Below are 141,883 nucleotides of genomic sequence, written 5' to 3'. Positions count from 1 at the left end.
AGCTTTACCCTGTTCTTTCAGGTCCCCCAGAAGACCCCCTCACTGACCCTGTGGGGCCACCCCCTTATCGGCCACCGCCACCTGGCGCCATTGCTTGAGAGGCTGAAGCCCTTCAGCCGCTCAGTCCTCCCCATACCCGTGGCGGCTCCCCTTCTAACCCCCCTCTGCAGGCGCCAGACTCCTCGGCTGCCCTCCTGCCCCTCCGTCAGGTTGCTCCACCACCGGGTGGAGACCAGACTCGACCCTTCACGGTTTATGTCCCCTTCTCAACTAGCGACCTGTATAATTGGAAACAACAACACTTCCTTCTCTGATAAACCCCAAGGTTTAATCTCTCTCCTAGAGACAGTCTTCCTCACCCATCAGCCCTCTTGGGATGACTGTAAACAATTGTTGCAGGTCCTGTTCACCTCCGAGGAGAGGGACAGGGTCCACAGAGAGGCAGCAAAATCTGTCCTTGGGCCAGACGGTCAACCCGTCACAGATCCAGCCCAAATAGGAGCCTACCTCCCAACAACCCGACCCAATTGGGACCCGAACACCGATCAAGGTAAGGAGGCTTTAACCCAGTATCACCGATCTCTACTCCAGGGCCTCCGTGGAGCAGCCAAAAAGCCAACTACTCTGTCTAAGGTAAGGAGACTGGTCAAACCGCAGGGGACTCCCCAGCGGCCTTTCTTGAACGTCTCATGGAGGCTTATCGCCTCTTTACTCCCATAGACCCGGAGGCCCCTGAGAATAGACGGGCAACTAATATTGCTTTTGTCCCCCAGTCGGCCCCAGACATTAGGAAGAAACTCCAGAAATGAGAGGGTTTGGAAGGAAAGAATCTTAGTGAGTTAGTTGAAATAGCTCAGAGAGTATTTAACAAGAGTAATCACAGCCGCTCTTCAAGAGAATCAAAAAGGGCAACGGGGAAATAGGCCTAAAAACACAGGGCCAGCCCCACGGAGACCTAGGCAACGATCTCGGCCACCTCCTGACCCTAACCCATGTGCCTACTGCAAAGAATATGGTCACTGGAAAAAGGACTGCCCTAAGAGGGGGGCCCAACAGAAACCTAAGGACCTCATCCTCTTGGGAGATACTGAATGAGGGGGCCGGAGATCCTACAGATTAGGCTCCCGGGAGCTCAAGGTAACATTACAAGTTGGGGGCCATCCTGTTGAATTTCTAGTTGATATTGGAGCCACCTTTTTTGTTTTAAAGGAGACCACAGGGCCACTCTCATCTGAGAAAACGCCAATTTTAGGGGCCACAGGGATTAGGAAAGTCCAAATCCTACCCTTGGACTACAGCGAGAATAACTGACCTGGGCAAAGGAACTATCACTCATTCCTTCCTAGTCATGCTGACTGTCCCTACCCCCTCCTTGGCCGAGATCTCCAGAAATTGCGGGCCACGATCTCCTTCAAACAGGAGGGCTCCACCCTAACCCTCGGGGAACCAGCAGTCTCTCTCCTGCTTTCTGAGCCCCTATCTGAGGAATATCTCCTACTAGAAGAGCCTTTTAAAGAAACCTCTAGTGCTGTCCTCGAAAAATGGAAAAAAGAAATACTGGGCGTTTGGGCAGACACTAACCCCCCTGGCCTAGCTAAGCATCAGGTCCAGTTATAGTACAACTAAGCAGCAATGCCTCCCCCTTCGGGTCCGCCAATGCCCAATCTCCATAAAGGCCAAACTAGGAATAACTACGCATATTAACAGACTCAGGGAAGCTGGCATTTTAAAACCTTGCCAGTTGGCCTGGAACACTCCCCTCTTGCCGGTTAAGAATCCTGGGACTGAGGATTTTAGGCTGGTCCATGATTTAAGGGAAGTAAACACTCGGGTGGAAATCATCCACACCTCGGTTCCAAACCCTTACATGCTTCTGAGCCTGATCCCTCCCAGCCGTGTTTACTATACTGTCTTGGACCTCAAGGACGCCTTCTTTTCAATTCCCTTATCGCCTCTCAGCCAACCCGTCGTTGCCTTCGAATGGGTTGATCTAGAAAGGGGACTCTCAGGACAACTGACCTGGACCCGACTGCCTCAAGGACTCAAGAACTCTCCTCCATCTTCGATGAGGCCTTGAGCAAGGACCTCCAACTGTTCCGGGAAAGGTACCAACACGTCACCCTGCTACAGTATGTAGATGATTTGCTTCTAGCAGCCGCTTCTCTTCCTGAATGTGAGGAGGCCTCGAAGACTCTCCTACTAGAGCTAGAACACCTAGGATACCGGGTCTCAGCCAAGAAAGCTCAATTATACACCACCACCGCGACCTACCTAGGTTATGAACTCAGAGAAGGAAAACGGTCGCTCTCCAGTAGCAGGATAGAGGCGGTCATGAAAATCCCTACCCCCACGACCAAGAGACAGGTTCAGGAATTTCTTGGGGCTGTAGGGTACTGCTGCCTCTGGACCCCTAGCTTTGCCAAGATCGCTAAGCCTCTCTTACCAGCACAGGGGGAAAGACAATACCTTAATCTGGACTGAGATAGAACAACAGGCCTTTGAGAAACTAAAAATGGCCTTAATGTCTGCGCGGGCCCTAGCTGTGCCTGATATCACTAAGCCCTTTCAGCTCTTCATCTCTGAGACTCGGGGCATTGCCAAAGGGGTCCTAACCCAGTCATCAGGGCCCTGGAAGAGACCAGTTGCCTATTTATCTAAGAGATTAGACTCGGTAGCCTCCGGTGGCCCAGCTGCCTGCGGGCCACAGCAGCTACTGCTATTTTAGTTAAAGAAGCATCCAAGCTGACTCTAGGGCAAGACCTCCAGATTATTGGGGCACACTCTGTTGAGATTCTCCTCAGGAGCCCTCCGGACCAGTGGATGTCTAACGCTCGAATCACCCAATACCAGGTACTCCTCTTAGACTCCTCCTGAATCCAGTTCCTGAAGACCTCTGCCCTCAACCCAGCCACCCTGCTGCCTGACGATGACCCTCAGGCTCCCCTTCATGATTGCTCAGACATTCCTGAGACTCTAACTAACCTGAGGTCTGACCTAACTGACAACCCTCTCCCAACTCCAGAGCATGCTCTCTGTACAGACGGGAGCAGCTTCATCCGGGAAGGAGTCCAATATGCGGGACCGGCGGTAGTCACGCAGGACAAGGTCATCTGGGCCCTCCCCCAACTCCAGAGCATGCTCTCTGTACAGATGGGAGCAGCTTCATCCGGGAAGGGGTCCGGTATGCGGGACCGGCGGCAGTCACACAAGACAAGGTCATCTGGGCCCAGCACTAGGGCACGGGACTTCAGCTCAGACGGCTGAACTAATTGCTCTCACTCAGGCTTTAAGGGGCGAAAGGCAAGTCAGTAAACATCTACACTGACAGCCGCTATGCCTTCGCCACAGCCCATGTCCACGGGGCCCTCTACCAAGAAAGGGGACTCCTAACCTCAGGAGGGAAACACCAAAAATAAAGAAGAAATTCTTGCCCTCCTAGAGGCCATTTGGCTACCAACAAAAGTGGCCATTATCCACTGCCGGGGCCACCAGAACTCCGACACCCCTGAAGCTAAGGGGGACGCCTTCGCCGATCAGACAGCCAAGGAGGCTGCCCTAAGACCAGTGGGGCCACTAGAGATCCTTCCAGTCCTTCCGGGGGAAAGCCTCCCCAAGGAGCCCTCCTGTACCCAAGAGGAGGGAGAACTTGGATGGAGGCTCAACTCCAACCAGGGGCCGCGCGGCTGAAGACTTCTCCCCGACGGGAGGATCCTCTTGCCTGCGGCCCTGGGCCGAGAGCTGATCTCTCAGCTCCATCAGGGCACCCACCTGGGCAAGACTAAACTCTAGTCTCATAGCCCAGAACTTTTATGTCCCAAACCTCAACAGATGGACAGAGCCTGAAATAAGGAGATGCCCTGCCTGTGCCCAAGTCAACTCTCACCCTTGGAAAAAAACAAACCTCGGGGCCCGAGAACGAGGCACAGCTCCTAGTGACCACTGGGAATTGACTTTACTGAGGTCGCCCCTGGCCAATATGGCTATAAATATCTGCTTGTTTTCATAGATGCCTACTCCGGCTGGGCTGAGGCTTTTCCTACCAAGACTGAAACTGCAGTAGCCCGGTTACTGCTCTCTGAGTTAGTCCCCCGATTTGGCCTCCCTCTAGCTCTGGGGTCCGACAATGGCCCGGCATTCATTGCTCAAACCACAAAATTATTAGCTAAAGCTTTAGAGATTACCTGGAAATTGCATTGTGTCTATAGGCCTCAGAGTTCAGGACAGATAGAGAGAATGAATAGGACATTAAAGGAAACTTTAACTAAGCTCCACCTTGAGACGGGTGATAACTGGGTAAGGCTCCTTCCTTTTGCCCTTCTTAATGTGCGCTGTACCCTTTATCTTAAGGGTTTCACCCCATTTGAAATCATGTTTGGCCGACCTCCCCCTATTCTACCCCAAACCGGGGACGAGGTCTTAGCCAACCTAGGTAACCAAAACCTCCTCAGCTCTTTGCAGGCAATCCAGAGGCTGAGAGAACAGACCTGACAGCTAATCAAGGGCACCAGACCCCAACTGGGGACACCCCAGATACCACCGCACGACTTCACCCCCGGTGACTGGGTCTGGGTCAAGAAACATCAGCCTGCTTCCCTCGAGCCTCGCTGGACTGGCCCTTTTCCTGTTATCCTGACCACGCCCACCGCTCTGAAGGTAGCAGGTCAGAAATTTTGGATTCACCACACTCAGGTAAAGAAAGCACACCCTGAGCAAATACCTGAACAATGGGCCTTACAGCAGACCGAGGATCCCCTGAAGGTAAAACTCTCCAGGGTTTCCTCCTAGTCTCTTTCCTGACTCTGATCACTGGTAAGGCACCTACCCAATTTAGATGTACTCTAGGGCGGCCACTGCTATGAAGGTACGGGCCCCTGCCTGACCCTCGGAGTCCTTCAAGGACAGGGGACATGCTTCATCATCCGCAACTACGACCTAAGCTCTTCCCCTTATGTGGACTCATGCGGGGACGCTACCACCCCAACCCCATTAAGCCCCTCATCACAAGAGACTTGGGTCCTAACTGCACCCCCCGGGACTTGGTTTGCTTGCGCCTCAGGACTGACTCCCTGCGTCTTTCCCGTTGGAACCAAAGACTTATGTATTCTTGCTAGCATTATTCCACAGGTTTATTTCTTGTCTGTTTAGCCTTAGGAGAAACCTGTTGCGTTTATGCTAACCAATCTGGTATTATTAGAGAAAGCATAAAATTAGTTAGACAGTGACTAGATGAACGAGAACAGGCTCTATTCACCTCTAAGAATTGGTATGAGAACCTCTTTAATTGGCCCCCATGGTTCACTACTCTTATCACTGGCCTTGCGAGCCCCTTAATACTCCTCCTATTAATATTAACTTGTGGCCCAATCCTAATTAATTGAGAGGAAAAGTCCAGGCTGTTAAGCTCATGGTTCTTAGCACTCCCTATCAGAGGCTAGCCACAATGGAAGAAACTGAAGACACTTTAGAATAAAAGATTTGATTTAACCCTAAGACCAGTGGGGAATGTAAAGGACAAACACAGGACCTTGCCCCCTGGATTTTCAGGGAATGGCAAGAACTATCTGCTAATAGATAACCACTGCATTGTATAGATAACCATTGCTTTGTGTACACAGAGACTGATTGTTCCCTCGGGCATAACAGCTAACTGCAAATATCTGCTTCTGTACTGCTTGCTTGCTCACATACCCTTAACCCAAATTCCTTAACAGGGGCTAAGACAACTATATAAGCAACCCTCCCCCTGAGCTCGGGGCTGCTCTCTCCTCTGTGTAGGATGGGACAGTCGTCGCGCAGCTAATAACACTCTTAATTTGAACCCAGTTCGGAGTCTAAGTCTGGTCTGTCTTGTTGGTCTACAACACTATAAGCATAAGGGTGCATATATTTCTTCCTACTGGTGTTTCAGAATTCTCAGAATGTACTCCCCAGAAGTGGAATCACTGGGTCAAATGGCAGCTCAATTTTTTTTAACTGATAGTCAATTTATTTAAAAGGTTGATTTGCCCAGCCAGTGTAGCTCAGTGGATTGGGCATGGTCCCATGGACTGAGAGGTCCCAGTTGGATTCCAGGTCAGGGTACATGCCCAGGTTTTGGGCTCAATCCCCAGAGCGGGGCGTGCGGGAGGCAGCCAATTGATATTTCTCTCTCACATCAATGCGTCTCTCTCTCTCTCTCTAAAATATCAATATATAAGCCCTGGCTGGTTTGGCTCAGCAGTTAGAGAGTCAGCCTGCAGTCCAGAGAGACCAGGGTTCCGTTCCTGCTGAGGGCATGTACCTCGGTTGTAGTTTGTCCCCGGCCCTGGATGGGTTTTGCGGGTGGCAACCACTCAATGTGTCCCTTTCACATCGATGTTTATCTCTCCCTTCCTCTCTCTCCTTCCCACTCTATCTGAACAAAAAATGGAAAAATGTCCTCGGATGAGGATAAAAATAAATAAATTAAAAAAATAATAAAATGAATAAAATAAAATATCAATAAAAAATAATCTAAGTTGAGCCTTGGTTGGTTTGGCACAGTGGTTAGGTCAGCCTGTGGACCAATGATTCACAGGTTTGATTCTGGTCAAGGGCATTGTAATTCGGTTGCGGTTCGTCCCCGGCCCTGGTTGGGGTCAAGCGGGAGGCAACCAGCTGATGTCCCTCTCAAGACGATTTTTCTTTCTCCCTCTCTCTCCCTCCCACTCTATCTGAAGATAAATAGAAAAAAATGTCCTTGGGTGAGGATTGGAAATGAAAAGTTGATTTGCCCTGGCTGGTTAAAGCTCAGTGGTAGAGCGTTGGTCCATAGACCAAAGAGTCGCGGGTTCAATTCCAGTCAAGAGCACGTACTTCAGTTGCGGTTTGGTCCCTGGCCCTGGTCGGGGTCATGTAGGAGGCAACCAATCAATGTGTCTCTCACATCAGTGTTTCTTTCCCTCCCTCCCACTTTATCTGAACATAAATGGAAAAATATCCTCAGGTGAAGATTTACAAAAAACAGTTGATTGAACCGGCTACAGTGGTGACTCCACCTCAGCTCCCGGTTCAGCGCTGGTGGAAGAGATCTGCGGACAGTCCCAGACGGGCCGTGCAAGTCCATGAGCTGCTCCTGGGTACTCATTTGAAATGGATCCCAAGTTTGAGAACTCTTCCCACATGGAGTTGTTCTTGTAGTGATTCTCAGAATCTTGATAGGCATCTGAACTGGTCCTTTTTCACTTTGAGATTCTTTTCCTTTGGGCCTCTGATCAAGTCAACACACACCTTCTCCGAAGACTTTACATTGCAACTGGTTAGAGTAATTCTGTTTCAGTGAATCACCACCTCTGGTTCCATGGGTGTCTTTTGGGGTTTATTTGTGTTTGTTAATCTTCACCTGAGGATATTTTCCCATTAATTTTTAGATAGAGTGGAAGGAAAGGAGGGGGAGAGAGAGAAACATCGATTAATTGCTTCCCACACGACCCCAAACAGGGCCGGGGACTGAACCAAAATTGAAGTACATGCCGTTGACCAGGATTTGATGCTCTAATTACTGAGCCAAACTGGCCAGGGCATTTCTGGTATCTTTATTGACTTATTTAAAACAATTTTTTCTTCATTGATTCTAGAGCAGCAGTTCTCAATCTGTGGGTTGTGACCCCTTTGGGGGTTGAACAACCCTTTCACAGAGGTCGCCTAAAACCATTGGAAAACACATATTTCTGATGGTCTTAGGAACCGAGACACTGCTCCTCTGCCTCCAGGTGGGTCTGCCCACATGCAGATACACCCACATACGAGTACCCGGCGTGATGACATCATCGCACCAACCCCATCACATACACCCCATACAAATACAGGTGTATCTGCCCTGGCCAGTTTGGCTCAGCGATTGGAGCGTTGGCCTATGGACCTGAGAGTCCCGGGTTCACTTCCCGCTAGGGCCATGTACAAAAACAAACATAGGTGTATGTGACGGGGTTGGCACAATAATGTACTTATGTGGACCAGTCACACACGTGTAGAGAGCAGCTACTGTGTAGAAAGCAGCTATTGTGTTGAAAGCAGCAGTATTGGAGGTAAAATGACACTTCATGAATTATAATTACTGGGTAAATGTAAAATCATGTACTGTAAAATCAACTACTGCAAAAAAGAAATATCTGTACCATGGGAACTTAATCTGGATGCTGATTGGTGTTTTTATATTCAACTGTGGTTGATGTGAATACTGCTCCCTTGTGATAGTAACAGGTATGTAAAAAAAATAACACAGAGAATGGTAAATCATAGGAAACTTTAATGAACTGTACTGACTAAACTATGCCATGTATCATCTTTTGTATTATTAAAGCTATTGTTATATATTATTTTCATTGGCAAACCATCCCATGACAATCAATCATGTAGAGAAGAACATTAGGAAAACAAAATATAGCCCTGGCCAGTTTGGCTTAGTGGTTGGAGCATTGGCCTGTGGACCAGAGAGTCCCGGGTTCAGTTCCTGCTAGGGGCATGTACCAAAAAAAAAAAAAAAGAATTATAAGAAAAGAAAATATAGTAAGGATTTTTTACAGTATGGTTTTACCTCAATAATTACAGCAGGAATTGAGAAACCACAATGTGTTATTTGTTGTGAAGTTCTATCAGCCAAATCTATGAAGCTGAACAAACTAAGACACCATTTTGATAGCAAGCATTCGAGCTTTGCCAGCAAGGATACCAACTATTTTAGAAGCAAAGCTGATGGAGTCATGAAAGCCAGACTTGACACTGGTGGCAAGTACCACAAACAAAATGTAGCAGCCATTGAAGCTTCATATTTGGTGGCACTGAGAATCGCCAGAGCTATGAAACCTCACACCATTGCTGAGGATTAACTGTTGCCAATGGCCAAAGACATTGTTTGAGTTATGATCGGAGACAAATTTGTTATGAAATCGAGTGCAATTTCCTTATCTAATGACAATGTCCACAGAAGAATAGGTGACATGTCTTCTGATATATATATATTTTTTCTTTATTGAGTTTTAGAGAGAGAGGAAAGGAGAGATAGAAACATTGATGAGAGAGAACATCGACTGGCCGCCTCCTGCATGCCCCCCATGGGGGATGGGACCCACAACCTGGGCATGTGCCCTGACTGGAAATCGAACTGGTGACATCTTGGTGCATGGGTTGATGCTCAACCAGTGAGCCAACACCAGCTGGGCTCTGCTGATATTCTTGATCAAGTAATTCAGAAAATTAAATCTGCTCCACTTCCAATATTTAGCATCCAGCTTGATGAATCTACAGACATTGCAAACTGTTCACAGTTACTGGTATATTAATGATGGCGACTTTGAAGATGAATTTCTTTTTTGCAAACCTCTTGAAACAACTACTGCATGTGATGTATTTGACACATTTGGTTCATTTCTGAAAGAGCATACAATCTCTTGAGAAAAGGTTTGTGATGTTTGGACAGATGGTGCTCCAGCTATGCTAGGATATTGATCTAGATTTCAACATTTGGTACTGAATGAGTCACCAAAAGTCATCGGAACTCACTGTATGATTCATCAGCAAATATTAGCAACAAAGATGCTGCCACAAGAGTTACCAGAAGTAATGAAAAGCGTCATAAGTTCTGTCGATTTTGTAAAGGCGAGCACTTTAAACAGTTGACTGTTTTTGCAACTGTGCAATGAGTCGGATGCACCGAACAATGCTCTGCTATTTCACACGGAAGTGAGATGGTTGTCGACAGGAAAAGTTCTAAAACGTGTTTTTGAGCTTCGTGATGAACTCAAAACGTTTTTAATCAGAAAGCAAGACCGCAGTTCGAAGCGCTTTTCAGCAATAAAAGTGAACTGCAGAAAATAGCTTACTTGGTTGACATCTTTGTCATCTTGAACGAGTTAAATTTATCACTGCAAGGACCAAATGCAACATGCCTTGATTTTTCTGAAAAGATCCGACTATTCCAAAGGAAACTTCAGCTTTGGCAAAAAAAAAAATTGGATGAAAATAAAATTTACATGTTGCCTACCTTATCTACTTTCTTTGAGGAACATGACATTGAACCAGACAAAAGGGTGATGATAATTTCTGTGCAAGAACACTTGCACACGCTTGCAGACGAAATTTCATCATACTTTCCAAATCTACCTGACACCCCATTTGCACTTGCCAGAAGCCCATCCACAGTCAAAGTTGAAGATGTTCCTGAGACAGCACAAAAGGAGTTCATTGAACTTATTAACAGTGATGCAGTGAGAACTGATTTCTCTACAATGCCAGCTACAAAATTCTGGATCAAGTGTTTGCAGTCATATCCTGTTCTGTCTAAGACTGTGTTGCGCCTTCTTCTTCCATTTCCAACAACATATCTTTGTAAAACAGGGTTTTTCAGTTTGTTGATTATCAAGTCTAAATACAGAAGAAGACTTGTGGAAGATGATCTTCGTTGTGCTCTTGCAAAGACTGCCCTGAGAATTTCTGATCTGGTGAGAAAGCAATCTCAACCTTGCACTGACATTGGCTTTTTATGCACACTGTTGCAAAATGTAGCAATGTAGTTTACTGTTGTTATATTAAGACTGTTACCCATGCTACACCATGCTTCAAGACAAAATTTTATTTCTTTGTAATTAGAAATAAATATTTCACAATATATAATTACATATTGTTTTTGTGATTAATCACTATGCTTTAATTCTGTTCAATTTGTAACAATGAAAGTACATCCTGTGTATCAGATATTTACCTCACGATTCATAACAGTAGCAAAATTACAGTTATGAAGTATCAACGAAAATAGTTTTATTGTTGGGGGTCACCACAACATGAGGAACTGTATTAAAGGGTCACAGCATTAGGAAGGTTGAGAACCACTGTTCTAGAGGGAGGAGAGATAGAAACATCAATGAGAGAGAACATCGGTAGGCCACCTCCTGCATGCCCACTTCTGGGGATTGAGCTCTTGTAAGTGCTCTGACCTAGAATCGAACTGGGACCTCTCAGTTCATGGAATGATGCTCATTCCACTGAGCCACACCAGCCAGGCTAAAATTAAAACTTTTTTTTTTCAATTTTTTCTTCTTTATTGATTTTAGAAAGAGAGAAAGGGAGAGAGAGAGAGAGAGGTAGAAACATCTATGAGAGAAAACATCAATTGGCCGCCTCCTGCATGCCCTCAACTGGGAATTGGGCCCACAACCGGGGCATGTTCCCTGACCAGGTCTTGAACCAGCGACCTCTTGGTGCATGGGTTGATGCTCAACCACTCAGCCACACCGGCTGGATTTTTAATTGGATTGTTTGTCTTCTTGTATAAGTTCTTTGTATATTTTGGAAATTAACCCCTTATCAGATGTATCATTGGCAAATATGTTCTCCCACACAGTGGGTTTCCTGTGCATTTTGAGAATGGTTTCTTTTCCTGTGTAGGCATTTTTAGTCTGATGTACACCCATTTGTTTTTTCTTTATTTCCCTTGCCCTGGGAGATGTATTGGTGAAAATCCTTCTTCGTGAGATGTCTGAGATTTTACTGCGTATGTTTTCTTCTAGAATTTTTATGGTTTCATAATATACATTTAAGTCTTTTATCCATTTTGAGTTTATTTTTGTGTATGGTGTAAGTTGGTGGTCTACTTTTAATTTTTGGCAGGTACCTGTCCAATTTTCTGAACACTGTTTATTGAAAGACAGTCTTTACTCCATTGTGTGCTCTTGCCTCCTTTGTCAAATTTTTTTAAAATATGTTTTTATCTATTTTTTAGAGAGAGGAAGGAAGGGAGAGGTAGAAACATTGAAGTGAGAGAGACATATCCATCGAGGCTGTATCCTGCACGCCCACCACTGGGGATCGAGCCCACAACCCGGGCATGTGACCTGACCGAAATCGAATGGGACCTCTCAGTCCATGGGATGTGCTCAATCCACTGAATCACACCAGCCGGGCTGAAATTAAAACTTTTAACTAAAAGCAGTTTATGGCAGGTAGTCATGTCCTAGGCTCGAATCTTCCCTAACAAAGGTCAATCTTTACCTTAACTAAGCCTGTCTATTGTCTTTTCATCTACAATACCCTTCCTTTGGAATGTCAGGGTAACTCCCCTTTTCCAGACATATCAGGGCACAACCAATGCACCAGAGTGGACACCATAAATCTTTTCATTGTTATCTTGTTGATTGTTGACTGCTAACTATCCTATACCCACCTATGTATAAGATGTATGTGGCTATCATTTTACTTTTCACCAATCCCAGAGGTTTCCTCGCTTTGCTTTCTCCCACCTCCCTAATCTATTACCAGTGAATTTCATGTAACCCACTTAGGGCTTCTATTTTTATTGTAATGTATGAAATAATGTGCAAGACTATCATTCTCTAGAGCATTAATTCAATCTTTTGAGATTTTGCTTCTCGGCTATTATGAACAGTTTTGCTCAAATAAGCTCACAAAAAATTCTCTACAGGTTTGAATGTTTCTTACGTTGACAAAAGCCTTGGGTTGGTCAAACTAGAGATAACATCTAGGCCTCAGTTGTGTTTCAGGCCCAGAAAAGCAGCAAAACAAGAGGAAGCTAAGTGACGCCATGGCTGACCTCAGGCGGAGCTGCAATGACTAATGACCCCCCCCCCCCCAGCCCAGGGGTCTGAGGACCACAACCCTGAAAGGGCACACCTGGAAAGCTGATGAGTATTCTTTTGAGATAATCCCCTGAGCCCTCCCCTAAAATCCCCACCTTTGTAGAACAGATAAAACCTCTTAAGATGAAGGACCCAGTGCATTCAGGCAGGTAATCTCTCTCTCTCTCTCTCTCTCTCTCTCTCTCTCTCTCACCCTCTCTGGGGCACAGTGAGCCTTAACCCCTTTCTTTCCTCTCTCTCTTTCCCCAGGCATGTTTTCTTTGTCTTTCTTTCTTCTAAGCTCAAAGGGTCCTTCATTTGCCTCTGTAATTTGTTTCCTGAGTCCATGCAGCCCAGCTGGCTCACTTCTTCGAGGGCTCCCTTCTACCTCTGTGACTTTCTTTCTTTTAAGAAAAACCTTTTGTTTGATTTTTTGAATTGTATTTAGAGAGAGAGAGAAAGGGAGAGAAACACTGAATTTTTTGTTCCACTTATTTATGCATTCATTGGTTGATTCTTGTATGTGCCATGACTGGGATCAAACCACAACCTTGGTGTGTCAGGATGACACTCTATCCAACTGAGCTACTCAGCCAGGGCTCTGTGACTTCTTAAATAAACGTTTGCTTGTATTTGGGTTCTTTGCTCTAAATTCTTTCTTAGCCAAACTCAAGGACCAAGGTCTAACTTTGCTAGTAACACCTGGTGCTGTTCACCATTAACAATAGGGCTGTCCTACTGCCTTTAGGATTGGGGAAGGGGTGGTAGGGGGCAGAGCTGAGAGGACTTCAGCCTGGTGGAAAAGACTGTGACCCCAACATTTTGCCCAGATATGAAGGATAAGCTGTAGATCCCCAAGCCAAACTTATATTGCCTTCTAAATTGAGAAACATTCGGCCCTGGCAGGTTTGGCTCAGTTGGTAGGTGTCGTCCGATGCACTGAAAGTAGCAGGTCTGATTCCTGCGCAGGGCACTTCCTGGGTTGTGGGCTCAATCCCTGGTAGGTCGGGTGTAAACAGGAGGCAGCCAGTCGATGTTCCACTCTCACACTGGTGTTTCTCTCTCTCTCTTTCTCACTCTTGGTCTCCCTTCCTCTCTCTGTAAAAACCTTTAAAAAAAACACCACCACATTTAGATCCTGTGTTTCACTACTTAAAATAGTAACTAACCATAATGACGTGAATTTCCTGAACATTGCAAAACAGCACCTGGCTAGACATGGTGCCTTTGGTGGAGCCAGCTCGTGAGCGCTTGGCCACACGTCCTGAGCATCAGGTCTAACCAGATGTGCGTCTGGTCTTCCACACAGTGCTTGTTAAGCACCAGCTGTGTGAACCACTGCCATTCTCAGCACTGGGGGCACAGTGGTGACCAAGACAGATGAGGTTCCTGCTCTCGTGGATTTTACAATCTGAGATGAAGAAGTAACTGCAGAACCAGTTACTAACAGTATGTACACAATCATTTCTAATTGTGAGCTAGGGAAAAGCACAGGGTGCTGACGCTCAGCGACAGAAAGGAGATCTTCTGGGGAGGTGACAGTGGAGCTGAGGCCTAAAGGCTAAGGAGGAGGTGACTAAGCAACAGGGGGAACCGCGGGTGGACCAGCCGGCTCCAGACAGGGAACGGCAGCGCGAAAGCAGGAAGGAGCCAGGCGCAGGGATCTAAGGCTCACGTGGCCGGAGACCAGCGAAGAGGGCGTGTGTGGCCAGAACGGTGAAATGCAGCTGGAAGACAGCTCAGGCTGTGATGAGGAAACACGGCTTCACCACGAGGACAGCCTCCTTCACGCCTCGTTTCCAGCTGAACTCTCTCTTTGGCATAGCTGCCAGAATGCCCCTTTTGAAAACACCTATCTGCCCTGCCCCGTTTGGCTGGGCGGTTAGAGCGTCGGCCTGCGGACCAAACAGTCATGGTTTCGATTCCTGTGAAGGGCACGGACCTCGGTGGCGGTTTGGTCCCTGGCCCTGGTTAGGTTCATGCGGGAGGCAACCAGTCGATGTGTCTCTCTCACATCGATGTTTCTCTCTCTCTCTCTCATCCCCTCCCCCTCTATCTGAGGATAAATAAATAATATTCTGGGGTGAGGATTTAAAAAACCCCAAAACACCTATCTGATGACTTCGCTGCCCTGCGAAGGCATTTCAGCGGCTTCTCACCTTCTACCTCACGAAAAGCCAACTCATGTTTCCACTGACCAAGCCCCCACTTTGTTCAGGTGCCCTCATCCCTGGGTCTGGCTGATCTGTGGAGGGAGGTCCCCCCCACGTCCTCAGCTGTGTAGGTTCAAGAATGGGGAAGTCGCCCTGGCCAGTTTGGCTCAGTGGTTGGAACGTCTCTTTCACGCCAATGTTTCTCTCTCTCCCTCTCTCTTCCTCCCACTCTATCTGAACAAAAATGGAAAAATGTCCTCGGGTGAGGATAAAAAAAAATAAAGAATGGGGAAGTCAAGTGGCAGAGGGTGGGTGGAAAAATGTTTCCTTGCTTTTATTTTTTTTCTTTATTGATTTTAGAGAGGGAGAGGAAGGGAGAGGGAGAGAGAAATAGAAACATCGATGAGAGAGAACATCGATTGGCTGCCTCCTGCACGCCCCGCACTGGGGATCAAGCCCACAACCTGGGCATGTGCCCTGACTGGGAATCAAACCAGCAACCTCTTGGTGCATGGGTCGACGCTCCACCACTGAGCCACACCGGCCAGGCTGTCTCCTTGCTTTTAGGGAAGCCACAGAAGCCACCCAGTCTGACCGGACGAGGAGGAGGACGTGCAGAGAGGCCCGAGTGTTTTGGGCAGCCAGTTGTGAGCAGAGAGGACCAGTTCCTGCTGGGGCCAGTCGAGCAGGGAGCTGGGAAGACCCTGGTCCACTCTGGCATCACTGAAGGCTTCATTAACCAACCCTACAACCTGCCTCCGCCCTGCACTTCCTGTTATGTGGGACACTAAATCTTCTCATTTAGGTCTGCGTCGGGTTGGGCGTTTGCGTCAGCTGGCTCCTTGACACTTTTTGCCTGCAAAGAAGGACTATTTGGATTTCTCCTCTGCCTGGTTTCTCAGCCACCACCTCTGCCACTGCTTCAGACCTACCCATGGTTCCAATCATGCCCGATCTGTGAAGTTCTCTTTTTCATCTCCTTGCCTGGACTATCCTTCCAATCCCCATAAACCTGGGAAACACCTACTCCTCTCTCAACCCATTTCAAGGGTCTCTTCATCGGTAAAGCTCTCTGACACCCCTGAACAGATGAAAACCTCCCCTCTCTGGATGTGGCTACCACCCAGAGGGCCTCCTTTTCTGAGTATTTACAGTCAAACTTCGGTTCTCGAGTAAGTCACCATGGGTCCTAAGAAGGTCAGTGACAGCAGCAAAGTGAAAAGGAAAGTTGTGAGAACAACAGTAGAGCTTAAGAAAGAAATAATTGCAAAGTATGATGGAGGAGTTCACATGTCTGATCTGGCTATTGAGGATGGCATGGTGAAATCAACGATTAGCGCAATTTTATTTATTTATTTATTTATCTTTTAAATCCTCACCTGAGGATATTTTTCCATTTATTTTCAGATAGAGTGGGAGGGGGAGGTAGGGGGAGATAGAGAGAGAGAAACATTGATGTGAGAGAGACACATTGACTGGCTGCCTTCCACACGACCCTGACCAGGGCTGAGGACTGAATCGCATCTAAGGTACATGCCCCTGACCAGAATTGAACCCATGACTCTGGTCCATGGGCCAGTGCTCTAATCGCTGAGCCAAACTGGCCAGAGCAATGATTAGTGCAATTTAAAAACATGGCCAGGTTGTGGGCCTGATCCCCACTGGGGGGCATGCAGGAGGCGGCCAGTCGGTCTTCTCTCTCATCGATGTTTCTATCTTTCTCTCCCTCTCCCTTCCCACTCTCTAAGATCAACAAATAAAATAAAATAAAAAATAAAAAAACATAGCCCTGGCCAGTTTGGCTCAGCGGTTAGAGCATCGGCCTGTGGTCCAGAGACCCGGGTTCGGTTCCCGCTAAGGGCATGTACCCCGGTTGCAGTTTGTCCCCGGCCCTGGTTGGTTGTGTGGGTGGCAGCCACTCGGTGTGTCCCTTTCACATCGATGTTTCTCTCTCTCTCCCTTCCTCTCTCACCCTCCCACTCTATCTGAACAAAAATGGAAAAATGTCCTCGGGTGAGGAAAAAATAAATAAAATAAAAAAGCATAAAGAGGCCGTCAAGCTGCTGAGGCCGTGAAGGGTGTGGAAGTGCTCAGGGATGGTGGCCACAGGCAGCTGAGGAAGTGGGAAAATTGTTGTGGATTCGACTAAACAAAGCAGTTAGCCCGTGGAGCGTTTCAGCGGCAGGGCCGTGCAGCAGCCAAGGTGCCCCTTGCGGACCGGGGACCCCCAGGAGTGCTGGGAGGGGTCGAAGCCTGGAGGGGTGGTTCCATACATTTACGAGAACAAGTGGCATTCGCGGGGCAGTGAGGCACGGGCGGGCTGCCAGCGCTGACACAGTAGCTGCTGGTGATTTCATGACAGCATTTCAAGAGTATGTAGAGGCCGAGGGATTTGTTCCCCTACAAGTGTTCAGTTGTGATGAGACAGGCCTGCTCTGGAAGAAAATGCCAAAGAGGACCACCTCACACCGCAGAAGTCATGGCCAGGACAGGACACAGCACGGAGGACAGGCGGACCTCACGTTGTGTGGGATGGAGTGGGGACTTCACAGTGAAGCCTCTACCTGTCCACCATTCAGGAAAAACAGGGCCACAAAAAGCACATTGAATGTGACGTGGAGGGCTGACAGCAATGCTTGCGTAACCAGGCAATTAAAAAAAAAAAATCCTCACCTGAGGATATGTCTCCATTTATCTTCAGATAGAGTGGAAGGGGAGCGAGAAACATCGATGTGAGAGAGACACATCCACTGATTGCCTCCTGCATGACCCCGACCAGGGCTGGGGACCGAACCACACCTGAGGCATGTGCCCTTGAATTGAACCATGACTCTTTGGTCTGCAGGCCAACACTCTAACCACTGAGCAAAACTGGCCAGGGCCAGACAATTTTTTATTGAGTGGATTCATGAAGTGTTTGCCCCAAGTGTGAAGAAATACTTCCAGGAAACATAATTGCCACTCAGGGCATTTTTTGTAGTGGACAAGGCTGCTGCCCACCCTCCAGGCTTGGGGACGAGCTGGCGAAGGAACACAGCTTCATCACTGCTGGGTCCTTGCTTCTCATCCAGCCCCTGGACCAGCAGGTCATTTCTAAGGAACTCTACCCAAGGCACTGTTTCAGAGGTGTTTTGAGGTGACCTCTGAGACTAATTTAACCCTCAGGGAGTTCTGGAAGGAACATTTAAAAATATATATATATATATTTTTTTTAATTTTTTGGTATGTGCTCCTAGTGGGAACCGAACCTGGGACTCTCTGGTCTGCAGGTTGATGCTCCAGCTGCTGAGCCAAACCAGCCAGGGCAGGAACATTTAAAATATTTTTTATTGAATTTTTATCATTTTAATTTTTAGAAAGAGAGGGAGAGGGAGATAGAAACATCGATGAGAGAGTAACATCAATTGGCTGCTCAAGCCCGCAACCTAGGCATGTGCCCTGACCAGGAATCGAACCAGCCACCTCTCTTGGTACATGGGTCAAAACTCAACCACTGAGCCCCAGCTGCCCCAGCTGGGCTGGAAGGAACATGTTAACATCCTCACTTGCTTGAGGCTTATAGATAAAGCATGGGGGTTAGGTCTCCCAGGCCCCTGCAATCAGCCTGGAGGGGAGTGTGGGCTGATCTGTTGCTGAAAGAGACTTTCAGGGCTTTGAGGATGAGCTCGTGTCTGCTGTGGAGGGTACTGTGTCTCTGGGCAAGTCCACGGCTTGGAGGTGGATGAGGATGATGTGGAGGAGTTGGTGGGGGCCACCGCACTGAGCTGACCACAGAGGAACCCCAAGACCTTCAGAGGAGCAGCAGAGGGCAGCTGAGGGGCTCCCTTCAGAGGAGGGGGGAAGGGAGGATGCGCCTACTTCACTAAACAAGGCAATGCTGGGGAAATGGGAAGAAATGCAAAGTTTTATTGATGCAAAGTTTATCACCCTGACAAAGAAGTAGCAAACGTGTGATAAACTTGTTCAGTAACAATGCAGTTTCAGTTCAGGCAAGTGTCAAAACACAGGCAAAAACACACATGGTTAGATAGGTTTTTAGTGAGACAGAGGCCCAGTGAGCCTGAAGCTGGTTCTAGTGGAGCAAAGAGACAGAAGAGAGAACCCCAGAACAGCTACCTGAGATTTTTACGGAAGGTGACTCCCTTCCCAACGCGAGCAGCCCTCCATCCGCCATCCCTCCTGCTCTCCGTATCCACTCATCAGTAGCTCTCAACATCTAAGTGTGTACATAAATTTTCATTCTTACTGTACATTTCATTTTGTTGTTAAATTTTCATTGACATGTCATGTCCTTTTTATTTATTTATTTTATCCTCACCCGAGGACATTTTTCCATTTTTTGTTCAGATAGAGTAGGAGGGAGAGAGAGAGAGAGAGAAACATTGACGTGAAAGGGACACATTGAGTGGTTGCCACCCACACGACCAACCAGGGCCGGGGACAAACTGCAACTGAGGTACATGCCCTTAGCGGGAACCGAACCTGGCTCTCTCTGGACCGCAGGCCGACGCTCTAACCGCTGAGCCAAACCAGCCAGGGCTTATTTATTTATTTATTTTTTTGGTGCGTGCCCCTAGCGGGAACCGAAAGCAGGACTCTCTAGTCCACAGACCAAGGCTCCAACTGCTGAGCCACACTGGCCAGGGCTCCTTTTTGTTTTTAAGATGTTTATTTATAGATTAAACAGTACACTACACATGGACTGCCTAGAAGAAAGGTTAAATAGGAAATCATTTGGGGGTCTGGAGTGGATTGATTCAATTTACATAATTTCTTTTCTTTTTTAATTTTTTATTAATTTGTTTATCTTTTCTTTTTTTTTTTTTATCCTCACCCGAGGACATCTTTCCATTTTTTACTCAGATAGAGCGGGAAGGAGAGAGAGGAAGAGAGAGAAACATCGATGTGAAAGGGACACATCGAGTGGCCGCCACCCACACAACCCAACCAGGGCTGGGGACAAACCGCAGCCAAGGTACATGCCCTTAGCGGGAACCGAACCCGGGTCTCTGTGGACCGCAGGCTGACGCTCTAACCGCTGAGCCAAACCGGCCAGGGCTAATTTGTTTTTCTTACAGATGTTTCTCATTTTTCCCCCAATGACACACCTCCCTCCCCATCCCCAGCTTTGTTCATTGGTCAAGCATACATGCATGTAAGTTCTGTGGTTTATCTCTTCCCCCACAAATCCCTCTTCCTCTGAGGCTTATCAGTCTGTACCCCACCTCTATGTCTCTGGGTTAATTTTGTTCAGTAGTTAGTTTAGTTCATTATATTGCACAAATAAGTGAGATCATGTGATATTTGTCTTTCTCTGCTTGGCTTGTTTCTCTTAGCATAATACTCTCCAGGTCCTTCCATGTCATCTCAAAGGATAAGAGATCTTTCTTTCTTACAGCTGCACAGTACTCCTTTGTGTATATGTACCACTGCTTTTTTATCTACTCATCTACTGATGGACACTTGGGTTGTTTCCAGATCTTAGCTATTGTAAATAGTGCTGCTATGAATATAGGGATACATAATTCTTTCTGATTGGTGTTCAATTTACATTATTTCTAATGGAAAAAAAAAATTCGGTTTTTGAAAAAAAAACACTTCTTGAACAGCCTTCCGGAACAAATAAAGTTCGAGAATTAAGATTCCACTGTATTGTCCTGGCCCCTGGGAAGGTAGGGATTTTATCATAAGACAAAAATATTAACTGATGAATAGACAGCTTTTAAGAAATTTTTTTCTATCCTCACCCGAGGACATTTTTCCATTTTTTGTTCAGATAGAGTGGGAGGTAGAGAGAGAGAGAGAGAAACATAAACATGAAAGGGACATATCGAGTGATTGCCAACCACACCACCCAACCAGGGCCGGGGACAAACTGCAACTGAGGTACATGCCCTTAGCGGGAACCAAACCTAGGTCTCTCTGGACCGCAGTCCGACGCTCGAACCGCTGAGCCAAACCGGCCAGGGCGAATAGACAGCTTTTTAGTCCCCACTACACACGCCTCTATATGGAACCATTCCGTCTCTCCCCACCCTCACTTCAAAGTCTTTGTCAAAGGTCAATCTCTCACAGATGTCTGGATTCGATGCATATTACAAGCAATGGACTAGACAGTTAACTACAATCGCTAATCTTGCAAAAGAGGCAAGATTTCCTAGTCAATGAAAGTGACTTGGGGAAACTGCTAGAATCTGGCAGAGGTGGACCAGCTGCTGACTGCCACTTCTGAAGAAACTGATGGGGCCCTCAAACATTTTTTTCTTCATGAGATCTTTTATTTTTAATCTGCATCTGAGATATGTTTTTAAATTTTATTTTAGAGAGAGGAAGGGTGAGGGAGAGAAAGAGAAACATCCATCAGGTGCCTCCTGCACGCCCTGACCCGGGATCAAACCCACAACCCCGGGCATGTGCCCTGACCAGGACTTTTCAGTGCACAGGACGAGGTTCCAACCAACTGAGCCACACTGGCCAGGGCCAACGCGGGATCTTTTCTTGATCCCCTCCAATGTGTCAGATGCCAGGATGATGAGCAAGAATAAGAAAAACTTCCTGACAGTCTGAATCTTACATTCTTCAGAGTGAGATGGGCAGTAAACATGCACAAATACACTACATAATTTGATATAGTGATAAGTCCTAGGAGAAAACAATGAAGTAGGGTAAAGGCGATGTGAGTGAGATTCCACATCTGACTGTAGAAGAGGGGTCATTTTCTGGCAAGGGTGCTTTCTGGACAGAGAATACAGGAAGCCCTCAATTTTGAAGACCTCGATTTAACAGACTTGGGATTTAACAAACAAAATTTGTGGTCTGTATGTCATATGTGAAAATTAATACCCTGTTAATTTTAAAATGCTTTTAACCAAGATTTTCTTATAATTAAATTAACACATTATTTTTGTGTTATTCACTGTTATGTTTAACATTTTAGCAAATAGGTTATATGTTAGAAGAAACACAGTAGTAATTTCACTAACATGAATATTACATACCTATAATTACAGTCTACATATTTAAACCCAAGTCACCGCTTGTGAACATTGCCCAGTGAATGACTGGCACATGGTCACTCTGCATGGCATGCCGTACTTGGATGTCGTTGTGTGGCGTGACTTTCTGCAGAAGTTTTTTTTTTTTTTTTTTTTTTAATAGAAGAGATTGTCGCCAGACTGGAGTGGCTCAGTGGACTGAGCATGGTCCCATGGACTGGGAGCTCCCGGTTCGATTCTGGGTCAGGGCACATGCCTGGGTTTCGGGCTCGATCCCCAGTAGGGGGTGTATAGGAGGCAGCAGGTCGATGTTTCTCTCTCACATCGATGTTTCTATGTCTCTCTCTCTAAAAAATCAATAATAAAAAAATCTTTGATGACACTGGCCATTTAAAAATAAACAAATAAATAGAAGAGGTTATCTTTTAAAAATTTTTTATTTTTTATTTTTTAAATTACACAAACCTGTCTACATAAATAAAAACAGGTAAACTAAGTAATTTGTCAATTATTTAACATATGCATTTGGAAAACCTACTTTATTATATAATGGACTTTCAGCTTTAACGGACACCCCCTCACCCAAATTAGTCCCTTGTGTCTGTTTGCTCAGGGAAGGAACTGCTCTCCCCACTCACTAAAGTCGGTCCCTTGCTGCCATGACCTTATTACATGACTCTGTCCCACTCACCGATTGACTGGACCAGGAGTAGACAGCTGACCCAAGCTGGGCCAATCAGATTCTTTCCCAGTAATCTGGAAACCGAATACTAGTTATTTAACTGGTGGTGTGGAAGAGAATGACTCAGCTTTAGGGCTGGGGCAGTTTTTGGCCAAGCGCAGAGAGAAGGAGAAAGCCAGCTCACAGGATGGTGAGGGAGCAGACAGAGATGTTAGAAGCTGCAGGCTCAGAGGGATAAAGTGAATGCCTTGCGTGCTAACGGGTTTCCAGGCACGGGGTCCAGTCTCTGTAAGGTCCAGCTGGAAGTCCTGCCCTTTGGATCCAAGAAACTCTTGATTCTTCCAATGAATTCTTGTTTCTATGCCTTGCAACCAAATGACCATTTCTAAGAAGGGAAATACCAATGGTGACAATGATGGTAATAGAGATTTGTTAAGTGCCAGGCACTGTTTTCAGAATTTTACATATGTCTTCTATTTCAGTCTTTATAACTCTTTGAGACCGGTACCATTGTTTTTTTTTTTTTGTTTGTTTTTTTTTAATCCTCACCCGAGGACATTTTTCCATTTTTTGTACAGATAGAGTGGGAGGGAGAGAGAGGAAGGGAGAGAGAGAGAGAAACATCGACGTGAAGGGACACATCGAGTGGCTGCCACCTGCACGACCAACCAGGGCCGGGGACAAACTGGAACCGAACCCGGGTCTCTCCGGACCGCAGGCCGACACTCTAACCGCTGAGCCAAACTGGCCAGGGCGAGACCGGTACCATTGTTATTCCCATTTTACAAGTGAGGAAACTGAGGTACAGAAGTCACACAGTGGCCCTAGCCAGTTTTGCTCAGTGGTTAGCGTGTCAGTCCATGGACTGAAGAGTCTTGGATTTGATTCCTGTCAAGGGTATATATCCAGCCCTGGTTGGGGTCGTGTGGGAGGCAGCTAATCAATGTCTCTCTCTTACATTGATGTTTTTCTCTCTCTCTCTTTCTCCCTCCCACTCTGAAGATAAGTGGGGAAATATCCTCAGGTGAGGATTAAAAAAAAAAAAAAATCAGAAGTCACACAGTGAATATATGGTAGAACTAGGTATCTTTTTTTAAAATCCTCACCTGAGAATATTTTTACATTTATCTTCAGACAGAGTGGAAGGGAGAGAGAGAAACATCAACGTGAGAGAGACACATTGATTGGTTACCACCTGCACAACCCCAACTGAGGTTGAAGACAAACTGCAACTGAGGTATGTGCCCTTGGCTGGAATCGAACCTGGGACTCTTTGGTCCGTGGGCCGATACTCTAACTGCTGAGCCAAACTGGCCAGGGCTTTTTTTTAAAGATTTTTTTTTTTTTTAGAGAGGAAGGGAGAGAGAGAAACATCAATTGGCCGTCTCCTGCACACCCCCTATGGAGAACTGAGCCTGCGACCCGGGCTTGTGCCCTGGAATTGAAAGAGCGATGTTTTGGTGCAAGGGACAATGCTCAATCACTGTGCCAGGGCCTTCACTGCTTCACTGTACTCTAAGAACGGTGGGGGATGGACTTCCATACACTGCCACTGGACCTGAACAAAAAAACCCTCATCCAAAAGGTACATGCTGCTTTTTACATGACTTACTCCAACTGAGAAAGTAACAGAACTTTAAAATCAGCTCAGCATTTTCTCTTTCTTTTTTTAATCCTCACCTGAGGATATTTTTACATCCACCATCAGATAGAGTGGGAGGGTGGGAGGAAGGTAGGGAGAGAGAGGGAAAGAAACATCAATATGAGAGACACATCGACTGGTTGCCTCCCGCACAACCCGACCAGGGCCGGGGACAAACCGCAATCAGCTCAGCCTTTTCAAATGTTCTCTGTATCTATGAAAATGTTTCTGTTCTGCCTGTTCATTTTGTTTGTAGATTCCATTGTCGATAGATATGTATTCATTGCCATTTTGTTTGTTCATATATTTTATCTTTTTCTTCCAAAAGACCCTTCATCATTTCATATAATAACGGTTTGGTGGTGATGAACTCCTTTAACTTTTTCTTGGTGGAGAAACTCTTTATATGGCCATCGATTCTAAGTGACAGCTTTGCAGGATAGAGTAACCTTGGTTGTAGGTTCTTGCTTTTCATCACTCTGATTATTTCTTGCCACTCCCTTCTGCCCTGAAAAATTTCTTTTGAGAAATCAGCTGACAGAATTATGAGAACTCCCTTGTAGGTAACTAACTGCTTTTTTTTTTTTTTTTTTTTTTGCTGCTTTTAAGATTCTCTCTTTGTCTTGAATCTTTTACATTTTGATGATGATGTGTCTTGGTGTGGGCCTCTTGGGGTTCATCTTGTTTGGAACTTTCTGTGCTTCCTGGACTAGTATGTCTGTTTTCTTCACCAAGTTAGGGAAGTTTTCTGCCATTATTGTTTCAAATAGGTTTTCGATTTCTTGTTCTCTCTTCTCCCTCTGGCACCCTCAAGATGTGAATGTTGGCACGCTTGAAGTTGTCCCAGAGGCTCCTTACACTAGCCTCATTTTTTGGATTCTTTTTTCTTTTTGCTGTTCTGATTAGGTTTTTGCTTCCTTATATTCCAAATCAATGGTTTGCTTCTTGGCTTTACCTATTTTACTACTGAGTCTGTGTAAATTATTCTTTATTTCAGTTAGTGCCTCCTTCATTTCTGACTGTGCATCCTTCATTTCTGACTGGTCCTTTTTAATGCTCTTGAGGCCCTCACTAAGTTCACTGAGGTTCTCACTAAGTTCACTGAGAATCCTTATAAGCAGTATTTTGAACTCAGCATCTGTTAGGTTGCTTATCTCCATTTTGCTTAGTTCTTTTCCTGGGGTTTTGTTCTGTTCTTTCATTTGGGACCTGTTTCTTTGTCTCCTCATTTTGGCTGCCTCTCTGTGTTTGTTTCTGTGTATTACTTAACGAGAGGTATGAGACCAGATGCTGCTTGTTTGAAAGAATTTAGGAAAACCTGAAGCAGGATCCAAGACAGGCCAATCCTGTGGTAAAGCAACCGGCAACAGCTTGGGTGGGCCTGAAAGTTGGGCGGGGCGGGGCCTCAGGGAGTCACCAGGGCGGGGCTACCAGTGTGAGCCAGGTTGCTGGAGTCCCAGATATGGCTTCTGTCTGCCACCCCAGGGAAGGTCTCACCAAAGGAACAAAGGCCTCTGACAGCAAGTTTGTCCGGGAAAAAGCCCCCTCTCCAACCCTTGCACCACTGCCAAACAGCTCAGTTCTTCCCTGTACGTCTCTAGTGCCCCTGGAGCTGCCTCCCCTCCAAGCTTAGAGGGAGAGAGTCCGATAAGTCCGTGCACGGGCCCTTTAAGGAGCTGCCTGGGGCTCCAGCCGCTTCAGCCTCCCTGAGCCTCAGTTCCCGCTGGTTTTTCCAGCCAGAGGTGATGGGGATTCTCTTCCTGGCACTGGAACCCTGAGCCGGGCACCTGGTGTGGGACAGGGACCCCTCATTCCTCAGGGAGGACCTTCCCAGCCGAGGTGTCCTCCTGATTTTTATCCGTCACACGTGGGTGTGGGACTGGCACTCGTGCCTCCGCCCCTCCTACCAGTCTCAATGCAGCTGCTGCTTTAATTTCGTAGTGGTAGGACTTCCATTCAGCTTGATTTCAGGCGGTTTTGAATGATGGTTGTTCTATAGTTTAAACTTTGATGTGGTTGTGGGAGGACCATCAGCTTGACTTTACATCCTCGCTTTGCCTCAGACTGTAAACTCAGTTTCCCTATCTGTAACATAGAAGTGATAATGCCTCTCTCACCAACCTCTGAAACCCAGACGTGGCTGCACTGCAGGGAAGTGCACAGCAAATCACTACATTTATTATTGTGTCCCCTTCCTCCGGAAAAACACCGTTTTCTTTGGGAACAGCTTTCCTCCCATTGGACACCATCCTGCAGGGACTATGTTTTCCGAGCTAAGGCACAGCAGCATGAGCTCAATGAGCCCACTCTCTTCCTAGAATCTAAATCTTTAGCTGAGTCATTCAAAACTGAAGGGGAAAATGCCGACAGAGAAGCAGACTACAAACACCGGAGTCCCAGTGTCCCCACTGAAGACAAGACTGGCACTGGCCCCTGCACAGCCAGAGCTCCAGGTGGTCTTCTCCAGGCCTGGGTCTTGGCTTCCCATAGATTCTGTGCCTCTCCCACAGCTTCAACTCCCATCAACTTAGTCTCCAGTAAGCTTCAGATCGGCAGAGCTGGTGTTCACTGTTTACAAAGAACTGCATGACATACTCTTCAAGAGGAGACCAGGTCTCTGTGAAGCTCAATACATCTTTACTCTTCCTTCCCTTCTCCCTTTGACAGTGAGCGGGAGTGAGCTATCAGTCGCTGGGTAACAAAATGTACCAAAACCTAGTGGCTTTATTTTACTTATTTTTAAAATTTAATACTTTTTCATAGATTCCTTTAGAGAGAGGAAGGGAGAGGAGAGAAACATGATGAACAAAACATCTATTGGCTCCCTCCTGTATGCCCTCTACTGGGGATCAAGCCTGCAATCCAGGTGTGTGCCCTGACCGGGAATCAAACTGGTGACCTCTTGGTGCATGGGACCATGATCAATCCACGGAGCCACACTGGCCAGCCTATTTTTTTTTTTTTTTTTGTTTATCCTCACCCGAGGATATTTTTCCATTTTTTGTACAGATAGAGTGGGAGGGAGAGAGAGAGAGAAACATCGATGTGAAGGGACACATCGAGTGGCTGCCACCCACACGACCAACCAGGGCCGGGGACAAACTGCAACCGAAGTACATGCCCTTAGCGGGAACTGTACCCGGGTCTCTCTGGACCACAGGCCGATGCTCTAACCGCTGAGCCAAACCGGCCAGGGCCTATTTTTTTAATTGACTTGAGAGAGAAAGAAACATTGATCTGTTGCTCCACCCACTGGTTGCTTCCTGTAAGTGCCCCGACCAGAGAACAAACCCAAAACCTTGGTGCATCAGGAAGAGGCTTCAACTAACCAAACCCACAGCCAGCGCAAAATGTAGTTGCTTTAAACAATGAACACTGCCTGGCTGGTGTGGCTCAATGGATGAGCGTCGACCCATCCACCAAGAGGTCGCCTGTTCGATTCCTGGTCAGGACACATGCCCAGGTTGTGGGCCAGATCCCTAGTGGAGGGCATGAGGGAGGCGGCCAATCGATGTTCTCTCTCATTGATGTTTCTATCTCTCTCTCCTTCTCACTAAAATCAATAAAAAAAAAAATAGTAAAAAAACCCATAAAAACAAAAACCAATGAACACTATCTCATACTTTGTGTCTGAAATTGGAGAGCATCTTCACTTAGTTGCTCTGGCTCTGGCTTTCACGAAGGTGAAGGTTGCACTTACAACATCAGTCAGGATGTGGTCATTTGAAGGCTTGGTTGGGGAGGGAAGACCGACTTCCAAGAAAGTGCACTACCCTGGCTGTTGGCAGGAGGACCCGGTTCTTGCTCACATGTGCCTCTCCATAAGACTTGAGCATCTCACGTGGAAGTAGCTTCTCACAGAGTAAGGGTTCCAAGAGAATAAGAAGGCCGTGATGCATCTCAACTCAGCACTAGTCCCTGGGAACACCAACAGGGAGCAATGACCGGGGGCCATCGCAGAGGCTGGCTGCGATGGGTGTAGTAATGGGTATAGGAGGAGATAAATATGAGAACAAGATGTAGAACAGGCAGGGTGAAAGTGGAGAACTGGGAAAGAGGAACAGACAACCTTTAGGGAAGGGAGACAGGCTGCCCCACGTCCAGGGCAAAGAACAGTAGTCGTCCCTCGTTTATCGAGGTTACACTCGGTGTTGAAGGATTCCTGGGGTGCTCCAATACATAGGCCTACAGTCCATACTTATAATTTTAATAGTAATACAGGGGTGTATAACTGACTCAGACAACCGAGCTTGCACTGTATCATCTTCACTGTCTTGATCAACATTTTTTTTTTTTTTTTATCCTCACCCGAGGACATTCTTTCCATTTTTTGTTCAGATAGAGTGGGAGGGAGGGAGAGAGAAGGAAACATCGACGTGGAAGGGACACATCGAGTGGCTGCCACCCACACAACCCAACCAGGGCCGGGGACGAACTGCAACCAAGGTACGTGCCCTTAGCTGGAACCGAACCCGGGTCTCTCCGGACCACAGGCCAATGCTCTAACCGCTGAGCCAAACCGGCCAGGGCTTGATCAACTTTTTAATGAATATATTTGAAAAAACTGCGATAGAGTGAAACCGTGGAAGTCGAAGAGCGAAGTGGAGAGGGAGGACTGTGTAAGCCATAAGTGCTCCTCCCCACCCTACCCCTGAAAGAAGCCCAAGAAAGTCTGACATCCTGCTTGTCAACCAGCCTTATTGCTGAGTCCAAAATGGGGCTGAGAACTGAGTCCAGGCTGCTGCCAAGCTGTCAGGAACTGAGCTGTGTCCCTTCAAAAGTACTATGTTGAAGCCCTAACCCCAGGACTTCAAAATGTGACTGTATTAGCAGCTGGGCCTTTAAAGAGGTGATTAAGGTAAAATTGGGCCATTAGGGTGGGTGTTAATTCCATCTGACTGGTGTCCTTATAAGAAGACCTTTGGACGCACAGAGATACCAAGGGCACACTGAGAGGCGACCATGTAAGGACAGCAAGAAGGCTGCCATCAGCAAGCTAAGGAGAAATCCTACCAACACCTTGATCTTAGACTGGCAGCCTCTAGAATGGTGAGAAAATAATTTCCTGTTGTCTAAGTCCCCCAAACTGTGGCATTTTGTTACGGCAGCTTGGGCAGCCTAAACATGAACTCTGCGGACTGTTCCAAGTACCAGCTTGTAATCTGGGCCATGATTTATGATATCAGAACCAGACACGAGGCCTTCTTCTCCAGACTCAGGGAGGTGAGGGGGGCTGGATTTCCCCAGCCAACTGGTGAGGACAGGGTTGCGTGGAGCCGTGAATGCACTTGTGTGCACCCGGACTATTCCCACTCTCGTCCTTCTGCAAGTTCCTGATGGCCCAGGGCTCCTGCTCCTCCCCTCTGAAGGCAGTCTCCACATGCACAGGGTCCTGGGGCCACCTCCACTGGCTGGCACTCCTGTCAGCTGGAGAGCACCTTCTGTATTCGTTCCCACACTTCCTTTGGTCCCAAGGACATCATCATCTCAGCTACAGGTGGTCCTTGCTAAAAACAAAGAGAAGACATCACCTATCATCTTCAGCTGCCTAAGAACTAATGACCAGCCTTGGTCTGCACTAATCACATCGAAGCCAACCCCAACACTGCCGCTGTACCCCAAGGGGCAGAGTCTGCACTTCATGGTCTTTAATTTCCGAGGCTGGGGCTGCATCCCTGGAGCCTGTTCTTCCTGTATTGATATGTCTGTTACCTCCACCGACCGCCAGCTCCATGAAGTGTGAAGGCAGGGAGCTGATGCTCACTCACTGCGGTGCTCTGTGCCTGCTACCATGGCGCCTGCACATAGCAGGGAGCTGCGTGTTCACTCACTGTGGTGCTCTGTGCCTGCTACCATGGCGCCTGCACACAGCAGGCGCTAACGCATGGAGTCTGTTGACTGCGTGAGGAGAGTGCGCATTCATTCACCTTTGTGTGAAAGGTGAGCCCAGTGCTTCCCGTGAATGTGCGCTGAGTGGGTAGTGAGGACTCTGGGAACAGTCCCGCCCACCCGCCCAGCTCACCGGCTGACCACTGAGGGCCATTCGGAGGAGTTTCATCACGTTGCTGTGTTTGGTGCCAGCCAGACCTTCTGACAGCTTCTTCAGTTCTGCGTTCAGCACGTCCTGAGTTAAGTTCCCACCAGATCCTTCTAAAAGCCTAGAGGAGGACCAGCTTGTGAGGGGCCTGCAGCAGCCAATGGCAAGCGAGTGGGAGGGAGAACCTCGGGAGACTCTCAATCTGCTGTGACATAAAGAGCATAGCAACATTCCGGCCAGCCTCTGGGAGAGCGGAGGGAGGGAGGGTCCACCTCCCCCACCAAAGATGGGGAAGGAAACACAACCAGGGGACCACACCAGAGATTCCTGCATGCGGGCATAACATAGGGAAACTAAGAGGTACTGGAGTAAGAGGATTTGCTAACTGCTACCTCTGTGCAGGTAACTTCTTTCTTTTTTAAAAAAATACATTTTTATTGATTTAAAAGAGATATATTTTATTGATTATTTTTTAGAGAAGAGAGGAACGGGGAGAAGAGAGAGAGAGAGACAGAGAGAGAGAGATCGGTTGCCTCCTGCATGCCTCCTACTGGGGATCGAGCGCACAACCCGGGCACATGCCCTGACCAGGAATCCAACTGGGACCTCTCAGTCCATGGGATGACACTCAACCCACTGAGCCACACTGGGTGTAATTTTCTATGCCTCAGTTTTCTCACCTCTGTGTCTGCACCTCACAGAACTATGGTGTGGCTAAATCAAGTAAAGCAGCCCTGGCTGGTTTGGTTCAGTGGTTAGAATGTTGGCCCGAAGATCAAAGAATCTTGGGTTTGATTCCAGTCAAAGGCACATAACTTGGTTAAAGTTTGGTCCCCAACCCTGGTCAGGGTCTAGTGGGAGGCGACCAACTGGTGTGTCTCTTTCATATCAACCTCTCTTTCTCTCTTCCTCCCTTCCTCCCACTCTATCTGAAGGTAAACGGAAAAATACCGTTGGGTGAGGATTGAAAAAAAAAAAAAAAGATAAAAATAAAGCACTAAGTACATTGACTCAAAAAGTAGTAAAGCCCTGGCCAGTTTGGCTCAGCGGTTAGAGTGTCGGCCTGCGGTCCGGAGAGACCCGGGTTCGGTTCCCGCTAAGGGCATGTACTTCGGTTGCAGTTTGTCCCCGGCCCTGGTTGGTCGTGCGGGTAGCAGCCACTCGATGTGTCCCTTCACATCGATGTTTCTCTCTCTCTCTCCCTTCCTCTCTCTCCCTCCCATTCTATCTGTACAAAAAATGGAAAAATACCCTCCGGTGAGGATTAAAAAAAAATAAAAAAAACAAAAAGTAGTAAAAAAAATATTAGATCTTATATTTCTTTAAAAAAAATTTTTTTTCTTTATTGATTTTAGAGAGAGAAACGGAGAGGGAGAGAGAAAGAGAAACATTGATGAGAGAGAACATCAATTGGCTGCCTCCTGCATGCCCCTCACTGGGGATCGGGCCCACAAGCTGGGCATGTGCTCTGACCGGGAATCGAACTGGTAACCTCTTGGTGCATGGGTCGATGCTCAACCACTGAGCTACACCAGCCGGGATAGATCTTGTATTTCTTTTTTTTATCCTCACCTGAGGACATTTTTCTATTTTTTGTTCAGATAGAATGGGAGGGAGAAACGGGGGGGGGAGGGGGGGGAGAGAAACATCAACGTGAAAGGGGCACATCGAGTGGCTGCCACCTGCATGACCAACCAGGGCTGGGGACAAACTGCAACCGAGGTACGTGCCCTTAGCGGGGACCGAACCTGGGTCTCTCTGGACCGCAGGCCAACGCTGTAACCGCTGAGCCAAACCGGCCAGGGCTAGATCTTATATTTCAATAAAAAGTTAAGTATTCGCAATACTGATTATACCCAAGAGCTCAGAGACATTGCAAGCGGACCTGAAGAGAAACTCAGGAAGGGTTAGGCCGGGTGGAGGATGAAGCCCTCTGGGAAATGACCTGAAAGACAGCTTCAAGACTGGGGCGGGAGGAGGGGAGGCTTTTGGAGATGTCACAGAAGAGCAGAAAAGAAGCAATCAGGAGAGGCAGCCCCAGTAAGGGCCCTGCCACCAACTTGCTACAACTGTCCTTTGCCCACGATCGAAGGCTCTGAGCTCCAGTGGGCCGCCGTCATTGCCCTTCCCTGGAAGTCCAGGTGACAGCCACTCAGAAAAGCGTTTGAGTTCAAGTGGAATTCTCTATTCAGTTAGAGCTGGACTTGCAAACACTTCCCCCAGCCCTGACTTGAAGTTAGAGCAAAAGACAGGGGCATGGTGGGTGGGAGTCTGTCCCATACTGAACAGGGACTGAAGCAGATAGTCCATGATGCCCGTTCTCACACCACCTGTTCGCAGTGGGTCTGGACAGCTCTGCGCCAGAGGCTGGCTCAGTGAGCAGTGCTGTTGGCTAAGGGCAGTGGGTTCCTAAGTGATCTGAACAAATGGCCTTTCAGCGCAGACAGATCTCCTGACTAGCTCTGGGACTGGAGCACCTGCGTTCCAACTTGAGACAGAAGTAATCCTTCTTACTCCATTGTCCACTGGGTTAGTGATGGCTGTTACTTACGCAATGGAGGAGATACAATACTGAAACTATAAAATGTAATGTAGGAAAACAATGTTTCCTCAGTGTCACAGTGGGGAAGCAGCCTGCAAAGGAGCAGGCGAAAGTGACAAGCCCGGGCGGCCAACAGTGGTGGTTCAGGACCCGAGAGCTGGCCTGCAGCTTGGTGTGCACACGGAGGGGCAGCAAGAGATCTGGCAGCTTCTGACCACTGGTGCCTCAGCTTTCCCGCCTGGACTGGGAGCCCCAGAGTGCCTCCGAAAAAACTCACGGCAGGATGGGGAGTTAGGACAGTTCTAGTGACTAACAACAGCCCCTATAGTGGAATGTCCAAAATTAAGGGAGTATTATTACTACTAATAATAGCTCTTGGGAATTCACCTTGGTGCTATACTTACATACATGTTTAATGGCGAATGGACAGGGTTAGTCATTGCAGCATTGTTTGTAATAGCAAAATCTGGAAGTAATCCAAATGTCCGCAGGTAGGAGGGGTGTTAAATAAATCATGGTAAAGTGGCATGATAACTGGATAGGTGTAGCCATAGGAAAGGATGAAGATGGCCCTGGCCGGTGTTGATCAGTGGTTAGAGCACTGGTCCGTGGACCACAGGGTTGTGGGTTTGATTCATGGTCAAAAGCATGTACCTGGGTTGCAGGTTCGATCACCAGTCCCAGTTGAGGTCTTGTGGGAGGCAATCAATGTGTCTCTCTCACATTGATGTTTCTCCCCCCCCCAACCCCCTCACTTCCACTCTTTAAAATAAATAAATAAATAAATAAATAAATAAAACAAACTTTAAAAAAAAGAAGAAAAAAAGAATGATGATGCTCTCCAAGCACTGGACAGATCAAAACATATATTAAGTGAAAGAAAAATAAAAGACACAGAACAGTGTTATTGTATTGTACCTTTTGTGTGAAAAGGGGGGGGGATAAGAAGGATTATTTAGATATAATTAAGAATAGTAGTAACATACAGAGGGTTCTGGAACTGGGTAAATGCCCCCATTAAAACAAGATTAAAAACAAGACTCTCAATATATACCTTATCATTTCTAGGTTTTAAACCCAGGTTTAAGAGGTCTGAATGTATTAATAATCAAAATATTGAATTTCAAAATTATAACAATACAGTTATACACACATACGCTTGAATACAGACAATTCACAAAGGCAACTGTTAAATGTAGCTACTTTTCTGTTGGAGGCTGGGGTGGGAGACAAGGCTTAGCTTTTGCTATAAACCCTCTTATACCATTTGTATTTCTTTATTATTATGAAAAAACTTACTGATTTGAGAGAGAGAGAGAGAGAGACACATCAATTTTGCTGTTCTACTTATTAATGTATTTATTGATTCTTATATGTGCCCTGACCAGGGAGTGAGCCCGCAACCCTGGCATATCGGGACGATACTCCAAGCGAGCTCCCTGGCCAAGGATGTGCCATTTGTATTTCTTGTCACATGCTTGTATTTGTCTCTGTCCAAGATGTATAACATACAAGATGTATGTTATAACAATAGGTTTCTAGGTGTCAGAAAGTGTCCAAGCAAGTACTTTACACTGAGAAGCAAGAGTGAAGATCCCTAGATATGTGGTCTCGACCCAGCCTGCATGGGTTTGAATCCCTGATCCTCCAACTTACTAGCTGTATCATTTTAGACAAGTTTCTTTCCTTGCTTTTGTATGTAGTAACAAAACTTTTAGCTGGGCACATGGCTGCCAAGTAAAAAAAGTACATCTTCCAGACTCCCCTGTAGCTTGGCATGGCCATAAAACAGGATCCTAGCAGGTGGAAATGAACATGTTGTTTTTGAGTCAGTTTCTTAAGGGGACGTGTCCTGTCCACCTCCTTTTTTCCTCCTCCTTCCTCTGGCAGAATCCCAGATGGTCCATGAGCCACCACAGACCATGCAGACAAGAACAAAATCTAGGGCTAAAAGGACCCTGGAGACACAGAGGAAAGGTGTTTGCCCCTGGACTCGTTAGCTGGGAGAGAATCCCACCCTCCATCTACCTGGTCCAGAGCCTCTGCAGACAGCAGCCAGTGTGGATGGGTGTGGGCAGAGAGTCAAAGGGATAGACAGAGAAACTGGGTCTTGGTGACATATTCTTGGACCCTGTGTTAGCTTCAAGTCCGCCCTTGCTCTAACCACAATTACACAGACCAGTCATTCCTCCATGGGTGTTTTCTACCCTTGTCAATCGAAAGTGTTCTGGTACCATTACAGTAAGAACTAGCTTCATCTCCACCTTTCAGATGAGGAACCAGGTGCAGTAACTTGGCTAAAATGAAGCCATCTGGGCAGGTGAATTAACTGGGTTAGTAAGAGTTGGAGCCGGGATGAAACCAGGCAGGCCCAGCCCTGGAGCCTGACACGTCACCTCTTCCAGGGACAGCCTGGGTTCCTCTGGGTTCCCCTCTTACCAAGAGTCAGTGAGTGACTAGCTCCTCAAGAACCTCTCACTAGCTATGGGTTGTGCTGCAAGCCCAACCGCCAAGCCCTGGGGTAACGGGGAGCCTGGGGGAGAGGGGGAAGGAGGGTGCAGAACCTTGAGCCTTGCCTGCGGGGACTCACCCCAGCACACGCTCGGCTATCTCATCCACCTTCTCCGAGATGGTACCCAGCTGTGCTCGATCCACAGCAGGGCGAGTCCACAGGTAGGAGTATGCCGGGGAGACCAAATCCTGCAGGCGGCAAATGTGATCCTGGAGGAAGAGGCAGCCACTCAATGCACTGGGGACAGGGCTGACAAGGGGGAATGATGTGGGTGCTACCACTCCCTTAGTATCCTGAAGCTTCCAACACCACACCTGTCTCAGCAGCATGGTCCTCTCCACATAGGCTGGGTCCAGGACAGCCCTGTCTGACAGCTGGCTCCCAAACGCCTCCTCCACGAGCACCTGCAGCTTCTCCACCAGCTGGTGCCTTTGCGTGGCATTGCTCACCAGCCGGCGAAGGTGCAGCCTGTGGGAAAAGCCGAAGAATTCTCTTTATATTTACAGAAGGAAAGGAATCTGGCCGAGGTCTGAAACATGTAACCTAGAAAGAGATCACACAAAAATAAGAGGTTTCTAGCTCTGTCTAGATAGCTCAGTTGTTTAGAGCACTGTCCCAATACACCAAGGTTGTGGGTTCAATCTCTAGTCAGGGTACATACAATAATCAACCATTGAATGTATAAATAAGTGTAACAACAAATTGATACTTCTCTCTGTAAAAAAGTTAAATAAAGAATGACATTTCTCACTTCTCGTGGGAAATCAGAACTGGCTGCAAAGGGCCCTTGCTTCCAACACTTCGACAGGCTGGAGCCAAGCAGAGGCTGCCCATTTAGACCAAGAGATTTCTGGTTTCCAGCCTGTCTGCGCCACCCCGGCCTCCAACGTGGCCCTCTCCTGGCCACGGCACCCCTGGGCGGCCGCCCGACCTCTACAGCCAGGGGCGTGCACGTCCTCGTGCAGCTGGAAGCACGAGGGAGGCTCAGGAGGGCAGAGGTCAAGAACACAGATTTTTGCCCTGGCCGGTCTGGCTCAGCAGTTAGAGCGTAGGCCTGCGGTCCAGAGAGACCCGGGTTCGGTTCCTGGGTTTGTCCCGAGGACAAACGTACCTCGGTTGCAGTTTGTCCCCGGCCCTGGTTGGGTCGTGCGGGTGGCAACCACTCGATGTGCCCCTTTCACGTCGATGTTTCTCTCTCTCTCTCTCTTCCTCTCTCCCTCCCACTCTATCTGAACAAAAAACGAAACGATGTCCTCGGGTGAGGATAAAAAAAAGGAACACAGATTTCAAGAATAGAGCGCAAAGGGACAGTCCAGGGACAGAGTTGAATTCAGAGCACCCAGTTAACAAGTTCAGGTTTACTGACAGTTCCATTTACCTCCCTTCCAGAATTCTTGTCTCATTTCTGCCTCTAAGATGCAAACATGCCAGCCAGGCCCTGTTAGTGCTTGGCCCTCTAGGCTTCCCTGTCCCCATTCTTAGCAGGAATAGAGGGATGTGTGAGAGAGAGAGACAGAGCGTGAGTGGTGCCAGGCTCAGGTCCCTGTCCCTGGCACAGAAGGCAGGCAGCCAGGGTGAGTGCACATCTCCTGGGCTCTGGAACTGGACAGGTCTGTGAGTGAGGCCAGCCCCACCAGGTGTTCACAGTAAGTTACACGACCTTTGGAGCCTCAGGATGGTCACCTGTAGCATGGGAACAGCAGGGACCTTCCTCACAGGGTGCTATGCAGGTTGAGTGAGGACTATCAGTGCAGCTCTGAGCATGGGCCTGTCCTGCCACAACCAGAGCTGTGAAGGGGCAGGGGTCTGAACATGGGCCTCAGCAAGTCGGAACACAGAAGGGCGAGAGCCCGTGGAATGTCTAATGCAACAGCTTTGGCTGCGCTACACCGGTTGGTCTCCCAAAGCCCTATCTCCTCCCGATTTACACTAAGCAAAAGTCCACCTATGTCTCCCTTCAGCTGCCCCACATGCTTCAGGGGCACCAGAGCAGGTCACAAAGCATCCCCCAGTCCTTGATAAGAAAGGCAGAGTACAAGTTGCAGTCAACACGTGGGTTGCATTTGCTCTTGAATTCCCCATTTAAGAGCTGTTTACTGAGTGAACTTGGGCCAGTTACGTAACTCCTCTGTCTTGGTTTCCACGTATGTAAAATAGGGCAAAATCATATAACAGACCTCCCAGGTCTGACTGCAGAAGTAATGAATAGCCCTGAAACCCCTGCCACTCATGAGTGCCCTGGGCTCTTGCAAGGAGCACGCCAAGGAGACCTGTCCCCAACCCAGCGCTCAGGGAGTCCCGGCAACTGTGCATACAAGCCTGTCTGCTGCTGGACCACACAGGCCCTCAGCCTGGGACCTGTCAACAGTGACGGGAACTATAGCTATGTTTGGAGGTTTCAGAGTGAAGGACCACTTGAAACATGAAATAGGTGACATGAGACAGTGCTCCTTCAGTGTTGAAGGTGGGGGTTCTAAAATGAAGATGCTCCCTGCGAGCCTTTGGTGGTCAACAGAATCCATACGAGGGGTGCCCAGGAATGATGGTAACGATAAAATACCTACCACTGACAGCACTTTCTTCGTGCCAGGGGCTGTGCAAACACTTTGATGCAACATTTTATTTAACTCAACTCTTAAAACAATTGCACAACGTGGATATGGTTATTAACCCCATTTTAGAGAAGAGGAAACAGGTCTGAGGAGGTCAGGTGACTACCTGTGGTCACACAGCACTTGAGTTCACAGTCAAAATTAGGTGTATGTGACTCCGGAGCCCAAAGGACCCTCTGCTGTGAGGACCCATTGGCAGTACGAAAGCCCTTTCCCACCAGGACTCTCTAGTTCCCCACTCACCTGTTGAACTCCGGGAGCTTCTCCAGGTCCAGCAGGGCTGAGTGGCAGGTTATCCGGGTCAGGTCAAACTGAGCTATCAGCTCTGGCAAGGTCCTGCCCATCTGGTTCTCTGCAAGTGAGGCAAGTCTAGCGGTCAACTCCCTCCCTCCACTTTCAACTCTGAGAGGCTGAGTGAGCCTGCTCTGGGCTCCCCGTCCCACTTTCACCAAAGGGATTCAACCTCTAGCTATTTTTACACCAAGGGCCCAAATAAGCTTTCGTTTGCAGTTAGAGTTCTGTCATTAAGGAAAAAACGGGTTGAAAACGATCGGGCTGAAGCCACACTCACTGCCCTCAAAGACATGAGCCGCAAGAGCAGCACGCCCACTGCCTGGCTCCCGAGCCCGGCTCCACGGGTCTGGGTGGGTGTGAGCGCCAGGGTGTTTTATCAGCTTCCCGGGTGATTCCAAAGAGCAGTCAGAGTTGAGAACAGCTCTGCTGGGGGCTTCTCAGGACAGCAGCTGTCCCACAGCTGTCCCACAGCCAGTGGGCATCGTGATCAGACTTCAGCCAACACGAGCCTGTCACACCCCATACTAGCTGTGACACTGGCAAATTCCCTAACCTCTCTGAGTCTCCCAATCCTCTTACAAACGGTGGAGATAATAAATACCTCCCAAGGGTATTTTAAGGATTAATAAGAGCAGAAGAAACAATAAGCAGACTATTACTGCCTCATTTTCAGAACTCTCCCCCACAAAGAGGTCATCCTATTTGGTGCTTCTTCAAGATATGGGCCCTAAGTCTTGGAGCCAAGGATAAAGGCTCAGCTTGAAATAAACTAGGGTGACAATAATACTAGTAATACTATTAGAGCAGTAACATAACTATAATAATCACAGCAGCTGCCATTTCTGTGCTTACTGTGTGGCAGATACTATGCTGGGGCCTCACACTCATGAGCTCAGTGAATCCTTACGTCTAAGAGGCAGACATTCAGCCTCACTTTACAGATGAGGCGACCAAGGCTCAGAGACCATAAGCTCCTTGAGGACAAGGACCATGCCTGCCGTGTTCACTGCTGTAGCCCTAGCACCTGACCCTGCATCTGCCTCAATAAACATTTGTGGAATGAAACAATGAACTCGTGCAGGTTGGCGCAGCTGGTAGGTGACACAGCTGGATGCAGACCAGGTGGGCCTACACCCAAGCCCCGGTCCCACCAGGAGCGCTCAGGTAAAGTGGGTACCTGGGAACCCCGAGCCACAGTTAGTGATGATGTCGAGCAAAGCATCTGGCAGGAAGCCAGCAGCAGCAAACTTCTCCAGGAAAATGTCTCCTTGCCTCTTGGACAATTTACTGCCATCCTTGTTGAGGAGCAGGGGCAGGTGGGCAAAGTGAGGCGGCGGCCAGCCCAGGGCCTGGTAGAGCAGCAGGTGCTTGGAGGTGGAGACCAGCCATTCCGAGCCACGTAGCACATGGCTGATGCCCATGTGGTGGTCGTCCACCACGCAGGCCAGGTGGTATGTGGGAAAGCCGTCACTCTTCAGGATGACCGGGTCCCCCTCCACACTGGCCACCTCATGCCGATTCCAGCCGTATACCAAGTCCTGGAAGGCTGGCGCCTCCTCCAGGCGAAAGCGGATAGCAGGCTTGGGGTTCTTGGCCAGCTTCTGAGCTACCTGCCCCGGGCTCAGGTTCCGGCACCGATTGTCATACCTGTTGGGAAGTACAGTAGCATGGGCCCTATTTATTCTCTGATAACTATACGACCTTGGGCAAAAACCTAATCTTCTGTCAGTGGATAGGCAGTGTTCACAACGAAAGAGCAGGGCTGCAGTGAATGTGGTGAGCGTCTAATCCTCCGAACCCTGTGCAGATGCTTCACTGAAACTGGACCTTTTTTTTGTTCTTTATTGATTTTAGAGGTGGGGGGGAGAGAGAGAGAGAGAGAGAGAAAGACACTGATGAGAGAGAACATTGATCAGTAGCCTCCAGCATGACCCTTGACTGGGGATTGGGCCCACAACCTGGGCATGTGCCCTGACTGGGAATTGAACCAGCAACCTCCTAGTGCAGGGTCGAGGCTCAACCAGAGCCACACCGGCCAGGCTGAAACTGGATCTTAAGTAATGATGCCACCATCGATGGGAGTGCAGGTGCACCAGGCAGCACATCTCGGAAGGTCTCCAACAACATACTGCATGTGTGCAGTGATGCCCGTCAACTTCATCTGTCATAGCTCTCTCTCTAATCCTCACCCAATGATAAGTTTTTATTGATTTTGAGAGAGAGAGAGGAAGAGGGAGGGAGGGAGGGAGGGAGAGAGAGAAACGTCATCAGTTGCCTCCTGTACATGCCCTGACTGGGGACTGAACCTGCAACCTTTTGGTGTACAGGAGGGTGCTCCAACCAAGCCACCTGGCCAGGGCACAGTTCTCTTTTTTCAATAACAAACATTAGAAGAGACATGAAGTTTCATTAGTAAGAAAGTGATTAAGTGAATGATGGCATATCTAAAATGGAATATCATGCAAGCATAAGAAAAACTGTGGACTGACACAGACTGATCCTTGAGACCAGAAGTTGCATATTTATCGTGGTATTATTTGAACAGGGAGAAAGAGAAATAATATGTATATATCAGTGTACGTACTGAATGTTTCTGCAGGAGACATAAGCAAACTCTAACATCAGCTGTCTCTGGAGAGGAAGTCGAGTACTCAGGGCCAGGACAGAGCTTTTTGTATATATTTTTCTGAACATGAGAAAATTTTACTTATTCAAAATAACAAATAACTAAAATTATGTGTAACTGCCTAGGACTCAATGCAATTGGCAGCTGAAATATGGTATTTCGGCCCTTGTGCATCCCCTTCCTGTGAGTATGGGCTGGGCCTGGTGACTTCCTCCTAATGAACAGAGCACAACCAAAGTGATGAGCCGTCCCTTCCTCGAAAGACTGTGGCTTCTCTCTCGCTCTCTCACTTTCTCCCTGGCTCACTCTGAGAAAGCCAGCTGCCATGCTGTGAGCTGCCCTATGGAGAGGCCCCCGTGGCAAGGAGCAGTTGTGTGCAGGCGACAGCCAATGAGGCCCTGAGGTCTGCCAACAGTCTCATGGGGAAATGGAAGCAGATCCTCTGTGAGCCGACCACTGAGAAAATTCTTGAGTCAAAGGTCTAGAGTCCTGACCCACGAACACTGTGAGATGATAAAAGTTTGGGGGTAGCCTGGCTGGTGTGGCTCAGTGGTTGAGCACTGTCCCATGCACCAAGAGGTCACTGGTTTGATTCCTGGTCAGGGTACGTGCCCAGATTGTGGGTTCAATCGCCAGTGGCGGTGTGCAGGAGGCAGCTGATCAATGTTTCTCTTTCTCTCTCTCAAAAACCAATAAAAACATATTTTTAAAAAAGTTTGGGGGTAACTTGTTATGCAGCAACAAATAACGAATACTCCTGACTTTGGGGCGGAAGCATGACAAATTGGGGCTCTTACCGGGGAGTCTGGTGGCTCCTCAGGGCCTCCTTCTTCAGCAGCTCCAGCCGCTGTGATGAGCAGAAGCAGGGGTAAGCGGCCCCGGTCTTCAGCAGAGCTTCTGCGGCCTGGGCATACAACTCGAGCCGCTGGGACTGCAGGTAGGGCCCCACGGGGCCTCCCCGGCGTGGGCTCTCATCAGGGGGGATGCCTAGAGCGTGGACAGAGTATAATCACCAAATCATAGTAAGATGCATGTGACACTGGTTCAGGCACTGCTCTGAGGGCTTGGCAAACAGCAACGCTTTATTCCTCCCAACAATGTGTGAGCTCAGTACTATCACAATTTCCCTTTCACAGATGAAAATTCAAGCACAGCCCTGGCGGTGTGGCTCAGTTGGTTGAATGTCATACCATGTACCAAAAGGTTGATTGGATTCCCGGTTGAGGCACATGCCTGGGTTGTGGGCTTGAGGCCTGGTGGGGGGAATGCAGGAGGCAGCAGCACAAATTTTTTCTCTCTCCCGCTCACTCTAAAAAGCAATAAAAAGGCCCTGGCCGGTTTGGCTCAGAGGTCAGAGCGTTGGCCTGTGGTCCAGAGAGACCCGGGTTTGGTTCCCGCTAAGGGCATGTACCTTGGTTGCAATTCATCCCTGGCCCTGGTTGGGTCGTGCAGGAGGCAGCCACTCGATGTGTCCCTTTCATGTAGATGTTTTTTTTTTTCTCTCTCTCTCCTTCCCACTCTATCTGAACAAAAAAATGGAAAAAATGTCCTCGGGTGAGGATAAAAAAAAAAGCAATAATAAGCCCTGGCCCCTACAGCTCAGTGGGTAGAATATCAGCCCTTAGACCAAAGGGTCATGGGTTAGATTCCTGGTCAAGGGCACATACCTGGCTTGTAGTTTGATCCCCAGCCCTGGTTTCAAATGAACTAGGAATATAAGAACAGGGCTAACCCTACACACCAACACTAACACAAACTTTGGAGGAAACGAGCCCAGGTGCAGACACACTGGTCAGCACTGAGACCTTGGGCGGGCTGCCTTTCAGAGCCTCCGTTTCTCGTTTGTGAAAGGACACAAATGGTGACCTTCTCCTGAAGGTCGTCACATGGCTGCCAGGTCACAGGCGTGCTACCTAGTATGTGCAAGCCAGTCAGCTTTGGCTGTGATTATCAGTATTATTTAGCTCCTTTCCCCCTGGGCCTCCATCTCTTCATTTGTCAGAAAAGAGGGTTGGATTAGGTACATTTGGCAGTCCCTTCCTGATCTAACTGAATGTCCCAGGGTTTAGGAGTGACTCCTCTAGGGGAACTGAAAACATATGTGCACATAGAAACTAGGATGTAAATGTCCACAGCAGTGACTTGTAATAGCCAAAAAGTGGAAACAGCCAAATGCCCACCCATGGATGAATGGATAAGCAAAATGTGGTATTGCCATACCATGACTGTTACTGGGTCACCGAGGAATGAGGTGCTGACATATGCTACAACACTGCTGAACCCTATGCTAAGTAAAAGCCCTGGGGTGCCTGGGTACCTGCCCGCTGCCTCACCAAAATGCTGGGGTAGGGCCTCCCTCACACAGTTGCGCTGCACCAGAGGCTCCATTAGAGTAGGACCTGTTCATCACCTCGTGCCAATCGACTGCCCACATGTAATCCAAATGTTCACTTTGCCTGGGATCATGCTGGCCTTTTAGCTGCTCTTCTAACATGCCCAGCATTTGGTTTCCAGGAGCCTTTGCACCTGCTATTTCCTCTGCTTTGAATACAGAGCTGGCCCCTCACTTTGTGCAAGTCTCTGCTCTAATGTCATCTCCACAATGAAGATCACCCTATCTAAACGCGCACCCCTCCCTACGGGTTCCCAAACCTATTAGTCTTCACACATACCATCACTTAATATCATAAGAAGAATGGATTCATCTGTTTGCCCTACTAAGCACAGGGTCTTTGTTCAGTGCTGGAACAAAACCTGGGTCACAGTGCGTGATCTTGGTGAATGAATGCCCTTTTATTCGGCTAATCTTGACTGAGTGTCTGCTATAACCTCTGTGATAGAAAACAGAAATGAAATCAGTTTCTGCCCTTTAGGAATCCAGAGTCCAATTAATAATTTACCTGAGATTAAAATACACATCTCAAAACAGTTGGTATTTTTTTCTTAGGGAGCTTAACTAGTTATACCTGTCCTGGCAGGTAGGCAACTGTTGACCAGGGAACACAAACGCATTCCTCCTTGTCCTCCCTGACATAGCTTAGCTATGCTCAGGATTAAATTCCCACAAGAAGATCAACTTCAGAGGATGCACGCATTTGGTTTCGCTTGTACAATGTGGTTAAAAAAGTCCCCCAAAACCTGAGTTCAGGTTTTTTTTTTTTAGCAAAACAAAAGCAAATTTAATTGTCTTAAATGCAAAAGTAAAAACAAACAAAAAACACAAAAAAGCAAAAGAAAATGAACAGAACAGAACAACCCAAAATGTCAAAGCAATATGAAGAGAACTTTGAGGGTTAATCTTTAAAACTACAAATCAAAGGTGTTTTTTTGTTTTGTTTTGTTTTCTGGTTTTGTTGTTATTGTTGTTAATAGATAATTGGCAAGAAGTACTATTCTGCTGAGTGTTCATATGAAAGCAAAGTTTCAAAACAAAATCCAACTAAAATAGATAGAAGTCTAGCACTCACAAGAAGGGATGTGAGAAATACAATGCTCAAATGTTTACGTGTTATTAAAAATAGAGCTACCTTATGCATTCAAGCTATGTTAAATGCTTTTCGGAACCGGAGAAATGACTGTGAACAATATCCAATGTGTGGGGCACTGTGCATGCAATGTGTGGACAAGAACTCCGAATGTCGCCCTGGCCGGTTTGGCTCGGTGGTTAGAGTGTCGGCCTGCGGTCCAGAGAGACCCGGGTTCCCGCTAAGGGCATGTACCTCGGTTGCAGTTTGTCCCCGGCCCTGGTTGGGTTGTGAAGGTGGCAACCACTTGATGTGTCCCTTTCACATCGATGTTTCTCTCTCTCTCTCCCACTCTATCTGAACAAAATAGCAAAAAAAAAAAAGAACTCAGAATGTCAAAGGAGCAACACATCTTCAGGTGTGCCTAGGGCTTAGATCTGACTCAGGAATATATGGAGTTTCCCTGAAACTCTTTGGTCCGTTCCCATTGATGCCTGGGCTTAGGAAACACCGTGTCCTCCTCTAAAGGGCCTGGCTGGGAATCTGACCAACCCCTCCCTGGCGGAGGCCTGAGTTCAAATTTAACAATGGGAAGTATTCATTGAAAAACAACAAAAACCCTGGAGTTGTGGCTCCTCTCCTCTTAGAAGGTAGAAGATCGGACAAGCTGGACCAGCATTCCCTCTTAGGAATGAGGGACTAGCCCTGGCCGGTTTTGCTCAGCAGTTAGAGCATCAGCCCGCGGATCAGAGAGTCCCAGGTTCGGTTCCTGTTAAGGGCACGTACCTTAGTTCTGGTTTGTCCCTGGTCCTGGCTCGGGTTGTGTGGGAGGCAGCCAGTTGATGTGTCTCTCTCACATCGATGTTTCTCTCTCTCTCTCTTCCTCCCTCTCTCCCTCCTGTTCTGTCTGAAGATAAATGGGAAAAAAAAAGTCCTCAGATGAGGATTTAAAAAAAATTAGAGACTAGAACTTTCTCTCGCTCACCACAGGTCTAGCGCCCCCAGGTCCATCTTATACTTGGCCTATTTCCTGCCTGCTCCCAGGACTTGAGAATCTGGGATAAGAACGGGAATCTCAAAATAGCCTTGCAGCTGTTCTTCAGGCAGCTTCATCATCTTCTCAGGTCGCACCTGCAACATCAGGTAGCACAGATGTCCCCACTTCTCCAAGAACTCCTCATTCTCCACCCTGAGCCCTGTGGGAAGATTACAGCTCCTTTCCCAGCCAGCCTCACCTGCCCACTCCAGCATGTCCTCAATATTTTCTGCTGCCCCAGGCACAAGGCGGGTCTGGTCCGTGTCCTCCAGCCGCAGGATGAAGCTCCCTCCATGCTTCTTGGCAAAGATGTAGTTGTACAAGGCTGTGCGGAGGCCACCCAGGTGCAAGAAGCCTGGTAGAAGAGGACAGCTCAGAGAAGACAAGGAACATAGGCTGATGAGCCTCAGTTGAGGTGCAAGCAAGCTCTGTTTGTGACAGAATGTCTCAATGAATATCAAAGCCCAAGAAACCGCTACCTCTGTCCCATCTTTCTAAAACAAGACCATCCATATTTTGGAGAATGTCATTTTGTAAAATGGCTCTAACTCCCCCCAAATGCACCTATCCCTCTACTTTGAAATTTGCCTCAAGGCCAAGTTTCACCCAAAGGAGAGGCAGAGGTATCTTCACTGAAGCCGTTATTACATGTGCATTTAACTTATGCAAAGTCAATGATGTGCTTGGGGAAAAATTAATTACAAGTTAAAAATACTGTACAAAACATTCTAGCCCTGGCTGGTTTTGCTCAGTGGTTAAAGCGTCGGCCTACAATCCAAAGAGACCCGGGTTCAGTTCCTGCTAAGGGAGCATAACTCGGTTGCAGTTTGTCCCTGGCCCTGGTTGGTCGTGCGGATGGCAGCCACTCGATGTGTCCCTTTCACGTTGATGTTTTTCTCTCTCTATTCCTCTCTCTCCCTCTCTCTCCCTCCCACTCTATCTGAACAAAAAATGAAAAAATGTCCTCAGGTGAGGATTAAAAAAAAGAAAAAGACATTGTACATACACCCTCTAAGCATGGCTATGACTATCCTCATTATACATTTTGAATTTTGTCGACTTGAGATTTTCACATTAAGCGCTGGCTTTAAAGGCTAACCAAAAGTAACATTTGATTCCATATTTCTCTTCACCCAAATTTAAACTCTTAATATTTTACTTTTCCATAATTCCTGACTGAGAACTTAAAATGAACAAATTTCCCAGGGCTGTTATTTCCCCTTACCCTACCTTCCTTGGTTTAGCCCACTGCCCTGTCGGCACAATGAACTCCTCTGCACCTCCAAGTGCAGGAGGCAGCACAGGACAGGTGAAGCTCCCCTAGCATCAGAGAGACTCACTTCAACACTGATTGTGTGTGTGACATTCACCTAGTTACTGCAAGCCCACCACAAACACCAGTGGTCCCCAAGATAGAAGACAGATACAGCAATTAAAAGCAAGACTTCGTACATGAAATAGACCTGGATTCAAATTCTGCATTCACCATTTACTAGTTGCTATCCCTAAGGTACTCAACTTGTATGAGCTCCATTTTCTCATCTAATAGAGAGATTAAAAACAAAAACAAAAACCTTCCTTATGGCGCTGCTGACCAAAGAACACCCTTCAATTGATTTTAGCTGTTGTAATGATCTATGTTGCTTGATAATTCTTTTATCGTCTATAGTCAACAGCCTTTGCCATACGGGGCTTTTCTGCAAATCAGCAAGGAAATACCAATTAAAATCACTACAATAGAGGCTACTGTTTATTAAGTACTTTGTATAAGTACCAGACTTTGCTAAGTGTCTCAGCCGTATTATCTCAAACCCATGAGATGGGTACTATTACTAGCTCTGTTCGACAGATGATAAAACTCAGAGGCTCTCAGAGGTTCAGTCATCGGCCCAAGTCATACAGTTAGGAAGTGGAAAAACCATAAATTTGTACCCAATCTCAGGCTTTGGAATCCAAACCGGTGCTGGTCTGTAAACTGTTGCCAGTTCACAACAAAGAAAACACAGAAATTGAGAGCAAATATTTAGAAATTTACAGCAATATGATAGCATAATTTTCAATTTTTTTTATTAAAAAAATTTTTTTCTTTATTGATATTAGAGAGAGAGAGGAAGAGAGAGACAGACAGAAACATCAATGAGAGAGAACATCGACTGGCCGCCTCCTGCATGCCCCCCACTGGGGATTTGGCCCACAACTTGGGCATGTGCCCTGACCGGGTGCATGGGTCGATGCTCAACCACTGAGCCACACCGGCCAGACAATTTTTAAAAAAATTTTTTAATCCTCACCCGAGGATATATTTTCCATTGACTTCATTTACTTATTAAAAATATTTTGTTTCTTTATTGGTTTTAGAAAGAGAGGGAGAGGGAGAGAGAAATGAAAACATCGATGAGAGGGAACACTGATTGATCAACTCCTGCATGCCCCCCACTGGGGACTTGGCCCACAACCTGGGCATGTGCCCTGACCAGGAATCCAACCAGAGACCTCTTAGTGCATGGGTCAATACTCAACGACTGAGCCACATGGGCTGGGCTCCACTGACTTTTTTAAAGATAAGGAGGAAGGGAGAGAGAAGGAGAAAGAGACACGATTGAACCTGCAACAGAGATATGTGCCCTTGATCTGGAATCAAATCCACAACTCCTGTGTCTGCAGGCAGATGCTTTAATCACTGAGCCAAACTGGCCAGAGCTCTCTTATTTATTTCTCACCCGAGGACATTTTTTGATATTTTGTACAGATAGAGTGGGAGGGAGAGAGAGAGAGAGAGAAACATCGACGTGAAGGGGGCACATCGAGTTGTTGGCACCCGCACAACCCAACCAGGGCCGGGGACAAACTGCAACTTAGGTACATGCCCTTAGCGGGAACCAAACCCGGGTCTCTCGGACTGCAGGCCGACGCTCTAACAAATGAGCCAAATCGGCCAGGTCTCTATCTTTTTAATTTAACAAAAAGTAGGCTCATGTTTTATATGCTTTCAAAGTTTTCATTTTTCTAGTAATCCACTTACATTGATTTTATAAAAGCATTCGTCCATAATTGGTTAACAATTAGAAATCAGCCCTTGCAGCTCTGCCGGTGTGGCTCAGTGATAGAGCATCGACCCATGGCACCTGGAGGTCTCCAGTTCAATTCCAGGTCAGAAAACATGCCCAGGTTGTGGGCGTGCAGGAGGCAGCCAATCTATGTTCTCTCTCATCGATGTTTCTATCTCTCTCTCTAAAATCAATAAAGAATAAAATATTAAAAATAAAGAAACCGGTTCTTTCAGCACGGATGGTTTGAGAAGCACACTTTACACTATACCGCCTGCCAAAAAAGATCCTGTCCTTCTATGCAGCTGGAATCTTGCCACAAAGGTAGCCTTATATACTGACCCTGGGGTTCAGAAGGAGAGGCACACTCATCTTGAAGAAGGCAGACGTAGCTTTGTAAGAATTTCGGGAACGGGTGGGGAGGCCCTAACAAGTTCTTCACTAGGGTATACAATGGGCCCCTAACTCCCTTTGGCTTGCTAAGCTCCAACAGTAACCACGGGACCTGTGTACCTGCAATTTCCTCTGCTCAGAAGCTTCCTTCTTTACTAACTCCCTGTCACTTGGTTCTCACAGCTCAAATGTTACCTCCTCAGCAAGGCCTTCTTGAGTATCCTACATAACTCTCAGGCACACGTGACTGCCAAAAATGACAGTATTTTTATATATGTTTATCGCGGCCACTAGAGTAGGGGCCCTACTTTCCCAAAGGCCACTTTGTCCCAGCGGAACAGCACCTTGCAGTCTGTACTAAATGAAAAGGCGGCGGAATGAGATGGGGCAATCCGATACACACAAAGACATTCCTGGCAACGCGAGTAATTTCCGCTCGTGGACCTGTTTCTGCCTCCGCTAACGGGGTCGCGCGGCCCTCCCCCTCCCAGTCTTTACTCCACCGGAAGGGAACATTCGGGGGGCGGGCTCGGGACGGTGGGCCTCGGCCTGCTGCGCCATGTCCACTCAGGTTACCTGTGGGGCTGGGGGCGAACCGCACTCGCACCGCAGCCCCAGAATCAGTGCCCAGGGTAGCCTCGCGCGGTCCCAGGGGGCGCCCCAAGACTCTCGGGAACCTTCCCGACTGCAGCAGCGTCCTCAGGAGCACCGCCATGTGGGTTGGATTCGCCCACGTGGTCTTCTACGAGACCATTTCCGGGGACTCCTCACAGCCAATCCACTTCCCCCACAGGGGCCCAGCCCCGTTTCTTAAAGGCGCAGGCCGCTTAGTCTGCGAGCTCACGCCCCCCTGCACGGCTGCGGCCCCGCTCAGCCTCTAGAGGGCAGAGCCCGTCGAGCGGGCGAATTCCCGGGCCCTGCCCCCTCGGCTGAGGAAAGCTAAAGCGTGGCAGGGGCCGGCCCGGGAAGCGGAGGAGGCGGGTCTCCATAGAAACCTCCACCTGTTTCCGGCCCGGCCGGGCGAGATTAGGGGCTGCAGCGGGGGCCAATCTCCGCCAGCTCGCCTTTTCCCGGCGGCCCCTGCGGGCGCGGTGGGTGTTGTACACAATCATCATGGCGGCGGCCGGGGCCCCGGATGGTAAGTGTGGCGGGGTGGCGAGCGCCCGGGTTGGGCCCGGCTGAAGCGGTTGCTTCTCCGGGACGCGGCCCGGCCCGGGGGCGGGGCGGGGTGGGGTGGGGTGAGGTGGGGAGAGCCCTGGCTTGGGAGCCGGGGTGCGGCGGAGTCCGGCCCCAGGCCCAGCCCGCGGCGAGCGCCCACCCCCTGCCCCCCCTGCAGGCATGGAGGAGCCTGGCATGGACACGGAGGCCGAGACCGTGGCGGCCGAGGCGCCCGCGCGGCCCCTCAACTGCATGGAGGCCGAAGCCGCGGCGGGGGCGGCGGCCGAGGACGTCTGTGCGGCGCGAGGCAACCTGCAGCCGGCCCCGGCCCAGCCCCCTGGGGACCCCGCGGGCCGGGCTTCGGTCAGCAATGGCGAGGACGCGGGCGGCGGCAGCGCGGGCAGGGAGCTGGTGGACCTGAAAATCATCTGGAACAAGACTAAGCACGACGTGAAGTTCCCTCTGGACAGTACAGGCTCCGAGCTGAAACAGAAGATTCACTCGATTACAGGTAACCCCCGGGCCCGACAGCCACGCCGCCCTCCCCACCTCGCCTGCCGTTCCTAGTGCTCACACTGTGGTAGGCACCGCGCCGGCCGCTCTGCCAGCATCAGCATCCGCAGTGCTCACAGCAGTTCTCCAAAGTGGCTACTGGGATGCCCATTACTCAGATGGGCAAAACGAGAGCTGGCATCGTAGAGCTAGTAAGTGGCCGAGCTGGGATTGAGGTCCAGGTCTGACTTATAGGCCCAGGCGTCTAACTAATGTTCCCTAAACATCTCTAATAAAAACACCTAAGGCACTTGTTAAATTTACAGCTTTCGGGCTTTTCCCCCTGGGAGATTTTGATTCAGTGGGGCTGGAATGTTGCCAGGAATTTATTTGTAGCAAATATCAGGCAATTCTCACAAGGGAAGTTTAGGAAACACTGCTGATGACCGTGATGCCGGCCCCTTCACAGGTCCTCCTGTTATTAAAATTTTTTTTTCTTTATGGAATTTTAGAGAGAGGGGAAGGGAGAGGGAAAGAGAGAGAGAATCACCAATGAGAGAGAACATTGATTGGTTGCTGTCTGTATGCTCCCAACTGGGGATTTGGCCCACAACCTGGGCATGTGCCCTAACTGGGAATTAAACTTTGACCTCTTGGTGCATGGGTTGATGGATGCTCAGCCACTGAGCCCCAGTGACCAGGTGGTGCTCCTGTTATTTAATTTTACCTTGTTTATAATGCTTTGCCATCTGAAGTGATTTTTAAAAGGTTTTCTCCATGTAGCCTGTGGCCTGCATAAAAACAAAAACTTGGTGTTTTTTGGTTTTTGTTTCCCTGAGGCTTGTGGACTCTCATTTCATATTTGAGTGGTTGGAAGATTGAGGAACAACTTGGGATGAGTGACAGCTAATATCTATTGATCAATTATTAAATACTAGGTATTTCACTAAATACTGTTTGTCATATTTTGTAATCCTTGAAACAAGTCTATACAGAAGGAACTACTGTCATCACTATTGTAAAGTTTTGGAAGCTGAGGCTGAGACAGGTTGTGAATTGCCCAAGTGTGCAAAAGTAATAGGTGGAAGAGCAGTATTTACTTTGGGGTCTGTTGCCCAAGTGCTCTGGTCCAAGTATGTTTTTTGATTTTTTTCTTTGACTATCTGCTGTCTTTTCCCAAGGTCTCCCGCCGGCCATGCAGAAAGTCATGTATAAGGGACTTGTCCCTGAGGATAAGACGTTGAGGGAAATAAAGGTGACCAGCGGAGCCAAGATCATGGTGGTTGGCTCCACAATAAATGATGTTTTAGCAGTAAACACACCCAAAGACTCTGCGCAACAGGATGCCAAGGCCGAAGAAAACAAGAAGGAGCCGCTGTGCAGGCAGAAAGTGAGTCTGTCATGTGATTATTTGTCCTGGGAAGTTTGAGGCTTTGTCCTCTGGAGCCGTGGTTGGTTATATTCTCCCTAGAATAAGCTCCTTTTTGGACAGGGCCCATGATGGAAATTTATGGCAGCAGTTGGGTGCGGCTGGCTGTTGAGTGGAGGTGACAACTACCTGAGATTTGCAACTTTGTCTCATCTGGCGGGTCAGTGTGTCTCAAGTCTATCTACTTTAGGATAAGGCCTTTGTAAAGGCAGGTTTTGGAATCAGACATGGGTTTTGCCTGTTCAGTGCCAGAGAAAAATGTCATTATTAGAATAACTCCCCATTTTGTGCAAGTGCTTAAATTTGTTTACTTATTTATTTTCTTGTTTTCTTTTTTGGTGTATGGCTTCCCCCAAGTCAACAAGCCTTTTTCTGGAAAGTCATGAAAGTCAATAGCTTTCAGAGGTTCCTCTAAAACTGACCATTTCAGGAAGCCAAATGAAGCTGACTAGGAAGATAACTATGCTGATTTTTTTCCCTTCCTGGTCCATGATATGGGGGCCTGATTTTTTAAATAATTCTTTGTGGCTCATTTTGGAGGTTAGAGTATTTCACTGTCAAAGGAGCTGGTTGGAAGAACCATCACTTGTGATTTTATCACCCAGCAAACCCCACTCATTGTTAGGGAGCCTCCTGGACACCCTGAGTAATGTTTCAGGAAAATACATGTTCTCACCCTAACCTGTGCCCTGAAGAGAGTAGGCCAGCTGGAATGAATGTTGGTTTTAGTGATCATAGGCACCAAGGCGTATATATGATCAACAGTGTGAGAAGGACACTTTTTTCTGTTCCAGGCCTATAATCTCCTGTGTGTGCTTCCACATCCCCAAAACGTGTTTTTGTAAATATGGCAGTAAAACCTGACCAGGATTAATGTGAATGGTCATGTTTTACCATACAAATGAACGTGTTTGGTGGCAAGATGCTGCCCAAACTCTGTGGAAGACATTACATAATATATTTTAAAACTCTATTATGTTTACTTAAAAACAAAACAAAAACCCTGAAACTTCTGGGCTTTAGAAAAGTTCAAAACATCTATTTATAGCTGTTGTTCAGATAAAGGGTTGTAAACCTATATTACCATCTGAAGAGTGTTTTTATTTGGACACTTTCACCCCCAAATATGAGGTCAAAAAGCCTTGTAATCAGTAGAGTTCATTTCCATTTTCCAGTCTTTCTCTGCCACATGTGTGAAACATCAGGTATGAGAATGCAGATGTGAGTGAGCATTCCCACTGGCCACACCCTGGCAGCATACATACCTCTTAAATAGAGGTTTGAGTTACTAATGGTAGCTTAACAAGCTTAGAACTGTTTTCCACAGTGCAGGGGCAATTCTTCAAAAGGTACTTGTGAGGTATGAGTCAAATTCAGCTTATAATCCATGTGCAGTGTTAAAGCCAGTTACGAGGCATAACACAGCCTAATGAGAGGGACCCATCCTTGTGACTTTTTATCAGCTCTTCAGACATCTGGGGCTGATATACAGATGATCCTTTGCCAGCAGTCTGGCAGTATTAGGTTTATTTCTGTTGGAGAGTTTCTGCCATGCCAGTGAGGGTTTGGGCTGGCTCATGGCTACCTGGTGCTTAAATTTGGTTAGTTTTTTACCATTTGCCCACTCATTGCCCTATAGTCCTACCTTTACTAAACAGTGTCTGTTCCTACAACCACAAATGGGGTGAAAAATGGATTCAGACATGTGGGCCAGTCAGGAGCTGTTTCAGGCACCCTGAGCCTTATTAGAACTCATAGGAGCTGCTTCAAGCTCCTGGGGTGGGCAGGCTTAGAGACTTCTCAATGCCAAGGTGTAGGCTAGTCAGCATCTGTATTTGGAGATGTGGTTTTTGAGGCTTTCTACCTAGCAGGGGTTGAGGGGCAGCGAGGAGACTTGTGCAGCAGAGGAGCTCTGTTTGTGGGGGCGGTGCTCCTTTGGGCAGGTAGGCTGGTCACGGGCATCTCCAGAGGTGTCTTTGGGAGTTTAAGCTGATAGTGCTGTCATTTTGTACCTGTCAGGAAAGCAACCCTTTGTGGTTCTCTTAGCTTGATGTTGAATCCTTTCAGTGGTGACTTGGGGAGGGGGAGGAAGTAGATTTTTCTTGAACTGGTAGTCTGGAAGTCCTGCTTCCTCTAGAACAGTGATGTCTAGTGTGGCAGCCACGTGGGGCTGATTAAAATTCAATAAACTTGAGGGTCTCTTTTCTTGGTCTTACTAGCCCCATTTCAGGGGCTTACTGGCCACGTTTCTATCAACACAAACTTCTTCTGGACAGCGCTGCTCTGTGGTGTCAGAGGACCCATCCGTAGACAGTACAAGCTTTAGAACCAGAACCATAGGCTTTCTTTCTCTGTCCTGTTTTTTCAGAGGTAGTGACACGATGAAAGTGCAGTCAGCTTTCATTTAATGATCTCTTTTGATTTATGTTGTAGCAACACAGGAAAGTATTGGATAAAGGGAAACCCGAAGACGTGATGCCGTCTGTTAAGGGGGCCCAGGTAAGCCACACTCCTTTGTGAGCGCTCTCAAAACCAGGCCCACCTGACTTCTTGAGCTTCCTGCGCTCCCATCTTCACATCCTGCTCTTCTCCTGTTTTTGTCCTACTTGTGTCTGGTGCCTCCCTCTCTTACCATGCTCTCGTGCCTCCAGGAGCGACTGCCCACGGTCCCCTTGTCTGGCATGTACAATAAGTCTGGAGGAAAAGTGAGACTCACCTTTAAGCTAGAGCAAGACCAGCTGTGGATCGGCACTAAAGGTATGTGACTGCTGCACCTCTCCCTGGCTTGCCGCCTCTGGCGCCCAGCAGTGCTTTCTCCCGAGTGAGTGTACTTCTCCCCCAATCTCTGCACTGTGCTTTGTGTGCTCCTGGCTTGGATTTGCTTTTAGATGCTCACCTTCTGTTGGACCCTTTTCCCTCAGTCTTTTCAGTCTGATCACAGAACCAGTCCATCCAACATTGGCTGTCCAGAGGTCCCAGATGTGTGGCTGAGAGCCAGTTCTGGTCCACAGACTGGAGTTTCATCTTTTACACTCGACATAAAAAACGACATTTCACTTGATAATGATTTTTTGGCTTCTCTTGAAAAAAATCAAAAGGTCTAGTCCGGCTGAACCTGCATTCTCACAGGGTAACCAGCAGCTGGAGCTGAGTAGTAGTTTCACATGGGCCTGGCTACAGTTCTCACTGTCCCATTTAACTTGAATGCGGCCAGCATCCTTCATTTATGTCACCCGCCTGGCCCCTGTAGATGGGAGTTTTCCTAGTATTGGGGACCTGCCCTCCCCTGCCTGGTTGCCCGCTGCCTGCTCCCACCGACCCCCCTGTGCATGGTGGGTCTGGCTTGCTGTTTGCTGGGAAGTGTCTCTGACTGTGCTTCCTCTTTCTTCCCCACATGGATCAAAGTCTTGTCAGTTACACTCCAGAATTATCAGTGTCTTTTCTTTACCCCTCCACTGTGTTGCTTAAGACTTCTAGCATCTCTGAACTTGGTCCGTGAAAGAAGTTAACCTATTTCCCTGCCCCACCTCTGATCTCTTCTGTCCCGTTCATCTCCTATACTATTTATTTCTCACTGGTTTTTGTGCTCATAAACCTTTGGCTCTTTAAGGCTAAGTTCAAATGCTCAGCCATAGTGTCCAGTGTCCTCAGTGATAGGACCCAGTTTAAAATTTGAGCTAGCTTCCTGCCCCGCTTGCCTGTCGTACCCTGGGTGTGCAGCCGCACCACTCGCCGACCTTCCCTGTGTGCTTGGCGCAGCTCTGCCTTTGCTCGCACTGTGCCTTCACCTGCGAGCCGCCTTCCCCTTCCTGTTACTAATGAAGTCTCCCAAGGCCCTACTTAAATGTCCTCCTAACGAAGCCTCCCTGATACATCCCCACCCCGCTGCTTCTGTTCATAGAGCACTTCATTTATGTCCCCAGAGCACTCATTACTCTCTGACTTGTCTGTCCCCTGTTAGATTCCGGAGGGGACCGAACATGCCTAACTCACCTGTTTCTGCCAGCACTGTAGGTGTTCAGTGTTCGAGGTAAACGCTAAAGAGAAGCACAGGGGATCCCATCCTCTGAGACTTACTGGTTTCAGGGACAGGCCATTAGTATGACTCTGTTTCAGATGGGACCAAAGTTTTATGGAAAATAATCAGGGCTGGGATGATGGGGAGTGAGATTTTTATCATCTAAAATATGAAAGTAAGTTTTCTTGTTTTCACCCCATCCTGGTTCTTAAAGTGAACAAAGAATGAAATGCCAAAAACGCTTGCATTTCTAACAATTGTGTGATAACCTATGTTCTTTCTTTCACATTTGATTCTAACTGCATGATCAGAGCAAGTTTTACAACCTATTTAAGGGCTCCCCTATTCTTCAAGGGCCTTGAATCCCTTTAGTAGGTCACCGTCTTCTGCAGAGCTGGTCTCGCCACCCCGTTTCTTCAGTTGTGAGCTCCCTGCTCGTCAGCCCCTCACTCTCCATGCCTTGGGGGGGGGGTTGGTATAGTCCTCCATCATGGCACTGACTCACTAAGGCCCTGCCTCTTCCACTTCAGCAGCCTGTGGAGGGCGGTGGCTGAGGTTGACCCAGAAAGACACCGATGGCCCCGCTGGTAGGTGCAGCTTGGCAGCCCGATGCCAGCTCAGTCTGTAAGGGCTCCTTGGCATGCTTCCGTGTTAGGAACGTGTGTAGGAAAGTGTCCTCACGGCACGGACTAATGAGAACCTGCTGTGCCTGTGTTGGGGGCTCTACTTCCGCTCGTGGGAGCAGCCATCCCCTGCTTTGGCAGGAAGGAGAGCTCTAGAAGAACCTCGGTGTGTTGGCACGTCAGCGCTGTGAGAGCCCTCCTGGCCGCCAGCCTTGCTGACGCATGTGGCCGTGAACTCGTGTCTTCAGGGGTCTGCCAGGGCTGAGATTTTCATTCTCACCTGGAGCCCTGCCTCAGTGCACCTCGGGCCCTCTTCTCACCTGCCCCTGACACTGTCACCTGAGTGTCCTGTCACTCTTAGGACAGCTTGATCGGGGAGTGGGCTCCCAGCCATTGGCGTTTTTCTGCTGGCAAGACACTGTTGTAGAACAGCCGTTCCAGCAGCTCATTAGTCGGCCTCTTTTCTCGGAGAGGTTTTTTACATTCACGGGCTCCTGTTTATGGTGTAATTCTAGTGGCTTGTGTGGGAGGCAGGACTCGCCGCCTCAGGCCCGGTGGGAGCGGGAAGAGCAAGCTCCAGGCAGGACGCGTGAATGGTGAGCGCGTGAAGCTGCCGGGGGCCTGGGCCCTGCTGGTGGGAAGTGGCACCTGATTGTGACTCGGGAGTCGGGCTCAGGATTGTTTATCTTTTGCATTTTCAAAAGAAGCCAGACAGCCATATTTTTATGTGAAAATCTCTGGACATTTCACATAAAATGTGAAAAAAGGTGGTTGGTGTTTTGAGAAGTTTTCACGTTAAGGACCCAGCTGGTCAGGTCCTGCCTGTCTTAGAGCCACTGAAAGTCAGAATCTGCGTGAGCGTCTTAGGTCCGTTCCTCCCACCCCCGTTTTTCAGAGACCAAGGCCCACAGGACCGAAATGAAATGTCTCGATTCATCACTTAGACTAGAACCCCAGCCTCGGAATTCTGCTGTTTTTTGGTCAGGTTATCTGTTTTCAGATTCTGCCTTTTCCGGATTTTTCTCTCTAAAAAGTCTTTAGTGGTTTTTCAAACTTCGTTTAACAGTTTGCTGAGAGCTTCTCCCGTCCCTGAGGTGTTTCTGCTTCAGGGGTGGTTTCCTGTTGGCAGGCAGGCGCTCCCCCTCCTGCCACCACCCCTGCCCTGCCGCACCTGCTCACCTCCAGCAGGCTCCTCCTCCAGACCTCCCTCGCTTCTGTCTCTCCCACACCCGCCACCCTTAAACTTCTGCAAAACGTCTTCTGGACCCTGTGTGCTTAGTGGTATCTTGAGTGTTAAGCATAAGAGGTTTTAAGTATTTTAAGAGAACTTTCACACATATGGAAGGGTAAGGGGCAGGAAAGGAATGGTGGGGGCTTGAGCAGGGTCTTGGGACAGAGACGGTCATATGCTGCCAACAGCCCCGTTCTGTGGGAGCCCACAGGCATGCTGGTGCCTCTCTTCTTGGTCCTGTTGACTGTCTCAGGCACCGAAGGTCTTAGCTGGTGCTGGCCTTGGGCATTCAGGGTGCAGTGGAATTTCTTTTGTATTTATTAGTTGTTAGACTTTAAAAATAATACCAGGAAAGAGACAGTTCTGTTCTCAGAGACCTTTACTATACCATTGCCACATCATGGTCCCCATTTACTCCTAAGAAGTTCCCAGCTCCCACGTAGGGCTCTAGGGTCACTGTTAGAAGGTCCTGTCCTATTATCCCCAGAGTTTACAGGAGATTGCAAAAGCCACCTGCCTTGACGAGGGACTGCTGAGTTGCAGGAGTAGAACAGGAGGGCCTTTGAATAATGGCTGTCGTTCCTTTCAACTTAGAGCGGACTGAGAAGTTACCCATGGGCTCCATTAAAAATGTGGTCAGTGAACCCATTGAAGGACATGAGGACTACCACATGATGGTAAGTAGCTGCCATCCTGTGGCCTCTCTCTAGGTTCCCACTTCTGCTCCTCTAACAGGGACTGATGTTAGCTGAGGAGAAAACTCGGCATTCAAGAGATGCATGAGCTAAGGCCCTCGTGTCTTCATCTTAGAACTTAGTCCATGACTTGGTCCAAGTTCTCTTTATTTTGCAGCCCCTCCCTGCATCTTCCAGCAGTTTGAAAGGGATATGTTGAATCTCTTTGTTTCCCTTTTATTTATGATATTTTGTTTTTAGACCAGAAAAATAAATGTAACAAGGAGGACTGTCTTGTGGGTTTTCATTTAACTTTTTCCTTGCACATAAAATAAAACCTCCCACTACTCTTGGCATTTGGGCCCCTAGGCCTTCCCCTCTGGGATGGTGTTGCCCTTCCCAGGCTGCAGCTGTCTAGTGGCCAAGGGTCCCATGGGGAGGACAGGCCTGTGGACGTCTGTTCCCAGGGAGATTTGCTCAGACAGGCAGGCCGCGCTTCCTGAGACAGTGTGCAGACGTGGCCCGAGTCAGTGCAGAGCAAAGCAAGAGTTCATTGACAAACTGAGCAGCTAGGCACACCCCTTCTACTTCCCTGTCATTGTCTGGAGGGGCCATTCTGAATGAGGTTAGCTCCTCAGACTTTAAAATTGCTATGACAGGGACCTGACCCGAGCAGTGACAGGACAGGGTGGGGGCAGCCACCTGCCATTCTCTGAAGAGGCAGATTTTTGTGTCCAACCAACAGGAATGTATTTATGTTGGCCCTGTCCCAGGGAGAAGGGGCAGTAGTGCTCTGGCCCGTGGGTAGTGTTACAAAGTCCACAGCAGAGGGAGATGTTCAGAGACCCCAGAAAAAGAGGACCTAGCATCTTGGCAGTGCTCTGTAGACAGATGGCAGCTCCCCGGGCTCCAGGAAACGTCTGTTAGCCCTGTCCCCTTTCCTGCCCTGTCGGTATCTGTCAGTGGCTGGGCCAGCAGCCCGGCTGCAGAGCTCCTAGGTGACCCTGAGAGTGGGGTGACCCTCTGAGAGTGGGGGTGACATCACAGCCCTGTGGCAGCCCCCCGCCCAGTCTCTCTGGGGTCTTTAAAGGACTGCATGTGGGTTATTTGCTCAGTTATTTTTTTTGTTTTAAAAGTAGGATTTTTTTAAAGCTCTGATCGCCCTCTCTGAACACCGTTAATCACCTTTACTTTTGTCCTAACGAAAGTATTTATTTCCCTCTTTGCAGATGCCATTTCACTAGCTAGATGAACATGTCAGAGCTCACATTAGCAGGGGGTGGCTGTACTTTGTGAGTTTTAGAAAAATCTTAAAAAATACAGGAAAGGACAGAAACTACTATAACAAACCCACCAAGAAGAGACAATTATAAATACTTTGTAACTTACTTTGAATCAGTTTTTAATAAAAGAAGATTAACCAGCAGTGAATTCGTTCCCGCTATCTTCCCCTCCCCCACTGCCCTTACCATGATCTATCACGTGGGTCTTCCCCGCTCTGCTTTTATTTTCGTACACGTCCATGAACAAGCTCCAGTGCTGTTTTCATAAGTGGCATCATGGTATGTATTGTTCTGCAGCTTGCTTTTTTTGGTCGACATTATGCTCTGTCTGTATTTACCGTGGATCCAGCTCATACCTTTTAAGAGTGAGCCAATACCCATGTGCACAGGACACATCACTTCTAGGGTTGCGTTCCCTCACTGGTGGCCAGTAGGTGTTGCCAGGCGCTCACCATCGCTGTAGCGCTGCTCTGAGCGTTCATTTCCCTTGTGCACGTGGGCAGTTTTCTCGGGCCGGGCTTCCCCAGTGGGTCTCCAGACCAGCAGTGTCACATCGGCTGGGAACTCCTAGGAATGATAGATACTTAGGCCCCTACTAGCCCTCCAAGTCCCAGACTAATGGGGGAGCCACCACTTTGTTGTGACAAGCCCTCCAGATAGCTCTGATGTGCACCTGAGTTTGGGGACCACCGCTTTAGGGTGGCTATGCTTAGCTCCCTCCTGCTGCTGTCTTTTTTTTTTTTGGACAAGAGAATGCTCCTCACATGATTTTTTTCCTTCCCTTTTGGTTAAGTCACTTTTTAGCCCTCCCCTGTGTGTGTTGTGCTGCCGCTCAGTCTCCGACCTCTGAAGTGTCGCTTGGTTTTCCTTTTCCCTTCCAGGCATTTCAGTTGGGCCCCACGGAAGCCTCTTACTACTGGGTGTACTGGGTTCCAACTCAATATGTGGATGCAATCAAAGACACTGTGCTGGGGAAGTGGCAGTATTTTTGAAAGCACTTTCACCTCTGGCCCAGGAGACTGACCCAAAGTGAAGGACATTGCTGGGAGAGGCCTGCAGCATCCCTGGATTTCAGAGTTCTGGAACTTTGTTCACAAACAGTTATATCCAGTCTAAGGTGATGTGGTGACTGAAGCCAGAGGTGATGTTCTTTCACCCTTAGCTTAATTTTAACTTAAAATCACCGGTTCCCGTTCTTGCAGTCAGCTTCGTACCATTTTCAAGTCAGTGCAGTGGAAATCAATAAATTTGAATTCCGAACGTGTTGTGTGGAATACTCTTACATGTGTTCGAGAGTAGGTCTGCCAAGGTTGTGTTTAGAAAGGAATGGTGAAAAGCTTTCTGCTTTTTTAAAAAGTGATTTCAACTGAAATACTTTCATAAATCTTTGGTTGCAAACATTCGGACTGTGTTATGATGAGTTGGGGGTGTTTTTTCTTTCTTTTTCATATAAAATTTTATGCAAAGTGGGAGGGTTGGTAAGCCATATTTTTCTGTCCATTAATTCAGATTTACTTCTTTCCTTTTTTTTATTTTCTCACTTCCTAGATTTGAGTTTTTGTTTTGAAAACCCAAAGATGTCAGTTCCTCCTTTTGTACCTCATCACTGCTTCCTTCCCTGGCCTTCCTCCGGCCGTGCTGCTGCTCGCCAAGGCGCATGGGAGGGATGCGCTGTGTCTTGGTCAGGGCGCTCTCACGCGTGCTGTGGTGTCTGAGCAGCGGAGTGTCTCACAGTGACTCTTGTCCACGTGTCTTGCCCTCTGGGCGCCGATCTCTGGGGCGGCCTACTGCACATTGACGGTTGTCTGCAGCCCTCTCTGAGTTGGTTTTGACGCCCAGCCTGGCATGGATGTGCCTGGCTGTGCTGCTCCAGAAGTCATGGATCCCTGGCTGGCAGGGCCTCTCTGAGGGGGCGCCAGATGGAGGACAGTTTATACAGCCATGTAGCCACAGGCCCACTTTGGAAATTTCAAGAAATTCTTAAGCAGTCCAATGGTTATTTCAGTTATGGTTCTCTATTTGTTCCTTCTGCTCATGTGTTGTGTTCAAGTGTTCTTCATCCCTGGTTCAGCGATGCTGCCGTTCTCAGTAAGAAGACGTCTGACCTTGTGGGTTGGTGATGTGTTGTAACATCAAAAATGGGATAACTTGCTTTTGTGGTTAGCTCACTCTCTTCTGGTTTTAGCCCTTACGTTCTCTGTACACGTGAACCTTGTTGTCCCCTTGTGGCTTGGTTGGCTCTGAAGTGAGGGAGAGTCTTGGTGAGTGGCCTCGTGTGCTGTGTGCTGTTTCTCTGCTGCCGTCCCTGCAGTCCTCCTCCCGCTGGCTGCAGGCTCTCGTAGCAAGGCTTGGACAGAGCGTTTCCAAACTTGGCATCTGGGTTCCAGGCTGCTCCTGCTTCTGTGAAATGTATTAGCTTGTGTGAGCCAGTTAATGACGATCTGCACCCTTCCCTCCAAAATGTAGTTCAGGAACCCAGCTGGTCCAGACAGACTCGTGCTTCTCATGGTGCAGTTATGCATCTGGGCAGGAAGAGCTGCTCTTGTTTTGGGGGGCATAGGTACACCTGTGAAGTAAGTGTGGCATCCACGAGGTTGCCCATTGCGCCCCTTGAAGGAGGAGCAGTGACTGCCTGTGGCCCCTGCAGAAAGTGCTTCTCTGCAGCAGCCCCGTCCTGGAGACGTGTCCCGACAGTGTCACACACCTGGTGTTCTCTGGAGGCAGGTGTCTTCGTCCCCAGGCTGGCCTCGCACTGCTGCTCTCGGAGCCCTTCCCGCCAGCTCTCCGCATTCGCCCTGTTTGGCCGCCGTGCCATCTGACGCCCCTTCCCCCGGTGAGAGCGTGTGTCCCATCGTCCCCCTGCTCCCAAAGAGCCAAACTGCTTCTCACGCAGGCTGGTGTCGTTTCAACATAGGACCAAAGCCTGGGTGAGCCTTTTTATTTTAAGTAAAATGGTGCTTTTTTCCTTACTTCGAGATACTATATATAAATAATAACGTAAATGACATCTTTTCATATGGAGCTGTGTGATGGGGCTCACTGAATCTGCTAGAACAATCATGGAGATCTTGCTGGAAGCCCTCAGAGAGCAGAGGTGGGTGTACCAGGAGCCCCTGGAAGAGATGTTTGATTTAGATCTGAGTCTGTGTCCCAGCAGTATTCACTGTCTTGTCACTGAGTCCGTGAGCAGTCTTCATTTTTTGTCTTACAGTCCAGAGTGTACCGAGACAGTCTGTGTCAGCAAGCTGAGCGCCTCTCTCTGTAGGTACATCGCAGTGTTGCTGTCATCAGGATGACTTTCTGTGCAGTTCCTTCACTGTCTGAGGGGACCAGCTCTTTCTCTGGGGTGTGCCTGTCCCTCACGATGGCACAGGGCATGTGAGTGGACCGGGGCTGCACCATGCAGGAGCAGGCGGGCCTGGCCTCAAGTCCTGCCTTCCCTGAGCCTCCCGCAGTCTGCTCACAGGGCCTTGCCTGCCTTCCTTCCCTTCCTGCGGCCACTTGACAGTGATGACAAATGATCCCCGCTGAGGAGGGCTCGGTGCACAGTCAGCCTGTTCACAGAACTGAGACTTTAGAGTTTCTGAACTCTTTGGTGTTAAGTATTTTAATTGCTGATGGGCCTTCTGCAAGTAGTATTAGCTCTTCTTGTGAGGCTGAACTGAGCTGAGGTGTCCTTTCTGATCACTCATGGGCTCAGGAGTCGTCTTAGTTGCTGCTTTACTTTCTAAGGGCCAGAGGGACGAACTGCCACGTTGCCACGGCTCTGAAAATGTGTCATATTTCAGCCAGAAGGGGCTGGCTTTCCCTCCTCTTACTTAACCATGTGCCTGGAAGAGCTGTCCCGGGCTCTTGTTTTGGGCTCACTCTTTCTGTGCCAGGGGCAGGGAGGGCAGGGGTCGACCCTGTGCCACGGGCCATGCGAGGGCCGGCCTTTCCAGCCCATCTTCTGAGGAGCCCTCTCCCTTGCTCCTTGCTTCTGTTCTGTCTGTTGTCTTGGGAAAGGATGGTCCCTTTGTTTTAAGGCTTTGTGACAATGTTATCTCTAGTTAGCATTGGCGCCTATTTTCTTCTTAGTAGGGCCTGGTGGCCTCTCTGAAGTTACAGGTGGCCAGGAGCCCTCTGGAGTGCAGGACGTCTGGTCCGTGTAGCTGCCCAGCTGAGTGCTCCCCCCCCCCCCCCCCCCCCCCGCCTTCTTTCTGTTTCCCTGAAGAGCCCTTCAGGGTGAATTAAAAATATACGTAAGTACCATGTTTCCTTGTGGTGTGCACTCTGGTCTGGTTTTTTGTTTTTTTTTCAATCAATGCCTGTTTGGGAGGAAATAAACGTATTTAGTCTGTTAGATTTGAGCTGCTGGATTTTTTTAACGTGTAACCTTAACTAGCTGTCTTATTGTTTATCCTGTAAGATTAGCCTATCAATTAAAGTTTGATAATTAATTGCGTCTCCTTATTCCTTCCAGTTCTTCATGCGCCTAATCCACACTGGGGATTGACCAATATTTGGAGCTGGGCCTGGAGCCATTCTTTTGCCAGCTGTGGTCACCATTTTCCTGTCTTTGTTTGCATTTGAGTGTGTCCTGCGAACCTGATACAGGGATTGGATTTGTTACTTCTGTATTAGTCCAAGTCACTGCCAAGGCCATGCTGCTGTTAGGACCACCCTCCTCCACCCTCTCTGCCTCCCGGTGTTGGAGGGGATAGCACCTCCCTGTCCCCACACCTTCTGACTTGTGCCTTGTGTGACTTCGCCCAGGCATGTAGCCGGGAGGACATGCTTGGTGACGCTGAGAGGAGGCCAGTGCTGCCACAGCCGCAGAGACCCAGGAGGGAGGGAGGCGATCTGTTACCAGAAACGGAACAGAAGCAGAATCCTTGGCATGAACAGTGATTGCAGTTTGTCAGAACTGGTTTTAACCCAGCACCATTTCCCCCGGACCCTCTCGTCCTCCCTGCTTCATAAATGTTCCTGAAGGTTCAGGTCCTACGGCCCCTTCCTAGCTCTTTCCCATTATTCCAGCACCTCATAATCAGGAAGCAGTGTGGTTAGATCTGAAGGGTCTGACTTTTGGGAGAGGTCGGTGGCCCTTTCCCTCGCCACACATTGGCTGATGCCGCCTTGAGAATGCTCTCTGCAGAGGACACATCCAGGTTTCATTCCAGTTCTGAATGGTTCCTTCAGATGACTGGGGAGAGGGACGTAAACAGCAGTCTGCATATTGTACCATACCTCTAGGGGGTGTCTGCATTTTCACAACTGTAGGTAACAACCCTTTCTGCAATGGGGACCCCGCAAGCCAGACAGCCAGTAGGACGAAGCAGTGACTTCCTCCTCTTGCCCAAGAGGCAGTCTGTTTAGCCTCTCCACATGGAAGTGGGGTGCTTCTCCCCAAGACCCCTAGCCAGCAATACGTGGCTGTGCTCAGCTGGGATTGACCTCTGCCTCCCCTAGTTATCTTTATTCCGAGGCCTTGTTAGCCTGTCTCACCCTCCTGTTACAGTTCTTCCTACCATTCACCCCATTTTATAACTCCTGATTTCCAAGTTTCTTGCTCTATTTTTACCCCTCTCCCCTTTATCTTTTTTTTGTTGTTGTTAATCCTCACCCGATGATATTTTTCCATTGGTTTTTAGATAGAATGGGAGGGAGGGAAGGAGAGAAAAACATCAGTGTGACTGAGACACACCGATTGGTTGCCTCCTATACAACCCTGACCAGGGCCGGGGATCAAACTTGCAACCCAGGTATGTGCCCTTGACTGGAAAGCAAACCCTCAACCCTTGGGTCCGCGGGCCGATGATGGAACCGCAGAGCCACGCCGGCCGGGGACCCTTATCTACTTTCAGTCCTTTGCTGTTTTCCTTTTTTGGTTTGGAAATTTTCAAATTGACAGAGTTGAAATATGCTATGTTCACCACCTTAATATTTTTCACCTTGGTTCACCAGTTGTTAAAACATTAAGCAATAATTTTCTCTTCTTCAGACACACACACCCCCTTTATTTTGCTGGAAGATTTGACAGACCTGCAGCTGTCGTGATGCCCACCTGTGTGTGTTCTTGCACGTGTCTTCTAAGGACACTGAGACCTCAGCACACCACCATCACCTCACTACAGAAAGTTCATGTCTAGTGCACTGCTGGTGGGAATGCAGACCGGGGCCGCCGCTGTGGCAAACACTGGGGGTGTGGGTTCTAGAGGAGCTCCAGTCAGGGAACCGACACCCCCAGAGGGCAGAGTCCTCTCGTCCACTGATCACTGGCTCCCTCCCTCATCTCAGTCTGACTTACAGACTCCAGGGGTCTGTGACTCAGGACACCTGGTTCTTGGTGACAGACCTAATTCACAGGACTTGGCAGAGCAGTGAGGCTCAGCTCGCTGGAAATGCAGTGTCGGAGCACGCCCAGTGCAGGAGCCCGTCGGGGCTTCAGGCTCTGGCTGCTGGCTCTGCTTTGTCCTCTGACGACCTGGCTTCCACTGGACCGGCAGCCCCAAGCGAGAGAACTTTTCAAGATTTCTCGTAAACGTACCAGATAGGGGCTCTTAGTGGTTTGTGACCCCTGCCCTCCACAAAAACAAACATTGTTAGTCGTGTTTGACTTCATACTTCATGAGTCTGGGGCTTCGCAGCAGCTCTGGCAGACCGCCCAGAGGGCTTGTCCTCTAGCACTTAGTCGCGGTCAGGTCCATGCTACTTGGGTAAGGCACGGGCACCTCCCGATGCTCTGTCCACGAGGGACTTGCTCCAAACACGCTTTCAAGTCCTGTAACTTGAGCTCCTTCACCAAGTCCTACTGTGTCCCAGGCTCTGTGTCAGATGTGTGCATGATCTTGTCAGCACTCCACATCCCTCCTGTCACCCCCACTTTATCCATTAGAGGAAACTTAGGCTCAGGGAAGTTAAGTGATGTAGCCAAGGTCATGCCTGTCATGTAGGCTACGATTCAGAACTCAGATTGGCCTCATGCCAACCTCTGCTCTTCAATACTTGCCTTGTTGAGAACTCAGGAAAGAACGCGCTATGTTTTTTTTCTTTCCCTGGTTTAGCTGTATGTCTTCTGTTTGTGAGTTGCTTTAAATTTTGAACATTTGTTAATTAATTGGCTACCTTTTATTTATTTATTTAGTTAGTTCTCACCCAAGGATATTTTTCTATTGCTTTCTAAGTAGAATGGAAGGGGGAGAGAGAGAATCATCGATGTGAGAGAGACACATTGATTAGTTGCCTCCTGCATGACCCCCCCCCCCCCCCGGGGGCCAGGGATCAAACCTGCAACCCAGGTACGTGCCCTTGACCAGGAATTGAACCTGAGACCCTTTGGCCTGTGAGCTGACACTTGAACTACTGAGCCAAACCAGCCAGGGCTAATTGGCCACCATTAAAAAAAATGAAGACAATAATACACATACTTGATAAAGAAATTTTAAGTGATAGGCAAAGCTCATTCAGTTCTAGCTTCTCAACTTCAGCTGTGGCTCATTGCTTTGGGCAGGAGAGCTCACTTTAGGCGTAGGGCATTGGGTCCCGCCAGGAGCACAGGTGTCTTTCCACTTAGATGCCTTCTCAGAGGGGAGCGCACGCACCTTGCACTCACTAGGCCCTGGCTCCGGCCCAGGCCTTTCCTGCTGGGTGTCTCAAACAAATCTCTGTCCCAGCCTGAAATTCTGTCCACTTTTCAGTCTGATGCTCTCTTCTAGTCCATTTCAGACAACTCATTACCAGCAGCCTAAGCCATAAACTTTGGAGATATCCTAGACTCCTTGCCTTTCCTTCATCTGACCAGGTTTTGCTATTTTTATTCCTAGAGTGTCTTACCAGCCATTCCTTCTGCATTTTTCACATGGGCTTTTCCAAGAACCACGGGGCTCTTCCCTTTAGGCCACCTTTTGCACAGCCACCAGTAAAGGAGCTCAGATACCATCTGGCTGTGTCCCCTGCAGGATACCCTGCTGCTCCCGCTGCCGCACTTTCCTCCACTGGCTTGTAAGGCTCCTTGGTTAACCACGGGCGGGCGTACCACGAGTTCACCGTCGGCGCGCCAGCCTTCTGCACGCGCCACCGCTGCCTCCGCGTGGCTGCCGGCTGAGCCTTGACGTTCTGCCTGGGCTTCACTGCCTCAAACACCTTTCCCCGCCAGCCCCGCACTGCCTGCCTGTCCCCACATACGTTCAGATACTCCTTCTGTGTCATCTGTCACACAGTACAGGGTATTTATACTGCTGAACAGAAATAAGCCCTATTCCCACTGTCATATTCATTAATGTGTGTTTTATAGAAACGGGGTCATGTTGGTTATAATCTGTCTGCACTGAATGCAGTCTTTCACGTGATTGCATAAAACCTCCTATTTAATCAGTCTCAAATTGTTGGATAACCACTTGTATGGTGTTTGTGTTCATTTTGTTACGTGTATCATGAATTTCCTCCCTTATTGACAGATTTCAAACAACTTGAAAGAGTAGCACAGTGAACACGCATAGCATATACAGACATAGCGGTCACCAAGCTGCTGGTTAACGTTTTGCTGTTTCTCTTCCTTCTGAACCATGTGAAAGTCAGCTGCAGTCCTGATGCTACACCCCTAAGTACCCAGTATGTACCTCATGAGAATAGGTCAGTCTTACTGTCACAGCACTGTCGTTATTCCTGACGAATGTGACGTTGTGTCCCTGGCACATAGCCCATTTGTCCAGTGTCCTGTGTTCCCCTCCCATCCAGCCTCACACTCTCCTGAAGTTGATGCCTCTGGTCTCCTTTTCTAATAGTTAATCTTTCTTCCCCATGACATCCGTTTTTTTTAAAGCCCTACCTTTTGGGCGTTTCCTCATGATCAGGTTCGGGTCCATCAATTCTGGCAACATTTGTGTCCATCACATCAGGGCAGTCCAGTGCTCGCGCTGCTCTGCGGGACATCACATGGATGCTGCCTGTCCCCACCAGGCGGGAGCTCCCCGGAGTGCAGGCTTACCTGCACACGGCTTTCCTGTGCGGAGCTCAGCCCGCCGGCGGGGTGCCGCGCCTTGTGGGCACGAGGCGATTCTGAGGGGGTGCGTACACTTGCTCTCCGGGAGGGCACAGTGAAGGGTGGGGAACTGGAGGTTGGGCCAGAAATAGGTTGTGACAGGCCTCAGCCACTCTCACCAAGGGGACTGCCGACGGCAGACGTACAGGAGGTCAAGGGCCAGCAGAACAACGTTCACACCATCCCATCTGTTCCGTTCTCATTTACACTTACTAGAAGAAATTTTACTGAGAGGGAGAAAGATTCATGTGTGAGAGAGACATCTTGGTTGCCTTCTATACATACCCTGACCAGGGACTTAACCTGCAACCTGGGTATGTGCCCTGATTAGGATTCAAACCTGCCACCTTTTGGTGTACAGGACGACGTCCACCTGAACCCCTCAGCAGGGCCACACTTGGAGGGCTGCCTATGGCAGTGTGCTGCCTAGCTAAGTGGCACACAACATTCTAGTAAGTCCTCAGAGCACAAGGGCCTTGGCTGCTTCTGGAGGCCCAGGCCCTAAGTAGCATTGCCATAGTATCTGTATGCGACTCAGTGACTTTTCTTCTGTGCTCTGGCCCCTCTGGGACCTAGGACAGCTACCGAACATGCGAATGGGCCACTTCTGTGCAGAGCGATCACTAGTGCAGCACTGCTGGGCCCCATATCTTAACCACCACAGATGCGTATTTTGGGCCAAATGTGCAGCTGCTGTGGGCTTACAACAGCCAGAACAGTTTGCCCCAAGTGTTAGAATGGATGTGATTCCAGTCAGAGGCACCCCACACAAGCCTGCTTCACTGAGCACACTGCTCGAAAAGTCCCAGTTCTGATCCATGTGAATGCCAGTGACAGATCAGACAGATCTTTGTACAAATATTAAGCAAAGTCATTATAAAAATGCACTTCACAGACATGACTGAAAAACTGAAGACGGACAAAAATGTTGGTTTTATAGATTTATTTTCAAAGGGCACAAACACTTAGACAATTTAAATACAAGTCTAAACAGAATCACTCTGTCAATGTCAGCAATGATGCCAAATGCGTTCTCGCTGCCAGACGCGTGCCTGTATCTTCCGAGTCCTCTCGCTGAAGAAAAGGGGTCTGGAAAAGACACAGTAAGTGCAGCGTTTCTTTCGGTGTAGTCACTGACTTTCCACGAAGGTGTTTGAGGCACTATATCCACAGTAAGTTATAGGCACCAATACAATGCTTTATTTAGCCTCAGCACTTGATTTTCCTGGAGCCCAAATAACAATAGCTAAAATTTACTGACAGGCTTCTTTACCATCAAGCGTTGTATTGAGAGGTTTACATACACCACTGAATTTTACCTTCACAAAAATCCCAGGTAGGTCTTATCTGTGCAGGACAGGCTGCCCAAGACCGCCAGACTTACAGAATGTGACAGAATCAACGTGTCTGACCCCAGAGTCCGTCTCCTCGATCGTGAGGTCTCTGCCTAACAGCCAGGCCACCCCAACTTCCTGGACAGCAGGCTGGGCTGGCCTAGGTGGACTGAGGGAGGCACAGTCTTTTCCACAAGACTGCTTTTAGGAGGGCTAACACAAAGGGAATCTGGGAATGAACTCTCAACCCTCCTGGAGGATAAGGACGATCACTAAGGCTGAGCTGCTTGGGCTAGCAGATAGCCAGAGGGGCCTGCATTTTATCATCTGAGAATCTGTCAGACATTTCCATTTTCTACTTCTCCCTGAGTCTTGCTTTATTGAAGAACCCCAGAGAGATGAATTCTATGAGAACATCATTCTATGTAAAATTATTTACCTGATTCTTTATTCATACACATCCTTCTTATCTGCTATGTAATCTACAATTTCCTGTGGACACATCAATTTCTCCGCATCTATATCAGGAATTTCAAAGCCTAAAAGTAAAATTTACAGCAATGCATGAGTGTAGGAAAAGCAAATCCTTCACACTTGAAAGCACTAACCGTCCATAACATGCCCAAATACATCAAGTTGCCAGCAACCCTGAATCCGTTCAAGTTGTGAGCCAGTTACGTTTTAGAAAACGTGTATACCATGTTGGGTATGGTAGTTGGTTCTTTTTTAAAGATATAATTCACATAAGAGAAAATTCACCCATTTAAAGTGTAAAATCCAATGGTTTTTGGTATCATCACAAGGATGTGCAACCATCACCATTAAATTGTAGAATATTTCATTACCCCAAAAGAAATCCCATACCCACCTTACCTCAACAGATACCACGCCTATAGTTAGCATAATCTGTGAGGAGTCTTAACTAAATTCTCTGCAGGATAGCACAGAAGTCCCTTGGCTTGCATTCAGGCAGTTCACCCCAAAATTAACTGTGGGGCCTGGAATGGTTTCATTAGCACAACTGTCCCAAATCAGAAAAACTTGAAGTGAGCAAGGGAGGCACTGCAGGAGGCCAGGGCATGCGTGTGCATGGCTGTGTGAAGGGGCCTGTTTCTACTTACACATTCGATTCAAATCCCAAGTCAGACTCCCAACACTCCTTTTACTTAACCCACACAAATCAAGAATCACAATCTGGGCCCTGGCCAAGTAGCTCAGTGGGTTAAGAGTGTCATGCCAATATGCCAAGGTTGCCAGCTGGATCCATGATCAGGGCACATACAAGAATCAAACAATGGATGAATAAATAAATAAGTGGAACAACAAACTGACGTTTCTCTCCCTTCCCTTCTCTAAAAAAATACAAGAAAAAAAAGAATCCCAATATGGAGACCCAAGAACAGCCTGTGTGTTACCAAATTCGTCCTCCATGGCCATGATAATCTCCACTTGGTCCAAACTGTCTAAGCCCAGGTCTTTCATAAAATGGGAATTTACCGAGAGCTGCAAGAAAAGGATACCAAGTACAAAATTCAGTCTGTGAGAGCTTTTGTTTTTGCAAGATACCTAAGTGGTACAGTATTACTTAATTATTATGTGGAAGATTTCTTTTTAAATAGGAGGAACCCTCACTAACATCATACATGTAACATGTGCCGACATAACGACATTTGCTCGGTGTGCTTTACATGTCCACTTAGTTAACTTTGGTTACGTATTTTATTAAGACCTTTGATCACTGCACTCAGTGACATCTGAGAGTTTGTTTTTTCTGGTTGCCTTATTAACAACGAAGACACTACATTTTAGAAGTGACATTCTTTCCCTCAACAATAGCAGATGGTGTTTATCATCACCTGCCTTTAATTTAGACCTCAAGATCACCAGGAAGAATTCCACGTCTACACACACACTCCTGGGTGTCATGTACAGCATGGTGGCCGTAGTGATTAATCCTGTCTTGCATATTTGAAAGTTGCTAAGAATAGATCTTAAAGGTCCTCATCACAAGAAAAAACTTTTTTGTAAGTATGTGTGGTGATGGATGTTAACTAGACTTATGGTGACTGATTCATAATATATACAGATACCTGAAACTAATGATGTTATGTGTCAATTATATCTCAAAAATCAAACAAAACCCCCAGACCCCACAATCCTACTCACGCAACAGATTCAGTTAATTAAGGAGGGATTTTTTGTGTGTCACTGAGAAAAATTCCAAAGGTTAAGGTGCGTAACACACTACCACTGAGTTTTTTAAAAAGGATGGGAGATACAGACCACGCAGCACCTACGATATGCCTGTATCTGTGTACATACACTTCCCGGCATGTGCGCTGAGTATCTCTGGAAAGATACATGAGAAGCTGCTTTCATTGCTGCCTCCCAGAGAAGAATGGGCTGGGAACAGGGAGAAGTCTTACTGAACATCCTTTTGGACTGTCTGAATTTTGTACCATGTGATTAAATACTCGTTTAAAGAAAACAACATTTAAACCATATCAATTACCTTCTCTGGGTCAATCTTGTCATAGAGTTTCAAGACATAAAGAACACGGTCCTTGATCCCCTCCAACGTCAGAGGGGGCGCGTCACTATACTGGCGGCACAGCTGTGTAACTCTACCTGGTACCTAGGGCAAGGGTAGGAAGGAAATGTTGAACCTAAAATGCTGGAAGTAAATGCACTAGCCTCTATTAGTATCTTTCACAAAGCTTTTAGGGCTCTAGAGAAGCCACCTCGTCTGCTTCTGACTGGCCCCTGGGCCCACCGTGTCACTGCTGGGTAGCCTCAGAAGCCCAGCCCTTCAGCAGGAACATGGGCCTCCCTCCCCCTCAGAGCCAAGACTGGCTTTGGACATTCATCCCACTTTAGTGAGACTGGAACCGTCTAAAGTCTGCAGAAGAGCCTGTCTTCTCATGGCATCTGCAGCAGCCACTGCCACAGCAAGTCCCTGCCACCTCCAATGGACATACCCAAGTCAAAGTCACCCACAGGAAAGAGCTGTCATGGTGAACTGAGGCAGCTCACACCGAGGACCATGCACCACAGGGGTCTTTTCTGGCCCGCTAGCTATCAACCTCACGGAGAGGAAGAAGGGGCCCGACAGTCATCATAGTCCAGTCTATTTCCCTTCAGGGCCTGCGCCTTGTTGGCACCAGCCAAACTGTGAGCCTTTCTGATCTTGGACATGATGGAGGATCATCTAAAATTTCTGATATTCACCTCTTTATATTCAACTGGGTACTAGGGTCTTGACTGGACTCTCACCAAATGTGACAAGAGCTCCAACTCACAGATCAGCTGGTTTAAAGCCATGGAAGGTACAATGCAGAACAAGAGAAAACAAAGCAGCTGTTGGCTAGTTTTGTTGCTATGACCAAGTCCCTAATCTGAACTGGTTTGTTCACCTTCTAAAATGGATTTTAATACTGCGGTTTGGAGTTCTTAGGGCATTTCCCATAGAAAATAGGTTTTGCTTGTTGGGGCTTAGATGCCTGAGACTCACATAAGTCCATGAGAAATAGTTATAAAAAACCCTGCCAGCCCTGGCTGGTTTGGCTCAGTGGTTGGAGCATCGGCCTGTGGACCAGAGAGTCCCGGGTTCAGTTCCTGCTAGGGGCATGTACGAAAAAAAGCCAAAAAAACCACTGCTAGCCTGGCCGGTGTGGCTCAGTGGTTGAGTGTCAACCCATGTACCAAGAGGTCGCCAGTTTGATTACTGGTCAGAGTACATGCCCAGGTGTGGGCTTGATCCTCAGTGGGGGCGTGCAGGAGGTGGTTAGTCAATGTTCTCTCTCATCGATGTTTCTATCTCTTTCTTCCTCTCCCTTCCTCTCTCTCTAAAAATCAATAAAGAAAAAAAAATAAAAATAAAAAAACTGCCAGAAGCAGGCAGGTAGGTAGACGGGGAAAAAAACACCCCAAACTGACAAATGAACCAAACCCATACACACCTCTGTATAAGAAGCATGTATCTTGCAAAAAAACCCCAAATGAACCTAGACGATGAAATAAGGTTTAATCAGCAAGCTGAGATGACGTGTTTTACAGATACTCTTAAAAGTACTTCTGAGTACTTTTGGAGTTTTGGAGCACTTGCTCTCTTTTGGTCTAAATTTAGTGTCCTTTCCAATGACAGCATGGGTTAAGGAGACCTCTGATGCGAGAATGTCACCAGGCCTTATCAGCAATGACTAGATGAGGTTTCCATGCCACAGGTAAAAGGAAGCAGCAGAAAGGACTAAAGAGAAACGGGGTGAAGGAATGGGCTAACAGCGGTGAGGACAGACAAGACCTTGAGGAAGGATGGAGGCCTTGTCTGTGCTTATCAACAAGTGGTGGGAGGTGGAGTTACTGCTGAAGCGAGGGACAGAGAAAAGGGCCCAAGGAGGGAGAAGAGGCTGGTGAGGGTGTTTGTACACAGCAACCCAAATGGCCCACTAGGGGTCAGCATTGCCCTGGCAGCAGGTCAAGTACCTGTGGAGGCCAGGTGGGCACCACGCACTGAAATGAAATGAAAGGGGTCTCCACCTGGAGGCCACGGGCCAGTGTAACATGGTCGGCTAAAGTGGGCTCAGCAAAGGTAGGAGCTAAAGTGGGCTCAGCAAAGGTAGGAGGGCGAGAGCTCAGACCCTGGAATGAGATCGCCTCGTCCGTACTCTGGAACTGGCTCTTTCTTACTAATTTCTCTCTGCCTCAGTTTCCTTACCTGGAAGATGGGGCAAACAGTGCAAGCTCACAGGGCTGTTGGGGGGCATCAGTGAGAGGACAGAAAGGGTGCACGATGCTGCCTGGTGCACACAGGGAGTGCTCCGCAGGGCTGCCCAGCAGCACCAGGTGATGATGGTGCCCTGCAGTTTGAGGCTTTGGGGAAGTGTAGCCCCAAAGCACTTGATCCTGCTTCCTCCCATGCCACCTCTTGGGTCTCTCCACTGATTTCTGATCATTAAGTCAGGCTAGAGTACTGCACTGAGCACTTTCCGTACATCATCTCCCTAGTTCTGACGTACTATGAGACACAGTCCTGTCACCCCATTTTGGATTAGGAAACTGAGGCAGAGAAAGCCTCCTGGAGGTCCTTACTGCCTCCTGGATCTCTGCTTTTATTTATCTTTTAAAGACACATGTATTGTTTCCGATATCAATTGTTCTTCCCCAACACGTACACTTAACAATTCTATTGAACAGAAAGCGCCTCTCCCACAGACATCAGAGAAGGCACTGTTCGCAAGAAAAGAGTGATTACCCTTTGGGTTAGTAGAAATTAAGCCTGATTAGTTTCCATTGGAATCCACATTCTCTCCACTGGGGCTCATCTCTGAGGGAAGCTCGGGAGGAACCGAGGACATGGCACCCACGGCCACCTCTACAAAGCCCCCTGCACGGTCCTAGCCGGGTGGCAGACGTCTCAATCTCCAGTTTGGAAATGAACTCCTTATCCATCTGTCTGCAAAATGCTTGCTCACAGACCAGGCCAATCTCTACTTGTCCCACTGTCTCCCTATCTCATTCACTCACTCGGTCACCCAGCATGCTAGCTGGAGGAGAGGTCTCACTCATCCCTTCAATAAACCATTTCTTAAAAAAAATCTCACCTGAGGATATTTTTTCCATTTATCTTCAGATAGAGGGAGGGGAGGGAGATTGGGAGGGAAAGAGAGAAACATCAATGTGTGAGAGACACATCGATTGATTGCCTAATGCACGACCCCAATCAGGGTCAGAGACTGAACCACAACAGAGGTACGTGCCCTTGACTGGAATCGAACCCATTACTCTGGTCTGCAGGCCAATGCTCTAACCACTGCCAAACTGGCCAGGACTCAACGAACCTTGTTTAATGTTCACTCCCTGACTTAGAGAACATCACATTCCCCAGTGGGCACCCAGTGCCCATCACAATGCTTGCTGTCTTCCACCTCAACTAGGGCCTCTCCCTTCCACAGGCACCTTTTGGGCAGTCCTAAGTGGGTACTGGGCTCTGCCTGGCCTCCGCACGTGCCACTGCACCCTGCCTTCAAAACCATGCTGGCTGGGGTTCATTTAGTCCCTCTTCTTGATTCACCACATACACCTGTGTCCTCACACCTGGCAATGCCTTGCCTTTATTTAAATAACTATCTCAGCAGTTGGCAAGCTTTACCTTGTGTGCTGTGCACTGTGCTATGGGCTGGGACAACAAAGATACAGAAGACATGACTTCTATCCTCAGAGAAGCTAGTATAATGGAAAATACCAATCCAAACAGATCATTTTAGTTGTGATAAAAATGAGATAAGAGCCATAGCAAAGGTATCAGTAGGCTGCTTCAGTAACAAAAGTTGTCATTCACGGACAGGAGGGAAGGAGACTTGGAGTTAGCCAGGAGAAGGACAGGGGCAGTTATTCAAGGAGGCACGGGCAGTCCAATAAAAGGAAAGGAGGCATGAAAGTGTAATGTGTCTGTGTGGGAAGAAACTAGTTCATGCTGCTGGAGATTTAAAGGCAAGGTGGCACACCAACACAGGCTCTGGCTGGCGAGGCAGGGGCCAGGGCTGCAGAGCCTTGAGTAAGACAAGGGTTTGTCTTACTGGGGAATGAATGACGTGGACAGACTGCAGTCCTGTGTCCATCACTGGCACTCTCACATCATCTGGTTCTGGCGCTAAGAACAGTCACGTTTCCCTGCACCAGTGCTTTGTCTTCGTCTGGGTACCATGTCCCAAAGAACTCGCTGGAAATTCTCTTTGTGCTCTGGCTGTGAGACAGTTTAGATTCAGGGCCTGCTGGGGTCAGTTATCAGACTTTTAGGCTCCATTTTAGATCATTACCATTGTTTCTCTTGCCTTCTATTTTAAAGTCTTATGTTTTTATACTCAGGAAAGCTGCTTTAGTTCTTTTTTTGGGGGGAAGAGATATAAATGAGTAACTGGTTGCTCTGAGGTCAGTGGACGAACTTTTAAAGAGGGAAAACCAACAGCAGGGAATGGGTGGAATGAGCAATGGTCCAGCTGAAATGAACAGGGACTGGCAGAGGTGGAGGTTTGGGGGGACTAGCATACAGCCAGTAACAGAAACCAGAGTGAAAAGACAGTTCAGGGAGAGTGTAACATTTAAGGTAGAAAAGAAAAAACAAAACACTTGGCAGCTCCACATACTTACTGTCTTTTTATCCCTTAACTTCAGGGTGACACTTTTAATTTCTGATTCAGGCAATAGGACGTCTTATGAATGACTCTGCTACAGTATCAGTAAAATCTCAACTCTGGCTGCACAAAATAATCACTTGGCAACTTTTAAAAAACAAGACACCCAAGCCCCAACTCTCTTAATAGATTTTGAATTATTAGTCCCCAGCATCCTTACTTTTTATTCTAACATCTTAGTCAAGGATGAAGCCACTATTACAATGAAGTCTTGGAGTTTGAAAAGGAATTTCTCAGCTTGACCTTGGGAATCTGTCCTACTTTAAGAGAGTAGTTCTTAGTCTTAGTGCATTTCAGAGCCCCCTGGAGGACTTCAACAAAATCCCATGCCACGGCCTCATTCCCAGAGACTAAGTCAGAATTGGGGGTGGAGGGGACAAGGAATTGTTCTTTGTCTTTTGAGCTACCCAGGTGACTTGAATGTGCAGCAAGGGTTGAAAATCACTGCCCTAAGGAGAAATGCAGCCTCATAAAGGTTTCATCAGATTTTTAAAAAAAGCTGGATGCTATTTGTTTCCTATCCTTATTTCCAGGAGGCCCAGAAAAGGGCAAAAGGTGCCACCGCGAGAAATTCGGGAAGGACCTGCCCCGGAGAAGGCTGTGGGCCGGCGTGGTTTCCTTCTGCACGCTGTCATTCGTTTTCCGCCTCGAAGGCTATCACCGTATTTACCACTATCACTAGGGCTAAAGGCCACCAATACTTGGGGAGCTTACCAAGCGCCGCCCCAAGTGCTCTACCGGCCCTATCTCCTCTAAGCCCCACGCGGCCGCACAGGGTAGACTAGGATCCCGACCCGACGTTCAGGCCGAGGCTCAGCGAGGTCAGACTGGTCCGCAGCTTTGGTTAAGTGGCAGCCCGGCTCGAACCCACGGGTGTCACTAGGGAGCACGGCCTCCGAGCTCCGTGAGGCAGGGGGAGGGGAGCGAGCCAGACGTCCCCGGTCACCCCCCGACGCCTGGCGCGGCCCCGCGGCCCGGCCCCCGCCCCCAGCGAGCCCGATCCCTGACCCCTGTCAAGCCGTAGCAAAGTCACCGCGAGTCACCTGCGCGAGCACCAAGGCCGGAGCCCCGGGCCTCGTCTGAGTCCCCGCGGGGCACAGCCTGGTGCTGAGCGGCCGGGCAGCGGCCAGCGTGGGAACCCGGGGCAGCGCCGCCAAGGCCGCGGGCAGTCGGCGGACACAGGAGGAAAGGACACGAGCCGCCATGGCTACGCCGACCCAGGTTGCACTGCGCTACGCCTCGCGGGTCTAGTTTCCTCTCCCATCGGTGCGAGCGACGCACAGAGCGGCGCTGCCGAGCCCCAGCCAGCGGTGGCGGCCCCTGGCGGCCCCTGGCGGCACTGCGCCCTCGGGGCGTGCAGCTTGGCCGCTCCAGTCCGGAGGCGCATGGCTGCAGGGGCCAGAACTAACATGGTGCCCAGCGGCCTTTGGGAACCTTACCACTAATCATTGACACAGGAAATGAACTCACTTCCACTTACTCTCTGAAAGTTCTGAAACACATTTATTTAAGTTTTGATGCGCGATTCTTTCACAGAAATTAAAATTATTGAATATATCAAAACTGTATAAAATAAGAAAGTGAAATTTAAATATATAAATATTTAAGACAATTTTAATATATAAGACTAACTCGGGTTGCGGTTCGATCCCCCGTCGAGTGTGTACAGGAGGCATCCCATAGATGTTTCTCTCTCTCACTTTCTCTAAGCATGTCCTCAGGTGAGGATTTAAAAAAAATTTTTTTTTCCTTTATTGATTTTAGAAAGAAAGGAAGGAAGGGAGAGGGGGAGAGAGATGGAAACATCGATGAGACGGAACATCGAGTGGCTGCCTTCTGCATGCCCCCCACTGGGGATTTGGCCCACACCTGGGCACGTGCCCTGACTGGCAGTCTCTTGGTGCATGGGTCGATGCTCCACCGGCCGGGCCTTGGGTGAGGATTAAAAAATATAAAAATAAAAAAATTAGAGCCCTGGCCGGTGTGGCTCAGTTGGTTGGGTGTTGTCCTGTACACCAAAAAGTTGCTGGTTCCATTCCCAGTCAGGCCCCATGCCTGGGTTTGTGGGCTCATCCCTGGTAGGGGGCGTGCAGGAGGCAACCCATCCATCTTGTGCTCTCACATAGATGTTTCTCATTCTCTTCCTCTCCTCTCCCTTCCTCTATCTCTAAAAAATCAATAAAAATATTTTTAAAAAATAGAATGCATAGTATGATCCCACTGTTGTAAAATTATTTATGTGTTCACTAAAAATTTGAGTATCTGCCATGTACTAGTTGTTGAGCTACAGCAGTGAGCAAGCCAGACAGACTATTTAGCCCCATAGGGATTACATTCCAGTGGAAAGACAGACAATAAAGAAATAAAAATATACCCCCTCCCAAATAAACAACTCAAAGCAGTTGTGATAAACACAAGAACAATAAATGGGGAAAGGAATAGTGAGGGAGTACAGGTGTGTGATTTTAGGTAGGGTGGTCCCTGAAGGCCTCTCTTAGGAGGTATATTTGATTGAATTGATCAGGAGGAAAACCTCAGGAATCGTTCCGCTGCTGGTGATGCCAGAGTTCTATGCCAGGCTTCTCCTGCACCCTGATTTAATCACCACCATTTCACTGTTTATTAAGCAATTGGAAGAGCAATTGTATCACCTCTTTGGAATGGTCAGTGAATAAATGGCCAAAGTCCTTTTTTTTTTTTTAAACCCTCCCCTGAGGATTTTTTCTATTTATCTTCATAAATAGAGTGGGATGGAGAGAGAGAGAGTGAGAGAGAGAGAAACATCGAGGTGAGAGACACATGAATTGGCTGCCTCCTGCACAACCCCCAACCAGGGCCAGGACCGAACTGCTACTGAGGTACATGCGTTTACCTGGAATCGAATGCGAGACTCTTTGGTCCATGGGCCAACGCTCTAACTGCTTAGCCAAACTGGCCAGGACCCAAACTCCATTTTTTTAAAAAAAACAACAAATTTTTATTGTCTTTTACACAGAGAGGAAGGGAGAGAAAGAGAGAAACATTGATGAGAGAGAAACTTCGATTGGCTGCCTCCTGCACGCCCCTGAGCCTGCAACCTGACCATGTGTCCTGCCCGGAATCAAACTAGGACCTCTCAGTCCATGGGACGATGATCAATTTACCGAGCCACACCAGCCGGGCCAGGCCACACTTTGAGGCAAGCCCATGAGACAACCCCATGATGGTGACGCACAGCATTAACAAAAGAGGGAGAACTCAGGGAGAGCCTGTTGGCCTACTAAGCCTACACTAAGACTCTCTCTTCCCATGACCTATCTATATTTCTGTGTTCCATCGAATCCTTTTCGTCAATATAATAAATCACTTCTTATTTAAATGACATATTTTGGGAGAGCTACTTTTCCCTTCAGCAAACAAAGAGAGAATGTCAGCCTACATGGCCTATCGGGTAAAAGGTTCAATATTAAGATTAAGATCAAATCCTCAGCAGCTGGGAAGACTTAACAGAGGACACTGGTGCTTCTCAGCAGCACCCTCATCAAAGGATTTATAAGCATAAATTGTCAGCTTCCTGCACACGTCACCCCACCAACCCAGCAGTTATCCCTCCCTCCTTCCAGCCCATTTGCACTATTGTCTTACCCCTCTGTTCTCCTAGGACCATGTTCCGCCAGTCATATCTTCTCCCCAACATCTTTATCCTTTCTTTCTTCTCTTTCCTCTGAGCCCATAAACATGCCAGAGTTTCTCCTGGCCTAAAAACAAGGCCACAGGCCTCACCCACTAACCTTCATGTATTTTAACACTACCATTCCTCCTTCCCTTCATAAGCAAGCTTCTTGAAAACACTTTAATTCTTCACTTCATATTCACTTTTTTATCCATTCAAATCAAAATTCTTCTCGACACCCCACTTGCACAATTACTGAAGCTTGTCATAAAGCTCACCACTACATCTTAAATTGTCAAGTTCAATAAATATAAACTTGCTGGCCATTCCTTTTGTCTTTTTCATGGCTCTATCTCCTCTGCTTATCATGTAAACATTGGTCCTCAGGGCTCTGTCCTTGACCCACTCTTGACTTTAAAAATACAAGTTTTCAGCCCTGGCCAGTTTGGCTCAGCGGTTAGAGCGTCGGCCTGCGGTCCGGAGAGACCCGGGTTCGGTTCCCGCTAAGGGCACGTACTTCGGTTGCAGTTTGTCCCCGGCCCTGGTTGGTCGTGCGGGTGGCAGCCACTCGATGTGTCCCTTCAAGTCGATGTTTCCCTCTCTCTCCCCCTTCCTCTCTCTCCCTCCCATTCTATCTGTACAAAAAATAAAAAAAATAAAAAAAAAATACAAGTTTTCAGAACTGTTTCACTGCACAGGTTTTAATTCCCACGTGCATCTAGCCCTGGCCTCTTCTGTGAGCTTCACAGCCCCATGTCCAATATTCCCAGATGATCTATAAACACGCAGGGACCTACCTTTCATTCTGTGTGTTCTCTGTTTCATTTGCTCACACCATTGTCCACCAAACCAAAAATGTAAGACTCCTTCGGCTGCCTCCTACACGTCCCCTAACGGGGACTGAGCCCACAACCCAGGCATGTGCCCTGACCCGGAACTGAACCAGGATCTTTCTGTCCATTAAGCCACACTGGCTGGGCTGAAGAACTATTTAACCCCTCCCCCTTTTTTTCCCTTAATTAATTTTAGAGAGAGGAAGGGAGAGGGAGAGAGAGATAGAAACATCAATGAGAGAAAACATTGATTTGCTATCTCCTTCATGCCCTCCACTGGGGATTTGGCTCACAACCTGGGCATGTGTCCTGACCAGGAATCAACCAGTGACCTCTTGGTGCATGCGTTGATGCCCAACCACTGAGCCACACCAGCCTGGCAAGAATTATTTCTAAATTAACATATTTCAATGGATCTTGTATTACTTTTAGTAGTTATGTGGAAATAAAGCCAAATGACATAAAAATATATTACATGTTAGTATAGTAAGTTAACTACAATTTACTCTATGTAAACATCATTGACTATTCTAATTGTAAAATCCTTGTTTCTGAAAATGATTTTAATAGGATGGGAAGAACATAATATGCTAAGCAGGCTGTATCGACATATTTATTTATTTTATTGTGAGAGGACGTTTATTAAAACTGGGGACAGTGAAACAAGAAAGGGCTTTGGGCAGAAGGAGCAACAGGAGAGCCGGGGCTGCTCTGCGTCAGGCCCGAGTTAGCCTGGACGAGCTGCTGCTGCCACTGCTCCCCTGGCTGCGAGGCTCGTGGGGACCCTCAGAGCTCAGGGAGACAAAGCACGCCTGAGAAATACAGGGGAACAAAGGTGTGGGCATGCTCCCGGGAGGGAGAGTATGCCAAAGAAATATTTATTAACATTTGAAACTTAATTTACACTTTTAAAAGCAAATGTACAAATAAGAGGAGTTACAAAAATTAACCTCAAGTCCTTTTCCCCATGTGTAAATGAACATTAAAGATCAGCAGGGCCTCCACCATCAGAATAAAAAGCCTGTCTGAAAGAATACAAATAATTACTTTAATGTCATTCAGATACTTTATCGTTATACCTCCAAAAAGTGCGAGGAGGCCAAATATATCCAGAACACCATGTTTTCACCTTACCCTAACTTATTAAATATACAAATATGTTTCCATCTTTTTGTCCAGCCAGCAAATGAGAATCTGTACCTGACCATTTAACAAAAGACCAGTTCTGGTCAGAGATGGGTGGCAGAAGAGCTGTGCAATGACCTAGAAGTAAGTCCCAAATGGCAATTGCTCCAGAAGTCAATACTGCTGCTGCGAAGTTATCCTTCACATCACCTTCCAGGAACCTAACATCAAGCAGAGAAGACATGATTCAAACCACATGTCAAAAAAAAAAAGGCCAAAACCATGTTCCTCAAAGCATCAAGAACTTAGAAATAGAATGCTTCTCTTTGAAATCCTGGAGCTGCTGGCTACTGTGCTGCAGTTTGGGACATAATCACATGTGCAGTCTCTGCTCATCTCTTGATGCATCTTGTACCCCATGCACCCTAGCTCACCATGGCCAAACTTGGTCTCCGCAGGCTCTTGCTACTCCCTCTCCTTGGCAGGCTCTAACCCCAGACCTTAGCATGGCTAGGCTTTTGTCATTATTCAGGCCTGCTGCCTCTGCAGAAAGGTCATACCTAATCCCGTCTAGGGTAGTGCACACGCACACACACACTGTAGCACATGACCTGTTTTTATCTTCAAAGCACTTTACACAATGGGAGAGCATCCTATTTCCACATTTGGTGGGTATTTCTCCCACAAAAGTATAATCATAAGGCAGAATTCTGGTTGTCTTTTTAAGACCAGGCTCTGTAGTCACCTATCTGGCTTTGAATCCTAGCAGAGAGAACTGTGTGACTCTGGGCAAATTATTTACTTTCAGCAGTAACATGGGGACATGGTGATTATTGTGAGGTTTGATGAAATAGCTGATCACACAGTACCTAACACACAGAGCTGCTTAATAAAAATGAGCCGTTATTCCGCACTGCCATATCACCAGCACCGTGCAGAGTGCCACTGATAAACAGATCTTCTCATCAGTCAATAGTTAAATATTAGCCCTGGCTGGTGTGGCTTAGTGGCTAGTATCATCCCATGCACCAAAAGGTTGCTGGTTCAATTCCTGGTCAGGGCACATAACTCGGTTGAGGGCTTGATCCCCAGTGGGGGAGTGCAGGAGGCAGCCAGCCAATTGGTTTTTAAAATTTTTTTACTTTATTTTTTTTAATAAGGGGTTTTTGTTTTTAATCCTCACCCAAGGACATTTTTTGCATTCATCTTCAGATACAGCAAGAGAGAGGGAGGAACAGAGAGAGAGAAACATCGATGTGAGAGAGACACATCAACTGGCTGCCACCCACACGACCCCAACTGGGGTTGGGGACAAACCGCAACCGAGTATATGCCCTTAGGGGAACCAAACCCGAGTCTCTCTGGACTGTGGGCCAACGCTCTAACTGCTGAACCAAACTGGCCAGGGCAGCAGCCAGTCAACTGATATTCTGCTCTCACATCGATGTTTCTATTTCTCTCTCTCTCAAAATCAATTTTTAAAAAATCTTTAAAAAATAGTTAAATATTTACTAATAGGTCAATATTAGTTGCCTACATGGTTGAGGCTCAATCAAATTTCAAAGCAAAGATGTCTTTCTAAAGTACATTTAAAACTTTTCGTAACCTGGCCGGTGTGGCTCAGTGGAATGAGCATCTCCCCATGGACTGAGAGGTCCTGGCTAGATTCCCAGTAGGGGCACCTGCCCAGGTTGTGGGCTTGATCCCCAGTAGGGGGCGTGCAGGAGGCAGCTGATGGATGTTTCGCACATGGATGTTTCCATCTCTCTTAAAAAGAAAAAAAACTTTTCTTAATGGAAAGAATATAAATTATAAATCTTCTGTAGAGAAAATTACTCTGTATTTAAAATGTTTTCATAAAATGTTCCATGGGATAAAACAACACTTGAATAAAAGACTTATCCAACACCATATGCTGGTGGGATCAGGATACAGGAAACCTGAGGCCTCAGATCTACTAAATGCTTTACTTCTTTTAAAAAAATATATATTTATAGAGGGAGGGAGAGAGGGAAGGAGAGAGAGAAACACTAATGTGAGAGAAACATTGATCAGCTGCCTCCAGCATGTGCCCTACCTTTTTTTTTAATATCCTCACCCAAGGACATTTTCCCATTTTTTGTTCAGATAGAGTGGGAGGGAGAGAGAGGAAGAGAGAGAGAGAGACATCAATTTGAAAGGGACACATCGAGTGGCTGCCACCCGCACGACCAACCAGGGCCGGGGACAAACTGCAACCGAGGCACGCACCCTTAGCGGGAACCAAACCCGGGTCTCTCTGGACTGCAGGCAGACACTCTAACCGCTGTGCCAAACTGTCCAGGGCCTGATTACCATATTGTGTACAGGATGACACTCCAACCACTGAGCAACACTGGCCAGGGCTAAACAGTCTACTTCTTAACAGTTTTTACCTTGTGGTATATATAGTATTTCATGTTTCCACTCCTCTAAATGACACGAAAACACCTGGGTTTTGTATGTGTACAAGTGCCTTTCCAAAGGTCACACTCACTGACCCGCAGTCACATACTTGCCTCCCAGCCTGCCCTTGAGGAAGATAGTAGAGCATCACGTCCACGCTCAGGGCCGTCTTGGGATTGACCGCAATGAGCTGGAACACAGGGCTTCCCGACGGCCCCCTCTCTTTGGCACAAGGATGGCTCAGAACAACAAAAAGGAGCCCCTGATTTAAAAGAGAAATGAATAACCAAAGAAATCATTAGGACCATGGTGAGGAAAAGAAAGGGCTGGCAGAGACAAAATGAAAGGCTCACAGGAATGATCAATAAGTTCGTAAGTATCGGGATTTCGTCGCTGGCTCACTGTTCTCAGGCGGGCACCGCTGAGACCGTCAGGGACCTGACTCCGGCTTCCCAGCACAGGCTCCTAGCGGCTTTCCAGCTGGTCTGCAGGCCTGAGTCTGGCTACCACAACAGTTCCCTCCGCCTTGGACATGACTTCCACCCAGGCCACCCGCTTGGGGACACATAAACACATGGCGGGAGTTCTCAGATTAGAGACGCTCATTTGTCAGCTGTTTTTTGAAAATTCAGAACACTTGTTTCCTAAAAATACAATGTTACAAGTGGCGAATGGGCTTTTAGGCCAGTCTATAATAGCTTATTCATTTGTATTTATAGAGTGAGTGACAAAAATAAGACACATGACCTATGATTGTTTCTGTGGGAATTTGTGTTACAAATCTCTCCCAACTTTAAAATTACATGTTCTTTTTTTTAAATCCTCACCTGAGGATAGTTTTCTATTTATCATCAGATAGAGTGGGAGGGAGGGAGAGACAGAGGGAGAGAGAGAAACATCAATGTGAGAGACACACATTGACTGGTTGTCTCCGACACAACCCAACCAGAGTTGGGAATGAGTCGCAACCAAGGCATGTGTCCTCGACCAAAACTGAACCTGAGACTCATTGGTCTGTGGGCCGATGCTCTAACCATTGGGCAAACCAGACAGGGCTGTTTTTTTTTTTCTTTCCAACCTTCACCTGAGGATATTTTTTTATTGATTTTAGAGAGAGGAATGGGGAGAGAGAAAGGGAAACATCAATGTGAGAGAGAAACATCCATCAGCTTCCTCCTGCACGCCCCCTACTGGGGATCAAACCCATAACCCAGGCATGTGCCCTGACTGGGAATCGAACTGGGACCTCTCAGTCCATGGGACAACACTCAACTCACTGAGCCACACAGGCCAGGCTAATAACATTATTGTGTATGAAGATATCTGTCACACACATATATAAACACACCTATTGTTACATGTTGAAAATAGTTATCTCTGGAGGTGAAATAGGGAAAATTAATTATAGGGCCATCTTAGGATTAATAACACTCATTTCAACTTTATACATTTCCAAAATGACTGAATTTTTAAAATATTTAAAAAAAAAATTTAAATAGGGGGGAGCAGAAGGGGGGGGGAGTGAGAGAGAGAGGGAGAAACATCGATGCGAGAGAGAAACATTGATCAGTTGCCTTCCATACATACCCCGACTGGGGAAATCAAACCACAACCCGGGTATGTGCCCTGACCAGGAATTGAACCTGCAACCTTTTGGTGCACAAGACAATGCTCCAACCAACTGTGCCACACCGGCCAGGGCCAAATGACTGAATTTTTATAATGAGAATGAATTACCTTTATAATAAGAAAACAACTGAGAGTTTAAAAAAATGTTGAATGCCATGTGGTTTTGGAAGCCACAGCCCATAGGTCAAATCTAACTCAAGGCTTATTTCTGTATGACCCAAGAGCTAAGAATGGTTTTTGCATTTTGAAATGGTTGAAAAAAAGACAGAGAAAGACTATTTTGTGACATGTGAAAATTACATGAAATTCAAGTTTTAGAAAGTTCCATAGGAAAGTTTTATTTTCCAAAATGTTTTATTGGAACGTGGCCACACCCACTTCTTGTGTGTCCTCTCTGGGTGATTTTGTGTGACAGCAGCAGAGCCGAGTAGCTGCAGCAGAGACCGAGTGGTCTGCAGAGCTGGAAATATTTGCTGCCGCCTGGCCGGTTTGGTTCAGTGTTTAGAGCATCAGCCTGTGGTCCCGAGAGACCCGGGATCGGTTCCCGCTAAGGGCATGTACCTCGGTTGTGGTTTGTCCCCGGCCCTGGTTGGGTCGTGCGGGTGGCAGCCACTCAACGTGTCCCTTTCACGTCGATGTTGCTCTCTCTTCCTCCCATTCTATCTGAACAAAAAATGGAAAAATGTCCTTGGGTGAGGATAAAAATAAAAAAAAAGAAATATTTGCTGTCTGAGCCTTTACAGAGATGTTTGCCGATTCCTGCACTCCAGTATAAATGACCATTTCTCGACGATGGCTTCACGGGGAACTTTTACTTACTCTTTTCCATTTTTGTGCTTAATGTTTTAAAATTAAATAGGGCCCAGCCGGTGTGGCTCAGTGGTTGAGCATCGACCCATGCACCAAGCAATTGCCAGTTCAATTCCCAGTCAGGGCACATGTCCAGGTCGTGGGCCAAATCCCCAGTGCGTGACATGCAGGAGGCGGCCAATCGGTGTTCTCTTTCATCAGTGTTTCTATCTCTCTCTCCTCCCTTCCTCTCTAAAATCAATAAAGAAAAAAAATTAAAAAAAATAAAATAAAATTGAATAGGTATCAATGTTGTAATACCAAAGATATAAAAATTTTTAAATAATTAGTAAGTAAATTAAATAATTCTAGAGACGAATTCGGCCCTCTTATTTTAGGATGAAAATTAAGCCTTAAGACCATGAGGCAGATTATCTAAGACCACAACACTTTTGAGTTCATGTCCAAGATGCCGCTGGGCTAGGGAGAGATGCATCTGCACCCAGAGCCTCCACGTGCTGAGGCTGGCAGGGCCGAGCAAGTCAGCCTCCAACAGCACCAAGCGGGCTGCCACTGCCACTGCTCGTGGCTCAGCAGTGGACACAGTCATCCCTGACTCCTGGATCACTACCTCCAACCTTTTCAGAGGCCAACACCAGACTGTAAGCCAACTGTATTAGCACAATGGCTAAGAGGCTGTGTTCGAACACTAAAATCTAAGAGAAAAGCACGTCTATGACCATTTAATCATCCTTCCTCAGGATATTCACTCACATCATAAATCATTTATGGCAATATGGTTGGGAGCCAAGTCTGATAATAGGATAATATTTCTCAGTATAAATTCACAGCCAGAAATTAATGTTTGCCCTTAAGTCATTCAGCCAGAAAACTCACCAAGCAATCATATTGTACCAACACTTTTTTTCCAAAAAAAAACAAACTCTGCTATCCAATTTTGAAAAACACAGGCAACAGGGAGGGCCAGTTAATTACTACTTACTAAGTTCCTGCTGTTACTCAGTGGTACCAAGAGTAACACTCGGAACAGACAGAGTGTCCGGGCTGATCGGTACTCACCATTTCAGAATAGGCTTTGTGACAGATGGAAGCTTGGTAGGAATCACCAACGTGCATCTTTCTCAGGAGCTGACCAGTGTTTAAATTCCTGAGACACCAAAAACAGATAAGCTGATGGCACTCTTCCAGCAAACCAGTTTTCACAGCATCCTTTAGGAGGGGACCAAGGGGGAAACGAAGGGACACAGTACCTTTGTTTTGTTTAGTCACAGATTGCATGAAAAATAGAAATGCTGTTTAATTTGGCCAATGGTTTCATTTGATAGTTTAGCTTTCTGCTATGCCACTATAGAGAATCTCTCCAAATTCCAGGAGAAAAGGTTTCCATGATCTCATTTTACTTGGTATTAAAATTAGGCACATAGTATAGCTCTATCATTAAGATTCTGTCACACTTCTTGTTACACTTCAACTCCCCATGGAAGACAATGGTCAGGAAACCAAATCTGGTTAGGCAAGAGACGACACCTGAAACAGACTTACAATTATGTCTCTATAATATCTGCTTATTCAAGAGCCAGCCCAAGATATGGAGAAAGAAGGAAAGACAGCTGGGATGAAAGTGGAAAAAAAACTAGAGGAGAGAAGAAGGTGACTAAAAGAAGGAAAAAGCAAGCTTTTTGGAACCACTCCTTAGCTCGAGGACTGGTGACATTCATCACGTCTGTCGTGTGACTCTGCCTGTGCAGCACTCAGTCGGCTCCCATGAGCCACAGATGAAGACGGTCATTTTCCTGGTCCTTACGAGCTCACGGACAGCCCTGCGCCCTGCAGCACCACGCCGCTCGCTGCTCCTTGACCCGCGTCTCACTGTCCCTACAACACACTCTGCATGTTCCCAGCTCTCTGCCTTGGTCCACACTATCCATTCCGATGCCCTCCCCATTACTGGCCAATCCCATCCCCGGGTTGACCAATGCCCATCCATTCCTCAAGGCCAGGTCATGTCCCATTTCCTCCAGCTGCAGGAGCTCAGTCTAGACTCGCTCCTCCCTGTCTGCACCAGTTCACAGAAATCTCACCTCCAATTCCACATAGTACTGTCCACATGCCTGTTTTTTGTTAATCCTTACCCAAGGACATTTTTTCCTTTGATTTTTAGAGAGAGTGGAAGGGAGGGAGGTAGGGGGAGAGGGAGAGAGGGAGAGAGAGGGAGAGGGAGGGAGGGAGGGAGGGAGGGAGGGAGGGAGGGAGAGAGAAAGAAACATCCATGTGAGAGAGACACATCAGTTGCTTCCTGCATGCCGGGAATGAACCTACAACCCAGGTACGTGCCCTTGACTGGAATTGAACTTGTGATCTTCAGTGCATGAGCCTGTACTCTAACCACTAAGCCACACCAGCCAGAGCACCTCATTTTTTATGTGACATACTGTAACAGGGTATAATGTAATCATTCAACAAACATTTCTGAACTTTCTGTGGCCCAGGTACTATATACCAAAAGTAAAGATGGAAAGCTAAATTCTCATGGAAGTATGCAAGGTATTCCTCATACAAGGGACACCAGAATTAAATTTATCCCTTACAGAGGTTAGTGCATGTTCTGTAGTTAGTAATTGCTCTCTCCCCAAATCCCAAAGCACTCTGTCGAAATCTCTATCACTCTGATACTTGGAATTGTAAAGCAATCTTATTTACCTACTAGATTTTAGGGGCCTTGGGACTCATCTTTGCATCTCTCTCAGAGAAGTTGAAGATTCAAATATCTATTAAATAAGTGACATATGGTGCTCAGTTAATACAGCCTGACCGATATTAAATACTTAAACCTTCAGCAATAGTTTTAAAATAAGCCACTTGAGCCCTGGCCAGTGTGGCTCAGTTGGTTGGCACATTGTCCCATGCACTGAAAGGCTGCTAGTTCGATTCCCAGTCAGGGCATATACCTAGGATGCGGGTTCTCTTCCCTGGTAAGGGCATATTTGGGAGGCAACCAATTGATGTTTTGCTTTCTTCCTACCTCCCTTGTTTTCTCTCTAAAAACAACTAAAAAAGATTAAAACAGTCCACTTGAACCTGGACTATAACATGAACTGCTTTAGGCATCTAACAAATGAGGAGTCCCACAGGCAAGGTGAGCAACCACCATCAGTATATAGTTATAGAGAGCCCGAAAGGTAAAGAGAGCTTCTGTATGAGCCACACGTCTCTGAGAAGCTACCCTAAGCGAAGAGCTAAGGCAGGCACTGATAACTGATATAAGAGGCGGTGCTATCTTCAGGGACTCTCATAATACAGAGTAGCACCTGCTAAATTAAAGGTCAGGGCCACAGCAATGAGGGCTGAGGTGATATGACAGAATTCTGGGCAACTGTGGAGGAATTAGAACTTAAACTTACTCTTAGAAGCTAAGTACTGAGGTTCCTCCCCAACCCCAAATTCTGTTGTGATCCATTATACATAAAACGCCAAAAGACTACTATCAGCAAAAGGGGGTAAATGAGGGATGGGAAGAAAAAAGGGAGCTGAGCAGTATGGGACGGCAGAGAGGAAGGTCTGTAGTGGGGCATGGGGGAGATGGAGTGCAAGCCGGAGAAAGCGAACACGGGCTCCACACAGGCTTTAATTCTGGGTGGAGGGGAGAGGGCCAGGAGTAAGAGTGTTTATAAAATAATAGCACAAAAGATGCTGTGGAGGCTGAATACTGATGAATGGCAATTACTAGATTAAATTAATAGTCTAGGAGCTAAATAATGACAGCAGCAGTAGAAATAGCAGAACAAATAGAAAAGATAACTTCTGTAAAGGACACTGCCCTCCAATAAGACCTGACACCCAGGGAAAGTACCCGCGTGGGAACGTGCTGCTGGAGACAGACAGCAGGACATCTGAGCACAGGGTTCCCGGTCAATTCCAGGGCTCCCCGGTGAGGACGGCAAGGCTTCTCTCGGGCCACGCTTTCCTAGCTTATTCCTAGAAGGTTAGCATTGCACAGGGCAGAAGAGGTAGGCAGTAACAACTTTCTCTTTCCAAGACCCACTCTGGCCCCAAGGACACAGTTCATGGAGAAGGCATCTGAGAAAAAAAAATCTATCTATTCTCCTAATATTAATTAACCCTGCAAGTGCTGATGGCTGGGCAAGGTTCTTCCTGTGCTCAGGAAAGAGAGGTGGCTGGGGACTCCTTGACTTCAGTTTCCCTATCACTAAGTTGTTAATTTGGATCCTGTAATGAAACATTTATGTATCTAGTAACTCTAGATTGTATTCCAGACATCATGAATGACATTTCTCATAAACTCTGGATTCTCTTAGGTTCCTCTGAAAAATACTGACTGCCCCCGCCAAATAAACAGTCAACCCAGTTCAGTTCTTTCTGCCTTGCCTGGGCTTCTCCGAGCCTGCCCTGCACACGCAGTTCAACGGCAGAGATTAGGCCAGGACTTCAGGGCTCTTCTCTGGCTCTACTGTTTGGGATTTGTCTGCCTCACTTTCTAGCTGCGTGGTCATGCTGAGCCAGTGCGACAGAAGGTTTTCTTTGTTTTTCCTTCTTATTAAATTTATTGAGGTGACACTGGTTAATAAAATCATACAGGTTTCAGGCGTATAATTCTACAACACATCGGGAAGTTTTCCGTTAGCTTTCGGCTGCCCAGTGTGTGGGCTGGGCCTGCCCTCTTCTAAAAGCCACAAGAGCAGGAGACTTGTCCAGTGACATTTCCTCTCTCTAAGGGCTGAACCCCCTTTAGTATCTTTTTTCTTTTTCTCACTCTCCAGTACCTTCAGTTAGTAGGTTTTTATATTTATCCCAGGGTTTATAGTTACTTGAAGTAGGAAAGTTGGTCTGATAGAAGCCACTCAGCCATTAACCAGAAGCAGAAACACCATACATTTTGCCAATAAAATTTCATTCACTTATAGTCTACTCAGACTGATCTTTTTGCACTGTCCGAATTAATATGATGTTTTTGGTAAGACAAATATATAGCATCTGAGAGTAAACAAAAAAACCCCACAATCATATTTACAGTCTCTTATCTAATCTTTTTTTTTTTTTTTTATCCTCACCCGAGGACATTTTTCCATTTTTTTGTTCAGATAGAGTGGGAAGGAGAGAGAGGAACAGAGAGAGAGAGAGAAACATCGATGTGAAAGGAACACATCGAGTGGCTGCCACCCGCACGACCGACCAGGGCCGGGGACAAACTGCAACCGAGGTACGCGTCCTTAGCGGGAACAGAACCCGGGTTTCTCAGGACCGCAGGCCGATGCTCTAACTGCTGAGCCAAACCAGCCAGGGCTCGTATCTAATCTTAAGGACCCTGTGAAATTAGAGAAGAGAAAACTGAGGGTCTCAAGGAAAACTTACCACATAACAACATTGTTCATTATAGTGGTGCCAAGCAGGGCCTCCTGCATCCCTTCAATCTCAGCAAAAGTTAGTACAGTCTCTTCGGGAGGCATCAAAAACTGTTTTCCTTGGCTTCTGCATTTAAAATAGTATTGAAGGTCAATCCTGGTGAATGCTTCACGTGTGATTAGTTAGCAAGTGTAATTAGTTTTTATCAATTAGTTCAAGTAGAATATTTTTGCTTAAGCTTTTATAGTCTTAATGACTATTTACTTTTATTTATTTATTTTTTTTAGTCCTCACCCGAGGACATTTTTTGATATGTTGTTCAGATAGAGTGGGAGGGAGAGAGAGAGAGAGAAACATCGACATGAAAGGGACACATCGAGTGGTTGCCACCCACATGACCCAACCAGGGCCAGGGACAAACTGCAACTGAGGTACATGCCCTTAGCGGGAACCGAACCTGGGTCTCTCCGGACCGCAGGCCGATGCTCTAACCGCTGAGCCAAACTGGCCAGGGCCACAGTCTTTTACTTTTATATGTCTGATATTCATATAGTTGCTCAGGTTCCCTTTTTTTTTTTTTTAAATTTTTTTTTTCCTTTATTGATTTTTAGAGAGAGAAGAAGGGAGAGGGAGAGAGAGATAGAGACATCAATGAGAGAGAACATCGATTGGCTGCCTCCCGCATGCCCCCCACTAGGGATTTGGCCCACAACCTGGGCATGTGCCCTGACTGGGAATTGAACTGGCGACTTCTTGGTCCACGGGTCGACACTCAACCACTGAGCCACACCGGCCAGGCCATTCAAGTTTCTTTTAGTGTTTGCTCATCTTCTCTCTATCCTTTTAAGGGTGTCTTTTAAGCTATGTCTTTGTATTTAGAACAGGTTTTTTTGTTGTTGACGGCATAAACAGATTTTTGTATAAAATCTGACAATCTATCTTTTAAACATAAGTGTATGTTTATTTACACTTAATGTAAATTATTGATATGACTGAATTTAAGTCAATCATCTTGCTATTTCCTTTTTGTTCTTTTTCCTTTCCCCCTCATTTTATGCCCATTTTTGGAGTAATTGAGTAGTTTTAATTTAGCACTATTTTAAAATATTTTAATGATTACTCTAGAGTTTACAATGTACACTTATCACTTACCACAGTCCACTTTCAAGTAATATTATGTCACAACACATACTGTAAGAACCTTGCATCAGTATACTTTAAATTTCTCCATCCCATATTTCATGCTATTATCATTTTATTTTTATAGGTATTATAAATAGATAATATATTGACATTACTTTTCCTGTGGACAATTGTCTTTTACAGTGATTGAAAATAAAAAACTCTTTTATCTGTATCCTCATTTTAACTATGTCAAAGCTCTTCATTTCTTAAATCCAAGCTTCTATCTTATATCATTTAATTCCACCTGAAAAACTTCCTTTAACTTTTTTTTTTTGTCCTCACCAGGGGATGTTTTTCCGTTGACCTATGGATAGAGTGGGAGGGAGGGAGGGAGGGAGAGAGGAGAGAGAAACATCAGTGTGAGATACACTGATTGGTTGCCTCCCACGTGAGCGAACCCAGGCTGAAAATCGAACCTGCAACCAAGGTGCGTGCCCTTGAGTGGGAATTGAGCTCGTTACTCTTTGGTCCATGGGCCGATGCTCTCACCACTGAGCCAACCCGGCCAGGACCTTTAACCTTTTTGTAATACATGTCTGTCTCTCAGGTTTCATTTACCTGAAAAAAGTATTTTTTTTTTGCCTTGAATTTTGAAAAGTATTTTTGCTAGATACACAATTCTGGGTTGACTTTTTTTTCCTTTCCTTTCAGCCCTTTAAAATGTCATGCCATAACAGTCTGAGGAATACAGTAGACCCAGAAACATGGAAGTAGGGCACAGACTGACATCCCTCAGAAGAGGGGGTGGGGGGTGGGAAGAGATAAACCACAGAACTTATATGCACGTATGCATGACCAATGGACATGGACAACTAAGCCGGGGACGGGGCGGAGGTGGGGTGGGGTGGGGGGTGCCAATGGGGTAAAAAGGTAAAATATCTGTAACAAAAAAATAAATAAAAAAATTCATAAAAAAAAATAAAATAAAATGTCATGCCATTATCTTCTGGAGTGTGGGTTTGTAATAAGAAGTTGAGGTATTTCCTATATTTGTTCTTCTGTAAGTAATGTACCTTTTGCTTCTGGCTTCCTACAATGTTTTCTTTCCCTTTATTTTTAGCCATTGGAATATGATGTGCATAAGTACTTTTTCTTTTAATCTTGCTTGGAGTTCTCTGAGATGCTTAAATCTGAATTCACTTTTCTTATAAAATTATCGGTCATTATCTCTTCAAAAAAATAAAATAAAATAGTATTGAAAACCAGCACTCTGTACCTCAGCAGTTTCTTAGCAGCCGTTCTACATATTACTGAACTCTGCACAATAAACATTAACCTAATACCAGAAAGACGTTCCAATCAGAAAACATGTACATGCTAAACTTTCTACAATAAACATGTATTACTGCTATATTATCTACCTGGATATACTGCAAGTACCTCAAACTCATCATATCCAACATTAAACTCACTGGCTCTCTCTTTAAACCTCGTGTTTCTTTCTGCATTCCTATCTCAATGAATGGTACACCACCATTACCCAGGTGACCAACCCAGAAACGTGGACATTATCTTCGTTTCCTTCCTCTTTAACTCCTCAATCATCCAGTCCTAATGATTTTATCATCTCGCCTCTCCCAAATCTGTCTGCTTCTCTCCATCTCCATTAACACTCCTAATTTAAGCAAATGATTTGTCTCATCTAGATTACTGCAACAGTTTATAAAAAGATAAGACATGCCCTCTGTTATTAGGACAGACATAAATAATCACAGTAGCCCTGGTCAGTTTGGCTCAGCGGTTAGAGCGTCGGCCTGCGGTCCAGAGAGACCCGGGTTCGGTTCCCGCTAAGGGCATGTACCGCGGTTGCAGTTTGTCCCGGCCCTGGTTGGGTCCTGCGGGAAGCAGCCACTTGATGTGTCCCTTTCACATCGATGTTTCTCTCTCTCTCTCTCTCTCTCTTTCTCTCCCTCCCTCGCTTTCTCCCTCCCACTCTATCTGAACAACAACAAAATAATAATAATCAAGTAAAGTATATACATGAGTTTATGACAGACATAGAGGATGCTAAGAGCTTCATTTTCTACATGTTGAATCCGAGGAAACCCCGGATGTCTAATAAATAGGCATGCAGGTCTAGAGGTTAAGAAAGAGCTCAGCTGGAAATGTATGTTCCCAAGTAGTCGGCATCTTGATGGTAATAGATTAAGCCATGAAAACCAAGTGTGTGGAGTAAGAGAAGGGCCTAAGATCTTGAGGAACGTATAACATTTAAGGGGTGCACAGAGATCTCAAAGACAAAGGGAACGAACTATATTTGCTGAGCCTCTCCACTGCGCTGACTTCCTCCCCACATGTCCGCTTCCACCCTAAACTGCTCTACACTCCAGTGTGGAAGAGAACCTGCAATACCATGCTCATAGCACCGGAGGACAAGATGATGGGGATCCAACTTTCTCTGAAACCCTGGGATAAAATCATTCTTTCTCTAATAGTTCAAATCAGCTGGTGCTTTTCTTACCCTCCGTCTTCTGCAAATGTTATGATCTCTACTTGCTGGTCACAAAGGGTCCTGCTGCTACTGACTAGCCTCCTCTCGGTCAGGCCAAGCACAGCGTGTATATTTCCAGAGCTCAGGAGCACCTGCTTTTCACTTTCACCATCTGAGGAACAAAGTAATGCCCTAAACCAAATATAAGGAAAAATGCAGAGAAGTCAGGAGTAAGTCTTTATTACTTTTTTAAAACATTTTTATTTTTATTTTTAGAGAGGTAGGAGGAGAGAGAGAAAAACATCAATGTGAGAGCAAAACATGGATCAGCTGCCTCCCACATGCCCCGTACTGGGGATCGAGCCTGCAACTCAGGCATATGCCCTGACCAGGTATCGAACTGGCAACCTTTTGGTGCACAGGACAGTGCCCAGCCAACTGAGCCCACACCAGCCAGGGCAGGAGTAAGTGTTTAATAGTAAAACACTAGGTTCATATTTTAAAAGGAAACTTCAGTCCGTGATAAAGAACTAAACATAAAGGGAAAAACTCCTCCTAGAGAAGTACATACCTGATTTCTCTGATTTCCAAGTTTCCCAAAGCCACACACACAAGATTATAAACATCAGGCATGGAAACTATCTGTAACACTGGAACCTAAATAATACAAAGAGCCAAAATGATATTTGGTTGTTTCATTTTTAGTCAATCTACATTTTCCAAGATTTGTTGCATTCGTTTTTTATTCTTACTGTACCAGGATAGTTTCCAACATTCAGAGAAACATGAGAAGGTTCAGCAAACACCCTTTATTTAATGAGTCATAAATCCAAATATGCTATATGCCAAACGGTGTTTACTGCCATGTTTATTAATGCAACCTGTGCTTCTAACAACAGGGGAATAGTTCAGTAAATTCTGGCATGTAAGCCAATGCAGCATTATACAGCCATTTACAATAAATATTTATTGAGCAAAAACACAGAGCTAGAAGCTGTGGATATACCAGAGAACAAGAATGAAATCTGCTAAGACAGCAGATCTTAAAGATTCCACAAAAAGAAAAAAACAGTAACTTAACAAAGTGATGGATGTGTTCACTTAATTGTGAGACTCCCTTCCCAATGTATACACACATGGAATAATCACGAGTACACTTTAAATATATTACAAGTTTATTTGTTAATTATACCTGAATAAGTCTGTATACATAAAATTCTACATAGATAAGTACGAAGGAGAAATGTTTATATGCTAAGTGAGAAAAAGCAGATTAAAAATTTTGCCCTGGCCAGTTTGGCTCAGCGGTTAGAGCATCAACCTGCAGTCCAGAGCGACCCGGGTTCGGTTCCCACTAAGGGCATGTACCTTGGTTGCAGTTTGTCCCCGGCCCTGGTTGGGGTCGTGTGGGTGGCAGCCAGTCTATGTGTCTCTCTCACATTGATGTTTCTCTCTCTCTCTCTCTTCTTCCCTCTCTTCCTCTTGCTCTATCTGAAGATGAATGCAAAAATGTCTTCGGGTGAGGATTAAAAAAAAAATTCTTTTTCAGCACATTAGGATTGCAACCAGGTAAGACATGTATGAAGTCCTGGAAGAAAACATATGCAGAAAAGAAGCAGAAACAATGTTTTCATGAAGGGTAGGATAAGTAGGTATCAGCAAGTTTAGAAGTCAGAATAGACAGAAGATTCCAAGCTGCTTCAACATATCTAGTATAAAAATCCACCTCTGGATAAAGGTGTGATAAAGCTAATAAAGCATCATGTGAACTGTAGGGTCTAGATGGCTGGTACATGGTGCTCACTATTTTTTGGTATGTTTGAAAATTTCCATAATAAAATGTTGGGGAAAACAGCTTCTCTCTGTTCTGTCTTGCATGGTGTCAGCCTCCCTCTCCCTACTTTGGTAAGCTGCCCATCCATTTTCATGCAAATGATCACAAAGACCTCTTTCAGACTTGGACTCACCTCTGTGAAGAGCCAGGAATACATTTCCCTCCACTGCCCAGGGCCCAGAGGTTTCCACAGAGAAACGGCGTATTCACAAGCAGTTACGATACACGGCTGTTTGACACCAGCTATTTCCCACCACACGGCACCCACATCGACAGAACAGGAACCTGAAGGATTCTGACCAGAATGGTAACAACGTTATGTTAAAGGGACACTTGGGGTCTATTTCATGAAGAGAATAAATATGAAAAGTGATACATGACAAGGATTAGATGAAATACCAAGTAACTGTAATGAAAGTTTTATGCAGGTCAAAGTAGAGCTTGGTGAGTCTTACATGTACCTACAAAAACTGCCCATACACCCTTATCTCACAATATAATTTAAAAGTATAGCTCTGAGGGGGTCAAAGTGGGGGGGAGGCATCTGTAATACATTCAACAATAAAGATAAGTTAAAAAAAAAAGTATAGCTCCGCCCTGGCAGGTAGCTCAGCTGGAAGGAGCATCATCCCATATGCTGAAAGGTCGCCAGTTTGATTTGCAGTCAGGGCGTGTGCCTGGGTTTCAGGCTCGATCCCTGGTAGGGGGCGTGCAGGAGGCAGCTGATCAATGTTTTTCTCTCACTGATGCTTCTATTTTTCTTTCCCTCACTCTCTAAAAAAATCAATAAAAGTGTATTTTATAAAAAGCAATAAAAGTATAGCTCCAGAATGGAATACATTCAAATTTAACTACAAAAGACAGCCCATAAGAACTTACCCATTAAGAAATTAAACATTCTGATGAACCACCCATGGTTGAAATAACATAATATTTCTAGATGAACAGCAAGGAGAGCACCAGGTATACAAACATGTGGCATGTGGCCAAAGCAAGAGTTCTCAGAAAAAAAAAATATATACTCAATCATAAAGGCATTTATCAAAAAGCAAGAAGAAGCCTGGCCGGTGTGGCTCACTGGTTCAGCGTATGCACCAAGAGGTTGCCAGTTCGATTCCCGGTCAGGGCACATGCCCAGGTTGTGGGTCCAATCCCCAGGGGTGGGACATGCAGGAGGTGGCCAGTCCATGTTCTCTCTCATCGATGTTTCTATCTCTCTCCCTCTCCCTTCCTCTCTTTCTAAAATCAATAAAATTTTTTTTTTTTTTTAAAAAGCAACAACGATAAAAATAAGCAAGCAAGCAGCTTAAGAAAGTAAAAGAACAATGAAAGAGGCACAGTGAAAAACGAAGGAAGGAGTTATTAAGGATAAAAACAGCCTGGCCAGTGTGGCTCCATGGTTGGGTGTTGACCCACACACTAAGAGGTCACTGGTTCAATTCCCAGTCAGGGCACATGCCCAGGTTGTGGGCCAGGTCCCCAGTTTGGGGCATGCAGGAGGCGGTGGCCAGTCCATGTTCTCTCTCATTGATGTTTCCCCTCTCGCTAAAATCAATAAAGAAAAATAAAATAAAATAAAAATAATAAAAATAAAAACGGCTGGGAAAGGGCCCAGTCCTTACCTATTAAAAAAAAAAAAAAGGATGAAAACAGAAATAAATTAGGAAATGAAAACCTCAATTAACAATTAATACAATCAAAAACTAGTTTTCAGGAAGACCAACAGAATGGACAAATCTCTTAAGTCTGATGTAGGAAAAAAAAGTTTTAGAAATGGGGGACTGGAGAGAGGGAGGCTTACAGACAGACAAAAAACAATATAAAAATGTAAGTAACACTTTATTTACAAAATTAAAGACACAAATGAAATGATTGATTCCTGAGGAAACTAAGTTATTAAAATTGGTTCAAGAATAGCTTTGAAATGACATTAATATTACTATGTATCTTTTATTGAAAAGCAATCTGGGGATCACAGGCTGAATGATTTGCCCAAGCAGAAACTATTTATGTAGATTTAATTTATTTTTTATAATTAAAACATTTTTTTTAATCCTCACATGAGGATATTTTTCTTTTTTTTTTTTTTTTTTTTTTTTTTATCCTCACTCGAGGACATTTTTCCATTTATTGTTCAGGTAGAGTGGGAGGAAGAGAGAGAGAGAGAAACATCGATGTGAAAGGAACACGTCGAGTGGCTGCGACCAGGGCCGGAGACAAACTGCAACCGAGGTACATGCCCTTAGCGGGAACCGAACCCGGGTCTCTCAGGACCGCAGGCCGATGCTCTAACCGCTGAACCAAATCGGCCAGGGCGAGGATATTTTTCCATTGATTTTTCAGATAGCATGGGAGGGAGGGAGAGATACAAAGAAACATCGATGTGAGAGACACACTGATTGGTTGCCTCCTGCACTATCCCAACCAAGGCTGGGGACCGAATTGCAACCAAGGTACCTGCCCTTGACTTGGAATCAAACCCGCAACTTTTTGGTCCGTAGGCCGACGCTCTAAGCACTGAGCAAAACTGGCCAGGGCTATTTTATATAATTTTTAAAAAATGTTTTTATTGCTTTTTAGAGAGAAAGAAAGGGAGAGGGAGAGATAGATAGAACCATCAACGAGAGAGAAACATTGATTAGCTGCCTCCTACAATGTCCCCTACTAGGGATCAAGCCCAAAACCAGGGTATGTACCCTGACTGGGAATCAAACCAGTGACCTGTTGGTGCATGAGTCGATACTCAACCACTGAGCCACACCAGCCGGGCTTAAATTTTTCATTTAATGAGTTGAGAGAGAGAGGAAAAGAGAGAGAGAGAGAAACATCAATTTGTTGTTCCACTTATTTTATAGATTCATTGGTTGCTTCCAATGAATATAGATTCATGTGCCCTGCTCAGGGATCGAACCCACAACCTTGCCATATCGAGACGACGCTCTAAGATGCTGAGCTACCCAGCCAGGGCTCATTAACAGACTACTGTAATTCATATTCCTCAGAACCATATACATCACATAGCCTATGAAAGATTAACCATTCACTACATCACAATCAAGAACTGCTACCCGCCCTGGCCAGTTTGGCTCAGCGGTTAGAGCGTCGGCCTGCGGTCCAGAGAGACCCAGGTTCGGTTCCCACTAAGGGCATGTACCTTGGTTGCAGTTTGTCCCCGGCCCTGGTTGGGTTGTGTGGGTGGCAACCACTCGATGTGTCCCTTTCACGTCGATGTTTCTTTCTCTCTCTCTCCCTCCCACTCTATCTGAACAAAATATCAAAAAATGTCCTCGGGTGAGGACTAAAAAAAAAAAAAAAAAAGAACTGCCACCCATTTTCTGATCAATCACCATAAGTGGTTCTCCTAGTAACATTAAATCACTTGGGTAGGAGAGTCACAAATGATTCCTCTTTCCCTCTTTCTGTTAAAATGCCTGATTTTAATTTATGTAAGTTGAGTTAATGAGCTTAAGTTGTCCTTGGCAATAGCTTGACATATAAACTTCTTCAGGAGATGATCTCAAAATATAAATACAGGTAAGCACTGTGAAAAACAAAGAACTTAAATCTGTTTATCAGAGTCTTTTTTACTAAATTTATTTAATAGTATTAAGAATAAAAAGCTATCTAATAAAATTCTTCTCCTTTTTCCTATCAATTCATTAGAATTTTACATGTGAGACACATGACAAGGTAAGAGTCTCCTGACCTTTAACTTTGAAACCAGTTGTAGGTTGCCTGGGTTTAGGTTGTCACCAGCAGGAACATCTGCTCTTTCAGTCTGTAGAAACAAAAGTCACACCATTAATCTACACTCTCTGTATGACCTCTGCCTGCATCATTCACTCATCAAAATGTCTACTGCATATGGCAAACTGCTTCACTGGCGGTTTTTATTTTTATTTTAAAAAAATGTTTCTCCCTTTATTGTGTTTTAGAGAGGGGAAGGGAGAGGGAGAGAGAGATAGAAACATCGATGAGAGAGTACATTGACTAGCCACCTCCTGCATGCCCCCCACTAGGGATTTGGGCCACAACCTGGGCATGTGTCCTGACTGGGAATTGAACCAGCGACCTCTTGGTGCATGGGTCAACACTCAACCACTGAGCCACACTGGCGAGGCAACTGGTGACATTTTTAAAAATTTATTTATTTAGCCCTGGCCAGTTTGGCGCAGCGGTTAGAGCGTCGGCCTGTGGTCCAGAGAGACCCAGGTTCGGTTCCCACTAAGGGCACCTACCTCGGTTGCAGTTTGTCCCCGGCCCTGGTTGGTTGTGCAGGTGGCAGCTACTCAATGTGTTCCTTTCAAGTCGATGTTTCTCTCTCTCCCTCCCATTCTATTTGAACAAAAAATGGAAAAATGGAAAAACAAAAAAATTTACTTATTTAATCCTAACCCGAGGATATTTTTTTCCATTTATCTTTAGACAGAGTGGGAGGGAGGGAGAGAGAAAGAGAGAAACATTGATGTGAGAGAGACACATCTACTAGTTGCCTCTCACACAACCTGACCAGGGCTGGGGACTGAACCACAACCAAGGTACCTGAATTGAACCTGGGACACTTCGGTCTGCAAGCCAATGCTCTAACCACTGAGCAAATCCGGCCAGGGCAACTGATATTTTGAAATTAACTTTAATTTCCCCAGAATGAACTTCCAGTTTACAGTGATATCATACCAACATTAAAACATCCTTAAACACTGCGGAGCAAATGTGTAAGGGAGTCTTGCTGTCCAGTCATTAAGGTATTTTGTTCCTTCAGAGAAAATGTCATAAAGGAAGTAGACTGTACCTGTTTGAGAGAATCTTTCCATGAATCTAGGCATGTATTTCCACAGAGCTGATTTTCTTTCAAAGGGGATGATTTACTGAGTGGAGGTGTTGCTTGGGGACCAGAACCACAGTCACAGTAGGGCAGTCCATTCTTTCCTGACACGTGCAGGCTGCCATCTAACTCAGGATGGATGGTACAACTGTCGCATTGTTTACTCCCACTGGCTTTCCCATGAGAGAGTCGGGGTGAAGAGCAAGTTGGTCCAACCACCTCTGCAGGTACTGGGTCGCAGTGTGCTTGGGAGCCAAGAGCTGGGGTGGTGCCTAAGACAGGGAAAGCAGGTGAGCACACACCTGTCGTTCTGTCATCGCCATCAGGTGCAAAAGTATTTAAAGGAGTGAAGAGTAATGTGCATGAGGAAAGGCCCTTCTGCTGAGGCTGGCTTCTTAGCTTTGGTATCTGAGGATGTGCATTTCCTGGTGGAACAATCAGTTCCTCTCCCAAATCCTCCATTTCTAAGTTGATTTGTTTAGGAGTCAGTTCCTCCAAAACAATATAATTTCCCTCTTTAAGATGACTCTCTCCATACAATTTTGATCCAAAAGGCTCAATCAGGTTTTCTGAGCCAGTCTTCAGTTTTTCAACCTTAAGAGGTCCAAAGTTTTCATCAGGTAACTGAAAGTCTGTGATTTTGAGAAAAGATGACAGTTGCTTTAAACTCAGCATTTCTTTCTTATGAGATGAAGCACTGGAGGAAGCACCATCGTCCAAAGCTAAGCAAGAATTATTACTGGAAGAAAAGAAGTCCTCTTTTTGGCAGTGACCATCCTTCCCTAAAATAGAAAGGACCAACAATAACAAACACCTAACAAGAGACATTAACCCCGAACAAAGAAGGTTCATCACTTTTCTGTCCATGACTAAAACCTCAGTGAACAGTGCAAACACCAGCCACAGTTTAGTGGTTAACGAGCAGCTCTCCCGCTGCAGTTGCCCAACAGTATGGTGCTAACAGCATTAGCTGGGGAAAGGAAGACGGGGGTCTAGTCCCAGCTTGGCCACTGACTTGCTGTGCTGCTTTGGGCAAGTCAATTCACTTCATTTTCCCTGGTCCCTCATAAGGGAACTGGACTAAGAATCTCTAAAGTCCTTTCTACTCTGAAACTATGATTCCACAAGCTACCAGAATACAGTCTACAAAATGCTGGCTCTCCTCACCGAAGAAAACTTAGTCCCCTTTTTAAGCAAAGAGGTGTTTACTATTCTTAGTGACTGGAATTCTTATATACCATTCAAAATGCAGCTGCATCATCACCCAATAAATAAGTAAACAAACACTGGTACATATATACAATAGAATATCATTTAGCCATAAAAAAGAATAAAGTACGGATACATGCTAGAACATGTATGCATCTTGAAAACAAGGTGAAAGCCAGACAGAAAAGGCCACACGTTGTATAACTGCATTGACCTGAAATAAGTAAATTCATGGAGATTATAAAATAGATTGGTGGTCGCCAGGGGCTGGGGGAGAGGAAAAGAAATCAAATGCTTAGTGGGTATAGAATCTCCATGCATGGTGATGGAAATGTTTTGGAACTAGGCAGGGATCATGGATGCACACTGTGAATGTACTAAATGGCACTGAATTGTTCACCTAATTTAAACTCGTTAATTTTGTTATGTGAAGGTCACCTCAAGAAAAAGAAATTTAATGTAGCTGCAGATTACTAAAATAGCAGATTATGTCAACATATACACAAGAATGTTTCTGGTTTACTATATTGCCCTACTTTATGATTCCTTTGTATTCTGGTTGACCTAAAAGATGGTAAAGCATAATGACTCTTATTTTTAATTAATTATAACTCACAGACCAGAGCCTGAGTCCAAGGGTACAGAGCAAGCAGGCTTCCTCTTTTTGTAAATAAAGTTTTACTGGAACACTGTCACATTTACATGTTGTCTGTGGCAACTTTTGCACTACACTTGAGTAGCTCTGACAGAGCACAATTTTCTACATGGCCTTTTATGGAAAATTTGTTGATCCCTAATGTAGAACCAGAGTGAATTATCTAGTTTTTACGCTCAGTTTATCAGATACAGCTCCCGAGTAAATGAATAAAAAAGTTTAAATTATGTCACTTGCTAACTTCCAAAATCATCTCAGAGAATATATGGGATATTTTATTCAAAAATGTTGCTTAATCCATTGCATTTTATTACACAATCATTCCTAAGAGAGTCAGTCAGCGACCTCTTACTCTGATACACATTTCATTTTACTTCAAATACACTTCCTATATTAGTTATACTTCTACCCATAGGTCAAGACTGTGTTGTACCTGAATACTGATTTTAGGTAAGGGTCCAATATATTTTCCTTCTCAGTGTCGACTTTGTCAACTACATTAGTGAACTCTGGCATCACACAACCAGGCTGAACCCCTGTTCTGTCACTTTAATTAAAACACTTTACTCTCCTTGAGCCTTAGTTTCCTCATCTGTAAGGGGAGGATAAAAACAGATTCTACCTCATGTAGGGTTGCTGTGATGATTCCATGAATTAGTATCTGTACATTTAGCAAGTGCCAGGCACATAGTATCAGAGGACATCGCTGTCACCATCCTCAACCACACCTTGATTTACCTTGAACTTCCCTCTTGCCATGAATAACTGCCTTTTCATTCTGATCACTGTGCAAAGTGACTTCTTCCTCGGACCTAGTAATGCCTGATGGGCCATAAGTAGGCAAAAGCCGTTCATGATGATGTAATGTAGGAGTTTGGATTGTCTTTCTTTTTCCTCTGTGTCTTCTACCAGATGGCTGGGTAACCGCTGTTCTAGAAAAGTCATCCTTAGTGGGCCCAGCAGGAGAAATGATTTCAGTTAACGAAAGAAGTCTCTGAAAAGGACTTTTTGAACTTGCTTGTCCTGTGCACTTGTCAATCACCCTATATTCATTTTGGTTAGTTTCTTCATTGGAAAGCTTTAAAATTTTGGTAGTTTCCTTTTTATTTTTAATCCCTTTTTTCTTGATACCCAAGTGACTTTGAATTACAGCCTCCAGGGCTACTTTCCTCTGGAAATTTGACATATGTCGTGTTGTTCTAACATAATATTCTGCAGGAAAAAGAAGGCCTTCGAGCATGGTGCAAGAAGGTGTTTCATTTTCTGCAGAAACAGGAGAGATTACTTCTAGGCCAAGACTCTTAGATGAACTCAGAACCTCATTTTCCTGAAAACATTCATTTCTATTGTCAGGGGCATTACCGGGAGATTCTAAAGACTCCTCGGTGTGATTTTGTTCTTCTAAGTTTTGGTTTTCATTTGCTGGTAAGTTGTGAGTGAGTTCATTCACAGAATATGCATTGTCTGCCTCTAAGTCAGGACTTCTAGGCAGCTGGCCACCTGCACTTATAGCTTTATTTGCCTCTGGGTTATCTGTATAGACAGTCACTTTGTCGCGTGCCTCAAAGTTTACAGGTGAGGTAGAGCTAGTATTTTTTAAACCGTGAGCAGTAAGTTCACAGTTCTTTGTAGGAGGCTTATGTTGAAGGTGCTGACCACTACTGCTATCTGACTGAGTACGCAGAGGAGGTTGGGGCATCCTGGGGAAATGATTTCCTCCTAAGAGAGCATTCACACTGCTTTGTGGTTTGGCATTTGGTGGAATTAACACATTCCCATCATTAGTTTCTGTAACTGGTGCTTGAGAACCTGGAATGTCAGACTGAGGACTTGAAAAGTCAGTTCTTTTAAGTATAGGTGTCCCAGGATTTTCTCTATTGAGTTCTTCTTGTTCCTTTAGTCTTTTTCCAGATAAGATAAGTGAATCAGTGTCTAAGAAAGATTCCCTCTCTTGTGAAATAAATGTTCTCTTCTGCTGATTCTTTCTCCTCCCTGGCAGCTTACTCTGCCTTTTCTCACCTTCAGGGTCACTGACCCTGCAGGCAAAATGTTCCTGTGTATAATCTGTTGTCCACTTGTGTGATCCTTCCACTGGGCCACGTCCAGGGTTAAAGGACTCAGACTCAGTGTCTCCAGCTTCTTCACTGAGATGGGTGTTGATTTGTAATGCATCACAAGAAGATACTTCAGTTTTAGGTTCTAAGGAGGAAAAATTATATAATTAATATTTTCCTTTTAAAGTAAAGCAAAATAGCCCTGGTCGGTTTGGCTCAGTGGTTGGAGTGTCGGCCTGCAGTCCAGAGAGACCTGGGTTCAGTTCCCGCTAAGGGCACGTATCTTGGCTACAGTTTGTCCCCGTCCCTGGTTGGGTCGGGCAGGTGGCAGCCACTCAATGTGTCCGTTTCACGTCAATGTTTCTCTCTCTCTCTCTCTCTCCTGCTCTATCTGAACAAAAAATGAAAAAATGTTCTTGGGTAAGGAATAAATAAATAAATAAATATATAAAGTAAAGCAAAATAATTCCGTATTTATTTTAAAACGTTATGTATAAATATTTACTTAAAAAAGAGTCAATGTATTTCATTCAGGCAGATCAAAGTTAAAGTTTTGCATAATCTAATAAACCATAATAATTTTAAGTAAATGTGAACAAATAGAATTGTGCTTGAAAAATTGATTTTGTTTTGTTGTTAATTCTCACCTGAGGATATTTTTTCCATTGATTTTTAGAGAGATAGAAGGGAAGAAAGAGAAACATTGATGTGAGAAACACAGTGACAGACTACCTTCCACAGGTGCCCTGGTCAGGGCTGGGGACTGAATGTGCAACCCAGGTACCTGCCCTTAACCAGAAATCGAACCCATGATTCGAGTGTGAGTGTAAAAAAGTGTGGAAGTGGGAGTGTATGAAAGTGTGTGTGTGTGTGTGTGTATGAAAGTGTGAATGGATGAAAATATGTGTATGAAAGTGTGTCAGTATGTGTATGAAAGTGTATGAGTGTATGAAAGTATGTGAGTGTAAGTGCGTATGAGTGTCAGTGCATGAAAGTGTGTGCGAGTGTGTGTGGGTGTGAGTGTAGGAAAGAGTTTATGAGTGTGAGTGTATAAAAGTGGGTAAGTGTGAGTGTATGGAAGTGTGTGTGTGGGTGTGTGTATGAGTATGAAAGTGTGACTGTATGAAAATATGTGTGTATGAAAGTGTGTATGAAAGTGTGTGAGTGTATGAAAATGTGTGTGCATAAATGGTGTGAATGAGTGTATAAAAGTGTGTGTGTATAAAAGTGTGTGAGTGTATGAAAGTGTGTATGAGTGTGTGTAGTATGATAGTGTGTGAGTGTATGAAAATGTGTGAGTGTGTATGACTGTGTAGGCTGACACTCTAACCACTGAGAACACAGGCCAGGGCAAAATAATTTTTAAACTAAAAGATTATCTATTCTTTACTGAAATCATCTTTTTTCTTAGTTTTTTCACAGCTTTATTGACATAGAGCTGACAAAAATTATATAAATGCAAGGTGTACAATGTGATGTTTTGATATATGTACACATTATAAAGTGTTACCATAATCAAGCTAATTTATACATCACTTCACATGGTTTTTTTTGTTTATATTGAGAACACTTAAGATCAGTTCTCTTAGCAAATTTCAAGTATACAATATAGATGCAGTATTAACTATTATCACCATGCTGTATGTTAGATCGCTAGAACTTATTCATTCTGTGTAACTGAAACTCTGTACTCTGTGACCAACATCTCCTCATCTCACCTAAATTTTTATTTCATGTCTTTTTGGTGGCTCAAATAATTTTTTAAAAAATATAGTTTTACTGATTTGAGAGAAAGGGAGAAGGAGGGAGAGAAACACAGATGCAAGAGGGAAACATTGATCCACTGCCACTCATATGCCCTGACCAGGGATTGAACCTGCAACCTGGGTATGTGCCGACAGGGAATTGAATCAGCAACCTTTTGGCGCATGAGATGATGCTTCAATCAACTGAGCCACATGGCCAGGGCTCAAGTAATTTTAATACCTCTTTACTAATTCTTCTTTTAAAAAAATGTTTTTATTTGTTTTTTACAGAGACAGGAAGGGAGAGAGAGATGGAAACATTAATGTGAGAGAGAAACATTGATCAGCTGCCTCCTGCATGCCCCCTTTTGGGGATCAAGTGTGCAACCCGGTATGTGCCTTGACCGGGAATCAAACCAGGACCTCTCAGTCCATGGGACGAGAGGACACTCAATCCACTGAGCCACACTGGCTGGGCCCTCTTTCCTATTTCAACAGCCTCCAATTTTATGGTTATAAGTAATCTAAGTATTAACATGAGAAATGATCATTGTTTTTTAGTAGTTTATATTTTTATTTTTTTTATCCTCACCAGAGGACATTTTTCCATTTTTTGTTCAGGTAGAGTGGGAGGGAGAGAGAGGAACAGAGAGAGAGAGAGAGAAACATCGATGTGAAAGGAACACATCGAGTGGCTGCTACCTGCACAACCGACCAGGGGCCGGGGACAAACTGCAACCGAGGTACGCGCCCTTAGCGGGAACCGAACCCGGGTCTCTCAGGACCGCAGGCCGACGCTCTAACCGCTGAGCCAAACCGGCCAGGGCGATCATTGTTTTTTTAGAGTATTTCCAGCTAGACATTTTTCACAGTGCATATGTAGAAATTTAATTTTAAAATAAACAATAAGTATAATTATTAAAAGTTGAGAGGAAAAAAGAGCACTAAATGAACAATCCAACTGAAAGCATAGTTTATTGCTCATAGAATGGGAGAAAATATTTAAAAATCATGCATCAAATAAGGGTCTAAGAGCCACAATATTAGGAACTTACAACTTCAGAACTAAAAAACAAATAACTTGCCCTGGCCGGTTTGGCTCAGCGGTTGGAGCGTCCACCTGCGGTCTGGAGAGACCCGGGTTTGGTTCCCGCTAAGGGCATGTACCTCGGTTGCAGTTTGTCCCCGGCCCTGGTTGGTCATGTGGGTGGCAGCCACTCGATGTGTCCCTTTCACATCAATGTTTCCCTCTCTCTCCCTCCCACTCTATCTGTACAAAATATGGAAAAATGTCCTCGGGTCAGGATAAAAAAAAAATTAAAAAAACAAACAAACAAAAAACAAATAACTTGCCCAGCCTGTGTGGCTCAACAAACAAACAAAAAACAAATAACTTGCCCAGCCTGTGTGGCTCAGTGGATTGAGTGTCCTCCCGTCCCATGGACTGAGAGGTGCCGGTTTGATTCCCAGTCAAGGCACATGTCTGGGTTGCGGGCTCACTCCCCACTGGGGGGCGTGCAGGAGGCAGCCAATCAATGTTTCTCTCTCTCCCTAAAAAAATTTTAAAAATCAATAAAAATAAAATGTTAAAAAGTAAACAAATAAATAAAAAAAAAATAACCTAATCAAAATATTGGCAAAGCATTTGAATAGACATTTCTCTAAAGAAAATATACAAATGACCTCTAAGCACATGAAAAGATGTTCATCATTAGTCACTAGAAATGCAGATTAAAACCACAATTAGATACCACTTCACATCCACCAGGACAGTTATAGTTTTTAAAATGGCAAATTATAAGTACTAGGGAGGATGTGGAAAAATTGGAACCCTTACGCATCATGGTGGAAATGCAAAATGGTACAGCTGCTGTAGGAAAGTTTGGTAATTCCTCAAAGTTAAACATAGCCTTGGCTGATTAGCTCAGTTGATTAGAGGGTTGTCCTGAAACATCAAGGTTGCAGGTTTGATCCCCAGTCAGGGCACATCCAAGAATCAACCAATGAATGCGTAAATAAGTGTAACAACAAATTGATCGATCTCTCTCTCTCAAAAAAAAAAAAAATTAAACACAGACTTACCAAGTGATTGAGCAATTCCAAGCCTAGGTATATGCCCAAAATAATTGGAAACATATGTCTACACAAACATTTACACATGAATGTTCATGGCAGCTTAGTAGCCCAAATTAACAATAGCCAAAAAGTAGAAACAATCCAAATGTCCATCAACAGATGAATGGACACACAAATGGTGGTACAATGGAATATTATTCAGCTGCAAAAGGGAATGGGTAATGATGCATGCCTGGATGTGTGTATGTTCAGGTAGATGACCACTGAAAACATTATGTCAAGGAAAAGAAGCCAGTCACAAAAGGCCACATATTATATGATTCCATTAATATGAATTGTCCAGAACAGACTAATCCACAGAAACAGAAAGTAGATTAGTGGTGGCCAGGGGATATGGGTGGGATGGATACAGAATTTCCTTTTTGGGAGTGGTGAAAATGTTCTAGAAATAGTGATGATGGTTGCACTCTCTTGTGAATATATAAAGAACCATCCAATTGTACCCTTTAAAGAGTCTATTGCATCTTTATCTTCTGACTGCGAGAAAAAGAACCACAGCCAAACACACCTGGAAAATGAATAATGAAGAAGCAGAAGTGAATGAGCTAGCTTTACCTGAGTGGTTTAGCTGTGGTGAAACTTGTGGCTGGAGCAAACACTCTTGTTCTTTCACTATTTTCTTAATACAATTCTTAACCTTCTCAGCTCTTTGGGCCCGCTAGAGAAAGCAAAAGCAGCTCAAGGAACAAATTTAAGGGAAAAAGAAATTTAAAAAAAAGCTTCATATTATAAAAAATTGTTTTTATAGTCTGTATTATAATACCTCAATTTGAGAGAATAAGATTCACTTACCTGAAGGCGGGCCAGAGTCTTGCTGTATTCCCTTTTCAAGAATGCTAATTTTTCCTTCAACTGCAAGAAGAAAAACATCAGACAACACCGAGCAGTGGGAAGTACAGTGAGCAAAGAGAAGGGGTACAGTGCCTACCAGACATGAGAGTGTGGTGTTCAGCTGGTCCCTCAGTGAGAGGCAGTGGAGGGCGTGGCCCTTGATAGACTACATTACTCCCACTTCTCACAAAGCACCAAGCCCTCTACTGTCTCAAAACCTTCACACAGACTGTTCTCATCACCTACAGCATTTCCTCCCCAACTCACTTCGCTAATTCCTACTGATTCTGCAAGCCTCAGCTTAGATTTTTATTTCCCTGGAACAGACATCTAGGTTCTTCTTCAATCCAGGTTAGATACTCCACTTCTCTGTGCTTTTATCATGGTACTTATTATCTGTCATCTGTTTACTTCTCTGTTTCCCCATCCCCCTATCTCGCTGCGAGATCCTCTGAAGTAGCAGGAGCTGTCACTCTTAGACATTCACTTGGAAAATGAATCTCTTATTTGTCAGATATTTGTCCAGGTATCTCTACCACCTGGGAACAATAGCTGTATCCGTTAATAAGGGTATCAGCTATTGATTGAGGTGCTAGATATATAGTGTGGTCAAGCTTACATATAGTGAATGATGCAGATAATAAACAAGAAAACAAATAAACAGATGAGTACACATGGTAATCAATACATAGATAAACCGAGAGTCTGAGTTACAGGAATGAACTACTTTAGGTTGGGTGGCCAGGGTCATTTCTAAGGACTACCATTTGAACTTAGACCTGGAGGAGGAAGGAGCTGGCTAGGAAAGATCAGAGGGAAAGCAGTTTGTCCAGGATCACACAGTTTATAAATGGTATGTAATTCAATCCCATGCAGTCCAGCTCTAGAGTCTGAGCTCTTAAATCGACACTAGACTGCTTCTTACAGCATCCTATTAATCACTAGGCTTATCAATAATCTGGGAATAATCTTGACTGGTAAATGTCCTTCTTGCCCCCACTAGAAAGTGGACTGGGCCCTGGCCAGTGGCTCCGTTGGTTGGAGCATCACGGGTTCGATTCCCTGTCAGGGCACATACCCAGGTTGCAGGTTCGATCCCTGGTCGGGGTGCATGGGGGAGGCAACAAACTGAAGTTTCTCGCTCTCTCTCTCTCTCACTTCCTCTCTCTGAAATCAATTTAAAAAGAGAGAGAGACAGTTGCAGTTTGTCCCCGGCCCTGGTTGGTCGTGCGGGTGGCAGCCACTCGATGTGTCCCTTCACGTCGATGTTTCTCTCTCTCTCTCTCCCTTCCTCTCTCTCCCTCCCACTCTAAATGGAAAAATGTCCTCGGGTGAGGATAAAAAAAAAAAAGAGAGAGAGAGAGATAAAGAAAGCGGGCTGGGATAAGAGGACTGCTGAGTTAATGGGAATGAAGAATGTAGCACCAACAGCCAGCACAGGATACATTCTAGCTAGTATCAGCATAAGCACAAGTTGGCATATATACAAATGGCTAGAGCAACACTGTTACTGTTGTAGAAGCAAAACCTGAAAAACCACCTAAGTCACTCAGCAGAGTAATATCTAAAGAAATGATGGCACTTTCATACTACAAAATACTATACAGAATGTAAAAAAAAAAAAAAAATGGGTTGATAAACACACACTACCATGGACGTCAAACACAGAGAAGGAAAACGGAAGTTGCAGAACCATTCGGATTGTACCATGTACGAACATTCTCCTTTCCAAAAAATGCACATCACTTTTTGGGGTTAGAGAATACAACCCAGCCGCCCCCACCCCCCCCCACTGCTAACAAACTGAAGGAGTGGGGTGGGAGAAGCCAAGACCGACTACGTTGAGGCACAGAGTGTGTCAACGGGGACTTCAGCTTTATCTATAGTTTTGCATTTTGTATTTATGTATTAGTGCTGTAAAAAAAAGAAGAGTGTTCTTTAAGTGCCACCAGGCGAGTACAGCGCTTTTCCACTGTCACTCTCTGGGCGCCCCCGAGTCCAAAGAGCAGAGGTTAAAGGTCAGTGCGCTCCGAGTCGGCGGGGGACACAGAGACCGGCCTACAATCCTGGAGAAGGGGTCGAAGTTCGAAGTCAGCCCCTCCCGCACCCCCGGCACCTTTTCCTTCTCCTCAAAGCTGAGGGGCTTCCCGGGAGGCTCTTCCATCGGGCCAGCGAACGAACGAAAAGAGCAGCCGTCGCCGGCCCCGAGGCTGCGGACACGAGGACTCCAGCTGGCCCCGGGCCCCAGTGGCACCCCAGGAACGAATGGGGCGCCCGGGATATAGTCAGCACGCGACCAGCTGGCTCATGCGCACAGTCAAGCCCGCGAATGAATTCAGCGCTCGGCTTGCGCACGCGCAGCCGGGGATCGCCGAGCAACGGAGCGGGGCCGCCTAGCGGAGAGCCGAGCTGTGGATGAGGCCCGAGGCAACCTGGGAGCGGAAGTGCAGGGCTCGCCGGAAGTAGCCGGCATCCCTGACGGAGGACGGGCTCACCGTGTTTGACAGGAGCCGGAGCTGCTTCAAGGAGTTAGTGGTCATGGAGTTGGGCGAGCTGCTCTACAATAAGTCCGAGTACATTGAGACGGTGCGCGCGTATTCACACGTCGGCCCTCCCCTTTCCAAGCCCGCGTCCCTCTGGGGCCGGTGCCCCCGTCTTGTCCCTGCCTCACCCCGGCGGGTCCCTGCAGTGTATGGGTGTGTCTGGTCTGGCCCTGTTATTTACTCCTTAAGTGGACAGTTTAGGCTTTTTCATTTAGTCCTCTTTTCCTCGTAGAGATAAAATGCTTTCCAGAAAGCAGGACAAATCTCATCCATTCTAATATTAATTACAGCTCCAGGCTTTGGGCTTTTAAAAACGAACCTGTTGTAATTTATTTCTGTGTGCTGAAGACTATTAGGTTCTTTATATTCAATACGTGATGTGTGTAAACTGCTCAATGTTACTACTATTATTTTGTTTTTCATTGAATTCTCTATGATACTGGTGAAGTCATTATCCTGAGTTTAGGGCTTTAAAATAAAGGTATAGAATTGGAACTTGAATCCCCATCTCTGATGTCGCTAGGCTATAGACAGACCTACCACATCCAAATTCTGTATTCATCCTTTGAATCTCTAGTTTCCTAATCCACTCTTGCTTTACTGAAATTATGGACTCGTCCCATTGTAGACTACACCCCACTTCAAGTCCTTTTCTTACAGCATGTACTTTCTTGAAGGAAACCTGCAGCTAACACCCACTCAGCCTGCTCCCTCTCATTTCCTGCTGTTTCCTTTCAGGCGTCTGGGAACAAAGTTAGTCGCCAGTCAGTGTTGTGTGGAAGTCAGAACATCGTTCTCAATGGCAAGGTAAGAGACAAAGCCACCTCCAAGTTGCATACATTTCTTTCCACAGATTATCACATGTCTTACATTTATTGCTGTACATTTAAAAATTCTCTCTCTTTAATTCTTCAAGTTGGATATATTAAATACATAAGAGGTTCAGTGAAAGGAGGCAACAGGAAGCCTTTTTCCTTTTATGCCAGGAACATAATACAATGACACCCAGAACTGAAATTGTTATACAATATTGAAATACTGGACACAAAACATAAATAGGTAACAAAATATTTTAGTGTAGAAACTAAAATAATACTAATATAATTATCTGTTTAATAATAGTTAATGATTCAGTACTGAGACTCTTAAAATTAATGTGAGAAATTGGAAAGAGTAAAATTTGAGATCAGTTTGTAAAATGGAATATGAAAGGCTCAGAGTCTTGTAGTATGAATAAATTGAAATAGCAGAGAGATGAGTATAAACTTGGACATAATATTACACCATTTCAGAACCAGAGAAAATATCAAGATATATTTAAGATTAATAAACACTGAGGTCTGTGTCTCCTGCCATCTGGAATACTCCATTTTCCTTGAAATGTTACATCTCTAACCTCCAGAGGGAAAATAGTCTCACTGTAATCAAGAGATCACAAATATTTTCAGTAGCGATCCAGTTACTATCTCCATTAGCCCATCATATCATGAGATTTAATGGGCAAAATATAGTGCAGTAATAGGCATAACTAGTAATTATAGACACACTGTTTTTTGCATAGAATTAGGAACTTCAGTTAACTCCATCTAACTCATTTAGAAATCCTTCAGCTATTTCTAAAGCATTTTCTTTGATTTTGTAGGGAAGATTTTATTTTCACTCAGGTAATATATACAGGTGTATATGACAAAGTTTGCCATTTTAACTATTTTGTCTATTATTTATTGGCATAAATTACATTCACAGTATTGTGCAACCATAACCACTGTCTATTTCTAAAACTCTTTCATCACCCAAACAGAAACTCTGCCCATTAAGGAATAACTCCCCATTCCCATCTCTCCCTAGTCCCCAGTAACCTGTCTACTTTCTGTTTCTATGAATTTACCTACACTAAATATTTCTCGTAAGTGGAATCATAGCTTACTTAGCATAATTTTTTCAAGATTCATCTATGTTGTAGCACATATAATTATTCCTTTTCATGGCTGAATAGTATTCTATTATATATATGTACTACATTTTTGTTTATTCGTATGATGATAGACACTTGGGTTTTTTCCTACATTTTGGCTATTGTGGGTAATACTGCTATGAACATTGGTGTACAAGTATCTGTTTGAGTAGCTTTTCTCAGTTCTTTTGGGTATATGTATAGGAGTGGGATTGCTGGGTCATATGGTAATTTTGTGTTTAACTTTGTGACTTTGTAACTGTTTTTCACAAGGGCTGAACCATTTTACATTCCCACCTTAGTGCAATAGAGTACCAGTTTCTTCACATCTTCACTAACTTGTTATTTTCCTTTTTTTGGATGTGGGTATGAATGCTATCTCATTGTAGTTTTTGATTTGCATTTTCCTAATAACTAATGATGATAAATATCTTTTAATGTGCTTATTAGCCTTTTTTTTTAATTTTTAATTTTTTGTTACAGATGTTACTCCATTTTCACCCATTGACTTCCTCCTCCCCATCCCCCAACTCACCCTGTTGTCCATGTCCATTGGTTATGCATACATGCATATAAGTTCTGTGGTTTATCTCTTCTCACCTCCCCCACCCCGCTTATTGGCCATTTGTGTGTCTTCTTTGGAGAAATGTCTATTCAGTCCTTTTCCCATTTTTATTTTTATTTATTTATTTATTTTAAATCCTCACCCAAGGATTTTTTTTCATTTATTTTCAGATCGAGTGGGAGGGTGAGAGAGAGAGAGAGAGACAGAGAGAAACATCAATGTGAGAGATACATTGATTGGTTGCCTCCCGCAAGACCCCAACCAGGGCCAGGGACCGAACTGTAACTGAAGTACATGCCCTTGACCAGAATTGGACCCGTGATTCCTTGGTCTGCCGGCCGATGCTCTTTTTAACTGCTGAGTCAAACCAGGCAAGGTCCTTTGCCCATTTTTAAATTGTGTTGTCTTTTGTTGTTGGGTTGTAGGACTTCTTCCTGTATTCTGGATATTAAATCCTTATCAGATATATGATTGCAAATAAATTCTATTCTGAGATTATCTTTTCACTTTCTTGGTGATGTTCTTTGATGCACAAAAATTTTTAATTTTGCTGAAGTCTAATTTATTTTTTCTTTTGTTGCTCAAGTTTTTGCTCTTGTATCTAAAAATCCATTGCCATACCTAAGATCACAAAGATGTACTTTTATATTTTCTTCTAATAGTTTTGTGGTTTTAGCACTTGTATTTAGGTCACTGATGCATTTTGAGTTAATTTTTGTATATGGTGTAATGTAGAGGGTCCTAATTCATTAATTCTTTTTGATGTGGAAATCCACTTATCCCAAGACCATTTGTTGAAGAGACTATTCTTTCTCCAGTGGTCTTGGCATCATATGGAAAATCAATTGGCCATAGGTGTATGGTTCATTTGTGGACTTTCAGGTTTGTTCCATTGGTTATATCTGTCCTTATGTCAAGAACTATATACTGTTTTGGTTATTGTAGTTTTGCAGTAATTTTGTAATCAGAAAATATGAGTCTTCAAACTTTGTCCTTTTTCAAGATTGCTTTGGTTGTTTGGCCCATCTGTTTCTTTTTAAAAAGATGTTTTATTTGGCACTATATGGTGCACACAAAAGAATAGTATGTGATATAGTATTATAAAACAAAAATTAAGTCAGTACCATGAACCCACCACCTAGCTAAAGAACTGGAACATAGTGCATTTAATGCAGTACTACCTTTATGTTCTTTTCTTCTGCCTCCTTCCAAGAGGAAAGCACCATCCTGAACTTTGTGTTAATATAAATCCATTTTTTTGGTTTTGTTTGTTAATCCTCACCCGAGGATATTTTTCCATTGAATTTTAGAGAGAGTGGAAAGGAAGAAGGGAGGGAGAGAGAGAGAGACATCGATGTGAGAGATACACTGACTAGTTGTCTCCCACATGACCCCAACCAGGGCCAGGGATTGTACCTTGACCCGACTCGAACCCGAGACCCCTTGGTCTTCGGGCAGATGCTTTAACTGCTGAGCCAAACCGACCAGGGCTAAATTCTTTATTTTAAAAAAATGTTTTACCACATATGTATTCCTAAATAATATGTATAGTATTTAGCTTTACTTGGTTTTCTGTGACTTTTTCTACATGTAATTATTATAATGACAACAGAAAACACTTAGTATTACACTATTTGTTTCTAAGATTCATGTGGTTTGTGCATTTTCACTGCTATGTACAATTCGATTTATTCCCCTCACCTGTTGATGGATAACTATTTGTTTTGTTTCCAATATTCTGACATTCTCATTTCATCTCTGTACTAACCCCCTAAACCCAAACCTATTTTGACCAGGTTCAGGGAGGGGAGCTAGAGTATTTTAAAGCAAATTGCAAACTTTGTGTTATTTCACCCATAAATACTTTGAGTATGTATCATTAACATTTAAAGACTTAAATAGTAGAGTATACTTATTATAATTTTTTTCAAAAACTAGTTCCTAATATCATCTAATCTTCAGTCCATGTTCAGTCTTTCTAGTATCTTAAAATGTCTTTTTACACTTGGTTTGTTAAAAACAGGACCCAAACAAGGTCAAGTACACATTGCATTTGGTTGCTATGTCTCTCTCTTTTTTTTTTGGTTATGTTTCTTAAGTCTCTCTTAATCTGTCCGTTCTTTTTCTCCCTATGCCATTTTTATATTGAGGAAATTGGATCACTCCTCTGTAGAATTTTTAGATTTTTGAATTTGGCTGATTGCATTTACATGGGGTTGTTTAATGCAGTTTTTTTTTTTTTTTTTTTTTTTAATTTTTTTTTTATCCTCACCCGTGGACATTTTTCCATTTTTTGTACAGATAGAGTGGGAGGGAGAGAGAGGAAGAGATAGAGAGAGAGAAACATCGACGTGAAAGGGACACATCGAGTGGCTGCCACCGCACAGCCAACCAGGGCCGGGGACAAACTGCAACCGAAGTATGTGCCCCTAGCGGGAACTGAACCCGGGTCTCTCTGGTCTGCAGGCCGACGCTGTAACCGCTGAGCCAAACTGGCCAGGGCTTAATGCAGTTTTTATCCCTCGTCTTCCCTCTAAATTGGTAGTTATATCTAGAGGCTTGGTCAGATTCCTGTACCTCTAATTTATTTCTTCAGCACAGCTATTACCTTAGATAAGGCTCATTATTGCTTTTCATCCACTGTGGTCATCTAAAGGGTCCCTTTCCCTCCAGTGAAAGGTCCTGCCTTCTCCATTCAGACTCTAGACTGCTTCAAGAGTAATATTTCTTAAAGGAACATTTATTTGTTTCAATCCTCAGCTTAATATCTTTAATTGATTCCTTATGTCCTCTAGGGAAAAAAGTCTAAGCTTCTATGCTCAGCCTACATAATTCCTCATGATCTGGTCCCTTGTTTACCTTTCCAGCTGCAACCCCAGCCATATGCACTTTTTTTTTTGCCCCATTCATTTTTTTCAACAGACATTTCAAGAATGCCTACTCTTTACCAAGTATGGAGCATTAATTCCCCCAAATTTCTGGGTTGTGTTATTGTCATCAATTGGGGGTGCAGGGGAGGTTTTGGCAGTGAGCTACCAGGGTAAAGAAAGCTCACCGAGTCAATGTCACGAGGGATCAACAAGCAGCAGCTTTATTCGATACTTCTGACAGCTTTTATAGACTCGTGTGGCGGGATACTCTGCACCTGGCAGTGCGGGCACATGCATCCTAGGCTTTTGCTGTGTCATGCTTATGGAAGGGTTACCTGGTCTGCACCTGTGCAGCTAGTTCCGGGGTCATGTCCTGAACCGCGGCCTCTATCAGCCACAGGCCAGGTTCTTAGGCCCTAACAGTTATTCAACTCCTCTGGGCAATCTCTGGGGAAACTAGATATTGTGTTCTTCAGTGTAGCACTTAATCTGCGTCTAGAAATTGGGAGAGGTACTAGAACCCCAATGAGTCCACCTCTGGGAGCATGAAATTGGAGCTAGTTGTGTTACCAGTTAGGACAAAGGCAGGAGAGGCCAGGACTCTCCTTGAGCAAGCAGCCATGGCTTGGGGGCAGGCGAATCTGAATAAATGTGAGGAGGTACAGAAACTAGGTAACTACAGGTGTTCCCAATAAATGTTTATTCATCCAGTGAGTCCTAGTCAAGGGATGTTTAGGATAAAACTTGCGATGTAAAGAGAACATCTTCAGCTGCAGGCAGGTTTTTTTTGGCACACATTCAGATCTTTATAAAACAATAAAAATTGCATTTTGTTATGTATTTATTAAAGACAATCATTTATAGTTTATAAAAAGTATTGGCCTGATCTACACAAAAATTTCCCGATAACGGTAATTAAAAACAGCTACTCTTACCTTGTGTCCACACCAATATTCAAATCTAGATTGGTTTAATCTTGACATGTAATCTAATAAGATCAAAGACCAAACACTTAGGTCCTGGACAAGATAATAAAATACTCATAAGCCTTCTGGGTCCTTGGATTGATTGACATCAATAAGGGAACCAATTTTTGATGTGAAAGAAATATGTTCAGCTCTAATGACCAATTCAAGCTCCTGCCAGCCCACTCGGTTGGGGGAGGCCATACTGTCAATCAGTTATTCAATTCTTTCATCATACTTTTATGTACATAAGCCTCTTTTCTGATCATGACATCATTTTTGTAATTGCTGTTATTGGCATATCTCAATTTCCCATCAGGTCAGAACTCAAATTCCAAGAATTTGTGGCTGAACTTGCCCTTGTGACCCACGTAGTAATGCAGATAAAAGTCACTCTCCATGCCTCAAGAAGGGCCACAGAGACTGAATTTTAATAGCAAACTGTGCAGTTAGTGTAATGAGGGCAGTTCTCTTACAAATTTTTTAAAAACTAGTAATTTCCTGGTATCATCTAATCCTCAGTCCGTGCTTAGTCTTTCCAGTATCTTAGGATGTTTTTTTATAGTTGTTTTGTTCAAATCAGGGTCCAAACAAGGTCTTAATCTTACAAGTTATACCTTTAGATAGAACATGTGACTCAGTAGATCACAGCACAATTCTCAGTCAGGGTCTGGTTACCTACTCTTTTTTTGTTGTTACGTTTTATCTGTGTTGATAATTTTTAAGTGTTCTTTGTTTTATAGACCATTGTGATGAATGACTGTATTATCCGAGGGGATCTGGCAAATGTAAGAGTTGGACGTCATTGTGTTGTGAAAAGTCGTAGTGTAATAAGGCCACCATTCAAGAAATTCAGCAAAGGGTATGTAACTTCATTTTCTTGTTTCAATCTTGGGTAAGCTGCTGCTACTGGTGGTATTATCCATGTGTTGCATTGCGGTATAAGGAGTGGGTCTGTGCTGTTGTTGGGGACACTGAGTCAGAATTCATAATGAGAAAAACTCTGGTGGTGGTTGTCCAAGTCTAGTTGATTGTTGGTGGGTTACCAGAAACAGAATCCACTTAAGCTGGCAAAAGCAAAGGGGGTTCCTATTAAAAAGACACAGGCCTATTTGATGGAACCTAAGGGTAGAAAAAGGGGCCAAGCCTTAGAAGGGACTAGAATCCAAGTAGTCACCTAGCCAGAATCAGGACAGCTATTCTGTATATCTAGCATGCTCTCTTTCCAAAATTGTACTATTTTTTCTGTCCTTCTCTCTGCGCTTCTTCTGTTTCCCTCTCTTCTCTCTCAGAATGGCTCTGTCTTTCCCCTTTCCTCCTGGAGCCAACCTTGCTGCCTCAGCCCCTTATTTATATCATTCTCCATTTAGACTTCCAACAGATACAAACTAGGGATCTTAGGTCATATTTCAGATTCATGAGAGAGGGAATAAATTGGCTTAGCATGAGTTAAGTGTTCACCCCTGGTGTAAACAGCTGTGACCTAGCCCTGGCTGGTTTTGCTCTGTGGTTAGAGCATTGGCCAAAAAGTCTCAGGTTCGATTCCAGTCAATTCCAGTCAAGGGCACACCATCTGGGCTTTTTTTTTTGCTAATCCTCACTTGAGGATATTTTTCCCATTAATTTTTTTTTTTAAGAGAGAGTGGATGGGAGGGAGGGATGGGGAGAGAGAAAGAGAAACATTGTGAGAAAGACACATCGATTGATTGCCTCCTGCACACACTCTGACCAGGGCCAGAGATTGAACCTACAACTCAGGTTCATGCCCTTGACCAAGAATTAAATCTGGGACCCTTTGGTGCATGGGCCACCCCTCTAACCATTGAGCTATACCGGTCAGGGCTTATATGTCATTTTCTTTTTCTTTTTATCCTCATCCGAGGACACTTTTGCATGTATCTTCAGATAGAGCGGGAGGGAGAGAGGGAGGAAGAGAGAGAGAGAAACATTGACATGAGAGAGACATATTGAGTGGTTGCCACCCACATGACCCCAACCAGGGCAGAGACAAACTGCATCCGAGGTACGGGAACCAAACCTGGATCTCTGGTGCACGGGCTGACACTCTAACCACTGAGCCAAACTGGCCAGGGCTGTCACTTTTTTTTTTACCCTCACCCAAGGACATTTCTTTTTATTCATTTTCAGATAGAGCAGGAGGGAGAGAGGGAGGAAGAGAGACAGAGAAACGTTGATGTGAGAGGGACACATTGACTGATTGCCACCCACATGACCCTAACCGGGGCAGGGGCAAACCGCAACCGAGGTATGTGCCCTTAGCGGGAAACGAACCTGAGACGACTCAGTCCGTGATCCAGCGCTCTAACCGCTGAGCCAAACTGGCCAGGGCAGGGCTGTCACTTTTAATTAAGGTTCTACCAAACTTTCATTCTGGGTCAAATTTTATTGTTATATCCTCACATAACATGATATTTTTCAACTATAGCACTTTCCTCAGTTGTAACTAACTACTTGCTATATAATCATTTAATTTAATCTTGTTTCTTCTCTCTCTTTTTTATTTTTATTTTTTTTATTTTGTCCTCACCCGAGGACCTTTTTTTTCATTTTTTGTTCAGATAGAGCAGGAGAGATAGAGAGAGAGAGACATCGACGTGAAAGGTACACACTGAGTGGCTGTCACCCACACGACCCAACCTGGGCTGGGGACAAACTGCACCCGAGGTACATGCCCTTAGTAGAAACCGAACCCAGGTCTCTCTGGACCTCAGGCCGACGCTCTAACGGCTGAGCCAAACCGGCCAGGGCTCTTCTCTTTCTTTTCTTTTTTTTAAAATATATTTTTATTGATTTTTTAGAGAGAGAGAGGAAGGGAGAGAGAGATAGAAACATCGATGTGAGATAGAAATATCGATCGGCTGCCTCCTGCAAGTCCCCTACTGGGGATCGAGCCTGCAACCCGGGCATGTGCCCTGACCAGGAATTGAACCAGGACCTCTCAGTCCATGGGACGGTGCTCAATCTACTGAACCACACTGGCTGGGCTCATTTCTTCTGTTTGTTGTAAGCTCCTTGTGGGCAGGATTGCATGGCTTATTCTTGCCATTGTATCCCCAATTCCTAGAATAGAGTTTAGCATATAGTAGACACTCATTAAAATGAATGAATATATACATTTTCAGAATGTTGGGTGCTAGAATCTATATCTCACAAACCTGATGTCAGTCCCTGGCATGTTATAGAGTAGATGACTAAAAATGTGATCTGTGCACATGTTCAAAGGAAGCAGGAATTGAGCACACATTCATTTATTTTTATTTGGTTCTAGTTCTTTTAGCTTAGAATACCTTGCCCCTTCTGCCTTGCTGTTTTCTTGGTCCAATATTTCTGATTTTGAGCTAGTAGAATTATAAGATTATAGAATTTCCCTAGCCTAAGGATTTCTTCTTTGCTAGAAATAGTCTTATTAAGAAAAGATGATGAAGTTGACATTAGGATATGTAGTTTTGGAAATCTTGACCAGAAATACATCACCTTGACTTTTCTTTGTTCATCTTTTTTTTTCTTTCTATAGTGTTGCATTCTTCCCTTTACACATCGGGGACCATGTTTTTATTGAGGAAGATTGTGTGGTCAATGCAGCTCAGATTGGCTCTTACGTTCATGTTGGCAAGAACTGTGTGATTGTGAGTATGAACTTGGCAGGCTGAGAAGCCTAACTTCCCCTCTAGCTCCTGTCCCTCACATCAGTGGGCCTCTGCTTCTGTGAGCAGACAAGATAGAAGGAGTTTCTGGTCTACTGGCATTATTATTGCATTTGGAGCTTTTTTCTAGACACTGATAATTATGGCTAATCTTTATGGAACCCCTTCCTTGTGACATTAAACTCTTTCCTTCAATTTTTTCATTTACCCCTCACAACCATCCAAGGGTGGTAGGTGCTATTGTTATCCCTGTTTGCAGATGAGAAGACTGAAGACCTGAGATATTGTAGGATTGATGAGGCTCTTGAGTAGAGCTGGGATTTGAATCCAGGTGGTATGAATGGTCATGCTGCTATGTGGCCTACCTGTTGCCTTGCCTCAGGGAGCTTACAGTCTGGTGGGGTGAGGAGTGAGTGAAGGGCGAGATGAGATTGGCTCATAGACAGGGAGGATGGGCATATCAGTTAGAAGATCGGCATGTATAAGGCTCAGAGTCACCACAGGACATGATTTCAGGGGAACTGCAGGTAGTTGAGGGTGATGGGTATGCAGGGTGCACAGGAGTCCCTTGTTCAGCAGACCCCAGAGGACCCTGGTCCATGGGAGCCTTGGTGTCATTTTGTTTGATTCCACAAAGGCTTCATAAAGTTAAGTTTCTTGGTATTTAATAGGTGAAGAGCTTGATTTCAGTTAGAATTTATGGGAATGTTAATGATCAGAGCCAAACTCTGTTTAGGGAAAATGTTTTCTATACTTTAAATTTGTCCCTCACACCAGATTCTAGGAAAAGCCAATACTTTTTCATGTTTTTATTTTTTCTTTATTAATTTTAGAGAGGAAGGGAGAAGGAGAGAGAGAGAAACATCGATAGAGAACATTGATTGGTCGCCTCCTACATGCCCCCCACTGGGGATCAGGCCCACAACCTGGGCATGTGCCCTGACCAGGAATCGAACTGGCGACCTCCTGATGTATGGGTTGATGCTCAACCACTGAGCCACACCAGCCGGGCCTTTTTCATGTTTTTAAATGGCTGCTCTCATTACTACAGAGCTAGCTTTCTGCTGTGGACAAGACTGCAGCCCTGAAGTGTCAGAAAGCTTGCAGCAGCTGTGCAGTCAGCATTTGGGCGCCCTAGTTCCAGGAGCCACTGGGGCACGATGAGGGCAGAACCACGTTGCTGCAGAAACATTCCATCCCGCCTTGTTACTCAGAATTGAGGGAAGTGGTTGTTTTGCCAATTATTCTCCTCCAGAGTTCCTAGTATCAGAAAGAGAAAGCCTTTTGCTTGGCCTGCTGTTGAAGAAAGGGGGTGATAGTGAAATCCATCTTGTCCCCTCACTCTGACAAAAGCTGGCTTTCCAAGCCACAGCTGGGTTTTTCTATTTCCCACAGCAAAGTGAAGATGTCACCATAGAGTCATAGTCCTTTAGCCCTAGAGCAGATATCTGAAAGGTTTCAATCCAAATACTATTCCTAGTGCTTGGGGAATTCTAGTCCTATTGTCAGGTGCTCTGTTTCTTGGATCACTTATCAATACATCAGTTGACAGTCATGATGTAACCATTGTTCAGTATTGGTAGTACTTATTTTCTGAACCTTTACAGAGTGTCAATATAAGGAGAAAAATTCTTTTAGAATTCTAGAATCTCAGAGCTAGGAGGAACTCTTTTAGAGTCTGGGATGTCCCATGACACACAGATCCTTCCTGTGGCATCCTGTGTGATAGTCTGACCTCTGGATACGTGAAGTTGTACATATTAATCAGAATTGCCCAGATCCTGCAGGAAAAGCCCAGTAGGCAATATGTGTGTGTGTGTGTGTGTGTGTGTGGTGTGTGTGTGTGTGTGTGTGTATTTTAAATCCTCATCTGAGGATATTTTTTTCTATTTATCTTCAGATAGAGTGGAAGGGAGAGAGAGAGAGAAACATTGACGTGAGAGGAACACATTGACTGGTTGCCTCCCGCACACCCCTGACTGGGGCCAGGGACAAAACAGAACTGAGGTACGTGCCCTTGACTGGAATCGAACCTGCGACTCATTGGTCTGCAGGCCAGAGCTCTACCACTGAGCCAAACCGGCCAGGGCCCAATAGGCAATATTAATTGGCCGTTGGTGTGCTGTGAGTTGCATACTTACCTACTCTGATCCTGACAACATCCTTGAAGGCTGGTTTTATGTCCTGTTTCACAGATGACGACATCAAGGCTCAGAGATGCTGAATAACTTGCATCAGAAGATATAGGTGCTTAATGCTAGCAACATGTACTTCTTAACCCCTTCAGGAAAGTTCTCCAGGAAAGAATAAAGGAGGAGGATTAGCTGTTAACCTTCTCCCCTATTGCCAACCCATTATGCCTAAGAAGTTCCTACATTTTCATTTTTGCTGATGTTTGATCTATTTAGCCGGAATGCTCTGAAGCCCAATTAAGCATCATTTTTCTGAGTGGGCAGAATGGTCAACCAGTGGACAAAACAGGCACACACGGGCTGTGTGGTGGCTGGCAGTACACAGTGAGAAGATTCAGTCCCTTGTTCCCCTTTGTCGGGGCCTGCTGTGCACAGGTCTCTGTATGTGAATGTATCATGCCTTACACTGCACATTCTCTTTCCTTTTATTCAGGGCCCCATGTGTGCTTAGTCTGAGTTATAGGAGCTTAGATGTCATCTTTGAGGTCATTTGGAAATCACCAGAGAGCTGGTCAGTTGCTGGATTTTTGAAATTGCCAATATCAAGGAATTCATGGAAGAGAACTTGGCAAGGAAGGTGAATAGCTGCAGTAATGACTTGCTTCTGAGTGAAAGATGTGGCCACATATTGCCAAGGCTATTGTCTACCCAGCTGGAGACAACTTAGTAAACACTTAAAAAATTCAGACCTTAGAAGTATAAGCTTTTTAGAGATAAACAGTTCATTTGGAAATCTACCTGTTAATTCCTGGAAATACATCTGATTTGAGTATTTAATAATGGGGAAAATTTGGACATGACTAAATGAAAGTATCTTTTTTTTTTGTTACATGCCCCAAGCGGGAACTGAACCCGGGACTCTGGTCCGCAGGCCGATGCTCCAACTGCTGAGCCAGACCGGCCAGGGCGAAAGTATCTTTCATATTCTTTGGTAACATCTGAGCTCTGGACAGGTTAGCATTGTCCTGGTATTTGTTAGGATTTTCCATTCTTAGCTAGGTATATTGTATCAGATCATGTGACCAGAACACAGTGAATTACAGGCCCTCGTGATATAAAGGCAAGTCAATAAAGACTAAAACGTACCGCAAGTAGCTTGAGGCACACCTCTAAACTGTATAGAGAAGCTTCTTCTTGCCCTTAACTCATGGAGCAGATGCTCTCCCAGACCTCATCTCGTGCCCTCAGAATGCCGTGGGTGATGGCAGAACTGAAAATCGGTGGTAGTGGATAAAGTCAGACAAGGTTCAGCCTACACCTTCAAATGGATGGATGGGCTAATATGAATCATGAGTATAGAAATGGATTCTAATTTCCTTCCTAAGTGGCTCTAGGGCTTCAATTGAAGTCTTGAGAATCAGTCTCCTTCCCTTTTCAGTGTTTCTCTGGGAGGGTCTCAGGCAAGGTCTTTCCTCATTGAAACAAGATGGCTGCTCCCACTTCCATCCTGTCCTTTAGAAACTTCATTGGGAAGAGCTTCTTTTCCCAGTGGTCCCAGCAGAAGCCCTGACATTTAGATTTATCAGAATGGTTTTTGGCTCAGCTGCCAATTCCCTAAACCAGACTCTGTGGCCAGCTTGGGGTTTGGAGTGTGGGATGGGGAGTGAAGCATATGGGCTGAGCTAGGCTTAAGGGTAGGTCCCAAGGGAAATACAGGTTCTCTTACCAGAGGAAAGGGGTACAGATGTTGGGTAAGCAACACAGATGTCCACTAAATTTTTTAAAAAGGAAGGAAAATTAAACAGAATCCTTGGAAGACTGGATTTCATGTAGTCTGTAGTGCTCAAATAACCTGAACTGTCCCTAGCATATAACCCCTGCCCCAAATGTACACACACACACACACACACACTCACTCACTCACTCACACTCACATTTCTACCTCCTCCTGCTTGTCAGGTACCATCTGAAGTAGAATATTGTGGCCAAGCCTCTAGTCACTATGCCTGGCTATTGTAATATATCACAAATGAAGAAAATATAAAACAGCCGTCCATGTTGTCTTATTTCGTGACCTATTTCCTATTAATAAGATTTTAATTTCAGGGGCGTCGGTGCGTGTTGAAAGACTGCTGCAAAATTCTTGACAACACAGTATTACCCCCAGAAACTGTGGTCCCACCGTTCACTGTCTTCTCAGGCTGCCCAGGTAACTGTGGGTGTTGAATATGAAAACTCAAGTTTATTTTCCTTCACAAAAGCAATTCATGCAATTTCTGTCTCTGACAATATGTTAGTCTAGCTAACTTAAAGATTATTCTGCTACAAAGTACTGAGGAATGCTGTTTACAATTTATTTATTTATTTGTAAAAAAAAATTTTTTTTCTTTATTGATTTTTTAGAGAGAGAAGAAGGGAGAGGGAGAGAAAGATAGAAACATCGATGAGAGAGAACATCGATTGGCCGCCTCCTGCATGCCCCCACTGGGGATGTGGCCCACAACCTGAGCATGTGTCCTGACCGGGAATCGAACTGGCGACCTCTTGGTGCATGGGTCGATGCTCAACCACTGAGCCACACCAGCTGGACCTGTTTACAATTTAAATACATAATTGGACAAGGATATTGTCTAGGGTCAGAAGCAAAGAGGAAAGAAAGTGAACACTGTAAGCACGCTTCAGTTGATGTCTTCAGAATAGAGTGGCTGAGTGTTTGATACTGTGTGGGGATGAGAGAAAGCCTTGCATCCACACGTGGCAGAGGTTCTCTTGAAGGGTGTCCCTCAAAGAGTTGACATAGAACTAGTCACAGGAAGAGTACAAAGAAGCATGTCTCTCTTGGCCTGGGCTCTAGGTGGGAAAAGGAAGTCTCCCCAGAGAATTCTAACTATGGCCTTATGCTCACATTAGCTGGGGATCTGAACTTATACTTCCTCCCCTGCCCAGGAATGTCCAAACTGAAAAGTAGACATAAAGCATGGTCTGCTACAGTGACAACTCTAGGACACCTGTCGACCTTGGCTGACAGAATGCTCTTAAGCTGAGAGTTCCCGGCTACATAGCATGTGAGGAAACAGAAGTAAATACATGCTTGTCCTAGAAAGCTTGGAAAACACTAAAATCAAGGGAAGCTGGAAACCTCACATTCCCCCCACCACAAGACCATGTCATTTCTTTTTTTTTAAAATATGCTTTTATTGATTTTTTTTTTGAGAGAGAGAGATAGAAACATTAGTTTGAGAGAAACACTGATCAGCTGCCTCCTGCACTCCCCTTACTGGGGATTGAACCCAAAACCTGGGCAAGTGCCTCGACTGGGAATCCAACTGGGACCTCTCAGTTCATGGGACCACGCTCAATCCACTGAGCCACACTGGCCAGGCCAGTGTCATTTTTTACACATGTTTACATGGTTGAAATTCTGTGGGGTGTCACAGGCACATCACAAATTCACAGATGGATATCTGCTACAGGGTGGCTTACTTGTTTTTCCTATTTATTTATTTATTTATTTATTTATTTATTTATTTATTTATATCTTTTTTTATCCTTACCCGAGGACATTTTTCGATATTTTGTTCAGATAGAGTGGGAGGGAGAGAGAGAGAGAGAAACATCGATGTGAAAGGGACACGTCGAATGGTTGTGACCCAACCAGAGCCGGGGACAAACTGCAACCGAGGCACGTGCCCTTAGCGGGAACTGAACCTGGGTCTCTCTGGACCGCAGGCCGACGCTCCGGACCGGCCAGGGCTGTTTTTCCAGTTTAAATGGCCTCATTACTCAGATCATTGAATATGAGTTTTAAAGATGAACAACATTGTCCACCCAGATTCCTTAGGGAAGAAATTGGCTATTCTGCTATTTCATGCATCTCTGCTTTTGCACAGGAGGAAGCAACATCTTTAGTAATTCTCCCCATATTGGGTTCCCACTGAGAAAAAGTGTAACCGTTCTCAGCAAGTTCTGGGTCAGATTGTCATACAAGCATCTCATCTGAGGTGAGAAGTGCATTGTGCTCTAGGCAGGTGGCTCAGTTGGTTGGAGTGTCATCCTGTACATCAAAAGGCTGTGGGTTTGATTCCCGATCAGGGCACATACCTAGGTTGTGGGTTTGATCCCTGTTCCAGACACATACAGGAGGCAACCAATTGATGTTTCTCTCGCCTTTCTCTTTCCCTCCCTCCCTCCCTTCCTCTCTTTTAAAAAAAAGTTCATTCCTAGAGAAATCTCTTAATCTCTTTTAACTTATTGAAAGTCCTTAGAACCATCTTATGGCTGATGGCAGAAGTCAGGGAAGCACTGCTGGGTATTTCCAGTGCAAGGAAACACTGTGTTTGAAGCTTCTGATGAAGGATTCAAGCTACCTGGGACCTTAGAGATCATTGTATAAATGAGGAACCAGGCCTAGAGAGGGTGGGTTGTCCAAAGTGTGAGAGCTGGTTAGTGGGGAAGCCTTAACGAGCACTTAGACCCCTTATTTAGAGTTTAGTACTTTTTACACTGTCATAAGATACTTCCCATGTTCATTTTATGTAGTTTCACAACAAATGCTAACCATCTAAATGTTGCTGTTGCAATCTCCTTCTTTATTTATTTATTTTTTTAATTTATTTTATTTTTTTATTAATTAATTTTTGTTATAGATGTTTCTCCTTTTTCCCCCACTGATTCCCTCCTTCCCCTCCCTCCCTGCCCTGTCCCCAGTTTGTTGTCCATGTCCACTGTTCATGCATACATGCATATAAGTTCTTTGGTTAACCCCCTCTTCTGGGGATTGTCAGTCTGTACCCCACTTCCACGTCTCTGGGACTACCCCATTCCTCAGACTGTTATGTTCATTATATTCCACAAATAAGTGAGATCATATGATACTTGTCTTTCTCTATTTGGCTTATTTCACTTAGGATGATACTTTCCAGATCCCTCCATGTAGTCTCAAAGAATAAGAGATCTTTCTTTCTTATAGCTGCGTAGTACTCCATTGTGTATATGTACCACAGCTTTTTTTATCCATTCGTCTACTGATGGACACTTGGGCTGTTTCCAGATCTTAGCTATTGTAAACAGTGCTGCTACGAACATGGGGGTACATATATTCTTTCTGATTGGTGTTTCAGGCTTCTTAGGGTATATTCCTAGAAGTGGGATCACTGGGTCAAATGGCAGTTCAATTTTTAATTGAGGTAACACCATACTGTTTTCCATAGTGGCTGCACCAGTCTGCATTCCCACCAGCAGTGTACTAGAGTCCCCTTTTCTCCACACCCTCGCCAACACTTGTTGTTTGATGATTTGTTGATGGCGGCCATTCTGGCAGGTGTGAGGTGATACCTCGTTGTTTTAGCAATCTCCTTCTTTAATAAGAGGGATAAGGTTGCAGGAAAACTGGCACATTTTTGGAGGGCTCCACACCATGAAACTGAGTCATGGAACAAATTGAGAGGCAGTTACCAAGAAGGAATCTGGGTCAGGAACCAAAAACTCAGGGGCCCCCAGGAGCCAGGCAGATCATGAAAATGGTTGCAGTAGTAGCCCATCGTATCACTTCTCAGCCTCTCGGCTAAGATCAATGTAATAGTACATCATAGCTGGTTACGAACACGAGCCTAATTTCAGATATTTCACGAGGAGCTAAAAATCTGAATGTTTATGTGATATCTCTGAATTGTTAAATGTTGGCTACTAATTTTTAAGAAAGGTTAAATATTTTACAGACCAAACATGTTTTCAAATCTAACATGGGCTGCTAATTTGTAAAAGGTGCCTGTGAATTGTCGATTGTTCCCCCAAATTGTCTACTTTTTAGACCATTTTTTTCTATCCTAGCTGTTATTTTCTCTCACTGTGTGTGTGTGTGTGTGTGTGTGTATATGCATGCACATGTGTGTGTTTGTATGTATATGAGTGTATAGGTAGATATGTATATAACATAGATATAGTAAAATGTTTATGTGTACACAAACAGACTCACACTGTGTTCTGTGTGGAAAGTTGCCTTCTTAACAGTGCACCTTGGGTGTTTTTTTCTTTTTCTTTTTTTTTTTTTTATCCTCACCCGAGGACATTTTTCCATTTTTTGTTCAGATAGAGCGGGAGGGAGAGAGAGGAAGAGAGAGAGAGAGAGAGAAACATCAATGTGAAGGGACACATCGAGTGGTTGCCACCCGCATGACCAACCAGGGCTGGGGACAAACTACAATCGAGGTACGTGCCCTTAGTGGGAACCGAACCCGGGTCTCTCTGTACAGCAGGCTGACACTCCAACCACTGAGCCAAACCGGCCAGGGCTGTGTTTTTCTTTTTTTTTTTTTTTTTATCCTCACCCGAGGATATTTTTCCATTTTTTGTACAGATAGAGTGGGAGGGAGAGAGAGGAAGGGAGAGAGAGAGAGAAACATCGATGTGAAGGGACACATCGAGTGGCTGCCACCCACACGACCAACCAGGGCCGGGGACAAACTGCAACCGAAGTACGTGCCCTTAGCGGGAACCGAACCCGGGTCTCTCCGGACCGCAGGCCGACGCTCTAACCGCTGAGCCAAACCGGCCAGGGCCTGTGTTTTTCTTGTTAGTATTTTGAGATCTACCTCATTCCTTAAAAAAAATTTTTTTAATGGATTTTTAGAGAGAGAGGAAGGGAGAGGGAGAGAGAAACAATGATGTGAGAGGGAAACATTGATTGGCTGCTTCCCATAGACCCCTCATTGGGGATAGAGTTTGAAACCCAGGCACATGCTCTGACCTGGAATTGAACAAGCAACTTTTTGGTGCACAGGACGACACCCAACCGAGTCACACCAGCCAGGGCACACCTTATTCCTTCTAATGGTTATGTTTTTCATTGCATAGATGTACCACAGTCTAGTTAGTCTGTGCTCTGGTATAAGGTGTTATTAGAAATTGTACAGTACCTGGTTTTTCATTATTAGAAACTGCTGCATTGATGCTTTTATACGTATATTGTGCAATTGGGCAAGATTATCTGTGGTATAAATAACTTGAAGTTGGATTGTCAGGTCACAGGGTGTGAACATTTTAAAGTTTTGCTAGATATTCCTAAATTACTCCTCAAAATGGTCATATGAGTTTATACTTCCACTAATAGTGTAGGAGAGGGCCTCTTTCCCAGGTGGTCTGCAGTATGATGCCCATCTTTTGTCACCCTGGAGGACATTTCTGTTCTATTCCCACCATATTTTATCTGATGAATGTTGTATTTATTTCATTGTATGAATAACAGGGCACTTTCTTCCCTCAAGAGTGCTCACCTGACTTGCCACACCAGAAGCCAAGGGATGGACAAGTCCTTCTCTGGAACAACCTCCAATGTAGTCAGTTGTCTTAACCCTTCAGGTCATGCGATAATGTGCTAAGCTCTTTTACCTGGAATAGATTTCTCCATTTTGAGAACAGTATTACTTATTTTCCCACACATAAAAATTCATATCATCTGGAAGATGGTTAGCACCAAAGATGGAAAACCTAGCATTTTGACATTTCATGACTTAAGAAAAAGGCCCTCTCGGGGTTTAAACAGGAATCAGAGCTGTCGGCCTTCCTTGGCTCCCCACGGTTGACCAGGTCTTTCTTTCCCTAGGACTCTTCTCAGGGGAGCTTCCAGAATGTACCCAGGAGCTGATGATTGACGTCACCAAGAGCTACTACCAGAAGTTTTTGCCCTTGACACAGGTCTAATGTATCTATCTCATGTCTTGAATTCAAGCGAGCTGTAAGATGAACTTGGGGACAAAGTGAGCCAGTCAACATTGTTGTTGGGTTTTTTGTGTAATTCTTCTGAATTTCTCAATTATCCTTGGCTCTGAGCTCTTAAGACTTTAATAATAGAATGTATGGAGGAGTTGTCTCCAAATGCTCTGCTTAAATTGTATCTTTTAACAGTCACTTTATACCGTTATCTGTGGGACACAGAATCATCTATTCGCAACACTCCCACCCTGGGTCTTGTGGATGGCTGGGTCCTGCCTAAGACAGGCTGCAGAGCAGAGCACTCTGTCCAGCACGGCAGTCATGAGGCTGATGTGCTGCTCATGGCCGTAAACTCCCCACTGTGAGTGCCACTCACATGGGTCACTCTCAGCTTTCCTGCCACTAACACATTTGGCTAGTTGCAATTGCTCATAATCATGAAGAAAACGTGTTTGTGGCTTTTCAGAGCCCAGATTCCTGTTGGCTACTGAAACATGAAAGGAGGGGTGGTTAGTATTTTTCTTCTTTCCCAAATGACCTTAACTGTCACTTTAACCAAGGGACCTTTGGCGTTCACTAGAAGGAGGATCCTCAGCACCCAGATTTTATTTTTGCAAAGTCCCAGGTTTGAGTCTCCCATGTGGATGGACTAGACTGGCAGCTACTGCTTGCCTCAGGCATTTGGGGACAGCAGTATATATCTTCTTCATTGAAGACGTAGCATTTATGACACTTGTTCCCTGGCCTAGAACCATTTGACCCACCCTGTATTTTCCGTAAACCTCCCAGTTCAGATCAAAATGTCTGTACTTGGGCTCAATCACATGTACACACAGGCACCTCTTAGAGCCACTGTGGCACAGAGTGCGGAGCAGTCAGTGGAGTTGCCAGTGCCATTCTTGCAGTCTTCTGGGTAACAGTACAACCCTCCCTGCTTCTGCTCTGCCTCTTGGTTTCGAAGGAAGGTTTAGAAGTGAAGTCCTGAGAATGTTGGCCTTGTTACTGCTCTGAGTCTTCTGTGAGGAGGGTGGAACAGTTCGGCCTTGGAGGTTAGGCTCTCGCAGGTGCTGGAGGGATTCAATATCCGGTGGTGGGATTGACAACTATATGTATTTATCTCCACGCATTCGATGTAAAACTGCTTTCTGGTTTGTCATTTTTTTTTATGTTTGTACATTAAAAGATGGACAACCAAACAAGTCATTTGAAGGTGATCACTCTTTCCCTTCAGTGATGGCTACCTCTATTCTTCAGGCACTTTATGACATGCCTGGTGCCTTTCTGTTCATGGCTCATACCGACCCTGTAAGGTGGATATTACTCTCATTTTACAGATGCGAATATCAGATGACTGGTCCAGTGCATACAGTGAAGGAGTGGCTGACCCAGGGGTCACAGCCATGTCTGTCTGGCTCTAGACCCAGTGTTCTTCAGATGGGACAAATGTGCCCTTGGAGCACACCTGCTGTGTCTCCTGTCTGATGCCAGCAGTGTGATGGTTGCATGTGTGTTTATCATACCCTGGCCTCCCCTCCAGTCCCTTCTCCTTTTGTGCCACCAAAAAGGTGACTCTTAGAGTTGGCAGAACATAACCTCTTGCTCATTAGAGAAATCTTCCAGGGCATGTCCCACAGGTTACCATCCCACCTGTGTTTGAATGCCTTGCCTTATGCAACTGACTGTCCATTTTCCTTTGTAAATTTTTTCCAGCTTTATTGAGATATCATTGCCATACTTTTTTGACTGTCCATTTTGTTGGGGAACAACGTAAAATAAAAGGAAGTGGGCGGGGGAGTCTCTTAGAACAAAACGATTTAAAAATCCTTAAGTAACTTAAATACATGATTCCAGAACTCCAATCCAGTTAGGAAAGAAGGGACATGTAATGAAGTAGGTCTTCCCAGTTCAGAATCCCAGAGGCCACCACTCTGAGCAGGTTCTGGTCTCCCCTGGCAGAGGTAGTCTGCCTACGCACGAGCAGGTGTGTATATGCACACACCAGCTTTCCACAGTCATACAAATGCTCTGCTGTTCTGCATCTCACTACTGTGACTTAACAGCCTGCCTTAGAGATTGTTCCATATTGGCACATACAGTTGATTAAAATAGCAGTTGCTAACATAGCACTTGCCCCATACCAGGTACTCTTCTGAGTTCTTTTTAAAAAAAATTTATTTTCACTCTGGCCAGTTTGGCTCAGCAGTTAGAGCGTTGGCCTGCGGTGCAGAGAGACCCGGGTTTGGTTCCTGCTAAGGGCATGTACCTTGGTTGCAGTTTGTCCCCGGCCCTGGTTGGGTCGTGCGGGTGGCAACCTCTCGATGTGTCCCTTTCACATCAATGCTTCTCTCTCTCCCTCTCTCCCTCCCACTCTATCTGAACAAAAAATGGAAAAATGACCTCAGGTGAGGATTAAAAAAAAAAAATTTTTTTTTCTTTATTGATTTTTAGAGAGAGAAGAAGGGATAGGGAGAGAGAGAGAGAGTGAGAGAGAGAGAGAGAAACATTGATGAGAGAGAACATCGATTGGCCGCCTTCTGCATGCCCCCCACTGGGGATCAGGCCCACAATCTGGGCATGTGCCCTGATCAGGAATCAAACCAGCGACCTCTTGATGCATGGGTCGATGCTCAACCACTGAGCCACACTGACTGGGCATTTTCTGAGTTATTTACATTTATTAATTCCTCTGATCTCTACAACCATCATGAGGTTGGTGCACTTATTCTCCCCAAGGAACAGAAGTTAAGTAAAGTGCCCAAATTTATACAGTTAATGCGACAGTGAACTAGGCACTCTGTCTCTAGAGCCCATACTTTCCATTACTGTGCTGGATCCCTCTGTTATACTTTTCATTGCCCCAGAGTGTGTCATCTGGCTGTACAGAAAGCTGAGAAAGTGAGTATTTTGGTATTTCAGGCAAGCAAGGAGAAAGGAGATGGGAGTGGGCTTTGGGTGAACCATCTAATGATGTCTGCCACAGTAGGAAGCCTAGTGTCTCCTCTGAGAAGATGGTGTCCTTGCATTGTGTCGTGTTGTCTTGTAGCTAGACTTGTGGTCTGAGTAGTTAAATGCAAGCAGGTGTCTTTGGAGACTTGTCTTGCTTGCAATCATTAATAGTACCTGAAAATTCTGTACAATATGGTTGGTACTCCACAGAGGAACGTACAAACTAGTTGAAACAAAAACCCAATCAGAACTGCTTTGTCATAAGTCATAAGTGACAGAAATCTAGCTTGAGAGACAGTGGGATATAACATTGGGAAACTTATTCAGTCTCTGTGTCCTGAGTCTACAATGGGAATTACAGTGGCACCCCATAGGGTTGGTGAAGATGAAGTGAAGTGCTGTATGTAAGCACTGTGCATAGTTCCTGGCACTTAGAAGGCACTCTGGAATTAATAACATTATTGAAGGGACAATGATACTCAAAGATTTAAATCCCACCAGAACTGTTATATCTTTTTCATCTTCACTTTAATAAAGGTATAGACTGAGCTGCTGTAACAAAGAGATCATCAAAATACAGTGGCTCAGACAGATAGCAGGTCATTTCTCTTTCACCTAACAGTACAGGGACAGGCAAGTGATCCCGGGTAGGTAGGTGGCTGGGCTCTACCATGTTACCAGGCCCCCAAGTTCCTACTGTCTTGTCACATGGCAACATCTAGCTATAAGGGAGAATGTAAATTTAGTCTCTAGCTGGGCAGCAAAAACTGAGGACACTGGGAGACAGAAAGCAAGCTCTCCTAGGCCTGTGTCTTGCCTGCCTTTTCTCCTATTGCAAGTGGGCTTTCTCCATTCATTGGGGCAGGTGGCAGCTGACAGCTCCAGACTTACATCCCCCCAGCCTGGAGACCCTGAGAGGAAGGGTTCTTCCCCCAGTTCTAGTGCGGAAAATCCCAGAGAATGGTTCTCAGTGGTTTGTTGTGAGTCCCATGCCTCCTTTGATCACTCACTGTGGCCAAGGGTGTGCAGCATTATGATAAATCTGATCTGGGTCATGACCTTTCCTTCATCCCTCCATGGTGGAGAAATAGCATAACCCATTAACAAAACAAGGTGCTAAGAAGACCAAAACAACAGCTATTACAAAATGAGTCTATGTGGACATAAACTGTTTGAAAGTGTGTTCATGGTTGTAAGTGTGTATCCTGGGAAAGGCCAGTTGGACTCTGTCTCCGTGGCTGCTCTTCCCCGAGGACAGTCTGTCACCAGCCCAGAGAAGAAAGTGTCTTTGTCCTCCGAATACTCCCAGCAGAGTAGGCAGATGGGAGAGCCCTAGGTTGGCTTAGGGCAGAGGGAACATTTCCTGGCTCATGTACCTGATAAGAGCAGGTCTAGATTGCATGTCAGGCTGGATCCCAGGACTCACCAGCATCATTAGGGATCTGTCTCTCTTCAGCTTTCTATGCTGCTTTCCCTTGAGTTGACTTTCTTCTCAGGCTTCATGAATGATCCCCACAGTTCATTATTGGTAGACGGCGCTCCCCTTTGCTGACAAAACCCCTGGACCTGGCTGTCATTGGTCCATACCAGGGAGGTAGCCAGCCTCAAGGAATCATTGTGGCCAGGAACATGGGATACACTGATTGCCTAGGCCTGGGGCACATGCACGTGGGCTGAGAGTTGGTGTCTGGTGGTGGTATTGGAGGGTGGTGTGATAGTACCAGAATAGGGGATGAATGGGTACCCAGTGGGAAAAACCATCAGGTGTACAGTCCAGGCCTCTCCCTTTTCTCTGGATGTCTCCCCTTTTCTCTCTCTCCCTGCTTACCCTCACCCCCTGCCCAATCTCATTACTTTTGGTCCAGCTGGGGTTGGGGGAACCTCCTGAGCAGTACATGAGCCTGGATGAGGGGCACAGAGAGGATGTAGCTTATCCAAAGTGGAACGTTCAAGGAAGAGCCATTTAGAGGGTGTTCCTCTGCCTGGAACTGCTGCTGTTTCTTTTTTTTAAATTCTTAGGTGAGGATATTTTTGTATTTATCATCAGATAGAGTGGGAGGGAGCGAGGGAGGAAGAGGAGAGAGACAAACACTGATGTGAGAGAGACACACCAACTGGTTACCTCCCATACAACCCGACCAGGGCTGGGGATGAACTACAACTGAGGTATGTGTCCTTATCTGGAATCAAATCCGCTACTCTGGTCTGCAGGCTGATGCTCTAATACCTGAGCTAAACCGTCCAGAGCTGAAACTGCGGCTTTATGGACCCTGTAGTACCTATAGAGGGCCCTTGTCACGGTCCAGGCAGGATTCTAGTTATGTACCTGTGTTATTGTCTGAAGCCACACTAGCTGTGAGCTCCTGAGGTGGCAAGCATGAGCCTGTGGGTATCCAGCACATCTTTTTATTATTATTATTATTATTATTATTATTATTATTATTTTAAATCCTCACCCGAGGATATTTTTCCATTTTTTGTACAGATAGAGTGGGAGGGAGAGAGAGGAAGGGAGAGAGAGAGAGAAACATCGATGTGAAGGGACACATCGAGTGGCTGCCACCCGCACGACCAACCAGGGCCGGGGACAAACTGCAACCGAAGTACGCGCCCTTAGTGGGAACCGAACCCGGGTCTCTCCGGACCGCAGGCGGACGCTCTAACCGCTGAGCCAAACCGGCCAGAGCTCCAGCGCATCTTAATGGGGTGATTTCTTGGATGTGAAGCCCCCTATCGCTAGCCTCCACCCCAGGCCAGTAAGTCACATTACAGGACCCCTGGTCCCGAGATCAAGATTGAATGGGTGAATTGTGAGCCTCCTGTTGACAGATTCTGTTCCATGTGGCTGCACAGGGTTCTTGTGGTTAGTTGGGGTATGTGGTGGCTTCTGAATTAGTCACTTCTGCATGAGAAGTTCACTCAGAACCTGAGACCACAGTTCCTTTCTAAGTCTCTCTGACCCATCTGGTTGATGGCAACTTGAAATAAATCAGATGAACATTGATTCTATTTATCATATCCTTGGAAATTTCTTAGCATAAAAGAAGGATCTTGTTGGCTAGGGAGGCCTTTCTAGATGACTTGATCTGCCCGGTTAGAGCCCACAGGGTATCCAAATCATGGAGCCACAGCCATGTTCTGACTCACCCTCAGCCAGTCTCCAGGACAGACTGGCATCTAACACATCTGGATGGTTGCTGTGGGTGGTCAGATCCAGCTGACTGGTCTCCTGGAATAGCTTCTATGGGCTACAAGTACCCTGCAATGGCACTGGCAGTGTTGGGACAGTGTGTCCAGAGGCCTGCTTATTTCAAAACGTGTCAGCAAAATGTGCTGCCAGCTTGGACCAGTTCCCATGAGTCCGTGATCACTGAAGCCCCCGGGAGCAGGTGGTGCTTTTGTACAACATGCGCTTGCTGCCCTTTAGGGCAAGGAAGATGGGCCCAGCCTCATCCTACATCAGTCATTTATTCAGTTAACAAATACTTATTGGGCCATGCTGAGTTCCAGGCACTGCTGTAGGTCCTGGAGAGACAGTGGAGAATAAGATGGAGCCAGGCCCTGGCCCTAGGGATCTTACAGCTCAGTGGGAGAGAAAGCCAAGGAAACAAAGTAGAGGTTTCTGATGGAGGCCTGAGGGTCTCTTCTTGAGGGTCATAACAGTGGTGAAGAACACAGGCATTGGAGTTGGCAGATGAAATCCTAGCCCTGCAGTTTTGGGCAAGTTGTCTCTCTTGTAGAACCTCAGGTTTCTTGTCCATAAAATTGGGAAGATGTATAAGGGTTGTGATGAGGATTTAAATGCATTTATGTGTGTAAAGCATGATACCAGCTCAGGGCAAGCACTCAATAAACGGTAGTTTTAACTACTATTATTAGGAAATGATACACCTTGAGTGGAATCCCTTAAGTGTGACGTACAGCAATCATTTTTTTAAAGTTTAAAATTAAGAACATCTTTTCTTTATAATCAGTCTACCACAATGAAGAGATGGGGAAAAAGAATCACCCTCCCCTGCTTTGCATCTAAGGGGTGCCAGGCACGTATTTGAAAACACTTAATCCTCCCAACTGTCAAAAAAGTAGGAATTTTTACAACCTATTATACAGAGGAGGAAACTGGTCTTCAGAGAAGTTAAGTAAACTTTTCCAGTTACAGAGCTAATAAATGACTGAGCTGGAAGCAAAGCCAAGTCTTACCTACTGCAAAATACATGTTTTATATAACTCCTCCAATGTCCTGGGCCTCCAAAACACTTGGCCCTGAGGACTACTCTTGCCACCCAGTGAGTTAATTCTTTGTTTTCCTGAAGTTTTCCAGGCAGGTTGGCCCCAGCTGCTTTCATTATGCACTCTGACCTGGACCCTGAAGGGAGAAGAGTTAGCATAGGACATCTGCTTCCCCAGGGAGACGAGTGGCTTGTTCTGTGTCTCCAAGTCCATTGGACCTCAGGTACATGGTTCATGCATGTAAAAATCATCAACCTTTGGGATCTGCCGGGTGCCCTCTGCTTTTCCATGGGAGCCACAAGAGCCTGAGGAAGCAGCAGAGCCCGAGCAGAGGGGAGAACAAGGAAATATGAGAGCCTGGGAACAAAAGCCCTGTTGCAGACTGAGCTTCCTGGGAGTAGGCACAGGTGGTTGTTGTTTTTTAATTTCAGTAAAAACAACAACAAGGACATGACTGTGTGCCTGGTACTGTTTGAAGTGTTGTAGAA

At 45.8% G+C, this 141,883-nt stretch overlaps 5 protein-coding genes and 1 pseudogene across 10 annotated transcripts; 2 read left to right on the top strand and 4 right to left on the bottom strand.

Annotated features, from left to right (window-relative positions):
* Positions 1-28,629: 28,629 nt before the first annotated feature.
* On the bottom strand, positions 28,630-49,337 carry EARS2 (glutamyl-tRNA synthetase 2, mitochondrial). Of its 2 annotated transcripts, none has more exons than XM_036280743.1 (9): positions 49,199-49,337; positions 45,382-45,537; positions 41,480-41,669; positions 39,234-39,703; positions 38,006-38,114; positions 35,465-35,618; positions 35,229-35,359; positions 30,082-30,217; positions 28,630-29,566 (listed from the first exon to the last, which is right to left on the bottom strand). In XM_036280743.1, the coding sequence occupies exons 1-9, from the start codon at positions 49,335-49,337 to the stop codon at positions 29,483-29,485; spliced, it is 1,569 nt and encodes a 522-aa protein (XP_036136636.1). In that variant the 3' UTR covers positions 28,630-29,482. The 2 variants fall into 2 exon arrangements, with proteins under 2 accessions (XP_036136636.1, XP_036136637.1); XM_036280744.1 differs by lacking the exon at positions 49,199-49,337 and adding an exon at positions 43,355-43,513 and having other exon boundaries at positions 30,082-30,301; positions 45,382-45,553.
* A 306-nt stretch (positions 49,338-49,643) lies between these two features.
* On the top strand, positions 49,644-63,656 carry UBFD1 (ubiquitin family domain containing 1). The gene is made up of 7 exons (XM_036280507.1): positions 49,644-49,760; positions 49,959-50,291; positions 51,454-51,662; positions 54,135-54,200; positions 54,353-54,458; positions 58,168-58,250; positions 60,412-63,656. The coding sequence occupies exons 1-7, from the start codon at positions 49,736-49,738 to the stop codon at positions 60,520-60,522; spliced, it is 933 nt and encodes a 310-aa protein (XP_036136400.1). The 5' UTR covers positions 49,644-49,735; the 3' UTR covers positions 60,523-63,656.
* A 5,824-nt stretch (positions 63,657-69,480) lies between these two features.
* Positions 69,481-78,301, bottom strand: NDUFAB1 (NADH:ubiquinone oxidoreductase subunit AB1). The gene is made up of 5 exons (XM_036279226.1): positions 78,120-78,301; positions 72,399-72,521; positions 71,302-71,389; positions 70,326-70,425; positions 69,481-69,641 (listed from the first exon to the last, which is right to left on the bottom strand). The coding sequence occupies exons 1-4, from the start codon at positions 78,279-78,281 to the stop codon at positions 70,334-70,336; spliced, it is 465 nt and encodes a 154-aa protein (XP_036135119.1). The 5' UTR covers positions 78,282-78,301; the 3' UTR covers positions 69,481-69,641; positions 70,326-70,333.
* Positions 78,302-82,651: 4,350 nt separating this feature from the next.
* PALB2 (partner and localizer of BRCA2) lies at positions 82,652-114,070 on the bottom strand. Of its 2 annotated transcripts, XM_036279224.1 has the most exons (13): positions 113,932-114,061; positions 111,777-111,836; positions 111,540-111,642; positions 105,788-107,248; positions 103,153-103,967; positions 102,067-102,138; positions 98,494-98,655; positions 97,098-97,183; positions 96,557-96,718; positions 92,920-93,036; positions 88,609-88,696; positions 85,224-85,372; positions 82,652-82,907 (listed from the first exon to the last, which is right to left on the bottom strand). In XM_036279224.1, exons 1-13 carry the CDS (start codon positions 113,977-113,979, stop codon positions 82,697-82,699), a joined length of 3,534 nt encoding a protein of 1,177 aa, XP_036135117.1. In that variant the 5' UTR covers positions 113,980-114,061; the 3' UTR covers positions 82,652-82,696. The 2 variants fall into 2 exon arrangements, with proteins under 2 accessions (XP_036135117.1, XP_036135118.1); XM_036279225.1 differs by lacking the exons at positions 82,652-82,907; positions 85,224-85,372; positions 88,609-88,696; ... (2 more) ...; positions 97,098-97,183; positions 103,153-103,967 and having other exon boundaries at positions 98,611-98,655; positions 107,069-107,248; positions 113,932-114,070.
* Positions 114,071-114,246: 176 nt separating this feature from the next.
* On the top strand, positions 114,247-141,616 carry DCTN5 (dynactin subunit 5). 4 transcript variants are annotated; one of them, XR_004961768.1, is made up of 8 exons: positions 114,247-114,401; positions 115,097-115,165; positions 121,456-121,574; positions 124,248-124,359; positions 128,616-128,718; positions 134,110-134,208; positions 134,780-134,844; positions 141,479-141,616. XR_004961768.1 is itself a non-coding variant. In XM_036280532.1 (7 exons), the coding sequence occupies exons 1-6, from the start codon at positions 114,354-114,356 to the stop codon at positions 134,205-134,207; spliced, it is 549 nt and encodes a 182-aa protein (XP_036136425.1). In that variant the 5' UTR covers positions 114,247-114,353; the 3' UTR covers position 134,208; positions 141,479-141,612. The 4 variants fall into 4 exon arrangements, 2 of the variants coding, with proteins under 2 accessions (XP_036136425.1, XP_036136424.1); XR_004961767.1 differs by lacking the exon at positions 134,780-134,844 and having other exon boundaries at positions 134,110-134,263; positions 141,479-141,614; XM_036280532.1 differs by lacking the exon at positions 134,780-134,844 and having other exon boundaries at positions 141,479-141,612.
* Positions 120,708-121,113, bottom strand: LOC118642632 (annotated as a pseudogene).
* Positions 141,617-141,883: the final 267 nt, after the last annotated feature.

The sequence above is a fragment of the Molossus molossus genome, unplaced genomic scaffold, assembly GCF_014108415.1.
Source record: "Molossus molossus isolate mMolMol1 unplaced genomic scaffold, mMolMol1.p scaffold_m16_p_3, whole genome shotgun sequence".
NCBI classification, from domain to species: Eukaryota; Metazoa; Chordata; class Mammalia; order Chiroptera; family Molossidae; genus Molossus; species Molossus molossus.
Note: the sequence above shows the minus strand (reverse complement) of the source record. Positions and strands in the feature narration are given on the sequence as shown.

Coding starts and splice junctions, on each gene's coding strand:
- UBFD1 (XM_036280507.1), top strand. CDS start 49,736: ATGGCGGCGGCCGGGGCCCCGGATG. Junction 54,459..58,167: donor GCTGTGGATCGGCACTAAAG/GTATGTGACTGC, acceptor CTTTCAACTTAG/AGCGGACTGAGAAGTTACCC. Junction 58,251..60,411: donor ATGAGGACTACCACATGATG/GTAAGTAGCTGC, acceptor TTTCCCTTCCAG/GCATTTCAGTTGGGCCCCAC.
- PALB2 (XM_036279224.1), bottom strand. CDS start 113,979: ATGGAAGAGCCTCCCGGGAAGCCCCTCAGCTTTGAGGAGAAGGAAAAG. Junction 96,719..97,097: donor TTGGAAATCAGAGAAATCAG/GTATGTACTTCT, acceptor TATTTGGTTTAG/GGCATTACTTTGTTCCTCAG. Junction 88,697..92,919: donor ATGAACAATGTTGTTATGTG/GTAAGTTTTCCT, acceptor TTGGTGTCTCAG/GAATTTAAACACTGGTCAGC.
- DCTN5 (XM_036280532.1), top strand. CDS start 114,354: ATGGAGTTGGGCGAGCTGCTCTACAATAAGTCCGAGTACATTGAGACG. Junction 114,402..115,096: donor AGTCCGAGTACATTGAGACG/GTGCGCGCGTAT, acceptor GTTTCCTTTCAG/GCGTCTGGGAACAAAGTTAG. Junction 124,360..128,615: donor TTGGCAAGAACTGTGTGATT/GTGAGTATGAAC, acceptor TTTTAATTTCAG/GGGCGTCGGTGCGTGTTGAA.
- EARS2 (XM_036280743.1), bottom strand. CDS start 49,337: ATGGCGGTGCTCCTGAGGACGCTGCTGCAGTCGGGAAGGTTCCCGAGA. Junction 41,670..45,381: donor GGACATGCTGGAGTGGGCAG/GTGAGGCTGGCT, acceptor TCCACGCTCTAG/GCATCCCCCCTGATGAGAGC. Junction 39,704..41,479: donor AGGAGCCACCAGACTCCCCG/GTAAGAGCCCCA, acceptor ACTTCCCAACAG/GTATGACAATCGGTGCCGGA.
- NDUFAB1 (XM_036279226.1), bottom strand. CDS start 78,281: ATGGCGGCTCGTGTCCTTTCCTCCTGTGTCCGCCGACTGCCCGCGGCC. Junction 72,522..78,119: donor CGGCCTTGGTGCTCGCGCAG/GTGACTCGCGGT, acceptor CCCTTGCCCTAG/GTACCAGGTAGAGTTACACA. Junction 71,390..72,398: donor ACAAGATTGACCCAGAGAAG/GTAATTGATATG, acceptor CTTTTCTTGCAG/CTCTCGGTAAATTCCCATTT.